This window comes from Pinus tabuliformis, chromosome Q, assembly GCF_031772625.1.
Source record: "Pinus tabuliformis cultivar Carrire ecotype Pingquan chromosome Q, CPIR1, whole genome shotgun sequence".
Taxonomy (NCBI): domain Eukaryota; kingdom Viridiplantae; phylum Streptophyta; class Pinopsida; order Pinales; family Pinaceae; genus Pinus; species Pinus tabuliformis.
In genome coordinates this window covers 1,139,222,549-1,139,366,727 of record NC_142296.1, presented here as the reverse complement: position 1 = coordinate 1,139,366,727, position 144,179 = coordinate 1,139,222,549, and the positions used below count along the sequence as shown (strand labels likewise).

The 144,179-nt window shown below is 38.0% G+C and overlaps 1 protein-coding gene and 1 pseudogene across 3 annotated transcripts; one reads left to right on the top strand and one right to left on the bottom strand.

Moving 5' to 3' along the window:
- Positions 1-78,332: 78,332 nt before the first annotated feature.
- Positions 78,333-123,844, bottom strand: LOC149223587 (uncharacterized). Of its 3 annotated transcripts, none has more exons than XM_089383357.1 (5): positions 123,683-123,844; positions 79,773-79,913; positions 78,960-79,023; positions 78,674-78,826; positions 78,333-78,554 (listed from the first exon to the last, which is right to left on the bottom strand). In XM_089383357.1, exons 2-5 carry the CDS (start codon positions 79,778-79,780, stop codon positions 78,375-78,377), a joined length of 405 nt encoding a protein of 134 aa, XP_089239483.1. In that variant the 5' UTR covers positions 79,781-79,913; positions 123,683-123,844; the 3' UTR covers positions 78,333-78,374. The 3 variants fall into 3 exon arrangements, with proteins under 3 accessions (XP_089239483.1, XP_089239481.1, XP_089239482.1); XM_089383355.1 differs by having other exon boundaries at positions 78,960-79,077; positions 79,841-79,913; positions 123,683-123,841; XM_089383356.1 differs by having other exon boundaries at positions 78,960-79,077; positions 123,683-123,837.
- On the top strand, positions 86,951-113,435 carry LOC149223588 (developmentally-regulated G protein 3 pseudogene; annotated as a pseudogene).
- Positions 123,845-144,179: the final 20,335 nt, after the last annotated feature.

Genomic DNA, 144,179 nt, shown 5'->3' with positions numbered 1-144,179 from the left:
GCTTTCCAACAAGCACACTTAGGCTCAATTTTGACTTTAGGAAGTGCCTCAAAACTAGCATCAAAGTGGCACGATGTATATAGATTTTGGCGCGGCGCACAAAGGTTTTTTGCCCAATTTTTCACCTTCCAGCTCAGAAATTCAGCCAGTTTGACTAGTTTTGCTTTGTGATGTTATTTTTGGTCTATCTTGATGTAATTGGATAAACATGATGTAATTTTGGAACTTATTTACTTGTTCTAGAGGATTCATTCACCAAAAAGTGAAAATTTAATGAATGAATCAGTTTCCTACCTTAGAGAGGCAAGTTGTTTTGATTGCCTAGATTTTAGTGCTTTGTTTAGAATTGGTTGAAACAGCTCCTAGAATGATGAAATAGACCCCTAGAGGCAAGGGAATGGGTTGGGCTAGTCTATATCATGTAATTTCCAAGTCATTTTCAGGGTTGGACTCTTGGGAAAAGTTTGGCACTCTATTGTATATTCATTTCTGCATTTTTGGCAAAGGAAAGACCAAGGTTTTGCAGCACTGTTTGGGATCCATGTGGCTTTGAGTTTTGATGGTGTGCTTCTCTGAGTAATTGTAAGTTCATTAGTGTTATGTGTATCATTTTCAAGCTTCTTCTTCTGAATTTGAACAAATGAGTGATTAAGGTAGAATTCATAACTACTATGCTCTGCCTTTGAATTTGTTTAGATTTTCATGTTTTCATCTGTTTAAGGAGAATTCTTGAGACTCTCTTGCTCTCCTTAGCTCCTCACCAATCTGATCTATCCATCTCACTCACTTTAAAGCATCAAAACGATTTCCTTCCTTGCCCCAATCGGAACTCTGCAGAAATTGTGCCTCATCCCCAAGCCCAATTTTTCCTTTCCCATTTTTTCAACAAAACCCTAAAAAACTCAAATCAAATCCTTTGCACTTAATACCTAGCCTAAAATCAGTTGCTAAATCAGTCATCTCCAACCCCATTGAAAATCTTTCGTTGAGATTGACCCAGAGAGAGCCCTCTCCTGTCCTCGTAGGGCTAGCTACGAGGCTGAGCGTGGTTTGATGTGGACCTAGAACCCTGTCTTTTCATCCTGAGACAAATCTAGGCCCTAACAACATGAACTCCAACAGCAGTAGGACAACGTCAAAGGGGCTGCGCAGATGGTGGTCCTCACTCAAAGGCTTGAGTGTATGCAACAGGCCAAACCACTGAAAGAAAAAGTGGACGTCGCACGGCGCCGAGAAGTAGTTCTGAAGGCGCGCGTTTAGCCTTGGATTGAAGAGGCCTTCACCATTACCACAACAATTGAAGGCAAGCCCACATAAATGTAGGGGACACAGGAACAAGTCCAGGGAAGCAGTTCCGACACTACGGTCTCGGAACATCGGGTACAGGAGATTCAGCAGGCAGCTACTCAGTGCGCTGTCGACCTTGCAACAGTTCGAGTAAAGTTGGAGGGACTCCGCGCGAAGATCTCTGCACCGACAGAGTGACTCAAGGGCGAGTCACGATGTTTGTTTTGGGGACCTGTTGGGCATGGAATCCCCCAAAGGCATGTTTTGGGGCTTAAAACCCAAGTTTTGACCAAGTCCTTTGTAAAGGCTCCGCGATTTGTGGGCGTGGAGCGCGAAGTCATAATAGAGTCACAGGGTTGTCCGCCCTTGCTTTTGTAATGTAATGTCACCTTGAAAGATCCGCCCATGGTCTGCAGACCATGGGATTGTATAAATAGAGCGAGGCTGTAAGGGTAGAAGATAGCTAAAAAATAAATAGAACACAAGCATGATGAGTCTAAGAGATTGAGTCGAAGTGTAAAGTGCGTCTTTGGGGCGTAGAGTAGGAGAAGGCTCTACAGCTGAGTGCACAGAGGCCTATTAGTCTGCAGTTGAGTGCGCAGAGGCCTAGTAGTCCACAACTGAGTGCGCAGACCCCTGCAGCTGAGTGCACAGGGTAGGTCGAGTCTGTAACCATGGGAAAAATTAATAAAGAGAAGTTTTACCATATTTTTGTGTATCTTTTCCTACTTTATGTATTACTGGGTATAATTTTCAAGTTTATTGTTTATTTGTTGCGCAAACTTATATGAATCTGTTGTATAAATAAAGATAACACAAGGCATCTATTTATGTGAAGATAACTAACTGGTGTAGGAAGATAAGTAAGATCTCAGATGTGATTTAAGGGAATAGTGCAGAACGCTACTCCAGCAGCGCGGAAGCCCCACAACCCCTGATTAGGGCTGCGCGAAGGCGAATCTATCAGGGCGTAAAGGCCAGGGAAGTGCGTGGACAGGGACTAGCAGTTGGACCAAATCAACCTCTCAGACATCTCAAGGGTGTGGAAACCTGGTTCTAGCACCCCCCCCATACTACTTCGTGTGAGACCTCAGTCTGCGCTCCATGGACTGTTGCCGAAAGGGCCAGTAGTATAGGTATTTGTTTGGCTAATTAACTCCGAACCTGGGTCAGGCCCCAACAAGCCAACCGAGTTATTTCTCAAATTTGTTGGAAAATTCACTTACTTGTGTATTTGTTGAAGCTTCTATTTTGTGTCTCCCCCCTTGCCCTTCTTCTTGTTGAGACATAGTGGCCAAATTTGTGACATTCAAAGTACTTTATTTTTCTCATGTCCTTCTTCTGTCCATATCTTGAGGTACTCTTTCCTCCTATACTCTTATTCCCATTATTGTTCCTTACTTGATTGGAAAGGGAAAGATTCTCATCATCACCCTTAGAGTGGATCCCATGAAGAGACTTCTCTTAAATATCCTCCTATATGTATTCATCTCATAATCTCTCCCAATTAGGTAAGTGCTCACGTGCTATGATCCCTTTGACAAAGGATGCCCATGGATTGGAAAATCCATTCAAGGTTGTCCTCACCAACTCTACATTAGTCAGGGATTATCCAATTGTAGGCAACTCATCTTTGATCTGTGTGATCCTAGTGAGATATGTAGCAACCATTTCTTACTTGGACATCATGGTGTTTCTCAGCTTCTCCTTCAACACCATTTTCCTATTTTCATTGTCACTATGATATAACTTAGTCATAGCTTCCTAGATTTCCTTAGAAAATTTGCTTTTAGAAATATGAGGGATCGCATGATCCTTCACCCTATCCAAAATGATTCTTCTGGCTAGTTGTGCAACATCGGTAGGAGGGATGAGTTCTTGATCTACAAACTCCCAGATCATATTCTTCGTCAACACTAATGCTATTATCTCCTTCCAAAGATTTTAGTTGGATACACCCTCCAACCAATCTTCAAACCTTAACCCTATTGCAGACATGCTTGCAAACCTCCAAATCAAATGCTCAAAACCATAGAAAAACATATTGTTGGAAAAAATAATAGTTTGTTGATGCTAACCCTTGTGACCGTTTGATCTTCCCCTCAAAGTTTCTAGTGCTCCGATACCATGTTAACTTTTAATACTAGGTTCGATTTATTTTGTGTCAACAATTATTTTATACCTAGAAAAATATTTCTCAATAAAATTATGAAAAGTGTTGAAAATTAATTACACTAGTTTTTTTAACTTTCAAAAATAAATTGTAGTGGAAATAAAATAAGAAAATCAACCACAAGAATAGTATAAATCTCCACCCGAACAAACCTTGACTTTATTAAATCTGGAAAATTAAGGCCTTGACCCATAGAGAATTCATAGAAAATACAATACACTTTGAACCTAGTTTTCGATCCACTGGAAAATTTGGCCTCTAGAGAAATTCGACCTCCTTGGAAAATACTTGGCCCTAAAAAATATTATCTCCACCTATAAAAATCAGCATCCACGTATACAACCCATGCACATTGGGAAACTCGACCTCACTTTCACTATGCAAACCTACTTGGAAACTTGACCTTTCTCCACAATTTCGACCTGATCTAACAATTCAACCTCTCTCTCTCCCACATCTTACTGCCTCTCTCCATAAACTTGACCTTCATGAATTTCACTCCCAAAAACGCCTTTCTCCACACCTTTCCCTTCTCTTTAGTCTTTGAGTCTCTCAGTTCAGAAAATCGCTCTCTAAATCATAATGTGTCTTTCACCTCTCCCTTATGCTTATTTTTTAATTCCATTAATGCAAATCCCTAACCCCAATCTTCTAAGTGATTAATGGCTAGGGTTATAAATTAAACCTAAATTGAGATCAACATTAGAAATCAGAACTAAGTTGCTTAAATAATCTAATTATTTATCCTTAGAAACTTGGCTTAATAGTCAACATTAATTAATTAAATAATTAATATACTTTTCCTAAGTTAAGCTTAGGAAACAAATCATAATAATCACTTACTCCTCTCAAGAAAGCACTTACAAAGACAATTTGACATCTTCTGCATGTTTGACACTTAGCCTATGCATAAGCACATGTTCGAGCTAATAACACCCACATCTACTTGTTATTGTGCCTCATTCTTTCTCTTCAGAAATTTTCTAGTTTCTCATGAGAGTATAAACCATTCCATTCGAGACATGATTACGAAAACCCCTTTTAGGAGTGTTGGATTGAGAATTTGGACCATGTTGCCCCATGAAATTGTTAAAACAAGTTTGGGAATTGAAAATATTTGATGATTGTTATTTCTTTGAAATGAAGAAGCGTCAACTGATTGTTCTTTGGTTTATAGATGAACTCTTTGAATTGACAATTGTGTTTCCTTCATAGCAATTAACAAAAAAGAAAAATATACTGCCAATATTGATTATTGATTAGCTCAAAAACAAGGAGACAAGTGGCAGAAAAATGTTGATCATAGTTGAGAGCATACAAAATAGTTTGAGAAGAAAAAAGGTGGTGCAAGATGACACCACCCATGATTGACAATTATTTTATAGGGTGTTGTGGAGGGGCTCTAGGTCATATGTACAATTTTTTTGTTGGAGATTGTATGGCCATACTATCTACATGCATAAGTGTCATTGGGACAACAGTCTAGTTAGATTAGGAAGGGTGGGTAAGGTCCTTTAAAATAAAAAAGCTAAGGGTTTAAACATGTTTAAGAGGAGATATTGAGACTTTGAGTGTGCTAGGTGGGTAGGACTTCAACATCTTTCCAATATTTTAATTTGCATTGATGGGATCCTTCTAAAACAAATTTATTGTCCCCTTGGAGTGTATGGCCCTATTCACAAACCACTCATCTCCCTTGACATACTTCTATGGTCATGGATAAATTTTCTATCTTGAGAATAACAAGAGATATATTTATCCATGTAACATGACTTGCTATTTCTCATGAGTGATTTTGATTTCTTTTTCCATTGGGAAAAACAATGAGTAATTTAGAATTCCTTGCATATATTATTCTTTTAAAGCCTTGCTTTAATGGTTCTCTAATACTACTAATTAGAGTTGAGTGTTTTGTTTTTCTATTTGTTTTAGATCCAAGGAATTCATGATAGGTTCCAATGACCAATTTCTTATAGTTTTTTTAAGGCATGTGTGCTCTAGTGAAATCTATATCATTTTTGGATGCTCCATAAAAATTATATTTGATTGATCCTCTTAGGGGAGGGCTCCATGGCTATTGGCAAATCTTATTGTTTCTTATTTTATTTACTTTAATCATTTCTTTTCTTGGGATGAAATTTCATGTTTTAGGGGATTAATCTCCTCCCTTGACCAAGTATCATTGAGGTTTTTTTTAGACTTCTTTACTTGAACAATTTCTATATTCAAAGATACACCTATTCTTTCTATTGATCTGGATCAAAGAATGAAATTGAGATAGAGATCCTATATCTACTTAAATAATTCTAATTTCCAAGGGGACTTTGACAATCTTCATAGGGTTTCATATACAAATCAATCTAAGTGGCTAGAACTGTATCAAATATGTTCCCAACAAAGTGGCTAAATCTCTATAGAAGGTTTCCCATGAAAGGATATAGATCCTCCTTGGATACTAGCTAGGTGAACACAACTCTCTTTAGCCACAAAAGATTTCCATATATTTCACTAGATAAGATGTTTTATAGAGGTTTACTTTTTTAGAGAGTGTTAGGGAACAAAAATTCCTGATATGTTAATGTGTCATGACTTAAGGATGGGATGTATGTGATGTTTCTAAATTTCCACACATTGTGTTTCATATTACCCCTCATGTCAGCAGGGGTACATACATATTTTTGCAGCATATTTCACCACCATAGTAAGCCCAAGGTCACAAGTCAAAATCCTTGTAACAACCATGTGATGCCCTATATTAGGTGTTGTAGACTTGTTTGGTCAGACCATGGCCGATCCCTTTGGGTTCATCTTTGGTTTTTTCCATATTGGATATGATTAGAGGGCCTTGGATGAGCTAATATGAGGACTCATGGTTGTATGGAAGTTTGCTTTTGTATGGGTCATCACCAATGTATGGGCTAGTTCATGTCACATCAAGATGCACCTATGTCATACCACATGGCTATATTTATAGAGTTTGTATGTGGCTTTGGATTTGGTGCAATTGGTTCTCATACATGACAGTCTCGCACAAACAAATTTTTGCATTTCCTGAGGTGGTTCAATGCAAGTGATATCGAAAGTAAAAAACCCAACTTGATCTCATATGGTTTAGATTTATGAGAGGATTGCATGCCATGCAAAAAAAAATTCAAACAAAGAAGGTAGTGACAAGTTACAACTAGTCAAAGGTGGTAAAACATGTACTACATGTTTCCAAGTGGTTGAATAGGGCCATCGTTGGGCATATTTGTACATGCAATACATTAGAAGTGGTCTACAAGAGAAGAGGAATGGAACTTTGTTCTCATAATCTTCAAATCCTCAAGGTGTAGAGAACCATCAGAGTAGAAGTGATGATGTGTGTAGGGAAGTGGTGATGTAGAAATGTTAGGCATGATGTGGAAACTTGAAGCAAGGCCCACTTTAGATAAGGGTAGGTTACAACAAAACCAGGTGTCAAGGTATTGGAGATCTAAAGCATAGGTGGCAAAGTTGAATTTACTACCAAGGAAAATTCAAGCAAACTAGTTGTTGTAAGGGTCTAACTGGATGTTGGAGGTATCATGGACCAATGAAGTTAAGAAAGGGACAATACATCAGCCCTTGCAAAGTCATGAAGTCATCCTATGGACCAAATAGAGTTATCTTCCAACCAAAGTGAATTACTAAGGGCTACATTGAGCTTCCAAAGTTTACCATTCTTCAACTATTTCAGCCCACAAGCAAAGGGAATGTTGGACCAAATTGGGCATTGTGGACTAATTTGACCCCTTAGTGAGAAAACTAAATGTTGTAATGTGATATTTTAAGAAAATACTAAGTCTTCAACATGTGGATGACTAGTTAAAAATCGTTTTCTAGAGGAGGAGTTTCACTAGCAGTTCGATTTATTTCTTTTATAAAATGCTAGCCTTCCCTCTAGCAAAGGTTGTACTTGTCTTGTGAGATCAATGTTATTAATAAAACAACTCGTTTGAAAACTTGTGAAATTTTCTTACATTTGTGGGTTGGTTCTTACTATCTCTTTTCTTTTGGTTTTTTCAGTAATAATTTTAAAATCTAAGTTATTTTCCATTTAGTAAGATCACACAGCTAGAGGATTGAGTTATTCAGGGGCTATGTAGCCACATGGAGGAAAGTTAGGGCCAAATCTTGCTTTTTTGTTGTAGATGGGTCATTCCAACAAGGATTGAACCATTCCAATAGGGTGCTTCAATGCATGCTCAAACTGAAGGTCAAAGAATGTCACTCTAGGAGTCACTCCTAGTTGGGTTTAAAAATTGGAGAGTACCTTAAGTCATAAGTGGGGGCTATTTCTTTTGCAGAACAATCCCACTTCCCTAATTAAGTGCAAAAATGACTTAGAGAGGAGTGTGTTTCACAACCCAGCTATTGAGGTAAGTTGTTAGGGCACAAAGTAAGAATTTACAACAACTTGTTGAAGGCTCGAAATTCTCTGCTTACAACACTATAAGGGAGATCACCCGGTCCATACCTTAAAGCAACTCCTTTTCCGTTGAAATGGAGGGTCCAACTCGTTAAACTAGGCCCAGTTGCTTTCTCTCTATCTCCAATGGCTTAAAATACGACTTTGATCTACCAATAGAGAAGAGATATCAGATCAGCCTTCTTGCTGATCAGGCAAGAAAGTAATCCTTAAGCTAATATGGGGCTCAGCCAAGCCACAACTAAAGTTTCCCTCTTTGGGAAGAGGACTTCTAGAAATATATAATTCAATATAAATGCAAAAATATCCTAAAATACAAACAAAAGGAAAAGTATTCTAATCCTATCTCAATTAGGCAGATATAGATCTAACCCAACCAAGAGCATGATATTTAAATGTTTGGGATACAAATATGTATGGCTTATAATGAATATCAAGCTAATGAAATAGTTCAATTAACTGACATTATGAATACCAAAACACATTCTATTTAGAGACCTCTTAACTGAGATAATTAATCAACAACACTTAAGAAGTAATTCACAAAATGATATTGATTGTTAAATCAGTAATTCGAAGAATTAAACAATAATATACAAAAATAGTTCACAAAATATTATTGTTTATTAAATCGGAATTAAAAGACTGATTTCTGAACAAATAGTTACTCAAAATCAGAATCGAATCTACAAAAGCATAGATACATAATAACATATTATTGAGGCAAATTACTCACATTGACAATAGTCCACAAATATGAATAAAATGACATATTTTTCACTATCATAAAATGAAACCAGTGTTTAAAACAATAGTATTATAAATACCAATTTATTGAATGTGTTTCTCTAGCTCCGGTCTCCAACATTCCTCTACAATCTTTGAACTTTTGTTGTTAAAACAAGAGTTGCAATAGTGCAAACTCTGCTCTTCGTACATAATTCAGAATGCAAAAGAGAAATCCTCAACAATTCCTCAGATCTGAGATTTTTCTCTCCTCTCATCTACAACTATAAATCCCCATTACAATAGTGCTTTTAAGAATTCCAGAATTGCAGAGAAGAGAAGTCTCTAATACATTCTACAATCTATTATTTATAATATTTACAAAAATAATTCTCAATAAGAAAGTTTGTTGAAGAATAAATTTGCTCCATCAATTTTCATTGGGCCAAAATCTCATTCTTCTCTTGCTGGAGCATTCTCATTGATTGAGATTTTCTTCTTCTCATCTCTTCAACTGTTTCCCTGCAAAAAAGAAATCAAAATTAAATTAAAATACTAAATCTGGAATAAAATATCTTCAATCAAACTTAATTAAATAATTATATGAAAATGAAATCCAAGCTTTTTATTGATTTCTATGATGATCTAATTGGTCAAGGAAAACATAGATGAATGGATCTGCACTCAGAAGAAGTTGTGAGCAAATGAGAATGCAGAAAATAAAACTCAGAAAATTGATTTTGTTTAAAAATTCAGAGCTTGATCTTCTGCTGAATTTTAGACCCATTAAATGATCAAATCTAGTTTTGCAACTACTTCATAAATAATCTCCATGATTTTATCTATCCAATGAGCCGTCCTGGGCCTCATTTGGCCAAGTAAAACTCAATTTATGAGCCTCCAAAGTTGATGAATCAAAACTGCTAGAATCCTGGAAATTTTGTTGACTGAGCTAAAAATGGATTTTTTTTAACTAAATTCTAATCCAAAATTAAATTACAATACTTAATTAATTAATACTAATTAATTTAAATTACATTATTAATCTAAATTAATTACAAATTAATTATTAACAAAATTAAATTAATTAAAAACAAAATTTAATTATTAATTAAAATATTATTATATTATATTAAAATTATAATTTAATATTATAATTGTAATATCAACTAATTATAATAAAAATATAATACAATTATATTAAAATCATAACAAAACAAATATCAGATACAACTCACCTCATATACTAATTAACATATATATGTGGGGGAGAAGGGCTAATGGAATTATAAGGGGAGGTGAGTTATGGAGGGATAAGGAGGGTGAGTGGAGAGTGACGTGGAGGGATAAGGAGTGAGGTCACTGATTCGGGAGGCATAAGGAGGTCAACTGAAAACTTTATGATAAATAACAAATAACTATCGTATGATTTTAAATCGGCGATTGGAGTTTCAGAGTTTCGTAAAAATACGTGTATAATCAAAATTGTCAATACGCCAATATACGATATTGGAATATCGGTGATTTTTTTAAAACTTAGAATGTTTAGATCAATGTTTTTGGAAGGGAGGGTGTGATATGAAGCGGGGTCCACATGGAATTAAATATTCTACAAATTAAACTACAATCACTTTGCAATTTTGAGATTTCGGGTTTGACAATTTGTTTAAAGTAATAAATTGGAGTAAATTACCAAGATCCCGAAACACGTTTTTCAATTGTTCTATAATTTGGCTGGGTCATTTTGTAGGACCGTTAGTGAAAAATGAAAAAATTAGTAAAAATTAACTAAGAGTTAATATTTACAATGAATGACTATTTTAATTGCAAAAATTGAAATATCATACATTTTTTAAACACGGCGACAAGAATGATCAAACTTTAAAGGGGTGTCATTTACAAACCATTTAACCAAATGAGGCGAAACAAGTATCGATGGAAAGCTAGTATAAATTTAAATTCAATGAAACAATCAAAATATAAATTCGATGAAAAAAATTAAAATAAATAAATGACAAAATTGTAAGACAGTTAACTTGAATGAAAATCATAAAAGAGTTTTTTCAAAAAATAGTGGAAAGGGTCACCATTAATTGAAGTAAATAAGTCAAAAATGAGGGGTGTTGAGTTTTCCTTACAACAATGGCGACACAGTAAGAAGAACCAGTTATCTCTAGTTAAAGATAATGAACTTTAATTTACCCAAAGGTTAAAAATAATGGAAATCAAGAAACATCTAACAGTAAAACATTTCCATGGGTTCCACATAAATAGATTAAGCAATATGAGTTTGTAAAGATAAGTACTCAAAGAAGATTCAAGTAAATGTCATGAATCCAAATTTGGGAAAATTTATTTTTAAAACTACTTCATATGAAAAATAGAAGAAGGTACAGATAGGAGTTTTTGATAAAGCATATATCAATTTTATGATTGGTCTCTGACATCGCTTCGCTGCCAGCGAGCCTGAACAATACCTTGGTGAAGTTGTATTTTATGCCATACAAGCCTAGTTCCGCTGCCAGCGAGCGTCCATAGCCCCGACGAGTTTACTTGTATTTCCCATGCTTCCTCTTTTAATTACCATTTTGATAAACACATTTGCAAGCTTTTAGTTTATGATGTATTTGAGTGAAAGAGGTGGGATGGTAACAGAGATTTATGTTTAATGTACATAATACTTTCGTAATATTGACTCCCAATTCTTTCCCTGCAACTATCAATCAAAGGCTTTTATGTGGAAGGGGGGAAGGGATTCATTGTATTAAACCCAAATTAGTTCTTTCCTTGAAAAATTAAACTCAATCACTTAGAAAGGATGTGTTTTCCTCCAATATTTAAATCAAGATGGTTCTATGGTTCCATAAAGATATGTCTTTAATGATAAATAAAATTTACTGAAATAGATAGAGTTAAGAGATTTCCCATGTATGCTAATCGCTTTCAGGCGAGGAAAAAGGCCTTTCACATAAATCATGACAGAGTCACCAAAATCAAAACAAAACTGAAAGCAGAAGGAAAAGAATTCCTAAACTAAAGTAAGAAAGGAAATCATCAAACAAAAATAAAAACGAAAAAAGGCAAAAGGTAAAAGAGAAATCCAACTTTAAAAGATAAACTCCAACAAGAATACTTATACAAAATGTCTCAACAAAAGAGATAAAAGAAAATAAGCATATGTACGTGTTTTTTATTTTTTATCTTGCAGAGTTATAAGAAATGGGGCTCTCAAAATGTAGAGGGTGAATAGCAGTGATGATAGATAATATGCTAAATGAGAAGTTTCTGTCTGCTGCAAATTTTCTTGTTTCAAAGCAAAATCGTGCAAAAAAACATCTTAGCCATTTTCTAACAAAAGTAACACTCAAGAAACAGACTAAAGGTTCAGAAACTCCCCAGTTTAGCTGATTCAATTAGGATCATTAATGTTTCTCTTAAGAATCTCAAAATAAATTGAACAAAAGAGAATGAACTTCAAAACTGATCTGGTAGAGGTGCGAAAGGTTCATGAAGACCTGTAAAAATAGAGTTCAAGATCAACAAAAACTAAAAAATAAAACTGAAACCAAAAGTAAAGTAATGAAAATAAATGAAAGTGGGCACATGAAACTTACCATTGGAGAATTGCATTTAATATTACCTGAGAGGTATCATTTTCTCCAACAAAAGATAACTTCTTCCTTTAATTAAAATTAAAAGCATGAAGAAGTTTTATTGACCCAAAATCATTATTTATTAAATTTAATCTAAAGCGAGCAGTAAACTAGAATAATGCAATGCTTTATGTCCAAGGAATTTGAAAATAAAACAAATCCACAGAAATGAGAATGAAATTATGCTTCTTTATGGATTGCAGCGAGGATTGTTCTCATAATATTATAAGTTTCATATTGACTCCATGATTTTCATAATTTGTTCAGAATCAAGACCAAATCCAAGACAATGTAGTGTAGATGGAGAGGTCTTGAATTTTGTATATTAAATATAGAGTGATATATCAAAACTCAAATATAAGAGAAATTGAAAATGATTTAACCATGTTCCAAATTTCTTATCAATTGCTTCATTACCATAGTGGTTGCCCAAGAGTGCCTTAAATTCTTTTATATAGGACAACGCCTCATCGGATGTTTCACATCGCAAGTTTCTTTGCCATGTATAACTTTCAAGCTGCGAGATTCACCTTTGCCGATATGCGATTGAATGTTATACAATAGTTAAAAGACAATGGCAAAGAGGCATATATCGGAGTTTATCGCATCGAAGGATCTTAAGGCAAGGCTTCATTTGAGTTTCGTGATGCGATATAAGTGTTGTGATAGCAAGGTTTCTATATGAGCATATGTGATGGGAAATTGCGATGGAGCGATTGCGATATCAGAGAATAGTCATATCGGAGATTGGAGCTATTAATAAAATGAAACATCGATATTATTATTGCGATAGCGGGAATGCGATAGATGACATGGCTCATTAGTGGGACCGACTTTTGATTTTATAAGAGATCGGAAATCACATGTTTTGAGTACGGGATGTAACATTGTTGATACACCGACGTGCGACGAGGAATGGACCCGATAGTTTTATTATGTGGATTTAATTTCATATCGTATCCGAGACATCAAAATGTTTAAACGTATGCCCCAACCAAAGTTGTGATTTATGAATGGACACGATATATTTTAAAACTAGATTTAAATATCATATCAGGTTCGGGGGTTTTATGGATATCGTAATATTCACAAAGTCATTTTATCGGAGAATGAGCATGAAGGGAATATCAGGGGTCTTTTATCAGAGGTTTCTTATCGGGAATTGTTAAGAACTACTTCTGATCAAACATTGCGATACAAAGGTTTTTGCGATATGGATGATGCGATATCGGGTGGAAAGGTTCATTGGAGATTGGAGGGGATGGGAATATCGGGGGATCGAAGATATCTGGAGTATGCTCACTTGAGAACCTTCAATATGCAAACTGCAATATATGACGTGGCATTTTGTGGGGCTGACAAATTCTTAAAGTATTCAATTCAAAATGAAGCGGTCGATTTAATTTCATTTTTTAAACAACTAAAAACACCTTTTAATAATTATCAGAAATATTGGATCACGATATAATTTTATCGGAGCTTTCAAATGATGAGAAGTATGATATTAGAATGCTTCGATATGAATCTTCTGATATTGTTTTAAAGGTCTATTGGGGTTTTAATGAATGAAAACAAAATTAAGCAATACTCAAATTCTGATGAACAACAAATAATACTTCCCTGAACATGTTGCAGATTTGAAAAGGGTTGGTTGTTTGCTTATCTCATGTCTCCATAATTAAGTCGATGAAGACCTGCAAAAATAAACAAAACATAAATAAGGATAAATTTTGAAAAAAGAGAAAAACTAACAATAGATGAAGATGAACATGTATACCTGGAAGAATTTTGATTGTAAGTTCACCTCATGAATCTTGAAGTTCTCCCATGTATTTCTCAAAATTTGTGTATGTTCAACATCATCTACTTATTTAATCTAAAATTCTAAATAATGAATTTTTTCAAATTGCACCCACCTCAAATGTGCATCGGAGGACAAAAGTGGTGAAGGTGAGTCTTTCTTTAGAAATACTTGTGAATCTAAAATTGTCAAGCCATAGCAATTCCTTGGAATTTCTTCATATATGATCAATGTGATGATTTTTTGCAAAACAAGACAATAAAGAGCTTCACAAATATGTATGATCTGATTATTCAAGAGCTTCTAAAATGTTCTAAGCCGCTTTTCCAAAAAAAAAGGGGTTTTCCAGAAGAAGTCAAATTTGTTACTTGCTTACTAAAAATCTGCTATAATAAATAAATGCAAACATAAAAGAGATTTAGTCTAAATTAATCTATTCCTATTTCTAACTTAAATGAAAGAAACATGACTAGGTGTAGTCATACTTCCAATGTAACCATGCAAACATTTTTTTCCTGAATGTATGTACATGTCAAACATTAGTAACAAAAATACAAATATAAGTAAACTAAGAGAACTAATTATGAATGAAAAATGTACAGTTATTGCTAATATTTACAGGAAGCAGCTTATTTATAATTACCTTATCTTGAGATGTCATTTCTAGTTGAATTTCAATTGGATCATAGAAATCTGAATGAATTTCCATTAATGATTGAGAGAGGTTGGAAAGGGAAGATGATAGGCCAAATTGTGGAAATGAGCTTTTAGATACAATGGTCTGCATAAATTTATTAGTGTTATGTGCAAGTGTTAAATTATTAACAATCTTCCGTGTAGGAAAATTTTCCAAATATTTTTCAAATGGGTCAATGAAAAATGGATGGAAATCTGTTAGATACAATGGAAGATTATTAATTGAATTAGATTGTTGGTCATATTGTGAAAATGCACTCTCTTCTTGACACTGCTTTTGAGAAGAAAGAAGCAATTGGTAAGAGATAAACATTAATTGAAATTGGAAGAAAAATAGCTTTTGATGTTCATGATCATAATGTGAAGCTTCATTTTCCCATTCAGACAATGCATTAATTGAGTGTTCAATATTGAGCTGCTCAATATGCCAGCACAAAGTATCTAAAAATTGAAAACTGAAAACAGAAAACAAATTTGAAAAGAAACAAAATAAATGAAGGAACCACAATAAAATTAAATCGTAGTTTACACTAGTGTTACAATTATTGTTACAACACAATTGGGATTGATTTAAAGCAATTTCCTCTTGACAAGAATTGGCCAAAATAATGGTACTAGAATGATTTCCAATACCAATTTGCGATTTAGAGAAAGGGTTATGACTATGGATAGGAATGAGAGCTTGATCATGATATAAATCATAAATTGGAATGGTTGCTTGATCTGGTAGAGGTGCGAAAGGTTCATGAAGACCTATAAAAATAAAGTTCAAGATCAGCAAATACTGAAACCAAAACTAAAGTAATGAAAATAAATGAAAGTGGCCATATGAAACTTACCATTGGAAAATTGCATTTAATATTACCTGAGAGGTATCATTTTTTCAACAAAAGATAAGTTCTTCCTTTAATTAGAATTAAAAGCATAAAGAAGTTTTATTGACCCAAAATCATTATTTATTAAATTAATCTAAAGCAAACAGTAAACTAGAATAATGCCATGCTTTATGTCCAAGTAATCTGAAAATAAAACAAATCCACAAAAATGAGAATGAAAAGATGCTTCTTTATGGATTGCAGTGAGAATTGTTCTCATAATATTGTAAGTTTCATATTGACTCCGTGATTTTTATAATTTGTTCAAAATCAAGACCAAATCCAAGACTGCAGTGTAGATGGAGAGGTCCTAAATTTTGCATATTAAATATATAGTGATATATTAAAACTCAAATATAAGAGAAATCGAAAATGATTAAACGATGTTCCAAATATATTATCAATTGTTTCATTACCATAATGGTTGCAAGCCTAAGAGTGCTTTAAATTCTTTTATACAGGACATCGCCTCATCGAATGTTTCGCATCACAAGTTTCTTTGCCATATATAATTTTCAAACTGCGAGATTCACCTTTGTCAGTATGCAATTGAATGTTATACAATAGTTAAAAGACAATGGCAGAGAGGCATATATCAAAGTTTATCGCAGTTGATGATATCAAGGCAAGGCTTCATTTGAGTTTCGTGATACGAAGTGTTGTGATAGCAAAGTTTCTACATGAGAATATGTGATGGGAAACTAGGATGGAATAATTGCGATATCAGAGAATAGTCATATTGGAGATCAGAGTTATTAATAAAAGGAAACATCGATGTTATCCTTGTGATAGCGGGAATGCGATAGATGACGTGGCTCATTAGTGGGACTGACTTTAGATTTTATAAGAGATTGGCAATCAAAAGTTTTGAGTACAAGATGTAACATTGTTGATACGCCGATGTGCAATGAGGAATGGACCTAATAGTTTTATTATGTGGATTTAATTTCATATTGTATCCGAGACATCAGAACCTTTAAACATATGCCCCAACCAAAGTTGTGATTTATGAATGGACGCGATATATTTTAAAACTAGATTTAAATATCATATTGGGTCTGGGGGTTTTATGGATATCGTAATATTAGCGAAGTCATTTTATGGGAGAATGAGCGGGAAGGGAATATTGGGGGTCTTTTATCGGAGGTTTCTTATCGGGAATTGTTAAGAGCTACTTCTGATTAAACGTTGAGATACAAGGGTTTTTGCGATATGGATGATGCAATATCGGGTGGAAAGGTTCATCGGAGATCATAGAGGATGGGAATATCAGGGGATTGAAGATATTTGGAGTATTCTCATTTGAGAACCTTCGATATGCGAACTGTGATATATGATGTGGCATTTTGTGGGGCCGACAACTTCTTAAAGTATTCAATTCAAAATGAAGTGTCCGGTTTAATTTCATTTTTTAAACAACAACAAAAAACCCCTTTTAATAGTTATCAGAAATATTGGATCGAGGAATAATTTTATCGAAGCTTTTGAATGATGAGAATTATGATATTAGAATGCTCTGATATGAATCTTTCGATACTGTTTTAAAGGCCTATTGGGGTTTTAATGAATGAAAGCAAAATTAAGCAATACTCAAATTCTAATGAACAAAAAATAATACTACCCTAAACATTTTGTAGATTGAAAAGGGTTGGTTGTCTACTTATCTCAGATATCTAAAATTAAGTCGATGAATACCTATAAAAAGAAACAAAACATAAATAAGGAATATTAATTATGAAAATGAGAAAAACTAACAATAGATGAAGATGAACCTGTATACCTGGAAGAATTTTGATTGTAAGTTCACCTCATGAATCTCGAAGTTCTCCCATATATTTCTCAAAATTTGCATATGTTCAACATCATTTACTTATTTAATCTAAAATGTTAAATAATGATTTTTTTCAAATTGCATCCACCTCAAATTTACATCGGAGGAAAAAAGTAGTGAAGGTGAGTCTTTTTTAGAAATTCTTGTGAATCTAAAATTGTCAAGCCATAGCAATTCCTTGGAATTTCTTCATATATGATCAATTTGATGAACTTTTGAAAAACAAGACAATAAAGAGCTTCACAAATATATATGATCTGGTTATTCAAGTGCTTCTAAAATGTTCTAAGCTGCTTTTCCAAAAATAAAACTGGATGCCTAGAAGAAGCTGGATTCATTACTTGCTTATTAAAAATATGCAATAATAAATAAATGCAAACATAAAATAAATTTAATCTAAATTAAATGAAGGAAACATGACTAGGTATAAACATACTTCCAATGTTACCATGCAAACATTTTGATTCCTGCATGTATGTACATGTCAAACATTAGTAACAAAAATACAAATATAAGTAAACTAAGAGAACTAATTTTGAATAAAAAAAATGTATATTTATTGCTAATATATTTATAGGAAGCAGCTTATTTATACTTACCTTCTCTTGAAATGTCTTTTCCAAATGAATTTCAATTGAATCATAAAAATATGGATGAATTTCTATTAATGATTAAGAGGGGTTGGAAAGAGAAGATGACAGACCAGATTGTGGAAATGAGCTTTTCGATACAATGGTCTACATAAATTTGTTAATGTTATGTGCAAGTGTTAAATTATTAACAATATTCTATGTAGGAAAAATTCCAAATATTTTTCAAATTGGTCAATGAAAAATAGATGGAAATCTGTTAGATACAATGGAAGATTACTAATTGAATTAGATTATTGGTCATATTGTGAAAATGCACTCTCTTCTTTGCACTGCTTTTGAGAAGAAAGAAGCAATTGGTAAGAGATAAACATCAATTGAAATTGGAAGAAAAATAGCTTTTGATGTTCACGATCATAATGTGAAGCTTCATTTTCCCATTCAGAAAATGCATTAACAGAGTGTTCAATACTGAGCTGCTCAATATGCCAGCACAAAGTATCTAAAAATTGAAAACCAAAAATAGAAAACAAATACGAAAAGAAACAAAGTAAATGAAGGAACCACAATAAAATTAAATCATAGTTTATACTAATGCTACAATTATTGTTACAACACAATTGGGATTGACTTAAAGCAATTTCCTCTTCACAAGAATTGGCCAAAATAATGATATTAGAATGATTTCCAATACCAATTTGTGAATTAGAGAGAGGGTTATGACTATGGATAGGAATGAGAGCTTGATCGTGATATAAATCATAAATTGGAATGGTTTCTTGAATGCTAAAATCATGAGTATGATTAATTGTTTGAAAATGAAATTATTTGAAACAATTTCTTAGTTAGAGTGTTCTTCATTTTCACATGTGACTCGAATTTGATCATGAGGATTCAATTGAGAAGAAGGCAAATCAATATCATTAATGTCAAAGTAACTATCATAAATGACTTTGGAACATTCTCTACGATTCTCTTCAATCTTATCCAATGTATTAAAACAAAAATGAATATGAAACACATGTTCATTAATGCGAGAAGAATAATCAATAATTGATTCTCTATCTTGATAAAAACTAATTGGCAATTCATTTATATCAACCTCTGTGTTTTCTGAAATAACATTATTGCAAAGAGGGAATAAATTGCTATCAGCAAAAATATCAGGATAGAGGCAAAAATGAGAATCATAAGCAATGAATTTAAAAATGTCTTTGTTTGAGAACTCTTGTGCATTTTCTTCATTGCAAATTTTAGATTTAAGATCATTTACTTGGTTAATTGTGTTTTCTTGAAGAACGTTGCTTTGTTGTCCTGAATTTGGCATTTTCTCATCATGAAAGAATTCAGAAATTTGTACAACAGATTGCGCGTTATTGGAAACTTTAATTACTGCTTGTACTTGCTGATTTATAATCTGATTTTCTGAATTATAATGATTTTCTGATTTCAAGACAATGGTTTCTCCAAGATTATTGCTAGTATCTTCTTGCGGTTGATTAGCGAAATTTTCCAAGCTTTGCGATACTGGTTCATTAACATGATTATCATTAATATCGTAAGAGGTGTGTACTAAATTTAAGAATTTATCATACATGGCTGAGGCCACTTCATCATGATTGGTATGCACCTCTATGTTGGAATCTTCAATTATGTTAATAGAATTTGAAGAGGATTGATCAAAGCTTGTAATAATTCAACCTAGATTCTAAATGGAAGAAAGGGAGTAAATATATTCAAACCAATCTAATAATTCATCTTTCGAAGGTTTATCTTTAATTTTAAATCTCAAGCAATTTAAACGAAATCGAATGGAAAAATCAATAAAATATTCATTTTCGAATCTTCGTAAATCTTCAAAATCGTCACATACCTGTTTGTAGACATAGCCATAAAATTTACAAAGAAACATTGTAATAAATTGATCCCAACTCTTAATTTAGGCAATTGGAAGCAATTGACACTAGCTTTTGGCTTTTGCCAAGAATGTAAGAGTAAAAATCATGCATAAAATGTCTTCATCAATATCATGAAAAATAGGATTTGAAATTTTTTGAATGAATTGTAAAGCATGATTAAATGCAAAAGTATTCCTCTTACCGTTAAACTTTACCTGAGACAAGAGTCTTACCACTTCTAGTGGAGTATTGGCAGATGCACGTCCAAAAATACAACTCCAAATTGGAAGTTTAAGAGGAGCCATTGTAATAAAAATAAAATGTTAGAATACAAAGACTCCAATAGACAACAAGTTTCAGGCCCTCCTTCTAGCGCCAAAAATGTTGAAGGCTCGAAATTCTCTGCCTACAACACTATAAGGGAGACCACCCGATCCGGACCTTAAAGCAGCTCATTTTCCGTTGAAATGATGGGTCTGACTGGTTAAACTAGGCCCAATTTCCTTCTCTCTATCTCCAATGGCTTAAAATATGACTTTCATCTACCAATAGAGAAGAGACATTAGATCAGCCTTCTTGTTGATCAGGCAAGAAAGTGATCCTTAAGCTGATATGGGGATCAACCATACCACAACTAAGGTTTTCCTCTTTTGAGAGAGGACTTCTAGAAATATAGAATCAAATCTAAATACAAACAAGAGGAAAAGTATTATAATCCTATCTCAATTAGGCAGATATAGATCTAACCCAACAGAGAGCATAATATTTAAATGATTTGGGATTTAAATATGTATGGCTTATAATGAATATCAAGCTAATGAAGTAGTTCAATTAACTGACATTTTGAATACGAAAACACATTCTGTTTAGAGACCTCTTAACTAAGATAATCAATCAACAACACTTAGGAAGCAGTTCACAAAATGATATTGATTGTTAAATCAGTAATTCGAATAATTAAACCATAATATACAGAAATAGTTCACAAAATATTATTGTTTGTTAAATCAGAATTAAAATATGGATTTATGAGCAAATAGTTACTAAAAAATTAGCACTGATCCCACAAGAGAAAAGATAAATAATAGCATATTATTGAGGCATATTACTCACATTGACAATACTACACAAATATGAACAAAAAGACACATTTTTCACCATCATAAAATGAAACCTGTATTTAGAACAATAGTATTATACATACCAATTTATTGAATCTGTCTCCCTCTCTCTAGTCTCCAACGGTCCTCTACAATCTTTGAACTTATGTTGTTAAAACAAGAGCTGCAATAGTGCAAGTTCTACTCTTCATACATAATTCAGAATGCGAAAGAGAAATCCTCAACAATTCCTTAGATCTGATAATTTTTTTTCTCCTCTCACCTACAACTCTAAATCCTTATTACAATAGTGCTTTTAAGAATTTCAAAATTGCAGAGAAGAGAAGCCTCTAATACATTCTACAATCTATTTTTAAAATATTTACAAAAAAATTCTCAATAAGAAAGTTTGTTAAAGAATAAATCTACTACATCAATTTTAATTAGGCCAAAATCTCATTTTTCTCTTGCTGGAGCATTCTCATTGATTGAGATTTTCTTCTTCTCATCTCTTCAATTGTTTCCCTGCAAAAAAGTAATCAAAATTAAATTAAAATACCAAATCTAAAATAAAATATATTCAATCAAACTTAATTAAATAATTAAATGAAAATGCAATCCAAGCTTTCTATTGATTTATGTGATTATCTAATTAGTCAAAGAAAACATACATAAATGAATTTGCACTCAGAAGAAGTTGTGAGCAAATGAGAATGCAAAAAATAAAACTCAGAAAATTGATTTTGTTTAAAAATTTGGATCTTGACATTCTGCTGAATTTTAGACCCATTAAATGATCGAATTTGGTTTTTAAACTACTTCAAAAATAATCTCCATGATTTTATCTATTCAATGAGCCATCCTGGGCCTCATTTGGCCAAACAAAGCTCAATATATGAGCCTCCAAAGTTGATGAGTCAAAACTGCCAAAATTCTGGCAATTCTGTTGCTTGGGCTAAAAATAGATTTTTAAAATTAAATTCTAATCCTAAATTAGACTGCAATACTTAATTAATTAATACTAATTAATTTCCGTTACATTATTAATCTAAATTAATTACAAATTAATTATTAACTGAATTAAATTAATTAAAAAGAAAATATTATTATATTATATTAAAATTATAATTTAATATTGTAATTATAATAAAAATATAATACAATTATATTAAAACCATAACCAAAACAAATATTAGGATACAACTCACCTCATATACTAATTAACATATATATGTGGGGATAAGTGCTAATGGAGTTATATGGGGGGGTGACTTATGGAGGGCTAAGGAGAGTGAGGTGGACGGATAATGAGTGAGGTGGAGGGTGAGTGAGGTTACTAATTTGGGAGGCATAAGGAGGTTAACCGAAAACCTTATGATAAATAACAAATAGTTATCGTATAGTTTCAAATTGGCGATTGTAGTTTCGTAAAAATATGCGTATTATCAAAATTGTCGATATGCCGATATGTGATATTGGAATATCGACGATTTTTTAAAAATCAAAACTTTTAGATCGACGATTTTGGAAGGGAGGGTGTGATGTGAAGTGGGGTCCACATGGAATTAAATATTCTACAAATTGAACTATAACCACTTTGCAATTTTGAGATTTCGGGTTTGACAATTTGTTTTAAAGTAATAAATTGGAGTAAATTATTGAGATCCCGAAACACGTTTTTCAATTGTTCTATAATTTGGGTCAGTCGTTTTGTGGGACTATTAGTGAAAATGAAAAAATTAGTAAAAATTAACTAAGAGTTAATATTTACAATGAATGACTATTTTAATTGCAAAAATTGAAATATCATACATTTTATACATTTTTAAAGCCTAGCAACAAGAATGATCAAACTTCAAAGGAGTGTCATTTACAAACCAGTTAACCAAATGAGGCAAAACAAGTATTGATGGAAAGCTAGTGAAAATTCGAATTCAATGAAATAATCAAAATATAAATTCGATGAAAAAAATGGCAAAATTGTATGACAATTAACTTAAGTGAAAATCATAATAAAAAATTGCCAAAAATTAGTGGAAGGGTCCCCATTATTTGAAGTAAATAAGTCAAAAATGGGAGGTGTTGGGTTTTCCCTACAACACAACTATCTTATTCCAAACACTCAAAAACTTTGATTTTTTGTCTTGGTCTAAGATATTTTACTTGCTGGTTTTTTCAAGGTTTATCTCATAAAACAATTAATTTACCTTCGATTGTGTAAATTGAAGAATATTGTACCCAAGGTTGTGATACAATTAAATTGGATCATTTGGTATATCTTTTACCCCCTATATCATGTTATTTTATTGTAGATTTTAGCATTCAAGTGGTTATTACAACAAAAATCTACGAGTATTTTAGGGTTCCCTGTGCCCCTTAAATAGGTTCCTTTTGGAATATTTCATTTAAGACTATTGCAAATTTGCATTATGGACTTATCAATTTAGAGTCAAAAAATAACTATTTTCAGTTGTTTTTATTGATATGTGTTGTTGGAAATATTTTACGCATAGTATTGAGTGGCACTTGATCCCAAGTTTACAAAAATACATACTTTTTGTTGTCCAAGGTTTGGAAGTGGTATTAAGATCCATATTACATCTTTCAACCTTCACACCCTTAGATCAGTGATCTAGGAGTGCTTTGGCATTCGTTGATTTGTTTGTTAAACTGAAACAAGTGGTTGTCCTAGCTATTTACTGTAAATTTTGTATTCTGTAGGTACAGGGCAGCAAGTTGATTTTCTTTGTCACCCCTATAACCAACAACCAAAACTCAAAAATAGCTTCATCTCTAGTTAGTATATTTTTCCTACATCAATTTCAAGTATTATATACCATATTTAACAAAGTTTGGTGTTTTGCTATTTTTATTTTTTGGTTGCACATTTATACATAGAAATCAACAAGACAATCCCATAATTAACTCCTTTGCCTCATCTTTGACCCCATTTAAGGCACTAGTCATACTTGGTTTGTTCGAGGTATCAAAAGGAATCGTCCTTGACCTTTAACGAGGAAGTTGGGCCTAAAGAGCAAGGGTTCGAGTCAAGGTGACAATGGGCCCTTACCCTGTGTGTTCCCATCTTAGGAAGTTTCATGAACCTTTGCGACCCTAATAATTGGATCAGTAACATGGCCCTCATTTTAAGAAAATAATTCCTATGGTGTAGAAAATAGGAGCCTCCTCAACTATTCAATCAAATGTTAGCTCTACATTAGCCAATGCAATTTACCCATGATCCATGCTTCCTATAGTGAAAATGTTGATATATGTTGGCAAACTCAATTTCCCTTCGTTCCATGCTTCTTGTAGTGACAATGTTGAAAATTGTACTCCTTAGAGTCTATAGTGTGCATTATGAGTTATTAGACAATAAGAAGAGAAAAATCAAAAGATTTGAGAAAGAAGGCTCAAGTTTCTCCCCTTGTATCTTGATGCAATGTTGAATATTATAGTGGAAAGATACAAGATCATTCCAATTCTTTTGTGTTGATCCATTTCTTTTTGACATTGGATTTTCTCAATCATATTCTTGTTGTGCCTGTAATAGGAAGCATTGCAAGTTTGACTAAAGATGTTAATGGAAAATTTCTTTTGCCACCATTTATCTATTAAGGGATGTATGCTTTATTACATTAAGAAAGTAATTTAAAAAATAAAAATAAAAAATCAAAGAATAAAATGACATGAAATTTTAAGAAATGAGCAATTTTACTTGGCAAAACATGATTTCTTTTATGGAATTTCACTGGTAAAGGAAAAAAAAATTGATAGGCCCTTATAATCTTACAACTACTTAATGTTGAAATCACAAGAGAGAAGGATTGAAATCAACCACCAACAAACCTAAATTAGCATGACTAGCCCATTAACAAGACACACAATATATGATGCCCCCAAGCAAGAATCATAATAATGATTAAATATGCTAACACAAACGAGCCATGAGTTGTGTCTCTATACACAACTTAAGAGGTGGGGTGCCTTCACACATGAGGGAGTTATGTGCCCACATAAATTCTTGGCCCAACCTTGGTCAAATGTAGTAGATCTGACCTAAAAATATAATAAAATACCAAATATGCCCAATAACTACAAATAATCCCAAGATAAACAAAGTATAAAAGCTTCACATCTTTATTAATCAAAACCATTGAAGTAGGGTAACACTATACAATCACTCCTTAAGGAAGGAGAACACTCCATAAGCCATATGTTTGCCAATACAATAATCATTGACATCTCATAATGAAGAGTCTCTAGCCTCTATATAGGCTTCATACATACAATACCATGGATCATTATCATGGGTCTTTCAATACCATACATCTAATACAATGGGCTTATCACATTATTCCTAACTACTTGTGGTCCCTTACATTATGTGGGTTAACCACTTTATTTATTAACTATGACCCATCACATTATTACATTATTCCATTGGTACCTCCCTCTATACCCCATAATATCCCCCCTAGGTATACTATATTTCACCCCCTTAAACATGTTTCATCCCTGAAATATAAGAAGAATACAAATAATAAGATCTACTCAAAATAGTAGTCCACTGGTACCATGCACATGCATCTAACCATCCCAAAGACAAGTGATTACTCGATCTAGCCGATGCGTCTCTCTCTTAAGATGGGAGTTGATCCTGGCGGTTCCTCCGTGTTGATGTGTTGTGGGTGGGTCGCCGCACCTCTCTATCTATCGTGCAGGGGTTGTTTTCCTTGTTGCTAATTTTTTGCCATCTTGTTGTTTGATTTCTTGTTGGGTGATGTGGGTGGTGATATGATGAAGTTTTAACCAAAGATGTATCTTTCTTTAATTCACCACCTAATGGAGCCTGATTGGTATCTGGTAGCTGTTGCGGCGCATGCAGTTGTTGTTTATCTTCCAATATTATTTCAACCATAGACTCCTCATCTGATGTGTTAGTACCTATAACATTTCTTACTTCAGCCTCCTTGGACTCCACCTGTTTATTGATAGAAATATCCTATAATGTAATTTTCTTCTTTTTATACCAGAGCTTCAGGAATTCCTTCTGCACATTAATATTGATAGTACCAACAAATTCCATCCAAGGATATCCACATTAGCCATATCTGAAACATAAAAATTAGAATGCAATACATACTTATCCATAGAAATCTTCAAATATTTATAAACTTGCACCTCCTCATTATCAATCTGTGTGTGCTCCATTTGTTTGGATTTGACTTACAATCTTTTAGCCAAATGAGCATTAATAAAGTTATGCTTGCAATTAGGATTGATAGACACAATGATCTTCTCTTTCTTAATATATCCATGAACCTGTAATAAGGAGATACCAACAGAAAATAACCCCTTATGTTTCTCATTATCTTGTTTTCTAGCATGAGACCATTTGTCCAGAAGGAATTTTTCAAATTCTTCATTAGGAAGGCTTACCAACTTTTGGTTGTCAAGTGAGTCCCACCATTTGGCAGCCTCATTTTTCAAATAAAGTTATGTTGCATCTTTCCAAAGTGTTGTCCATGTTGAATTAAGATTTTTTAGGAATTATTCAATAGTGGGACCATTATCACGTCCTGTAAAAATCATCTCAGTAGAAGCCATGAAGTAGAATGAGGGTTTTGAAAAAATTTACCTACTTTATGTGGAAAATTTAAAATGGCCACAACTCGGTCAATATAGTTCGAAATCCTTATTATAGTCTGTTTTTGGAAATGGAATGGTCATTTTTCATCTTCCCATGTGATTGAAATTTTGATCTGGGAACTTTGGAACTTAGATTCGCGCTACAACTATCTTGTCGTCATAAAAATTCTGAAAAATAAATAAATAAACATTGATTTTAAATCAGCGATATCTCCCTTATCCAAACTCTGATTCGATCAATTTTTTTTTTAAATTGGGTAATTTTTCAAGAGGAGCTCATATCTGCAATTTGTTTTCTAAAATTTTTCAAAAAAACTACAAAAATTGACAAGAGAGTTTTTGTAAAAAAAAAATTGCGATACAACTGATTTTAAATCTGCAATATCTCCCTCATCCGGACTCCGATTCGGTTGATTTTTTTTTTGGGGTATTTTTCCACATATAATCCAGATATTCTATTTTTTTTTTTACAAATTTTGAACCAAAAGTTTCAGATTTCATTTGAAAACTTGTCGCCCCAAAAAATTCCTACAAAAAAAATGAAAAAAAATTGCTCCCCCCTCGTCGCCCAAGAAATTGCTCTAATTCCACTTGTAGTAGATCTGACCTGAAAATATATTAAAAATACCAATTATACCCAATAACTGAAAATAATCCCAATATAAACAAAGTATAAAAGCTTCAGATATTTATTAATCAAAACCCTTGAGGTAGGGTAACACCATATAATCACTCCTTAAGAAAGGAGAACACTCCACAAGCCATATCCTTGCCAATACAATAGTCCTTGACATCCCATAATGAAGAGTCTCTAGCTTCTATATAGGCTTCATACATATAATACCATGGGTGTCTCAATACCACACATCTAATACAATGGGCTTATCACATTATTCCTAACTACTTGTGGTCTCTTACATTATGTGGGTTAACCACTTTATTTATTAACTATGGCCCATCACATTATTACATTATTCCCTTGGGAACCTCCCTCAGTACTCCATAATATCCCCCTAGGTATACTACATCAACAAAACAATCTAAACTAGTGTTTAGTGAGTCAATTCTTAAACCATAACCTAGTGATACATTGACACCATAAAAAGGGTGCTTAGCCATAAATGACCATATGTGAATATTATCATAACCCTGTGACCCCACTGTCTTAGTATGGAGACATGAAGAAGGACGATAAAATATAGGAGTGGGCATACCTAGTGTTAGCTATAATAGCCAATCATCAAACAAGGGATACATAGAATTATAATCAACAACCCATGAAGGGGAAATTTTATTAAATAAACATTTTCATGTATATTTGTATTGTACAAATGGTCATAACATATAATTCTATATGACCATAACAATTATATCCAAATTAGATGTTTGGTTGAAACCACTTCCTCAACTTCCTCCACAATATCTCCATGATTCTCTCCATGGATCTCATGCACATCTTTAACATCACTCATTTCTCCCAATATCTCATTCTTACATAGACTTCTATGGTTGGTCTACTTGATTACAATTTCATCACATTATTTATACATGGATTATCATTTACAAGTAGGAGTTGTTCCTTCATACCCCTCCTTAACAACTACTTATGATTTCTCTATCTTCAAGTGTCCTTTGAACTAGTCTCTTCTTCATCTTCAATATTTTGCACTCTTATTCTTTGGTTTCCTTATTTCATCATAATTTATGTTCAAATTTCATCGTGAACATGTAAAACATAAATAATGTGTTCATTGAAGTCCAGATAAAAAAGTTACCATCCATCGAAATACATAGGTGGCCAGTTCTTGTATCTACTAGTTCTCTGGGAAACCTTTTTTGGCACATGGTTCAACAACATATCATTCTACCTTTAAGTTCCCCTACATCATCAACATTCATCAACATAGGTTTTCTTTGGCTTACATGTAGCCATCCCCTTGGTTTTCCTAAATTAGCCTTAACCAAACAAACCTTAAGTGGCTTCAACCTATCACAAACATAGAATGCATCAAGTGGTTTTGGATGACCACAAACCTTCCTCTCTCACCACAAGTGGTTATTAGGCACCACTTCCTCTCTCATGAAAAGTGGTTATTAACAATGACTACCTCTTTCAATGGGGTTATACTTAAAATTATGCAAACTGACAATCTTCTTCAACTCTCATGTCCCCTTTGATGTGGTCTTTTTTTCTCTCAATTATTGGAATTTATTACTGAGACTGATCTATAAAAAATCATTTGATTATTTGTACATTTCTACTATAGCCATATTTAGTATTCTCTCTAGTCACAATGCTTCATATTAGTATCCTCTAGATGGTGCTCATGCACTTTGTAACTTTGATACACTCTATTGATGTAGATGTTAATACAAATATCTTCCAATTCTCATCCAAAAAAAATAAGGCTTATTACCTTGGATCCAAAGATAATGGTTTTTCCAATTTCTACCTTTGATTGGCTTCACACTAATATTGATCTAAGGAAAATTCTATTGCTCTAGAGTGAGCTCTATAGATGGATGCAAGTCTTGGACTACAAACACATTGCTTTCAATTGTAGGGTTTTCTTTGAACATTGTCATTCTATTTCTTCTTTTTAAAAGGAAAATGTTTCTCATGCAAAACAATGAAGAAATTATAAGCACGCTTGGTAGAATAACTTTAATTGATCACCACTGGGAGAAATAGATCTTGAATAAAGTTGATCCCATGCCACCTATCTCTATCAAAATATAGCTCTACTTTTAGATGGGATTGGTGATTCTCTTGGTGCAACTTGGTGAAGGATACATTCTTGAAGTTGGTAATCTCCTTATCGTTGAGAAATCAATATGCTTGTAGATTAGGGTAGATTTCTCTTAACTTGATAATTATTTGTGAATGTTTGTTGAGTTCTTAATTAATTTAATGTTCTCTTCATCAAGCAATTACCAAAACATACAAAACATGACTCTATCACAAGAGACAAAGAACACAAGAAACTGTGCTCCAAGCCAGGGCAAACCCTACAAGGGGAAAAACCCAAGTCAATTTCTTATAGAATCATATCAAAGTGAGATATCCAAGACCTAAGACCAAGACTGCCACAAAGACCTAAGTCCTCTTTCAATCCATCTCCAACAAGTCATAGTCAGCAAAAGTCAATGTTGGTCAAATCTCAGAAATCTAGTCATCTCCTGATATTTCGGCCCCTAAAATTTCAGGCTTGGAGTAGCTCAGAAATTGTCTCAGAAAAAAATCACACATGTGAACAAAAACTAGGGCAGGAAACAAAAATTTCTCTCTCCTTTGACTTTCATTGAAGTTCTCCTTTCTCTTGCACAAAAATCAAATTGATGGAAGGATTATCAAATGAGGTCGAACTGTCTTATATTTATACATGTCTAGGATGCCAAATGGCTCATGAATGGATGCCTCTTTAGGATGACTTATCCAGGAGGGCAGACTTGGTCTTTGTGGTTACATTTTTTACTCTTTGACTTGAAAAATAATTTTGTTTTTCTTTTAGCGGAAGTCCAAATGGGACTTTGACTCAATTACATTTCATTGACTCGTGATAAATTTTATTTTGACTCAATTGACCCTAAAAGCATGAAGAACATTCTTTGACTAGAAATAAAATAATAATAATGAATATAATAAGTACATTAATGATACATTGGAATTTGATTATGAAGACTGACACTAGTTACATTTTCAACACTTACTAGGTAGCCCTCCTAGGGGTGACCGGTGGGAGAAGATGATAGATCATTTAAAAAAGAAAAGGGATCAATATCTTCTTACAAGTCGGGTGATGGAAAGAAAACATGTTTGCTAGAGAATATAACAACAACATCGGAAAAAAGTATTTTGGAACCTCTTGATAAAGGTTGGATTGATTTTTTTTTTAAAGGAATAAAAGTTCCAAGCCATCACCCAAATTTACAGAAAGTTGGATTGTACAACTCTACAATCAAGGAATTAGAAAAAGGTTTCTCATCAATGAGTGCTTAAAAATGGCCAGACCAAAACACAAAAGTTGCATCGATCATAGTTTTTAGCTCATTTTAAAGTAAATGAGTGTTAGAAATTTTGTATGGATAACGATATTGTAGTAAAGCTAGCCAAAAGATAAACTATTGGATATTAAAACAATATATGAACACCAAGATTTTTTAATATGTATGCTATAAATTAATGTATATTATGTTTTTAATAAAATTATATTTATTATAAACCTAAACTTTCTACTTATTTTTAAGAACAAAGTGTAAGATATCATGTACCAATAACAATATTTTAGTATATCAAGTCAAAAGATCAATTATTAATATCAAACTAGTATGTGAGTAGTAGCATCTTTTATATGTATGTTATATATTACCATGCAATTGTATTATGTTTAATCGCTTTATGTGTGTGTTCACACTTAATGACCCTACCATATTATATGTTGTAATCAACATCTAACAAGCTTACACTATTTACCATTTGTAATTGTAAGAAAGTGTATGTGTGTATGTGTTTGTGTGCATTCAATATCTCTTTCAAATTAGATGTGTATATGTCCATTCAATATTTTAGTATATCAAGTAAAAAGATCAATTATTGAATATTAAACTAGTATGTGAGTAGTAACATCTTTTATATGTATGTTATATATTACCAAGCAATTGTATTATGTTTAATCACTTTATGTGTGTGTTCACATTTAATGACCCTACCATATTATATGTTGTAATCAATGTCTAACAAGTTTACGCTATTTACCATTTGTAATTGTAAGAAAGTGTATGCGTGTATGTGTTTGTGTGCATTTGGTGTCTCTTTCAAATTAGATGTGTATATGTCCATTCAATATTTTAGTATATCAAGTCAAAAGATCAATTATTGAATATTAAACTAGTATGTGAGTAGTAGCATCTTTTATATGTATGTTATATATTACCATGCAATTGTATTATGTTTAATCACTTTATGTGTGTGTGTTCACACTTAATGACCTTACCATATTATATGTTGTAATCAATGTCTAACAAGTTTCTTACGCTATTTACCATTTGTAATTGTAAGAAAATGTATGTGTGTATGTGTTTGTGTGCATTCAATATCTCTTTCAAATTACATGTGTATATGTCCATTCAATATCCCTACTAAATTAAATATTACAATAAACAAATTACATATAAATATATTAAATAAAAACCACTTTTATATATAAAGCAAAACACACACACACACACAAAAAAAAAAGTTATAACTTTTAATACACAATAACAAGAAATACCCTTACAATTTTTTACATCTCCTCAAACATTCAAATTGATAGCATAATGTAAATTATTAATCAAACCTCTCATCATAATTAAGTATATAATTTGATTTTTCTCCCCAGACAAAAATCTGTAATTTTCATTCTTTTCAAAAAAGATTCAAATTACATTTTGTAGATATTTGTGTACATTGCTTGCTTAGGTTTGTGGCAGGTAGTTGATAATTGTCATGATATGATTACATCAAAAACATATATGTTTTAGCCAATGAGACAAAATTGATAATTTCCTTTTACTGTAGCCAAAAAGCCAACACCTTCAGTCGACAAGGTAGTTTTTACCTGTTCAGGTTTATTGATTTGAGCCATTAGATAATATCATCATTAGCAGAAAACACTAGCAAAAAAGGTACATGAACTTCTGCTCCTAGTGGGTGATGACATAAGGAATGTGATTGTTCAACAAAATCAGAACGTCGGAAGAAAACATCAACCTCTGTATATACATCAATAATTAATGGATGTACCAAAAAACATAATCGATTCAGTTTATGGTTGGAGAATTCCATAAATGGTCGATGGTAGAATTCATATGTGGAATCTTCACGTTGCTCTCGAATATGCCGAAGGTCCTGGTCCATATTTAATTCTAATTTGGAAAAAAAATATATAATATGATAAAATTTATTTTTAATAAATAAATAAAATCATGAAACATCAATTTATTTCTTTGAAAATGACAGTGTCAAACAATATATTTTAATATGATAAATTAATTTATTATTGTCAAAAATAATGTCTTTTAAAACTTATCTTCTTAATGGTATATGAATTTTAATGTTAAATTTATTTGGTTGCAGGTTTTTCAAAGTATCTTTTACAATGTTCATCTTCAATAATACCCAACTTTTAAAATCCTTAACTCTTGGTTCTATAGATGAATCTAGTTGAAGATTTGAAACATCAATCATCATCAAAGATGAACACTTTAAAAGATACTCCGAGAAACCTGAAATCAAACAATTTATTCCACATAAATCCTTAATCTATCATTGCATGTTTCTTGTTTTAAATTTGTGTGATGTATCAAAGATGAACACTGTAAAAGATACTCCAAGAAACCTGTAATCAAACAATTTATTCTACATGAATCTTTAATCTATTATTGCATGTTTATTGTTTTAAATTTGTGTTATGGAACACATCAATTGTATGCATATCCCATAATTAGATATGCAACATCAATATATCTATTTATATTTTAAAAAATTTGGATATTAAACATTATAATCAAATCACACTGCAAAAGAGTCACTTATCCCAGACAATGAATCTTATACATCAATTTGACTCTTAACTAAATTTTAACCTTAAATTACATTATTACATAAACCTTAACATAGTTAAGTAGTAAGTATAATTTATTTATGCAAATCTAAACAATTGTTACCAAAATATTGTTTCTTGCACTTTCCCTCTCCTTGAATGAGAAATGAATGAAAACATCTAAAAAAATGCACATTATAAAAGTGATTTGATAGTTTTTAGAATATATTACCCCGATGGGAGTGTTAATGTAGAAAGAACGGGATCTGGGTTGTCATGCCCACCACCCTCATGTAATCAATATCCCAATTAATGTAGGAGGTACACGACATTAGACTCGCTTGCATGTGTTATGAAACCAGCGCAAGAAAAGATAGAAAAGATAGATCAACACCTTAGAATTCAGCCTCTTCGAGGGGGCAACCTCCTTTACATTACATAAATGAACAATTCTTGGATGATACAAATGAAAAGACCTTCTTTCTATATATAGGAGTCTAAGGGGTCATAACATAATCAGAGCCGACATAACAATAATAATGTAAGGGCACAATAATAACAATAGTGGGCTTCTATGGGGCACAATAGTAACAATATGGGCACTACATGGGTACATCAATATAATAAGTGGGTTATACTAATAACAATAAGGGATTACACTAGTAGTACAGGGGCCTAACATGCCCCTCTCCTTCAAAAAGCATTGTCCTCAACGCTTGAGTAGTTCTTGATGCTTCTGTATAAAATTCTTGTCCTCCCATGTGGAATATTAAGCGGGTAAGTTCTTCGACTTGATGAGATACTCTGAAATTGATCGATTTCGTAGTTGTTGAGTTCTTGTTTCTGTGACTGCTCCAGGTTCCAATATGATTTTTCCTTCCTCTTCAATTTCTGGCAATATTGTTTGAATTGGGATCTTTTGCAACTTTTGAATAAGTGGCCATACTTCTTCGTCCTTCTTCCATTCATCCCTTGCTTCGTTTATCCAATCTATTTGGATAATATAAATAGCACAAAACAATGCTTCCACATCCTCATCCTTGAAGAGACTTCCCATTCGGTAAGGTCGCCATTTTTTAAGTGCATGTGGTATTGCCAACATTTCCTTCTCATAAATAGCTTGCTTGAGATGTAGCAGTAAAAATTCCAAATCACCTACATCAAAACATTTTTCACTACGATGTTGATCTACCTGTTGTTTCGTTTGAATTTGCACCGAAGTGGCGTTATCCTCTAAAAGTTGGAGAACTTGTTGTTGATGCTCGATGTGATCTTTCACTGCTTGAACCTTTTTCTTCTTGATATGTCCTTCTATCTCTAGAGTTTGAGGAGTGGTAATTTCTTCCAATCCTTTACAAGATATGGTCGGATTCATTTCTTGATGCTCGATGTGATCTTTCACTTGTTGAACATTTTTCTTCTTGATATGTCCTTCTATCTTGATAGTTTGAGGAGTGGTAATTTCAAACAATGAATTACAAGATATGGTTGGATTCATTTCTTCTTTCTCGATGTGATCTTTCACTTCTTGCACCTTTTTCTTCTTGATATGTCCTTCTATCTTGAGAGTTTGAGGAGTGGTAATTCTTGCCAATGCTTTACAAGATATGGTCTGATTCATTTCTTCTTTCTCCGGGGTGGGGTCCTGGCGTATATCTTCTTCTTTTGATGCTTCTTGATCCTTCTCTTCCTCCTCTTCATATTCTATGTAAAATAATTTCTTCTCAGCACACTTATGACCTTTAGTGCATTTGCTATCACAATTGTAACAAAGCCCTTTTTCTCTTTTTTCTTCCAATTGTTGTGGTGTAACCCTTGTAGGTTGTGGAAGGCTAGGAGAAACAACACTTCCATATTTATAGTTGTGAGGGGTACGCTTCCTGCTTTCCATAATTTTTCTTTCCACTATGTCACAAAGCCCTTTTACTCTTTCCAATTGTTGTGGTGTTGCTCTTTGTATCCTCATAATGTGCTATCATTTCCTCCGTGAAAATTGACCACGTAACAAGTTGTTCACGAGAACAAATCCCTTTGTACCATAAAAATTGATCTGGTTCTAAATATGAAGATGCAATACATACCTTTTGTAACAGTTGTACACCATGTAGATCAAAATATTGCTCTATCTGAAGTATCCAATTTACCGGATCCTTGCCATCAAACTTCCTCATCTTGTTTTTTCTTGATTTTAGGAGCTCGACCTTGAAACGACTGTAACTCTGTACTTTCGGATCTTTAAGTTTTGAAATTGCGATCTGCAGTAGCCTTCTGCATCCTCTTTCCAATGCCACAAGTCTGACCCAAATTGGATTCTCCAAGGAAGAGTTATGCCAAATCTCCCACAGTGACCTGATTATAGACTAGTTCAGTAGAGTGAACTTGTACGACGTGCCACGTGTCACTGTTTCAACCTTTGGCTCTAAAAAACATATACAAGAAACTACAGTCCGTCCTCTTTCTGTACCTTCTTACGAATTTTCAATCCAATGCCTAGAGACAAAGTTATGACGATTTTCCCCAGGTAACCTGTTTGGAATGTAATTCAGGAGTTTGCAGAAAGACCAACTTCCTCAGATCATATCTCCAGAAATATAGCGCGAAAATATCTAAAATTCAGACCCGAGGTTCAGCGCGATTTCTTCTCAAATGAGTTTTTTTTGCAACTTCTGAAACATCGCAGAAAAAAAGTTATAGCGAAAATTCCACGATGACCTGTTTGGAGCAGCGAAACCGTAGAATCCAAAGCTCTAATACCAAATGTTCTGAAACCAGCTCAAGAAAAGATAGAAAATATAGATCAACGCCTTAGAATTCAGCCTCTTCGAGGGGACAACCTCCTTTACATTACATAAATGAACAATTCTTGAATGATACAAATGAAAAGACCTTCTTTCTAGATATAGGAGTCTATGGGGGTCATAACATAATCAGAGCCGACATAACAATAATAATGTAAGGGCACAATAATAACAATAGTGGGCCTCTATGGGGCACAATAGTAACAATATGGGCACTACATGGGTACATCAATATAATAAGTGGGTTATACTAATAACAATAAGGGGTTACACTAGTAGTATAGGGGCCTAACAGCATGGGAATGCAATTAAAACATTGGAGAGGGTCTTGGGCCATGGCATGTAGAATTGGTGGTTCAACTTGTGAGGTGAATGCGAGTGTCGAGGTTTATTCCTCAGCCTAGTGGAGTATAATACCTTATCAGAGGAGTAAGGGAGCTCTCCTAGTGTGGAATTCTCCAGTAATTTTCATAAGGAGGAGAGGAGATTCGGGACTAATCTCTTGTTGGTGCGTGGAGGTGGTGTTCCAAGTTTGTGTTTTGTGCTGGTTGACAAAATGGTTTGATCATCTATGTGGGCTGTAGAATCGGGCATGTAAGTTTTATACCTTTGTATTGTCTTTCTATCAGGTTGAATTAGCTTCTTGTCTTGAATTTTCTGGGAATTTTCCTCACGGTGTGTGTTTTTCTCATCCCTAGCTTGTCAAATGTCTCTGGAAATTGACTCTCCTTTCTATTCTATCTTGGGTATCGGTGTTTTTGGGTCCACATTCTTTGTGTTTGGCCGTGGGTATTTATAATTTTGTGAGCATGTGAATTTTGTTGTGGGTTTGTGTTCTCTACCGGTGGCATCAAGCTATGGAATAGGGATTGTGTCTTGGGTCTTTGGTTGTAAGGTTGTAGTTGGTTTGGTCTCTTGGGGTAGCGTTGTCTTGGTCAAATGGTGGAGGAAATCAAACTATTTTTTGAATTTGTGTCACCCCCCACTTGTTCAGGTGGCTTGATATCTAAATTTAGTCATTTCATTTGGTGTCACTGTGATGATCTGGTGTGTTGGTGTCCTAACTTGGTCAAGAGGGAAAGGGTTTGGTTTGTATATCCTTTTGTAGGTAGGGGCAATCCCCACAAAGACTCAAGTCTCTCCCTTGGTGATTCTATGATGCCACCAAGGCAGAGACAAAGTCGCAGAAGAGGTGGAGGGGGCGCTTCTCGACTTAGTCATAGGGGAGTGAGATTGTTTGCTCATGAGTCAGTGGCATCCTATTTCAATGTAGTTCTACTAGAAGTGCATTTGGAGATAAGAGATTTATAGACAAAAGTGGTAGAAGAGAGGAAGTCATTGTCTGATTCAAAATTGCTTGAAGAATTAGATGGGTGGGTTCCAAATTATGGACACTCAAGAGGCAGAAAGAAGCAATACCTGAACTCAATGGCTCTTCATTTGAAAATAAAGACACTTTTGGGCTTGGTTCTCAAGGAAATACAAGTTGAAAAGTACAATATATTTGCATCTTTGGAAGATGTGAAGAGTATGTTGAGGAATCTATGCTTTTGCGTTGATGGGATTGATGCCCACCTAAGGCACGTAGAGAGCCATGTCCCTTATCAATACAAAGGAGGAAATCTTGGTGATCCACCTAGCTCAAGTGCACATGCACCGCCAAATGTATTTTCTTCAGATGGAGACCAGTGATGGAGGATGGAAGGGGGGATAGTTTGGTCTACTCTCTCATTTTCTGATATCGTGTTCTAATCTGGCCATGTGTGGTCGGTTCTCTCTTGGGATTATGGCAACATATGGAGTTGTGACCCTGGTTTTTTTGTGGTCATGGTTCCTTCCAATTCACGACGATTATCATTTTGATAGGTTTTGTTCTTTCCCTAGTCTTTCGCGGTGTAGGCACTTGGGGTAGATGTTTGATTCTTGCGAGTTGACACTAGAGTGCTCTTTGCAAAACATGAAGTCTAGTAGTTTCACCCTAGAGTTTATTTTCCTGAGTTTTTGTAGATGGGCAACTAAATTCGAATGCAAAGGCCACATTTTCGTTATGAATGTAGCCTCCCTCTAGTTATTAGTGATGTTTGGTTTGAAAATATGTAAGCACAGATGGGCAATTCTTCGAAAACTTCAATATGCATGTAGTTAGTTTCAAGTTGGTATATGCAGCATGGATTGAGATCTTTAGTTGGAACTCCCTCTGCCAACATCAATCTATCTACGTATTTCAACTTCTGTGATTAGTACAAAATCTTGAAATTTACAAAAAAAAGTTTTAGAATAAATAGTTTAATTAATTTTATTTATATTAAATAAAACTATGGTCATTCCAAATAAATTATAGCATAAAACAAAATAAATGAAACATTTTAATTGTATTTAGAATTAAATTTGATAATCACTTGCATGGAGTGTCCAAGGGGGGTGAGGCCACTCTCACATGCCATGTGTTCGCCTCCTTACTTGACAACACCAACCCATCATACCCCAAGGCAGATTATGGTTACAAATTTGCATTTTGATGTGCAAGGAAATTATCAGAGGGAGTGAAAACCGCTACTTGATTGGTTTTATTTCCATTCTAATATTAGAAGTCCACAAATTTTTGTCAAGTAAGGACCTAGAAATGAGAGGTTGGAATCATTGAAATGTAAGGAAAAGGAAAAACTCACTTAGGGGAAAGCATGATAACTAAGCGAGGGGTATCAATCGATGGATGGTTATGATGACCTTAACGATTGTGAAGGAGATCTCTCTTATGCGAGTTGGATTTTATTAGTTCTATGTTTGTTTGATGGCACTGCCTTTCTTCTGCATGATTTATATGTTACATTGTTTGTGAGTTATTTGATCTTTGTGGTTTTCTACAAAGGGACAAAAGGTAAGAAATGTAAAAGGTTCTAGGACTCCAAGTTTGTTGAACCTAAGGAAAGTGAAGTCATGTTTCTTTAGAGAGTGTTAAATTGGGGTGTTATCATTGGAAGGGGTGCTAGGCAAACTCAGAGGAGGGAGGAAGTAGAAAAACAATCTTTTATCCAATAGAGCCTCATTTACACATCCCAATAATACCTCCCACGCTGTTGGAGGTGCCTAAGAAGAGGAAAAACTTTATTATAGCTAATTCTTAGAGGAAGCTCAAAGGAAAATGGAGAAGTTGAAGAAAAGGGTGGAGGAAAGGAGAAAGAAATTGACTAAGGACTAGTGCTTGAAGAGGCACAAGATTGGCTCTTTGACCACATCCATTTTTTCACATGAGAAAAAAATTTTCTAGGATTGTTGAGGCCTATTGGTTAGTCAAAGCCATACTGGCACAAGGTCTAGAAAGGACAGAGGGAACACAAAAAGATACCCTACACACTACTAGGATTTTTTAGGGAAAGATTGAAACATTTGGTAAAAGGGTATTTTGTATTAGTTACTCATTAACACTAGTCATAGAGGGAGAACTAGTGCAATTACAAGATGATGCAAATAGCGTCCCATCCAACCCCATCATTCTTGAGAAGAAGGGTTAGCGCCAAGGCCAAAGTAGGAATAAGATGAAACTACATAAGAAGGTGAGGACAAGGAGGAAAAGGAGCAACCACAACCACCCCTTCTTTGATAGCATTTGAGCACCATTATCTTTTCTTTTATAATGTTTATCTGGGATTGTACGTAGGTAGAGGTTAATAATTTTTTTGCAAATCCTTTTTGGAATTATAATTGATAGTCTATACTTGATGATGCAAGTTGATAAACATTAAGCTAATGGGTTGATAAGTTTCCCTCAAAGCAATCACTTACCAACAATAAACTGGATGTACTTCTTATTTTCTTTATGATGTGAAATACGTATTTTTAACTTTACACACACACACACTTTAGACCTCCCCCCCATATCTTTTGATAGCTAGTTTTGTTAACCTCAAAAATATGCTAAAGGATCTGATGTATGGAAAACTCTTATCTTATTGTTTCCCCAGATCAATTCTTAGATTGCTTATCATGTTGGCAATGGTACAAAAGAAAAGCTAGGCCTGAACCCCTAGCTTGGTGTTGGTAATGAATTCAAATTGTATCTCCCCCTCCTAAACCAACTACATTTGGTTAGAAAATACACTTATGGATGCTAAGGCACAATCTCCACAATTATGGGGTCGAGCAGGATGGAAAATATTTAATGATCTTGGTCTCTCCGAACACGAAGCATTTGAATGGGACACTTTTGTTGGACTACTCATCTCTCATTTTATCAGGTTGAAAGAAGACATTGTTGATGACCTAATATGGGCAAAGAAAACCCCACAATGGAAATTCACAACCAAATTCAGTTATTCCACCTATGTTGAATCCATTTACTCTGAGGCTCCTACATGGTGGTGCAGCAACATATGGAAACTACATGCTCCTTTAAAATGAAAAATCTCTTTCTAGCTAGCTAAGAATAATAAATTGCTCACTTGGGACAATGCTCTAAAACAAGGTTGGGTTGGACCAAATAGATGTCCCCTATGCAAAATATCTAATGAATATGTCACTTACTCATTTATTGTTGTCCTTGTTCAATGCAGGTTTTATTAGGAAAGTTTCTACAGAGCAGGGTACTCATAACTCGACACAAGCCTATTTATTGTACTGCTACAAGTCCTCGAAAGATGACAAATCAACCATTCCTTTCAACAATTTCCCATGCTTATTTACAGCATTTGGTGGGCTAGAAACACATGTTTTCAACTCTTAGGACATTCTATTTGGTGTCACGACTAACTTGATTTCCAAATTTTGCTGGGATTTCAAGATTGCTCCAAAACAGAGAAAAAAAGAATTTCAATGATGCCATCACTAGTCACAAGCATACCATGGGGTTATTTGGATGGAGCCTTCGAGGGTCATTCTCTATATTATTTTATCCAAGATATTTTACATCTCAACCAATCTCAGTGCAAGCATGTTAGATACTCTCCAAACTATGGTTTAAATAACATAGTGGAGTTCATCGCCCTTTGAAATTTATTGTCCATTGTTCCACTCAAAAGAATTACAGAGCTCCAAGTTCTCAGAGACTCCAAATTAGTTATTGATTGGGACAACAAAAAGGTTACCATAGAGAAAATATTTCAAAAGTCTCTCCTCTTGAACATACACGATGTCCTGGGATCTTTTAACAGAACATCTTTATCTCCCATACTAAAGGAGCTAAACACTTGTTGACTCCATCATAGGCACTATAACTTCATGTGGGCACTACGATAATTTCTTAATTGGAAGATGCAGTGGAGAGATACCACCTAGAGTTTAATTTCTAACTAATTTTATTTTCTACATCCCCTTTTCATAATGTCTATCTCAACAAAAGACTTTTTGAACATCTCAAAAAATATTTATCTCTTCCTATCTAAATTGAATGGACTGTCAACAACTTGATCCATCTAAAATTATTTTTATTTTTATTTTTGAAAGTGGACGGTGTAAGAAGATGAAGTAACTAAGAGAAGTGATCGTTTTGGTCTCTATTTTTTCACATAAAGAAAATAAGGGAAACCTGACAAGATTTTATCTATCAAGGTCGAAAATATGCATATGTTGGAAAATCAAAGTAGTTGTAGGCAAAGAGTGATTTTCCTTAGCTTTATAATTACTTGTGAAGTTTATGTCTTCTTATTACTTACTTTAGTTCTCTTTGATCAAGCAATTACCAAAATGACAAATATAAGAGACAAAGACACCATGTAAGCTCTACACCAGGGAAAAACCCCACCTCTTGGGGGAAACCAAAAAATCTCTTTCTTATTGAATTTAGATCAAAAGTGAGACAACTTTAGGAACCAATGACCAAACATGCTAGCTACAAGTCAACTCTTCTTCTTAAGAAAAGAATGCCACCTTCTTACATAATTCTGCAATTCTGGATCACTGTAATGATTATACCTCTACAACTTTCAGACCTTCTGTAATACCTGTAACCTTCTCGAATCTCTGTTTCTGACTTGTAGTTTTTCGGGTTTCTGAGATACTCTTGAAATTTCAGATTACTGTGATGACTAGCTCTCAGATGACAAACCTTAGAATGATACACCTACAACTTCATACCTTCAAATGGCACCTTTGTAGCTTTGGGTGGCCAGATTACTCTGGCTTCAGATGTCAAACTGCAATCTCGGATTACTGTAGCTTCAGTCTCCTTCTTCATATACTTGTGCAAATGCTTCTTATTGCAGTCTTTAGGCTATTAAGGTGCCACTATACCTTTGTTATGGGGAGACTCGGATGTCACGGTTCAAGGAGAAGATTGTTATCCTTTTATGGTCTTCTTCATTCTCTTTATTAGTCACAATTCCTTATCTTATCGAACCACAGATGCATCGTTTCAAATTAATGCGAGTTTCATTAGGCCGACTTGTACAATTTCTCTAGGCTGACTTGAACAGAGGTCTTAAGGCCGAATTGTAGTGCTCTTCATGGACTTTTTTGTAGTGTTGACTTGTAGCTATAGGCCTGACTTGCAATATGATAATATTACATTGACTTTTCATGACAATTCCTAGAGGCATGCAATTTATGCCATGACCTACATGACCAATAAAACAAGCATGAAACCCATGCTTAATAAATAATTTTATTTCTTTATCATATATATATAATGACATGATTACAAAGATAATTATGAAGACCGAACCTAGTTACTTTTCCAACACTCCTTCTTAACTAGAGAGGAATTCATAATGACTTAACATATCTATCTCAAATTGAAATATTCTCATAAGAAGGGATCCATATTGACAAGCATCACTCATCATAACTAAAATTGTCACATTACCTAGGGCCTTGATAGGTACACTCTATCTCTCACAAGATTAGAGTTCAATGTTGGGAGGCATTCCATAGGACACCATACCGCCTCATCATGGTACATACTCCACCTAGGATACCTGGAGTAATCCTACCATCGAACCTTTCTTATCCAAGTCCATGTGACTTAGGATCTCCATCCTAATCCATCACATTACATGACTCTAAGAATTTTTGTCCAAGATGTTTATCCAATCCAACATTTTCCTTATCTATGTTCAAGTACTTGACCTAGGGCATCTGTCCTATTTCATCAAAGTACTTAACACAAGGAGAACCAAACAAGTTATCATTCTCCCTATTTGTAATGCATGCACTAGACTTACAGTTGTTAGTCCTGGTCTAGTACATGACATAAGGAGAACCAATGTCCAACCATACTCCCTCTCAATCGAGGAGGACATCCATATTCTCCTTTTAATCAGAGAATAGATCCTACTACTATTCAAGGAGACTCCTTTTACTCCCTCTCAAGTCTAGAGGAGATTCTCGACTTCACAGCCACAAGTCTTCTTTCTTGTCTTTCATAAAATCACCAGTTGTTATTTATTACATGGCTCCCTCTTTCATCTACATCTCACTATATAGAGCATGCTTCCTGCTTTCTTTTATGGATCATGGAACCATTTTCACACTATTACCTTTCAATCCCAAGATGAGCACATCTTGATTACCAGATATTGATCTTTTCCTCAACAATTATCAGGTATACTTATAACATCATTTTAGGGAGCAAAAGGAACAGGGTAACAAGATAACCAACAATAGATATTGACATCTGACTTACCTCACCATGACAGTTTCATCAACATTCATAGTCAATTATATGAGTCTACCTTTTTCAGAGTGCTCAAGGATCCAACCTGATTACCAAGTTATCATTCCCTCCATTCATCATGTTCTTCACGGGATAAGATCAACATACCTTTCTCATTTGCTTCCTTATTATATACCTACAACACTCACCGACAAGTACTACCAAGCAAAATATACATGTACAAGAGCATGGTGACAGTGTATCAACCTAGGGTTCTTATGTAATCTTAGAGAGATAGAATCCAAGGGTTTTCATATTCGAACCCTAAGTTCCTTGATATTTCCCTATGAAACATCAACCCTAGGGTTTGAGTCTCAAAATCAATTCCATTTTTACTAGGGATTGCCATATACTCTACAAACCCTAGAGACCAAGGGCTAGGGTTTCTAGGAATAAACCGATTAGGGTTAGTGTTTCTCTTTTGGCTAGGATTTCCAAATCCCAGCAAAGGTTTACAAAAACCTAGATGCCAACAAATTTTAATAAAATGAAAACTACAAACCCTAGAACCAAACATGTCAAAAAACCCTAATATATCTTTATATGTACAAAAGAAATTATATGTACCTTAAGGACTACATAACTTAGTCCTTCATGATTACTGGAAGCTTGCTGCAAAATCTTCCTCACAATTCAAGGTACTGTCACTTCTATTCTTCAATCACTATCCTAATAGAATAGGTCCTTGGCATCTTCCTTCTGCTTCTTTGAGGGTTCTTCAACTTCAACGACTAAAGATTCATACCTTTCCTTCCTTTTATTATTCTTAGGACAATTTTCTTTGATGTGGCCATATTCATGACAGCCAAAACAATGACCTTTGGACATGTCTCTAGGTTTCTTTTTCTTATCAAAAATTTTCTTTGATTTAGCCGCAAAGGCTTGACAAGTTTCATTATCATGATAAGCATCACTTCTATCCTTTATTCTAGATTCTTTTGTTGAGCATTGATACCATAGTTCTTCAAATGATGGAGGATCTTTCCTTAAACAGGTGTTACTTGCAAAACCATCCCACTCTTTAGGTAAAGCATTGATTGCTACTGTGATTAATTCTGAATTAGATATTTTCTCACCAATTTTAAGGAGTTGATCTCTGATTTTTTATAGCTTCATGAAAAAGGAAGCTATAGTGTCTTCATTTGTCATTTTTTATTGATATAGTTGAGTCCTTAACGCTATCATGTGACATGTTGTGTTGACAGAGAATAATTTCACCAAGGTATCACAAACTTCTCTGGATGTAGACAGTTCTGATACAAAATGTAATGAGGGGGTCTTTGATAGACTCAAAGATAATTCTTTGAGCTTTGAAATCCCCTTTTTCATATATTTTCACTTCTTCATCCTCTGAATTTGGAATAAGGACCTTTCCAATAACTTACTTCATGACATCATTCTCTCTAAGGGCTAAGTCAATTCTTTTTTTCCATGCCTTGTAGTTGGATGCTCCTTCTAACTTATTTTTTTCCTTGCCCATATAAACCATTAGATTGTTAATTGAGGGATACCTTCTGCAACAATAATAAGTTGTTATAATGATGGACTTCTTTATGCTCTCTAAATGTGATGTCTCTTCTTCACCTTAGCTCTCATACCATGTTGGAAAATCAAAGTAATTGTAGGTCAAGAGTGATTTTCCTTAGCTTGATAATTACTTGTGAAGTTTATGTCTTCTTATTACTTACTTTAGTTCTTTTTCATCAAGAAATTACTAAAATGACAAATATAAGAGACAAAGACATCAATGTAGGCTCTACCCCAGAGAAAAACCCCACCTCTTGAGGAAAACCCAAACAATCTTCTTCTTATAGAATTCATGTCAAAAGTGAGACAACTTTAGGAACCAATGACCAAACCTGCTAGCTATAGGTCAACTCTTCTTCTTAAGAAAGGAATGTCACCTTCTTACATACTGTTGCAATTCTGGATCACTGTAATGATTATACCTCTACAACTTTCAGACCTTTTGTAATACATGTAACCTTATCGAATCTCTGTTTCTAACTTGTAGTTTTTCGGGTTTCTGAGATACTCTTGAAACTTCGGATCATTGCGATGACTAACACTCAGATGAAAAACCTTATAATGACACATCTGCAACTTCAGATCTTCGAGTGGCACCTTTGTAGCTTCAAATGGGAAGATTACTATGGCTTCAGATGTCAAACTACAATATCAGATTATTTTAGCTCCGGTCTCTTTCTTCAGATACTCATGCAATGCTTCTTATTGCAGTATTCAAGCTACTAAGGTGCCACTGTACCTTCGTTGTGGGGAGACTTGGATGTCATGGTTCAAGGAGCAAGATTGTTCTCCTTTTCGTTGAGAAATCTAGAGGCAACTCAATTAGATGATTTCTCTTACTTTGATAACTACTTGTGATGCATTTTTATTAACTTGTTTAGCTTCTTCTTCAAATTGATTATTATTGTGTTTTCTATCATCAAACAACTACCAAACAATAAAGATAAATGAGACAAGAGGACACAAAATGTAGGTTGTAAGCCAGGGCCAAAACCTCTCCTCTTGAGAGGAAAACCCACAAGAATTCTTCTCTTCTTATAGAACTTCAAATGACGAATTCCAAGACCTAAGACCCTTGTTAAAGACCCCTCCAAGACAAAGTAAACATTCACAGCTTTCAACAACTTTTCTAACAACTTCAATCCCAACAACTTCAACCCCAACAACTTCAACCCCAACAACTTTTCTAGCAACTTCGACCCCAACAGTTTCTTTTGCAATTTCAACTATTGGAGAAACCCTAGTTCTTGCATGTGTGGAAAAGATGGTGATTTCTTCCTTCCTTCTCCTTCACTTGAATTGGTTCTTCATTCTTTGGAACTCAGCTTGCAAAGTAGATCTATTGGTGCCCTAACTCAAATCCTTTTTGCAATTCAATCTTGTTGTAGTGATGCAACCCTAAACTTCACACGTGAGAGGAGATGATAGCCCAAAAACAACTTTTAAAGACTTTTCTCCTTCTTCTAATCTTCCTCTTCTTTGCTCTTTTAGGTCTCTTCTTCTTTTTTGATCAAACTTCTTGTGAGTTTATTGGATGATCTTCAAGTGAGGTCGATGTCTCTTATATATAAGCTTCTTAGGAGGTCGAAATGTTGTCCATGAGGTCGACTTGATCCTTCTTGTAGGTTGACTTGATTGACAAGGTCTTAAAGGGTCAACAAGGTCTTAGAGGGTCTTTATGACACTTTTGATTTTACAAAAAAATTATTTACAAGATACAACATGCCCAAAAGGGTCTTACATGTATAGCAATGACTCTTTTGACTTCATAATTATATGACAAACCTAGAAGCCCTCAATGGGTGCTTGACCTACAAATAAATTTACCTTGATCATGAAACACATGCATCAAGAATGAAAACAATAAATTTATTTTTCTTTTTTACATCAAATATATAAAATCATGATTATATTGGGCATTATGAAGACCAAACCTAGTTACACAATTCAACACTTTTAAGGTCTTCTTCGTTCTCTTTATTAGTCACAATTCCTTGTCTTTTTGAACTACAAATGCATTGTTTAAAATGAATGTGAATTTCCTTTATATACTTGTTTCCTCATGTAATTAGGCCGACTTATACAGTTTCTCTAGGCCGACTTGAACAGAGGTCTTAAGGCCGACTTGTAGTGCTCTTGATGGACTGTTTTGTAGTGTTGACTTGTAGCTAAAGGTCTAACTTACAATATAACAATATTACATTGACTTTTCATGAAAATTCCTATAGGCATGTGATTGATTCCATGACCTACATGACCAGTGAAACAAACTTGAAACCCATGCTTAACAAATAATTCTTTCTTTATAATATATACATAATGACATGACTACAAAGACAATTATGAAGATTAAACCTAGTTACTTTTCCAACACTATATTCATCTCTTTCTTATATATATATATATATATATATATATATATATAATTAGTTAATTTTAGTTACTTTTATCTATATTTTAAAATTTGTGAAAAAATACACACTTTTTAAAAGTTAATAAGCTTGATATCTGTTAATTTTAGGTATGTTCTATGCTTAGAGCAATTTATTTCAATTTTCACAGTTAGCTCCATTTCTTTTCTAGATTAGCAATCACATCAGCATTAAAGTAAACTGCAGATAGAACATAAACATAAATCGCAGAAGACAAGCCAAGACAAGAGGACACAAGATGTGGCACTAGCCAGGGACAAACCCTAATGTGGGGAAACCCTTGATCAATTATTCTTATATGTTAATTCAACAGAGAGAGAGAGAGATAATACGTTTACAACAGAAGTCAACACTTTGACTTATCTAGATAAGAGCATAGATCATCTCTAAGAAGATGATACATGAGATCAGTTGAAGACATGTTGCTTCAACTAATTCTCCAAGGTGACTCCTTCACCTATCGTTGTAATGCATTTTGTCATCATGCTGCACCTCACCACGCTGCACCATGTTGCACCCATCATCACTATGCCATCATCACTATGTTGTATCTCATCACGCTTCATTAATCATGACTGTAACCATCACTGTACTGCATTATGTGCCACTTGATGAGCCCCAATTTTAGGTACAATTTGGGCTCATTTGGCCTACTTTCTCTGCTCAAACCATTCATTTTTTATTGCTTATGCATTCATTTCTTGGTTTATTCGTGTTGTTTGTAGGAAGAAGGGTAGACATTCTATCTACGTGACTAATGCATGATGCTTTCAAGTTTTTGGCATTAAAAGGGAGAAAAGACAACGAGAAAGGAGACAAGGAGACAATGAGGTGGCACTGCTGGTTTTTAGGAGAGGATGTCCACGGTCTTGGGGACCTTCCTCGTGATTCCCACCATAGCTCCGAGCTCCAATCCATCTCCCCACCGAGCTTAGAAGCAGCCAGCTTTTCTACAGGAACATCAGTTATAACTGTTCTACAGGAACAGTAGTTATGACTGTCCTACAGGATCAGCAGTTTAACTTCAGTTGGACAGCCGAGCTCCTAAAATCAAGGACACCTGTTGGATGATCGTTTTTGCATAAATACTGAGGCCGTAGCCTTGGATAGAAGCTTTTTGAACCTTGGCATTATTCTTGTAATTTGGAAGTACGAGCTACAGCTCGGTTTTGTAAGCCACTTTGGCATGTCATCAGACTTTCGTTTATGAATAAAGGCAGTCAGATTTTGGTCTCATTCTGAGTTTCTAAGGGAGCTATAGCTCTCAGGTTAGGGCCCAACCTGAGAGCAATAGATCTCCTCGGTGTTGTAATGTGTTTGCATTTCGTTCCAGCACTTTGAGTTTGTTTACTTTCACATGCAATTCGAATTTACAGTTTGTTAATTTATTCTTTTTCATGAGTTTAGATAGGATTAGTTTATGGTGATTTGCTTTCAGTTGCTTAAGTTCGATAGGAGGATAGTTATAAATCATTGGAGCTCCAGCAAAAAGGTTGTAAAGGCTCACTGCCATCTCTCTTAGGGACTGGGGTGCAGTCCATAACCAACCACCAAAAAGAAACGCAGTTCTTCTCACTTCCATGCAAGCTGCAACATAGACATTTTCGTTGAAGATCCATCCATGCATTTTTTGACATTGAACCATACTTCCACATTTCACTTCCACGCATAAGTTTCATTTCTTGTTTTCCATTTCTGTTCATAAGTTTCATGGCACAGTTATCATAGGTTAATGAATTTCTCGTTTTGATGCATAAGTCATTTGTTTCATTTACGCTGCTCTTTCACAATCCACTTCCTTCTTCTTCTTCTTGATCTATCCGCAAGTCCTATTCAGCCTCTGTCCAACTCATTTACCCTCCAGCTCTCTCATTTCCCACATAGCTCCATCTACTTCAACTTTCGTCGATTCCATCCTTCCAACCATCAAACCACTGCATACACTCTTCCTCCATCTGATTCCTCTGCTCCTGAGCCATCACCAGCTCCATCTCCATTTCACCTATCATCCCACACCACTCCAACACTCCACCATCTCCCAAAACCTCCACGGCCAATCATCCTGTAGAATTGCACAGACTTCCTGTAGAAACCCCTGAGTTTCCTGTAGGATCCCCTGCAGACTTCCTGTAGAAACCTGCAAACTCGGTTGCTGAGCATCCGAACGTGGTAGGCTTCTGTGGACTGATGCCGGAGACCCTCTGGGACCTCCCTTAGCCATCCTGACCTTGCCCATGCTTTCCTTCCTTTCCAACCGCTCCTGCACAACCAAACCCTAATCAAAAGCATCATCACAATAAATCCAACCACTTAATGAAAAAGTACAAAAACATGATTTTTCAGATGCAAGTAGCTTAGATGCATGTATTTCAGTTCACTGCAAGTAATGGCATTATTGGTAGTTGTTTCATTCACAGTTTTGCATAGTTAGGGTCTAGCTAGTCAAATTAGGGTTTCCTAGGGTTTCCATGCTTTCTTGGTTTTCAGTTTCCTTCTGCAATTAGACTAGTCTCCTTTGAGTTAGCTTTCGTCCATCATTGATAAAGCTTCTTCTGTGAGCCTATAGAAGTTGGCTTGAGCCCTAGCGGACTTGTGCCAGCTGACCAAGTGACAGCTGCGACAAGAGCTAGTACTTGTGCATACATCACCGTCGCTTCCAAGTTTGTACGAACTACCGGGTTGATAAAATTAAGAGACACGAAGCTCCAGGAGTTGTAGCATTATTGCTACAATACTGGAGCCCACCATCTTTTTGGCGCCGTTGCCAGGGAAGCGTCAGAGTATTAGTAATTGTTGCTTTTCTTCTATTTCCTTACTCTTGCCTTCTGCTGAGTAGCTTACTTCATTTCCATTCTGCAAAAGTAGTATAGACTTTTCCTGCTTTCATAGATTAGCATTTCCTGCTTTCATAGATTAGTATTTCCTGCTTTCATAGATTAGCATTTCCTTTCTGCAAGCGTAGACTAGCATTTCCTTTCTGCAATTTCATTTGAGCAAAGTAGATTAGTTCTTTCCTGCTTTCAGTTAATTTTGCATCTTTCATAGTTAGTTGTAGATCAATCTGTCTCAGTTTTGCAGGTACCAAAAGAAAAGCAAAGCAAAAGCAATCAAAAAGAAAAAGAAAGTCTTTTCCATTTCATGCCTCGTAGGAACCGAGATAGATCAGGCAAATTCCTACCAAACACCCCCACCACATCACTGAGTCACCCTTCTCTCTTCTTTGGTGACAGTGACCCAGAAGAACCTATAGGTGAACAACCTGAGATATCCGAAGACCCTATAGTAGAGGAAGAGTTAGAGACCAATCCATCTGAAGCTATGGCTGACAATAGAAGAGAAGATGAGAGAATAGAAGGTGCCTTCCCCATCCGAGAGACCAATGGAGAGATGAAAATGAAGAACATTAGCCCCTCTGCGTTACCTCACTTCCATGGGCTGACCACTGAAGATCCAGACACCTTCCTGTTTGAGTTTGCTGTCCTTTGTAGAACCTATGACCATACTGAAGATGAGCAAAAGTTGAAACTTTTCCCTTCCACTCTCAAGGATGCAGCACTACGCTGGTTCATGGGTTTACCTGGGAATAGTATCACCACTTGGGCTCAGATGCAGCAAGCTTTCAACACCAAGTACCGGGATTACTGTAGGTCCAAGGAAACAAAGGGGGAAATCTTTCGGATGTCCATGGGAAATGATGAGTCCTTAGAGGATTATGAGGAGAGGTTCCAACTAAGCTATAAGCGGGCCAGGTGCACACTTGACCCTGAATCCCTCAAGTTGGTCCTGCTCCGAGGAGTCCCTGAAGACCTCTTAGATACCCTTCACATGTTAGTTGGGGGGGACATTTACCAACTGCCTTATGAGGACATCAAGACAGTGTTTAGAAACCACTCCAGGGCAGCTCGGAAACGAGGTAGAGGAAACCACCTCTCAACTAGTGTCCCTTTCTCCAAACATGAACTTGCAAATCAATTAGAAGATCTTAAGAGTGAGGTGAGACAAACCATTGCCATGCAGCTTGACACATTCAGGATTCAGCAAAAGAAAGAAGAGGCTGAGAGAGCCTTGGCTGTCTTCTGCCCTAGGTGCACAAGGAGGCACCCTAAGAACGAATGTCCATTGCATTCGGTCGAAGTGTGTTTCGTTTGTGAGGAGGACCATCCCACAAATCAGTGTCCAACCTTACCTGGGTTTAAAGCCATGTACCAAGGGACAGAAGCTTCCACAGAGCCTCTCTATTATCTCAACCAAAGGAGGCCACAGGGATCTAGACCTTATCAGCAGGGGATGCAAGGGGCATCTCAAGCTTATTACAGCCCCAACCAATCGACTCCTATGCCTTCCTGGGGTCCCCCTGCTCATCCTTCATGGTCCATGCCTCCTCCATGGTCTTATCCACCTCAGTACCCCACTCAACCTACTTCTCATTCATATCACTCACATACCCAGCCTCAGCCTCAATGGAATGCACCTCAGTCGGGGTGGAGGCCCCAATACAACACTCCTCCTGCCATCTTGCCTCCACCACCAGTTCAACCTCAGCCATTGCCTCCTGCTCCTCCAAGGCAGCCTCAAATTCCTGCTCAACCGAACCCGAACCCCAACAATAGACAGGCCCAGCAGGTATACACTGGGGAAACCTCATGCCCTACCTATGCTGTGGAGATCCAGGAGATCAATCTTCGATCTGGAAAGACTCTACCAAATCGCCAACCTCCTCCCCCAGAGGATGAGGAAGATAAACAGGAAAGTGAACCAATGGTTATTCCACCCTTTCCTGAGAGACTAACAGCCACCACACAACCCAACCCAGAGGAGGATGAGCTCTTGGGTGAGCTCAAGCAGTTGTGTGTGAAAATACCACTTCTCCAAGCCATCAAGGATGTGCCAATATATAACAAGCTGGTTAAGGAGAAGTGTTTTAAACACCCAGGCAGACCGAAGAAAGATGCCTCCACTATCAATGTCATAGGACAACTGTCTGACCTTATGCTAGGACAAGTCATCTGCCCAAAGTACCTAGATCCTGGAAGTCCTGTAGTAGATGTTCACATCAATGGCACCATTATACCTCACACCTTGATTGATCTGGGGGCTGCCATTAATGTGATGACCAGGGATACCATGCTTAAGCTTAATCTTCAGGGCTCCTTGAGGAAGACCTCGACAGTACTGCAATTAGCAGATCGCTCCACCGTGACTCCCGAAGGGATTGTGGAGGATGTCTTGGTCTCTATTGACTCTTGGGAATACCCTGCAGACTTCCTGGTTCTGCAACCAAAGGCCAAGCTTACTGGATATCCTCTCATTTTGGGAAGGCCTTGGTTAGCTACTGCAGATGCTTACATAAGTTGTCGTGCAGGAAACATGACCATCAAAAATGGTCCCATGTCCAAGCAGCTAGTCCTATACCCTCCTGCCCAACCCTCCTTGGAGCATGACTTACCACTCTGGTTGGAAGAAGGAGAGGAAGATGAGGTGTACTCAGCACCTTTGTGCACCTTAGATACCGCTAGAAAAGACCCCCCAACCGAGGATGACTTGATCGAGGCCCTGATCCAGAATCCACCTTCCAGTGCACTCCCCTTAGAGAAATTGGTGGAGGATGCCCAAGCTAGCACCTTAGTGGATCTTTGTACAACCAACCCTGTTACTCCCAGAGTCAAGAATGTGGAGTTTGGCCCTGAGAAAGCATTGAAGATCAGCTCCTCCCTATCTCCTTCCCAGGAAAAGGAGCCGTGCAGTCTGTTGGCCAACCACCTTGATGCTTTCGCTTGGAGCTATAAGGAAATGAAAGGAGTCCATCCTTCGGTCTGTACCCATCATATATACATCAAAGAGGATTGTAAACCGGTTAGGCAACCTCAGAGGAGAATGAATCCAGCCCTTAAGGACATTGTCAAGGAAGAATTGCAGAAACTGTTGGATGCCGGATTCATTTACCCCATCTCAGATAGTGAATGGGTGTCCCCTCTAGTGTTGGTTCCCAAGAAAAATGGGAAATGGAGAATCTGTGTGGACTACCGAGAACTGAACAAAGCTACCAAGAAGGACCATTTCCCTCTACCTTTCATAGATCAAGTGTTGGATGGACTGGCAGGAAAGAAGTTCTTCTCTTTCCTGGATGGGTTTAGCGGGTACAATCAAATCCAAATCAGCCCGGAAGACCAAGATAAGACCACCTTCACTTGTCCTTGGGGTACCTTTGCCTATCGAGTCCTTCCCTTTGGGCTATGCAATGCTCCTGCTACCTTTCAGAGAGTTGTTTTGAGCATCTTCTCGGAGCTGGTCCATGATGCAGTAGAAATCTATATGGATGACTTTACTCCTTATGGGGCCAACTTCCAGGAAGCATTGTCCAACCTGGGAAAAGTCCTAACCAAATGCACCGAGATGAACTTGTCCCTTAGTCCTGAAAAATGTGAATTCCTAATGACTGAAGGGACCGTGCTAGGCCATACCATTTCTTGCCAAGGATTGCAGGTGGATCCTAACAAAATTGCTCTCATCAAGAGGGTTCCACCTCCTCAAAAGGTCAGGGATGTCCGGAGTTTCTTGGGATTAGCAGGATACCACCGGAGATTCATTAAAGATTTCAGCAAGCTAGCCTCGCCATTGTTTGGCCTGTTGGCAAAAGATGTGGAGTTTAATTGGACTGACGATTGTCAGAGGGCTTTAAATGAATTAAAGGACAAGTTGGTGTCAGCCCCAATCCTGAGAGGTCCAAACTGGGCCCTACCTTTCCACATCCACACTGATGCCTCGAACAAAGCCATAGGTGCAGCTTTGGGACAAGTTGAGCAGAAACTTCCATATGCCATTTACTTTGTTAGCAAAAACTTGTCCAAAGCTGAGCTGAATTACACTGTAACCGAGAAAGAATTCTTGGCTGTGGTCCATGCATTGAACAAGTTCCGACATTATATTACTGGTTACCAGACCTTTGTACATACTGACCATGCTGCTATTAGATATCTAATGAATAAGCCAGATGTGAATGCTCGTATTATTAGATGGTTACTTTTATTGCAGCAGTTTGATCTAACCATTTTGATAAACCAGGTAGAGAAAATGTTGTTGCTGACTTTTTATCTAGATTGGATTTGTCTGCAGATGAGGATGGAACAGTGGACGATCAGATGCCTGATGAACATCTGTTTGCTATTTCAGTACTCTCTCCATGGTTTGCTGATATAGCAAACTATCTTGTTTCAGCACAGTTCCCTCCACACCTATCTTCCAGAGAGAAGAGCAGAATCATCAGAAAAAGTGCCTCATTCACTTGGATCGGGGGCAATCTGTTCAAGCTTGGCCCTGATCAGATCTTAAGGCGTTGTGTAAGGGAGGAGGAAGTCTTTGATATCCTCCTCACTTGTCATGATGGGCCTTGTGGAGGGCATTTTGCAGCAAAGAGAACTGTCTTCAAGATCCTGCAGGCAGGCTACTATTGGCCCACACTTCATCAAGATGTCAGAAGATATGTCAGTCAGTGTGACCAATGCCAAAGAATGGGGAAACCGACCCAAAGGGATGAGATGCCTCTCCAACCTCAAGTGACTCTTGAGCCATTTGAGAAGTGGGGCATGGACTTTGTGGGCCCAATCAACCCCTCTTCGAGGCAAAGGACTTACATCATTGTGTGTACTGACTATTTGACAAAGTGGGCCGAGACCAAAGCAATCAAAGCAGCAACAGAAGAAAAGGTGGCCGAGTTCCTAAGAGAGAACATCTTCTATAAGTTTGGCTATCCAAGAGAGCTGGTCACCGATCAAGGGAGCCAGTTCACCTCCAACCTGGTTGAAGATCTCCTAGCTCATCACAAGATCAAGCATAGGACTTCCACCCCTTATCACCCTCAAGCAAATGGGTAGGTGGAAGTCACCAATAGAGCATTAGAGGGGATCTTGACTAAAGTGGTGAGCAGCAGCAGAAAGGACTGGGCAGATCGCCTGGTTGAAGCCACATGGGCTTACAACACCACTTGGAAGACCACCACTGGCTTCACACCGTATGAGCTGGTCTATGGGAAGAGAGCTTTGTTGTCCATTGAGTTTGAATACAACACTTTGAGGATGGCAGCTCAGCTGGATCTAGATCTCAGCCATGCACAGAAAGAAAGGCTGCTGCAGCTAAATGGCCTGGATGAGCACCGCATGCAGGCCCTCCTTCACTCAGAAGTGGTTCAACTTCAGAGAAAGGTGTGGCATGACCAACATCTCCATGACAAGCAATTTCAGCCGGGAGATTGGGCTTTGTTGTATGATTCCAGATACAAAGATTTCAAGGGGAAGCTGAGAACCAGATGGCTAGGACCATATGCAGTGGAGAAATGCCATGACAATGGATCTGTCCTCATTCGAACCATTGATGAGGAAGCCATTCCCATGCTTGTCAATGGGCATCGTTTGAAGATCTACAGGAGACCTCTCTCAAGACAAGAGTTCATCAAAACTATGGAGAAATCTGTATTGGTCATAGAGAAGGGTTCTGCCTCTGCTTTTGGCATACCCTGAAGGAAAAAAAAAAAAAAAAAAATGAGAAAAAAGGAAAAGTAAATAAAGATCCTTGGGTGAAAACCTCTCTGAGGCGCCCAAGGCAGGTAGTAGGGGTGAAAACCTCATTGAGGCGCCCCTATTGCCTTTCAAAAAAAAAAAGAGAAAAGGTTGAAAAAGATCCTTGAGTGAAAACCTCTCCGAGGCGCTCAGGGCAGATGGCACGGGTGAAAACCTCTTTGAGGCGCCCCTGTTATCTTTCAAAAAAAAAAAAAAGAAAAGAAAAAAGAAAAAAACAATAAGCAAAATATGGTAAAAATTGCATGCAGGTTGCAGATGCTCTATGGAGAAGAGGAAGCCCTTCAACTCAAAGCCAAGGGTCCTTATCATGCTCACAAGCACCTCCTCCAAGAGTACCCATGTTTTTTCAAGGTATGTGCAATTTTATCATGGTTTGAATCTTCTACAGGAAGATGCTGTCTTTCTACAGGAAGATGTTGTCTTTCTACAGGAAGGCGCAGTCTTTCTACATGAAGGCGCGGATTTTCTACAGGAAAGTGCAGACTTTCTACAGGAAGGCCGAACTTTCTACAGGAAGCTCTGTGTTCTACAGGAAACTTCCTGTAGGAGTTTTGGATGGCCAGAATTCATCTGAAAAAGAGATTTCGCGACTATGGATTGGTGTGGATGCATGCAAGCCTCTGTTAGCATCCTTGCACATTGCTGTCACCTTGCTCCACCATCCTTGTCGACATGCGGCCAAGTTCCCTGCACCAACAAAGAAGATCGATGAGTTCTCGCGGGAAAAGTCATTTTCAAAGCTAAACAAATGCTGGATCTCATACCGCAGGCATCAAAGAGCTCCGGGAACGTGATTGAAAGGCCAGAACCGCCATCGTGCAGCATGCACCCAAGGAGAAAGGACTGTTACAAGACCCCTCGCGGGGATCCTGTAACAGTTCAACCTGCTCGAGTGGATACCATTCACAGCACTGCCATCTGAAATGAAACGCGGGCGCAAGCAAGCAAAACATCCACTCCATCATCGGCAGCCTGTAACCACGAGCCTCCGGGTCTGTGTAAGTCGCATGCAGCAGGTAGATCCGCTCACCATCGTCCAGGAACTGAAAAATCGTGTGCAGCCACGCAGGTAAGTGTCTCAACCCTTCCTTCCATCAAATCGCATGAATCTTACTTTGAAATTATTTGCATGGCGTAAAATTGAATGGTTGAGCGGCCGTATGGCCAGTCGACTGGCCACGTCGGCTAGTTAAAGTGTAATTGGATGTGTGGGTGGCAGCCACGACAAATAGAATGAACTGCACGCACGTGAGAACACTCTCGTCAGAGCATGAGTTTAACAGGAAAAGGCGGCAGCAAATCTGTGGGAATGAATGCGGCAGCAAGTAAATACGCAGGCGAATGATGGATGACGTCGCCCAACGGTCCGGCGGGGACAGCTCATCCCCCGCGCCACGGATTGCGCCGATTCAAAATCTAATCGGCTAGATCATGCGCCTACATTTATAATCCAACACTTCAAACTCGGGTGGCTATTATGATCTCCTCTACACTTTGATACGCCGAGTTGTTGGCTACCAGAACGCCGGTAAAGCACACCTCAAGCGCGGCCAACTACAGTCCTCCCCGAGAATTGCGCACGGCTTCTACAGGAACGCAGTTCTACAGGAACGTAGTCTACAGGAACACAGTCATCTACAGGAAAGCGGGTGCCTCACGGAAAAGGTGGCCAATTAAAGAGGTAACCTTGAACTCTTAATGTAGCTGATTGTTAGAAGTGGCAAGACCATCGTCCACAGTCGAGTCATAAAGATATTGGTGGAATTGTTGTTGCTGTGCCTTTGCTACCGTTCTACAGGATGTTGGTATAAGTAGACTGTGTTGAAATTTTGTATGTGCATGCTCTGTCTTCATAGACCAAATCTCTTTTGCATCTGCCACCTTTAATTAAAACGACCGTGTTCATCATGCCGGGTGGGTTTATAAGACGGGAGCCCACTGATTCAACTAAACTAAGGAGAAACCCGACAGTGGTAGAGCTCTTCACCAGAGCACAATGGATGCCTTTTTGTGATAAGCTGCAGGGTTACGATGATGAAGTGGCCGAAGAATTCTTGCAGGCTCTGAAGCCTAAATCTCAGACACTGGCCACGGTAAACTTCAGAGGTCTAAGCCTCAAACTCACCCCAGAACATATCAGTCGGATCACAGAACTTCCTATGGGTCTGCCGTGGGATAAAGAGGAGAGAAAGCTGAGTCAGCAGGCAAAGAAGGAATTCTTCCCACCTGAGGAAGAATTCTCGGAGGACAAAAACGGGGTGCGAAGAACGAGCCTGTCACCACCTTGGAACGAAGTCAGTTTACAAATCATGAAATATATTACTTGTGAAGGTCATTTCAGCATCGTGTATGCATATCACTTTCGGCTGCTCACTGAGTTGAGGCACCGAATTGACCTTCCTGTAGAACAAAAACTGAGCATCCCTTATTACCTCCTGCAGTCTCTAATGGAGTGTGCTACAAAGCTGAAAGAGGGTATACCAGATCAGATAGCCCACCATGGGCTGATCAAGCTGCTTGTGGAAGATGCATTGCACTCATATAAGGTCCCCCTCTCATGGGAATCCTTCCGGAATTTAACAAAAGATGGGGATATTAAAATGTTGATCGAAGAAGCGGGTTCCTCCAGCAGTGAGGAACACGAAGCTGTGGCCGAGGAACAGGGAGAAGAAGGCCAAGAGACCCCGACAACAGTACAGAAGGGAGAACAGAGGAAGAAGCATGAGGGAAAGGAGGACAAAGAAAAAGGTGGCACACCTAGCCTGTCAGCAAGGGAAAAGAGGATGAAGAGCAGAATGGACAAAGCAGAGGTGGCCCACGTCAGCCCAAGCACCTCAACAGCACCTGCACCCAAAGCAAAAAGCAAAACTCAAGCAGGCAAGCAAGCGGAAGTGGAGACACCTGTGTCTACAGGAAAGCAAAAACAGGCTTCTACAGGAAGCCCGAAAACACAAACTCAGGCTTCTACAGGAAGCCCGAGAATCATTGAAAAACAGGCTTCTACAGGAAGCCCAAAAACAAAAACAAAGGCTTCTACAGGAAGCCCGAAGATCAGTGAGAAGCAGGCTTCTACAGGAAGCCCAAAAACAAAGACCAAGGCTTCTACAGGAAGCCCGAAAATCGTTGGAGAACAGGCTTCTACAGGAAGCCCAAAAACGGAGACAAAGGCTTCTACAGGAAGCCCGAAAGTGCAAAAACAGGCTTCTACAGGAAGCCCGAAGACAGAGGCAAGGGCTTCTACAGGAAGCCCGAAATTGGAAAAAGGGGCTTCTACCAGAAGCCCGAAAGTCATTGAGAAACAGCCTCCTACAGAAAGTCTGACGACAGAGAGAGGGCCTTCTACAGGAAGCCCAAAAGCGGGAAAGAAAGAATCTTCTACAGGAGGCCCGGAAGTGGGCAAAGCAGGGTCTTCCACAGGAAGCCCGAAATCTGAAAAGGAGGGGCCCTCTACAAGGAGCTCTGAGAGAGCAAAATGCAAGAAAGAGAAGGCTGGCATTCTCGAAAAGGAGGCAGCAGCGGCGCTGGCTGCCCTCAGTACACCTCCAAAACCAAAGGAGAAAAGGGAGAGGGAGACCCCTCTACCATCTGAAGCCAGGAGAAGCAAGAGGATGACCACGGGCAAGCCACAGCCTCCACCCAGCAGCCAAACCATTTCAGGGGATGTCCCTACTTCACCCAGTGCAAGGACCCCCTCTAAAACATCAGCCACCCCCGAAAAGGGGAGCCCAAAAATAACTTCTTGGACACGAAAAATAGGCCAGTCGCCTTCCGAAGCCCGGCTCAAGGAAATAGGAAAGGGGGAAGAAGCATCACCTTCATCACCACCAGAGGCAGCGAAGGCAGGGCCGCCAAAAACGGGAAAGGAGGAAGCACCACCCTCGGCAGAAAAGGCAGAACCACCAAAACCAGGGAAGGAAAAGCATGCTCCGGGCTCTAGTTCTCGGCCAAAGACGAGGAGCCAGGGCAAAGTTGCTCAAGGATGAGCAAATAGTTTAGCTGGGGGGTGATGATGAGCCCCAATTTTTGGTACAATTTGGGCTCATTTGGCCTACTTGCTCTGCTCAAACCATTCATTTTTTATTGCTTATGCATTCATTTCTTGGTTTATTCGTGTTGTTTGTAGGAAGAAGGGTAGACATTCTATCTACGTGACTAATGCATGATGCTTTCAGGTTTTTGGCATTAAAAGGGAGAAAAGACAACGAGAAAGGAGACAAGGAGACAATGAGGTGGCACTGCTGGTTTTTAGGAGAGGATGTCCACGGTCTTGGGGACCTTCCTCGTGATTCCCACCATAGCTCCGAGCTCCAATCCATCTCCCCACCGAGCTTAGAAGCAGCCAGCTGTTCTACAGGAACAGCAGTTATAACTGTTCTACAGGAACAGTAGTTATGACTGTCCTACAGGATCAGCAGTTAAACTTCAGTTGGACAGCCGAGCTCCTAAAATCAAGGACACCTGTTGGATGATCGTTTTTGCATAAATACTGAGGTCGTAGCCTTGGATAGAAGCTTTTTGAACCTTGGCATTATTCTTGTAATTTGGAAGTACGAGCTACAGCTCGGTTTTGTAAGCCATTTTGGCATGTCATCAGACTTTCGTTTATGAATAAAGGCAGTCAGATTTTGGTCTCATTCTGAGTTTCTAAGGGAGCTATAGCTCTCAGGTTAGGGCCCAACCTGAGAGCAATAGATCTCCTCGGTGTTGTAATGTGTTTGCATTTCGTTCCAGCACTTTGAGTTTGTTTACTTTCACATGCAATTCGAATTTACAGTTTGTTAATTTAGTCTTTTTCATGAGTTTAGATAGGATTAGTTTATGGTGATTTGCTTTCAGTTGCTTAAGTTCGATAGGAGGATAGTTATAAATCATTGGAGCTCCAGCAAAAAGGTTGTAAAGGCTCACTGCCATCTCTCTTAGGGACTGGGGTGCAGTCCATAACCAACCACCAAAAAGAAACGCAGTTCTTCTCACTTCCATGCAAACTGCAACATAGACATTTTCGTTGAAGATCCATCCATGCATTTTTTGACATCGAACCATACTTCCACATTTCACTTCCACGCATAAGTTTCATTTCTTGTTTTCCATTTCTGTTCATAGGTTTCATGGCACAGTTATCATAGGTTAATGAATTTCTCGTTTTGATGCATAAGTCATTTGTTTCATTTACGCTGCTCTTTCACAATCCACTTCCTTCTTCTTCTTCTTGATCTATCCGCAAGTCCTATTCAGCCTCTGTCCAACTCATTTACCCTCCAGCTCTCTCATTTCCCACATAGCTCCATCTACTTCAACTTTCGTTGATTCCATCCTTCCAACCATCAAACCACTGCATACACTCTTCCTCCATCTGATTCCTCTGCTCCTGAGCCATCACCAGCTCCATCTCCATCTCACCTATCATCCCACACCACTCCACCATCTCCCAAAACCTCCACGGCCAATCATCCTGTAGAATTGCACAGACTTCCTGTAGAAACCCCTGAGTTTCCTGTAGGATCCCCTGCAGACTTCCTGTAGAAACCTGCAAACTCGGTTGCTGAGCATCCGAACGTGGTAGGCTTCTGTGGACTGATGTTGGAGACCCTCTGGGACCTCCCTTAGCCATCCTGACCTTGCCCATGCTTTCCTTCCTTTCCAACCGCTCCTGCACAACCAAACCCTAATCAAAAGCATCATCACAATAAATCCAACCACTTAATGAAAAAGTACAAAAACATGATTTTTCAGATGCAAGTAGCTTAGATGCATGTATTTCAGTTCACTGCAAGTAATGGCATTATTGGTAGTTGTTTCATTCACAGTTTTGCATAGTTAGGGTCTAGCTAGTCAAATTAGGGTTTCCTAGGGTTTCCATGCTTTCTTGGTTTTCAGTTTCCTTCTGCAATTAGACTAGTCTCCTTTGAGTTAGTTTTCCTCCATCATTGATAAAGCTTCTTCTGTGAGCCTATAGAAGTTGGCTTGAGCCTTAGCGTACTTGTGCCAGTTGACCAAGTGACAGCTGCGACAAGAGCTAGTACTTGTGCATACAGCACCGTCGCTTCCAAGTTTGTACGAACTACCGGGTTGATAAAATTAAGAGACAGGAAGCTCCAGGAGTTGTAGCATTATTGCTACAATACTGGAGCCCACCACCACTGCTGCACCATGTTTCCATTCTGACCTATGTGTTGGTTGCACCTTGCTTGCTTGTTGTCCCTTGCTTGCTTGTTGTCCCTAGCATGCTTGTTGTCCTTAGCATGCTTGTTGTTGCATGCTAGTTGTCCCTTGCATGCTAGTTGTAACATTGCATGCTTGGTGTATTTGCTGCTAAGTACCATACAACTGTCCCAATGTTAGTTAGTTGTCCCTTGCATGCTGCTCTCCTTCAAAGACAGATGCTCCCACTGTTTTGGCAGTTCCCGGCAGTTCTGGTAGTTCCAGCAGTTCCGACAGTTCTAGTTGTTCTCGGCAGTTCCGGCTTTTCCGGCAATTCCGGTTTTTCCAACAATTCCGGCATTTCCGGCTTTTTTAGCTTTACTGGCAGTTCCAGCGTTTCTGGCATTTCCAACTTTTCCAGCAGTCCCGGCGTTTCCAGATTTTCTGGCTTTTCCGACAGTTCTGTCTTTTCCAGCAATTCTGGCTTTTCTAGCAGTTCCAGCTATTCTGGATTTTCTGGCAGTTTCGACTTTTCCAGCATTTCCAGCTTTTCCAGCAGTTCTGACTTTTCCGACTTTTTCGACATTTTCGGCAGTGCCGACTATTCTGGCTTTTCCGGTAGTTTTGACTTTTCCAGCAGTTCCAACTTTCTGGAAGTTCCGGCTTTTCCGGCAGTTCCGAATTTTCTGACAGTTCCGGCTTTTCCGGCAGTTCCGGCTTTCTGGCTTCTGGATCAGGGCAATGTTATTCCTTAAAATCTCTCCTCCTACTAAAACCCAAACACAAGTAGAGAGAGGAAGAGATCCCAAGTGTGTTGAAATGACTTGAAGACCACCTCTAGTTATACTAAAACATTGAGCACATGTGGGGTTTATTTGGTTGTTGGCCGACCTTGACAAATTGTCTTATAATGCAAATAAATTCATAACTCCATGAATACTTATCGGAATCGGATGATGTTTAGATCAATCATACACCTCTCGATGAGAGGGATCCAAGAAAAATATCAGCTGCCATAAATAAGATGACCCACATGGAGTTTGGCCCTAGTTTCCAATTTTAACACTCCCTCTCAACTAGGGAGAACTCCATCCGTTGATACATATGTCCGACTGTACTATCTCTGCCATCAATGCCCTACACTGCTCTTCTTTGCTCTGATCTGCTAAAATCTGCTCTGCTGAGCTTTGCTGAGCTCTGCTATGCTCTGCTCTGTTGAGCTATGCTCTGCTTTGCTCTACTATGTTGAACCATGAAGAAGAAGAATTGTTCAAGAATGTCTCAAACCATTCTCTACTGACCCGAAGTCAGTTTCATCTGAAGAGAGTGTGTCACATCACTCTTACTTACTCAAAATCAGTTTTATTGATCCCAGATCAATATCACAAGAGAGTGTCTCAAACCACTCATACTGATCCCAGATCAATGTCATAAGAGAGTGTCTCAAACCACTCATACTGATCCCAGATCAATGTCACAAGAGAGTGTCTCAAACCACTCATACTGATCCCAGATCAGTTTCATTGAACCCAGATCAATGGAGGTCATAGGGAGTATGGTACATACAGCGATGCGTCTATCGATAGTACTACTATGGTCCCTATCCTCATTTCTGATCCAAAATAGATCTAGAATAGACTCCTAAGTCTAAAGTGTTCCTCACAGAGGAAAATGAAAGTCAAGGGTTGCTCTTGAGAATAGTCCCATTGCATAGATTTTTTCATTCTGAATCTGCTGCAATTTGAATGGGCTAAAATGGACTTCGAATGCAGAAGTTATTGCAGAAAGAAGATTGCCCATTATTCTTTGAAAAGGAGGCAATTTCCTATAAAAGTGGCCTAAAAAGTTTATTAAGAAAAAATCGCATCGGAAGGTTCAAAGGGTGGACTTAGACCAAAAGCCTTAAGAACCCCCGATCAGCGATCTCCGACTTATCACATCGGAGGTAGGCTGCATGTGATATCGCGACGCAGGCGGGACCGATTGCGATAAAGCAGGATCAGATCGGTGAATCAAGTCGGCACAATCCATGGTATACGGAAAGAACCCCCGGTGCGTTACAAATGCGATTATGCGACTGTGCGATGAGCGCTTCATTGACAACCATTGGATCCGGGTAGGAATGGACAGTTGTCATTGAATCGGCGATCGGAACGATCGGGGCGATCGATGATCGGAGGAGCAGGGACATAGACCCCCGCCGATATGATATGCGATGTGCGATATCAGTGATCGGCGGATCGATGGATCGACGGTTGGCATAGTCGAAGGGAAGACCTCGGGGCCATTGCGATTGCGATAAGCGATAAAGGGGTGGACCCGATGGATTTTATAAGCGCCATTTCATAAGTTTTGAAATCCGAAATTACGGGATTTCTATGTATTTCCTGTGTATTAGGTTTTTTGGCCAGTACGCCATGCGATTGCGATTTGTGATGGAATGGTGGACCCAATAGGTTTATATATGTGGTTGCATTCTATTTGAAGTCTGAATTTTGCACCCAATAGTGTAATTCCGAGTATTCTCTGTGTATTGGAATTATGTGCTATTTTCGGGAATTTGTTCCGAAGAAAGGCCGCCTATGTATTGTCTTTCTAATGGCTCCCATTCTCCTTGCCACGCTGTAAGCGGGCGTTTGTAACAATGATGCAAGAATTCGTTATATGCAGAGAGCCACAGAGCCAGATGGCCAAGTGCAGAGCCATAGAGTCAGAGAGCCAGAGGGTCAAACGCAGAGCCACAGGGAGCAGGGAAAACACAGAGGCAGAATAATGATTTCACAGAGAGGAACGGATGGAAGCCACAGCTTCGGAGGATTCCTCACAAAAGCCAGAGAGCGCGATTGACAAGGGATTCACGCAGAGGCCAAGAGATAACACAGAGAGGCAGAGTTATACTCAGGAGAAGCGCAGAGAAGGTTGAGAGGCTCAAAGATGCTTGAATGCTGAGTTTAAGCCCAGAGGAGGCAGTCTGCGGAGTCGGGGTGGCTCAGAAGCTTGGAATCGCTTAGAGGTCAAGCGAAACCAAAAGCTCATAAGAGCCAAGAGCCAGAGCCAGAGCCGAGAGAACAGCAAAGAGATCAAATGATCCAGTTGTTGTAAAATTTTGTAGAATTTTTCTACAAATCAGCTAGCTTTGATACCATGTAGAACTTTTTCTACAAATCAGCTAGCTCTTATACCATATAGAAATTTCCCACTTGTAGATCAACTTGGTAATGCAATGTACTAAAGCAAAACACTTGATCTACTTCTACAAACAACTTAGCGAAAGCTTAATCAACCATGAGCAACATCAATAAGAACACATATAACTAATAAGAAGGAATCAACCAGAAGATGAAAATCATGGACTACCTAGGCCTCAATATATAGGCCACAAGTCCTCCAATCTCCTATAATAGATCCTTCTCCATGCAAGGAATACTTACTAGAAATATCCAAGCATCTGATAGTACACTGTCCCACATCTGATCTCAACTGGGTCTCTGATAGAACTGACATGCAACAGTTATCCATGAGTGAATTCTCAGTTATCTAAAATAATAGTTGTCACATGCATGCAAGCATTAACAAACTATATTTTATTATTTTAACAACTTGTTAAAATAATCTAACTGGACTTGACTAGTTAGAACTAAGTCAACTAATTCTCTCATTATAGAACTCATACTTATTACCTCAATCAGTGGAGGAAATTAAGGATAAATTCCTCAATTAGTGGGACAACTCATGTGCATGCTCACAAAGACTTCAAATTCGAATTTCCTTAAATAATTAACTCAACTGAATTAATTAATTAATATTTCCAACTTCTGTTAAGACCAAAATTAATTTTACTTCCTATAGATAGGCTAGGGACTGACATAAATAGAAAGGGACCCATAAATTCTATTTTTAGAACTTTCTATTTTTAGCAGTTTCACCTCTCACCCAATGTGGCCAATGACCTCATTGGCCAAACTACTATTTTTAGCAGGTCCATTTTTAGCACATTCTAAATTTAACATTTCTTGTTGCACATTTTTCAACACTCTCTCTCAACAAGAAATGCTTTCTCTCGAACCCAATCCTGTAACTCTGAAATTTTCTGCATGCAACACATCTACCCGGTCCACTTTCTCCAACAACACTTGAAACAAAAACACTCCCAAATGACCACTCTATTGGGCTAGGAACATACTCTGATGCTGAAGCTCTACCTGCTGCTGACAAGTGCTCCCTCTCTAACATATGCACCACTGCAACATCTCGATGCATCTCGCACCATTGCACACCTCTCTGTGCCACCTAGCACTGTGCAAAAAAATTGTGCCTCTCGCATTGCTGCAACCTGCTAGCTATGCGCTATCCTGGGATTCTCTGCACTGTCACTCTCTCTGTCGCTCCATCCGCATTTGTCTCTACCCAATCAGTCAGTTCCTGCTACTCCACATCGGGGCTTCTGTAGCAAGGTCTCATCCAAGAGGTTGGGTACCTCAAGGATCCTGCCCCTCCACCTTGGGACGATCACTCTATATCGCCCCACCTCCTACCTGGCGGTATGGTTGCATATGATCCCTCTGCCCACCTGGCTCGAAGTTTCCCCCTACTGGAGGTCTCTGCATGAGTAGATGTCTCTACTCGATCTCCTCTCAGCTTCCCCTGTTGTGGCTGCTCCATAACCTACTGAAGTTGTTGCACCAATCGTGGCTCCTCCACAATTGTCTGAGGCTTCTTCTGGCGCTGCATGTTGAGAAGTAATATACTCTCCCTCTCAACCACCAAGTCTCTAACCTTTGCCTTGCTCCTCAAGGCTTTGCATGCATCTTGTACCTCAAGTGTATACAGGTTCTTGGCTAGCACACCAATCTATTTCCACTTTCCCGTCGTTGCGAAATTTTCTAGAAAAAGAGTTGATTTTAAATCAACGATATCTCCATCATCCGAACTCCGATTCAACCGATTTTTTTTTTAATTTTGGGTATTTTTCCGCAAGGAATCCAAATCTGCTATTTATTTCTGAAATTTTTGTACAAAAATTTTCAGATCTGCGCTGCAAACTCTCGGCCCAAAACTCAAAACTTTGAAATCTCCTTTAGTATATTGTTCTTCCTTGATCACCTGTGCTCCGATACCATGTAGAATTTTATAGAATTTTTCTACAAATCAGCTAGCTTTGATACCGTGTAGAACTTTTTCTACAAATCAGCTAGCTCTTATACCATATAGAAATTCCCACCTGTAGATCAACTTGGTAATGCAATGTACTAAAGCAAAACACTTGATCTACTTCTACAAACAACTTAGCGAAAGCTTAATCAACCATGAGCAACATCAATAAGAACACATATAACTAATAAGAAGGAATCAATCACACATAACACAGAATATACCACTGGGAAAAGCACCAGCATAAAACCCCAACATTGTATTATCAATCAAGTGGAAGTCCTCAACAACATACAAAAAGAATCAGCGCAATAGCTATCCTACTCTCTCTATACTCTGATGATCTTCAATCAGAAGATGAAAATCATGGACCACCTAGGCCTCAATATATAGGCCACAAGTCCTCCAATCTCCTATAATAGATCTTTCTCCATGCAAGGAATACTTAACAAAAATATCCAAGCATCTGATAGTACAATGTCCCACATCTGATCTCAATTGGGTCTCTGATAGAACTGACATGCAACAGTTATCCATGAGTGAATTCTCAGTTATCTAAAATAACAGTTGGCACATGCATGCAAGCATTAACAAACTATATTTTATTATTTTAACAACTTGTTAAAATAATCTAACTGGACTTGACTAGTTAGAACTAAGTCAATTGATTCTCTCATTATAGAACTCATACTTATTCCCTCAAACAGTGGAGAAAATTAAAGATAAATTCCTCAATTAGTGGGACAACTCATGTGCATGCTCACAAAGACTTCAAATTCGAAATTCCTTAACTAATTAACTCAACTAAATTAATTAATTAATATTTCCAACTTCTGTTAAGACCAAAATTAATTTTACTTCCTATAGATAGACTAGGGACGGATATAAATAGGAAAGGACCCAGAAATGCCATTTTTAGAACTTTCTATTTTTAGCAGTTTCACCTCTCACCGAATGTGGCCAATGACCTCATTGGCCAACTTTTATTTTTAGACATGTTATTTTTAGCAGATCTATTTTTAGCACATTCTAAATTTAACATTTCGTATTGCACATTTTTCAACAGTTGTTGCTGGTGTCTGATGTGTGCTGAAGACAGAAGAAGGAGTTCCAGAGATAGTAAGAGAATTCTGAGGGAGTTGGTGCAAGCTAGAGCTCAAGATAGCTCAGAGCGCTGATTGAAGGAGTCTAATCCAGAGAAGCCTAGATCTGTCTGCAGAGTATGGACAGCCAGCGGGATAAGATGGTATTTTAAACCCATAGGTTCAGTTGTAAAGCAATGGAGTTGAGTGTGGAGCTTGTAAAAAAATCTATGCCATAATCCCAGAGAGCCTAGTTGAGTTCACTAGAGCTCACAGAGACGTAGCCCAAGAGGTTTGGGTGAACTCCATATTAAACTTGTTGTCTTATGTGTTTGCTTAATTGCTGCATTGCATTTACTGTTGTCTGAGTTTTATTTTAGCATAATAAAATCAACTTAAAGCACATAAACAATTTAAAAACAAACACAGACATACACCTATTTTCAAGCACTTTTCAATTCCGCAATTGGTTAATCATAAGGTCTTGGAAATATATAAGCTTTGGAGTGGGAGAGGTTCTTGTAAGCTTGACAAGAAGCCTTTAGTGCCCCATTTCAGATCAGGTGGTATCAGAGCTTAAGTTTGATTAACCCCACCTTCAAAGAAGGTGATATCAAAGCTGGTTATACCAGAGCAAGTGGTATCAGATCAGAACGTTTGATTGACAGAGCAAAGATTGCTTGTATGAAAGGTGTTTAAACAGTCAGAGGTTGATTGTATGCTTGTTTGCAAACTGACTATTGTTTGAGTTTGAAAAGGTGAAAGGAAAGCTATTAATAGCTCAGTCCAGGAGAGAATAAAAAGGAAGAAGGGTTGAAAGCATTCTTCTTGTCCCAAAGGACCTCAAAGCAATCCTTGAAGCACAAGAAGTTTGTTGCAAAAGGTTGCTTGAATAAGCTCTTTGTTAATCGTGTTTGAAGTTATTTTGTTTATTGGCATAATAACAACTTCTACAAGTGAGTCCTCAAAATCTTCTCTCTTCACAAGATTTTTTGATAAAGACATGAAGCAATACTTGCTCATTATGATGGACAAGGTGAGAGAATGTATGAGGATGGAAGGAAGAGCATCATACTTAGAGCACCGGTTGAATTCCGTGGAGGAAGAGAAGCAGTTGCTTTCTGACAAATTGCAGGATATGGAGAGGCAACTTCATATTGCAAATATGAACCTGAAAAGGATGCATGAGTTGGAGACACAACTCTTTGTTGCCAAAGAAGCCTTAGTTAAGTATCAGCTTGAAGAAGAGGTAAACAATTCTTGTTTGTCTTCAAATTCTTCTAAGAATGCTTATATTGGTTCTTTTGAAAAACATACCAGAGGCATAGGGTCCAAGTTAATGTCCAAGATGGGCTATGAAGGAAAAATCTTGGGTAAACATGCACAGGGTATTGTTGAGCCAATAATGGTTGAGGAAAGGCCTAAGTATTTGGGTCTGGCTATAGACAAGTTTATGGAGAAAGTTCCAAAGCTGCCATGAAGGCCATTGAAACAGTTCCAAGAAGGAGTTTCGTTGCAGGTCTTCTACCTCAAGAGTGTGAAGATTGTATTCTTGGGGAATTCAATAGTGTGAAGCATACTTTGCAGAAAGAAGGTGTAAATCAGCATACACTTGAACCAAAGAGTTGTGGAAACTCTAAAATCCTTGAAGAGATTGATGATGTTCCAAAGGGAGCCACTTCTTCATTCAATTCACCTCCTCATGAAGGCAATAAAGGTGAAAGAGAAAGGTATAAATTTGGTTCTAACCATATTCCTTTTGATTCTGTTCAGCATGATAAATTTCCATATAAGTATGGGAAAATAATTGCATGTTCCTTTTGTAGTTTGGATAACCATCATGTTTCTAGATGTTGGAAGAGAATGGCCACATATAGGAAACTTTTCAAGGAAAAGAAGCAAGACGCCGAAGGTCCATTGGATAAGGCAAATCATGTCGTCAAGAGGATTCACATGTGTTGCACTTACTGCCATAAGCAAGGACATTTCGCTGCAAAATGTTGGACTCTGAATCCAACAATGCTTCCACAAAAGTTGAAGAAGGTGGAAAGAGAAAATGGCAGAAATGGAAAGGAAGATTCCATGATTGATGTGTTTCAGGATGATTCACATGTTGATGTTGATGTGCAGACAAAAGAAGGACCTTTTAAATGGGTTGGTAAGAAATGGTTAGAGTTCTTATCCAATTAAAATTGCATGTCTATAGATGCATCTATTTGCATTTCTTTGTTAATGGAATGCAAGTTTCAGGGTTTTACCAAGAAGGTGAATGGAAAAAGTTGAGTAGGGACTCACTTTGTTGCTGCAACATTATGTACATTTCAACTTCGAAAGTACAGTGTGCTTAAGCGAAAGTTGAAGGATGAAATGCATGCATGAGAATGATGTGCATGAACACAGGGATGTTGATGATTTCCTTGTATTTGAACATATATGTGTAATTAAATTGAAGGGTTGATTGCTTTGTTTTAAACATGCATGTAATATTGACTTGAGAAAAGTTTATTTGGTCCCCAAGATGGAGATAATGATGGAGTGTTTCATCTTTTGAAAAGAATCCTTGAGATCTTTTCTACATGCTTGAATAAAAGGGTCATTTGTTTTAAAGGCATGTTTTGTGGGCTTGTTATCTAGTCCATCATTTGTATGCAGATGTAAGACATGGAGGTGTTCACAAGATGTGAAAATCTGTTTCTTTTGTTGAAGCATGAGTTTAGGCCATCTAGTTGTTGTTTGTATTTCTGTTGTTGTTAACAGTTGTTGTTGACAGCATGTCAAACAGGTACAAATGAAAGTTTTTGTGAAGCAGATGTAACTTCACATTGGTTTGGGCCACCTTGGATCAATGATCAAGGAAGAGAAGTTCAAACTACCTTTTGTGACCATCTCAGCAGGAGTTCTGCATGAAGTCAAGGAGGAAAACAGTTCTTCCCAGGAGGACCAGCACATCCAAGAAGGAAAGTGGTCAAAGGCTTTGGTTCAGAGGCACTATGCAAGGCAAGTGTATGGAGGCTGAAAGAAGAGGGTGTTGTTACTCTCATTTACTGTTCAGATCAGTATGTCAGTGTTTTGGAGACCAAAAGTTCTTTTAGTGGGAAGGTGTAATCCAAAATGGATGTAGAATAGACTCCTAAGTCTAAAGTGTTCCTCAGAGAGGAAAATGAAAGTCAAGGGCCCTCGCCGATGCGATATGTGATGTGCAATATCGGCGATTGGCAGATCGACGATCGGCATAGTCGAAGGGAAGACCTCGGGGCTGCTGCGATTGCGATAAGTGATAAAGGGGCGGACCTAATGGAGTTTATAAGCGCGATTTCATAAGTTTTGAAATCCGGAATTATGGGATTTCTGTGTATTTCTCGTGTATTGGGTTTTTTGGCCAATGCGCCATGCGATTGCGATTTGCGATGGAATGGCAGACCCGATAGGTTTATAGATGCGGTTGCATTCTATTTGAAGTCCGAATTTTGCGCCTGATAGCATAGTTCCAAGTATTCTCTGTGCATTGGAATTATGTGCTATTTTCGGGAATTTGTTCCGAAGAAAGGCCGCCTGTGTATTGTCTTTGTAACAGCTTCCATTCTCCTTGCCACGTTGTAGGCAGGTGTTTGTAACAATGATGCAGGAATGCGTTATACGCAGAGAGCCACAGAGCCACAGAGCCAGATGGACAAGCGTAGAGCCATAGAGCCAGAGGGTCAGACGCAGAGCCATAGGGAGCAGGGAAAATGCAGAGGCAGAAGAATGATTGCACAGAGAGGAACGGATGGAAGCCACAACGTCGGAGGATTCCTCACAAAAGCTAGAAAGCGCGATTGACAAGGGATTCGCGCAGAGGCCGAGAGATAACACAGAGAGGCAGAGTTATACTCAGGAGAAGCTCATAGAAGCCCGAGAGGCTCAAAGATGCTTGAATGCTGAGTGTAAGCCCAGAGGAGGCAGTCTACGGAGTCGGGGTGACTCAGAAGCTTGGAATTTCTTGGAGGTCAAGCGAAACTAGAAGCTCCTAAGAGCCAAGAGCCAGAGCCAGAGCCAAGAGAACAGCAAAGAGATCAAATGATCCAGTTGTTGCTGGTGTCTGATGAGTGCTAAAGACAGAAGGAGGAGTTCCAAAGACAGTAAGAGAATTCTGAGGAAATTGGTGCAAGATAGAGCTCAAGATAGCTCAGAGTGCTGATTAAAGGAGTCTAGTCCGGAGAAGCCTAGATTTGTCTGCAAAGTATGAACAGCCAGCAGGATAAAATAGTATTCTAAACCCATAGGTTCAGTTGTAAACCAATTGAGTTGAGCGTGGAGCTTGTAAAAAAATTTATGCCATAATCCCAAAGAGCCTAGTTGAGTTCACTAGAACTCACACGGATGTAGCCCAAGAGGTTTGGGTGAACTCCATATTAAACTTGTCGTCTTATGTGTTTGCTTAATTGTTTCATTGCATTTACTGTTGTTTGATTTTTATTTCAGCATAAGCAAATCAACTTAAAGCACATAAACAGTTTAAGAACAAACACAAGCATACACCTATTTTCAAGCACTTTTTAGTTCCACAATTGGTTAATCATAAGGTCTTGGAAATATATAAGCTTTGGAGTGGGAGAGGTTCTTGTAAGCTTGACAAGAAGCCTTTAGTGCCCCATTTCAAATCAATTTCCCTGCTCATTGATCAAATGAGAGGTACTTCCCATGAGTCCCAGACTGCATGGGTAGGATGCCTCGACAAGAGAACTAATCATCCTGTCCACAAGAGAACGAATCATCCTATCAGTGGATGCCACGGAGAACTAATCATCCTGGCCCACAGGAGAACTAATCATCCTGTTCCACAGCCGCCATGGAGAATAAATCATCCTGGACCACAGGAGAACTAATCATCTTGTTCCATAGTCGCCACGGAGAACAAATCATCCTGGCCCACAGGAGAACTAATCATCATGTTCCACAGTTGCCACGGGAGAACTAATCATCCCGGCCCACAAAAGAACTAATCATCTTGTTCCACAGTTGCCACAAGAGAACTAATCATCCCGGCCCACAGAAGAACTAATCATCCTGTTCATAGTGCACCACCAGGGGAGGGTGAGTCACCCTGTGGTCGTATGTTGCTCCAGTAAGTACCCCAAGCCCCCCAAAGCTCCCAGAGCTCAATGCATGCAACATGCAGGACCCTTATAAGAAGGTCTCTCAACGACTCCAATTCGTTCGGGAAAGTCACAGATTTGACCTTTCCCCGGGGCTTTGACAAAATGCCTGCGACCTGTACATCAGTCTCAATGCGATGGAGCATCCTCGCTCATCGACTTACCATATCACAAATAAGGCAGTATCTGATGTCTATATGCTGGAGCAATCATCGAATATGGGATTCCTCAATAATCGAATCCCCCTCTGGTTGTCACAGAGAATCGCAGTGGTATTTATCATGTGTACAAACAGCTCACTTAAGAGCTTCTGCAACCATGCAGCTTCACACGAGATCATACTCGTAGCTATGTATTTGGTCTCGGTGGTGCTTATAGCAACTGACTTCTGCTTCCTGCTCATCCATGATATCGAAGCAGAATCGAAAGAGAACCAGCACTGAGAAGTGCTCTAGTGATCCTCCACATTGCCTGCCCAGTCAACATTCGAATAATCATGTAGTTTCATATTTCCAACAGTGTATCTCAATCCATGAGAGATTGTGCCCCGAAGATATCTCAGAAGATTCTTGGCACCAATCCAGTGAGACTCAACCAAATATGAGCTCACCATGCTAACTGCAAAACATATGTCCGGACGAAAGTTCACCAAGAACATCAACGCGAATGAGTTTATGAAACTCAGAGGCATTTCCCAAATCTGATCCGACATCACTACCATATAACTTCTAAAAGTTAAGATCCTCGAGGTAGTCACAGGCTTGCAGTTTATCATTCCACATCCGGAATCCAACTCCCTCTTACTTCTGCAAATGAGAGGGTCTGCACCTGTCAGAAATAGGTCATCCTCATAAGGTGCCGGTATGAGAGGTCTATCATCCACAACCTTCGGGTAATGGTTTGGATTGGTTTCATTCCTAGTGAATCTCAATTTCATCAGACAGCTATCAATCCTCTCATACTACGCCCGAGATGTTTTGCTTCAAGCCATAGAGGGCTTTCTTCCACCTGTATACATGAGATTCCCGATCATGAATCTCAAAAACCTTGGGTTGTTCCAAACCTGTGGACCTGCTGCATGAGGGGAATGGTCCCCTTATGAGATTTTTCCTTTAGTACATCTTAGACATGTACCTTCATGCTCTACTTGAATTCGGACATCCCTATCACCATTTGACTCACATCAGGTAGGGCCCCATAGGTAGACCTCCGGTGTTATAGATGTGATATGTCAATTGACATGATCCCGAATGGACCTCTGCAACTTGATACAAATTGCCAACCCTGAACCCATGAGAAAAAGCATCTTTGAAAATTATATTTTTTAACACGTACCTTTCCATCGATGAATGCCACCCTGAAACCTTTGACTTCCATTTCCGAGATGGACACCAAGTTCTTCTTGCGATCAGGTACATAAAAGAGATTTTGTAAATGAATAGAGTTACCCTTATTCAATTGAGAGTTAACATTCCCTACACCCTTTCCGGGATAAGTGGCATCGGCTCCAAGTATAATCCCACGATTGTTTCCATCTCTACCAAATTAGAGAGTGCATCCATCTATCCGATGAAGTGCCTTGAAGCACTACAATCTATAAGCCAGATTCCCAAAGAATCTGAAGGAGAGGGACAATACAAGATAATGCTTCTTTATCTCATCAGAAACAACATTTGATTCTTCATACCTAGGGTTCCTTACTTTCTATGAAGAGTCGGCCATTTCCTTGATGACCTGCATTACCTATCATTCCTTTGATAGTTGAAGATGTCCCTGGAATGATTGTTATCATCATCAAGTGATGTGTCCCTGCCATTCGAACACTCCTTCGCATAATGGCCAAACTAGTTATCTGCCTTTCCTTCCACCCTGAGATCCGGTCTTCCAATGAAGTGATCCTTAGGTAGGCCATATTCCGCTACGCCATTCTGATAATATTCTTTGCTTTGACTTCACCCTTGGTGAATTTGAAGAGGGATGAGGAATCCATTGATCCTTTTGTCCTTTCCCAACTGTCTTCGGTGATTTCTCTTTCACTCTTGCTTGGGAATTGTCTTCACCTCAGCTCCAATACCATGTTAATTTTAGGTATGTTCTATCCTTAGAGCAATTTATTTCAATTTTCACAGTTAGCTTTATATTTTTTCTAGATTAGCAATCACATCAGCATTAAAGTAAACTGCAGATAGAACATAAACATAAATCGCAGAAGACAAGCCAAGACAAGAGGACACAAGATGTGGCGCTAGCCAGGGACAAACCCCAATGTGGGGAACCCTTAATCAATTCTTCTTATATGTTCCTCAATAGTTCAGCAGAGAGAGAGAGAGAGTACATTTACAACAGAAGTCGACACTTTGACTTATCTAGATAACAGCATAGATCATCTCTAAGAAGATGATACATGAGATCAGTTGAAGACATGCTGCTTCAACTAATTCTCCAAGGTGACTCCTTCGCCTATCGTTGCACTGCATTTCGTCATCATGCTGCACCTCACCATGCTGCACCCATCATCACTATGTTGTATCTCATCGCGCTTCATTAATCATGACTGTACCCATCATTGTATTGCATTATGTGCCATTGCTGCACCATGTTGCCATCCTGACCTATGTGTTCGCTGCACCTTGCTTGCTTGTTGTCCCTAGCATGCTTCTTGTTGCATGCTAGTTGTCCCTTGCATGCTAGCTATAACATTGCATGCTTGGTGTATGTGCTGCTAAGTACCATACAACTGTCCCAATGTTAGTTCGTTGTCCCTTGCATGTTGCTCTCCTTCAGAGATAGATGCTCTGGCTGTTTTGGCAGTTCTAGAAGTTCTGGTTATTCCCGGTAGTTCTGGCAGTTCCGGTTGTTCCCGGCAATTCCGGCAATTCCGACAGTTCCTGACTTTTCCAGCAGTCCCGATAGTTCCGGCTTTTCCGGCTTTTCTAGCAGTTCCAACTTTTTTGGCATTTCCAGCTTTTCTGGCAGTTCCGGCTTTCCAGCTTCTGGATCAGGGCAATGTTATTGCTTAGGATCTCTCTTCCTACTAAAACCCAAAGACAAGAAGAGAGAGGAAGAGATCCCAAGTGTGTTGAAATGACTTGAAGGCCACCTCTATTTATACTAAGATGTTGAGCACATGTGGGGTTTATTTGGTCGCTGACCGACCTTGACGAATTGTCTTATAACGCAAATAAATTCATAACTCCATGAATACTTATCGGAATCGGATGATTTTTAGATCAATCCTACACCTCTCGATGAGAAGGATCCAAGAAAAATATCAGCGGCCATAAATAAGATGACCCTCATGGAGCTTGGCCCTAGTTGCCAATTTTAACAATATCAATTATAAACACTCTAGAACATTCCTAAGGTTAGAATTTTATTTTATTTTTGGGGTAAACAATGGTCTCAACTTATAGGTTTAAATAATACTATAATCCTCAATATAGTTTTGAGGGAATACTTTATTTTATTTTTGGGGTAACAGTGGTCTCAACTTATAAGTCCTTATAATACCATAATCCTCAATACATTTTTGAGGGAATATTCTAATAATTCATTATGTTAGGCGATGAGCTCAATACATCTCCAACAATACTTAGAAAAACACTGTCAAAAATGATAAATTGGCAAAGAAATTCAAGCTTTTTCTTATAATCTGGTACAAAAGTAAGCTTATAGGATTACATTAGTCCTTGAAGAATTCTAGTATTAAGTCCATCAAGTTTTTCTCACTAAATTTTTTGTTCTTTTATCATGAGAACTTTAAATGGACAAATCTAAACATTTTACTTTTTTTACTCTTTATAACAACTATCATCAGAATCAATGAAATTGTTGATGAAATTGCATTTTTAAATGTATAAATAAATTCAATACCTTGAAAACCCCTGTTACACCTGAAATATACAATTTCAAATGCAATTCCAACAAATATTTTAAACTTTTGGCCGAACTTTAAACAAAACTGGTCAAAAGAATATTTGTAAAAAGATTCAAAAAGAAATATGTTTAGAGTCTAGACCACTGCCTTTTAAATCATAAACAAATCTTGGCAATTATTTTTAATTTCAAATCCATTTTTCTCAATCTTTTATGCTAATACATCGACAGATAGAGTTACAATTTGGGTTAGGTATTAAGTTTCTCTGTGTTGGCGTCAAAATCAAATAAAAATATACTTCTCCATCCTCAATTTGTAGAGAGGAAAAAGAAAATCCAAAAAGACCTTTCTTCAACAAATTGGACAAAAATCTACCATGTAATATACACTGATCTATTCGGCAGGTCATTTATCACATATAAATAAGTTATATTCCAGTTCAAGTTTAAACTAATGGATTTTTATTATTCACCCTCTCTTTTGATTTTGGATTGGATTTACATGTGAGACATGGTTTAGAACATGACACATCCCACAACACACAGTTCTCATAGGCCGTTAGTACAGACCCCAAGCCATAATGAACACCTCAACCTCATTAGCACAGAGTTACGATTGAGCAATGAGCCCATGCTGCTAAGAAATCAAAATAAAATCAGACTCTCAAATCTACCCATGGCTGACAGAACAGGCCGCATTATTCCTCTTGTTCCTCAGCACCTGCATCATCCATCTCTTCGTCATTTACCTCATCTGCTTCAGCATTTTCTTCTTCTTCCTCAGGCTTTTCTGGTGGAGGTGGCAAAGTATTCCTCACTGTTTCAAGAAGTTCATCAACAACTGAGCTTGGCATTCTCTCTTCACAGTCTTCTATTATCTGATTCATAAAGAATTAGAATCGAATTACGAAATCAGAATATCCGACTACCCCAAAACTCAAATATCTTAAAACCTGATCACTAAATTGATATAAGAGACGATGTATAAGAACACCACCAGATGGACTTCAACAGCTGTTGAAGGCCTGAGATTCAGAACTTGAAGCCTTTCTGCTTTCGTAAGTGAAAACTTTTCAACTTTCAGCAAAACGTCTTGCACACTCTCCAGAGTTTGGTTGCATGCTGCAGATTGTACCAGGTAGTCAAAAACCTGTATTAAAAGGAAAAACACAATAATGGTGGTTATCTTTCATTATGTACCTTAACAACCCAAGGAACGTAAAAACATTAGAATGAATTTATATAAATAACTGACGAGTTCAAGATTACAAAGAATTAATTACCTTGCATTCGGAGTGAGTTGCAGAGCCAAATGAGCCGAGGGGATCTTGGGTAGCTCCCCTGGACCTTAATAGCTCAATCAATTCAAAATTTGATAATAGCCCTGAATTAGCATCCTTTCTGACATAAGTAAATACAAAGCAAATTAGGTACACGTCGTGCATTCTGGCAAATAAAATATAATATGATGGCTTAGCGTGTACTCTTTGAAGGGATGACAAATGCATCCATTTAAGTAAAATAAATAACGATGTTCTGTGTGAATGTGTATTTGTTTTTTAGTACATTAGCATAGATCTATTTTAAATCTGGATCTACTAAGAGCCGAGAGGATCAAATCTTTTTTCACTTTAAAAGAGGTTTGCGTCTCAAGGGATTTGATCCCTCTTGGTGCTTGGTAGATATGGAGTTAAGATGGATCTAGGCTGGTTGGGATCCCATTGGTGTTCTTTTAAATAGACTTTATTCCACATGAATACCATGGGTTTTCATAAACCTGGAGCTCAAAAACGATCCGTAACTTATTATTTTTAGTTAAACCACCCAGGGTAAATTGACTTACCTCAATTTTATTTTCGTTATTAATTTATTTTTTTCATTTGATTTATTTTATTTATCTTTATGTAATTTGAATTTTATTTTTTCACTTTATTTTATTTTTATTTTTATGTAATTTGACAGAGTAAAGATGTTTACCGGACAGGACATTACAACATCTTTTCCCCACCCACTTTGCCATTCATAAAAAAAAATTAAGGCAACTTTTCTTGTTGAAACTAATTTACTTAGGTAGTCATTTGAACAGAAAATCTTACATTTTCATAACGTACGGAGATGCAATCCTTAATAGACTGCAAAAAGAATTATGATGAACAGAAATTACAATATCAGAAGGCGGGGAGTTGATGGCATCCCCAGTCTGAATGAAATCTCCAGCTGCTATTCTCCTTTCCCACCTGAATGAGAACAACTAAATGTTAAAAGCAAAGTGATATATTTTAATTCACAAGTCACATCCTAACAATTGCATTTGCATGTCCAATCTTTCCACCTTTCAGGCCATCTTCCTTTTATATTCTGCACATCTAACACACCTTACTTCAAAATTTAAATATAGTTACGCATTTAACGTTTTCTACTTGAACATGGACAATGAGCTCTCCAATGTGAATATATGACATGAAAACTTCTGAGAGACCCACACTCATAGCTGGACCCATGCACCTGGGCTACTTGTATGTTTATTTGACATAATGCCACAAACCCGAAAAAGATGTACCTGCTCTTGCTACCTAGATAAGATAACAAGAGAGCTTCAGAGCAGCTAAGTCCCTGCCAATGTTGGCATGGGAAGCAGTGAAGAAATCAATGTCTCCACTAAAATTTGTATACATTATGAAAGTAAGTTTCGAATGTGAAGTAGATAGGTGTTGTATCAATCAGTTTGGGATCTGGTTGATGTTCTTGGAGTTTGTGGAATTGAGCATGAATATTGGTACCTTTGTATAGAAAAATGTGTAACTAGGTTCGGTCTTTATAAGTGTGAAATGTATTCTTGTAAATTATAAAATGAAAAGAAATTATTATTGGAGCATGGGTTTTACGTTCAAGTTCTTTTATTTTATAGGTCAAGCACCCATTGAGTGCTTCTAGGGTTTGTCCTACGTCTAAGAGTCATTGTCATATATTGAAGACCCCAATGGGCACATTGTATCTTGTAAAGAAAAATTATTGTTGTCTTTAAAGTGTCGAAATTCCCTCCAAGATCAAGTCGGCCTAGACGCTGTCAAGTCAGCCTAAATGAAGAGCCACGTCTACCCTTGAGGAGGCCTATATAAAGACAGGAATTCGTCCTCCAAAGAATCACTCATTCTATGCGAAGAAGAGGACGAAGAAGAGGTCGAAGGAAGTCTAAGTGTTTGGGCTAGTTCTCTCTCCCACATGCAAGACAAAGCTAGGGTTTCTACGCAAGAGTCATCTCTGGCTCGATCTTGAAGGAGGAGAAGAAAGAAGTCAAGCGAAGGTCACTTAGGGTATATCTCTAGCCCTAAGTCTCAAGAAAAGGCAAGTGAAGGTCACTTAGGGTATATCTCTAGCCCTAAGTCTCAAGAAAAGGCAAGCGAAGGGAAGAAGAGGCTCTAAGAAGAAGATCGAAATCTTCTAGTGAGGTAGCAACAGTTGCCGGGCAATCAAAATTTCGAATCTGTAGTAGGAGATCGAAGTTCTTGCAGTGGGAGGCCGAGTTGATCTTAATCTTGGAGTGTATTTGTCTGAGTCACTAGGTCATGGTATTCGTCTATTGAAGGATCTATAAGAAGAGAAAAGATTTAAGGGTTTTCCCCTTTTGGCCATAGCTTGCAGCCTTTATACTGTGTCACTGTTCTTATTGTTTTTGTAGTTGTTTGATGTATCTAACATTATAATAACAAGGAACAAAGCTAATAAAGAAAGAGGAAACACAAACAGTTACCAAGTTAAAGAGAATTAACATATTTATTGCCTTTTGGAATTCTCGACATGGTTCCAGAGCTAAGGTTGGCAAAGGGCATCATGAAGGTCTCCTCTGCAATGAAGAAGTTCATCAAGAAGTGTTCCAAGATAGCAAGCCATCTCAAGGAAGGTATCAAGAAAGCATGGAATCTCTTATTTTCTTCAAAGAAGGTATCAATCAAGGAAAAGGATGAAGGTCTCTCCTTGGCTCTCTTCGGCACATTCCAAGATAAATACATTTGGGTAATTGATAGTGGTGCATCAAGACACATGACTAGCCATTCCAAACAATCGAAGACCTTATCAAAAGGAAAATCCACCTATTCAGTGGAGCTTAGATAACAAAAGCTATCCCGTAAAGGGTATTGGATTGACATCCATAAAGCTGGAGAATGGAAGCAACATCCACCTCAACAACATTCTATTTGTTCCAAGTTTGCATAAGAACTTACTTTCCATTTCAAGCTTAGAAGATAAGGGTGATAGAGTAGCTTTCATTGATGGAAGGGTTGTTGTATGGAGTAAAGACTCAAGTATAAAACAAGCTAAATTCATTGGCATTCGAGAAGGAAGACTCTACAGACTAATATCTCATGTGGCCCAAGCCCTAGTTCACATTGAAATTAGCCCGCGTGAACTCTGGCATAGAAGATTTGGTCATCTACATTTCATGATCCTTCCAACTCTAAGCTCCATAGTAGATGGAATACCTGAATTGAAGGAAGACCATGGAGTATGTAAGGGATGTGCATTGGGTAAAAACACCAAGAGACCATTTGGGAGCAGTGCTTCACAATCAAAAGAAACATTGGATCTCATTCACTTCGATGTATTTGGCCCTATGACTCCTAAATCACTTGGAGGTCATCTATATTATGTCACATTTATAGATGATCATTCAAGAAAGACCCGGGTTTATTTAATGAAAACCAAGGACGAAGTATTCACAAAATTTCAAGAATTCAAAGCTGAAGTGGAGAACCTTACAGAAAGAAGAATCAAGATACTAAGATCTGATAATGGAGGAGAATATACATCCAAAGATATTATAGCATTCTGTAAGGAGTATGGGATTAAGAGGGAGTTGATAGTCCCATTTAATCCCAAGCAAAATGGACTTGCAGAAAGGAAGAATAGATCCATTGAAGAAAGTGTAAAAGCAATGTTACATGATCAAGATCTACCTAAGTTTTTGTGGGGAGAAGCCACAAAGACAACTATTTATATTCAAAATCGAAGCCCCCACAAGTTCCTAGACAACAAAACTCCGAAGGAAGTGTTCACTGGAAATAAACCATATGTAGATCATCTCTAGATCTTTGGGTGTCCTGTATATATCCATATACCAAAGGACAAAATAAAGAAGTTGGATCCATCAGGCATGAAGGGAACATTTGTTGGGTATAGCAACTCATCGAAAGCCTATAGGATCTACATAAAAGAAGGACATCACATAGAAGTCAGTCGTGATGTCATATTTGATGAAATCATAGCATTCAAGAAATCAAAGGAACTTTCCATAGACTTTGATGATGAAGAAATTCTAGTATTTGAGGAAGAAGTTGACAAGGGAGAAGAAGAATCACACCATGGAGAAGAGGGTCCTAGTGAGCCTGTTTGAGCTGTGGTCATCCCTGAAACAAGGAAAAGACCTAATGCTTGAAATCTACACTACTTGATGCAGAAGGTCATGGGGCAGCAAAAGGATCATTTAGAGAAAGCAAGAAACCCAAGAGATATTCTGGGTATGTTGCATACATGACAAAACTAATAGAAGCAAAACCATCCACTTTTGAAGAGGTTGTAAATAATCAGGAATGGAAAGATGCCATGAATGAAGAGTATCAATCTATAATGAAAAATGGAGTCTGGGAGATCGTACCTAGGCCTGAAGAAAAATCTGTGGTTACTTCCAAGTGGATCTACAAGATCAAACATGCGGAAGATGGAAGTATAGATAAGTATAAAGCAAGATTTGTGGCTAGGGGCTTCTCTCAACTAGAAGGCATCGACTATGAAGAGACATTTGCTCCAACAACAAGATATACAACGATTCGATCATTAGTCTCTCTAGAAGCATCAATGGGATGGAACATCCACCAAATGGATGTCAAGACTGCTTTTCTGAATGGCACAATAGATGAAGAAGTCTATATAGAGCAACCCTTGGGATTCGAAGTTAAAGATAGGAAGGCATATGTTTGTAGATTGAAGAAAGCATTATATGGCCTCAAGCAAGCACCAAGGGCATGGTATGCTAGAATGGATGCATACCTGCAAAGAATAGGCTTCACAAAAAGTTTTGTTGATCTGAACCTTTATATTAAGGTTGTAGATGGAGAACCTGTAATCATTCTTCTGTATGTAGATGATCTTCTCTTAACAGGCGTAGAAGGTCAAATTGAAGAATGTAAGAAGCAACTAGCAGCAGAATTTGACATGAAGGATCTTGGGCTGATGCATTACTATTTGGGACTAGAATTCTGGCAAGGACCTGATGAAGTTTATTTGGGTCAAGGAAGTACATGATCAAGATGTTGAAGAGGTTTGACATGATGGATTGCAAACCTATGACCACTCCGATGATCACAAAATTGAAGAGATTAAGGAGTTCTAAATCAAGCCATATGGATCCTTCCAAGTATAGGAAACTTATTGGCTCATTGATGTACTCGGTGAATACTCGACCAGACATATGCTTTGTAGTAAACGTTTTCAGTCAATTCTAAGTGGAGCCAAAGTATGATCATTGAGTAGAAGCAAAATATATTCTGAGATATCTGCGAGGAACCATCCACTACTATTTGAAGTATGATAGAAGGAATGATGTCCAACTGATTGGATATACAGATTCCGACTGGGGAGGCAATGAGCAAGATGGAAGGAGCACTACAGGAGGATGTTTCAGTTTGGGATCTACCATGTTTCATGGATGAGCAGAAAGCAAGACATAGTTGCTTTGAGTAGTGTTGAGGTTGAATATGTTGCAACCTATGAAGTAAGCAGAGAAGTCGTATGGTTGAGGAAGCTGTTATCCGACTTGTTTGAAGGACCAATGAACCCTACAGTGATGCTTTGTGATAACACCAATTGTATACGTTTTTTTGAAGATCCAGTGTTTCATGGAAAGACAAAACATATAAACAACTAGTATCACTATATTCGAGAGCTAGTGCAAAATGGTGTGCTGCAGCGACAGTATATCTCCACTGATGAGCAGGTAGCTGACATATTGACAAATTCACTTCCAAACAAGAAGCTTGTGTACTTAAGAGACAAGCTTGGTTTGTTTGATGTATCCTCCCTGAGTGAGAGGGAGAAATAGACACTACATTCTTGTCTTCACTTGGGAAGAAAGAATGGAGGATTGGGTAACCATCTGGTATTCGATATTCTTGAGAATGTGGTAGGGTATTCAAGACAAGAGTAGTCGTAGACTGATATTCTTTGAGGACTAGCTATCCAAGATAAGAATAGTCCAAAGGAAGGTCATACTCGGTGAACACCCGGGTGGAGTATGTACCTTGAGAGACAATGATGATGGTGTCTATAAATCATTGGTCTCGCCAGCATTGTGCTCTGATCTTGTGGAGAGATAGAGTTGTTAGTCAAGGCCTTGCTATGTGACAATGCTGGTTAAATATGATGCTAGACAGATGGGTTACCAATCTGACTCTTTTTATGAGATCTCTTCAGATTGAGAATGACCATGTACCTCTTATGAATACCTCCCTAGTTAAGAGGGAGTGTTGAAAAATGTGTAACTAGGTTCAGTCTTCATAAGTATGAAATGTATTATTGTAAATTATAAAATGAAAAGAAATTATTATTGGAGCATGGGTTTCATGCTCAAGTTCTCTTATTTTATAGGTCAAGCACCCATTGAGTGCTTCTAGGGTTTGTCCTAGATTTAAGAGTCATTGTCATATATTGAAGACCCCAATGGGCACATTGTATCTTGTAAAGAAAAATTACTTTTTTGTCTTTAAAGTGTCAAAATGCCCTCCAACATCAAGTTGGCCTAGAAGCTATCAAGTCGGCCTAAATGAAGAGCCACATCTACCCTTGAAGAGGCCTATATAAAGAGAGGAACTCATCCTCCAAAGAATCACTCACTCATCACTCATTCTATGCGAAGAAGAGGACAAAGAAGAGGTCGAAGGAAGTCGAAGTGTTTGGGCTAGTTCTCTCTCCCACGTGCAAGACGAATCTAGGCTCTCTACGCAAGAGTCATCTCTGGTTCAATCTTGGAAGGAGGAGAAGAAAGAAGTCAAGCAAAGGTCACTTAGGGTATATCTCTAGCCCCAAGTCTCAAGGAAAGGAAAGCGAAGGGAAGAAGAGGCTCTAAGAAGAAGATCGAAGTCTTCTAGTGGGGTCGCAGCAGTTGCCGAGCGGTCAGAATTTCAGATTTGCAGTAGGAGGTCGAAGTTCTTGCAGTAGGAGGCTGAGTTGATCTTGATCTTGTAGGGAATTTGTTAAAATTGGCAACTAGGGCCAAACTCCATGCGGGTCATCTTATTTATGGAAACTGATATTTTTCTTCGATTCCTCTCTTCGCGAGGTGTAGGATTGAACTAAAGATCATCCGATTCCGACATGCATTTATGGAGATATGAATTTATTTATATTATTTGACAATTTGTCAAGGTCGGCCAGCAACCAAATTACCCCCAGCTCAACCTCAACGTTGCATTTAAATAGAGGAGACCTCAAGTCATTTGACACACACATCTCTTATGATCTCTCTCCACTTGTTTGGGTTTGGTGGAAAGAGAGGTCTTGAAGGAGACATAGCCGCAGTCACAAACGAGCCCTAGCTACAATCATGAAGGGAGACCTAACCGCAGTCTTCAAGGAGCTCTAGCCATAGTTGAAAAGGAAGCCCTAGCCGCAGTCAAAGGTAGCCCTAATCGCAGTCAAAAGAAGGCTTAGCCACAGCAAGAGAGGCCTAAGACGCAGTCAAGGGAGGCCTAAAGACGCAGTCAAGAGAAGCCAGATCCACATCAATTGAGGAGCCCTAATACGCAGCCAAGAAGAGACTCTAATCCGCAACAAAAGCAAGATCTAGCCACAGTCATCTAAGGTCATCTAGCCGCAATCAAGAGAGATTTAGACGCTATCAAGAAGAGGCCTTTCCACAAAAAAGGAGGCCCTAATCCGTAGCTAGAGGGAGGCCCTAATCCGCAGTTCAAGAAGAGGCCTAATACGCAGCTAAGGAGAGACCCTAAGCCACAGTAAAAGAAGACTCTTATACACAGCTAGAACGAGCCCTAATCCACAGCTAAGAGAAGTCATAAGTCAGAGTAAAAGAAGCCCTAGAAGCAGCGTGGATGCCATAGGTACAACGTGGGAAAGAGAGGTTGTTTGTGTGACTGTTTAGGCTGTTTGGGTGCCGCAGTTGTATTAGAGAGATAGGTCTATGTGTTCGGCTTGAAACTGCCCCAAAGGAGTAGCGTGGAGGTTAGCATCCCATTGGAGGACAGTCGCAATCATAGGAGCAATTATGGGCCAGTTTGATGGGCTGTTCGGAACTGTGGTTAGTGCCCTAACTAGTCCCAGAATTGCAACATTGTAGCAAGTTAAAGTGTTGACCTTCTTACAGTCAAAATATTGTTGCGTTAAGGGTGTTTGGACACTAGTTTGGAGACGGTTTCTATATGCTAGGCCGCAGGCCATAGCACCATATGGCATAGTGAGGGCTGCTAAGGGAAGTCAAGGATGTGCCACAGTTTCATGGAAGGACTTATTCAAGTACCCTAATCAGAACAGCTATCTACTGCTGAATGAAATCAAATTTATGAGCTGTGTTTGCGTTGATTGTATTTAAAGTTGCAAGCCAAAGTTGCCTAGGTTTGATCAAGCTACCTAGAGGTAGAATTCTGCCATGTGTGACCAGCAGTGACTTCTCCTGTCAAGGCCTCACTGATGTTGTCATAAAATATCAGATTTGCATATTTGTATTATCTCTCTCTCTGCTGAACTATTGAAGAATATAAGAAGAATTGATCAAGGGTTTACCCACATTGGGGTTTGTCCCTAGTTGGTGCCACATCTTGTGTCCTATTGTCTTGGCTTGTCTTCTACTGTTTATGTTTATTTTTTATCTGCATTTTACTATCATGTTGATGTGATTACGAATCTGGATATTGATATTGGGCTAATAAGAAAATTGAAGTAAATTTCTCTAAGCATAGAACATACCAAAAATTAACATGGTAGCGGAGCTGAGGTGAAGACAAAGCCCAAGCAAGAGTGAAAGACCAATCGCCGAAGAAAGTTGGAAAGGAAAAAAGGCTCAATGGGTTCCTCATCCCACTTCCCAGCTGAAGACAAGCTCTATGAAAAGTCTAACTATCACAAATGGAAGGTGTCCCTTGATCTGACATTAGAAGAAACAAAAATGGTGGAGCAAGACATGCCTTCTAATAGAGGCAACCCCTCTGCTTTCTCCACTCATGCCAAAAGGAGAAATAATGCAAGGTCTAAAGGTCACTTCAATGGAAAGCTCGGATCTAAGGGTGGAAGGAAGAGCAAGTGCTTTGTTTGTAATAAGTTTGGCCACTATGCGAGGGAGTGTCCAAATAGAAGGGACACATCACATGATGATGATCACAATCATTCTAGGTGCAACCTCAACAACAATGATCGAAGGAATGATAGGTACAATGACAAAGGAAAAGGGTATGTAGGTCATCAAGGAAATGGTTGACCCTCCAAGAAAGCAAGGAACTCCAGGTATGAAGAATCAAATGTTGTTTCTGATAAGCAAAAGGAGTATTATCTTATATTGGCCCTCTCCACTACCTATCCTCCGGACACTTTGGGAAATTGACTTATTGATAGTGGTGCTTCAAGGCACTTCATCGGATACAAGGAAACTCTCTGTAATCTGATAGAGAAGGAAACAAACTTGGAGATTATCCTTGAAGACAATGCCACCTATCCCGTAAAGGGTGTAGGAAATGTTACCATTAAATTAAATCAGGGTAACACAATTCATTTACAAGAAGTTCTATATGTACCTGATCTCAAGAAAAACCTGGTGTCCATTTCGGCAATGGAGGGCAAAGGTTACAAGGTGGCATTCATCGATGGAAAGGTACGTGTTTGGAAAAGAAATTTTAGAGATGCTTTTACTCTTGGATTCAGGGTTGGCACTTTGTATTAAGTTGCAAGAAGTCCATTGGGGACCATGTCTTGTGACACATCTCTTCAATTTGAACTATGGCACCGGAGGTTTGCCCATCTTCATTGTAAGGCCCTATCCGATGTGAGACAGATGGTGACAAGGATGCCTGAATTCAAAGAAGAGCATGAAGGTATATGTCCGGGATGTACCGAAGGAAAACTTACAAGGGGACCATTCCCCTCCAGTTATAGCAAGACCATAGATGTGGAACAACCCGAGGAGTTTGAGGTTCATCCGGGATTCTCATGTATACAGGTTGAAGAAAGATCTTGGTTTGAAGCAAGCACCCCGAGCTTGGTGTAAGAGGATTGATAGCTATTTGATGAAGCTGAGATTCACTAGGAGTGAAGCCGATCGAAACCTTTGCTTTAAGGTTGTGGATGATAGATCTCTCATACTGATGCTTTATATGGATGACCTCTTTTTGACAGATGCAAGCCCTCTCATTCACAAACATAAGAGGGAGTTGGATTTCGAATTTGAAATGAAGCACCCAGGACTGATGCACTACTTCTTAGGGTTGGAGGTCTGGCAAAAGCCAGGAGAAATTTTCCTATCTCAAGGAAAATATGTTGTGAAGGTATCAGGAAGACTTGGGATGGTGCACTGCAAGCCTGTGACTACCCCGATGGAGCTTAACTTTAAGAAGTTATCAGGTAGTGTTGCCGGACCTGAATTGGGTAATGCTTTTGAGTATCATCAACTCATAGGAGCATTGATGTTCTTAGTGAACTCCCGTCCAGATATATGTTTTGCAGTTAATATGTTGAGCCTCATCACACACATTGGATTGGTGCCAAGAATCTTCTGAGATATCATCGAGGCACAATCACTCATGGATTGAGATACACTGTCAGAGATGTAAGGCTGCTTGGTTATTCTGATGTTGATTGGGCAGGCAATGTGGTGGATCGCAAGAGCACTTCTGGGTGTTGTTTCTCTTTGGGTTTTCCTTCAATATCCTGGATAAGCAGGAAGCAGAAGTCGGTTGCTTTGAGCATTGCTGAGGCCGAATACATAGCTGTGAGTATAGCCTCTTGTGAAGTCGTCTGGTTGAGAAAGATCTTCAGTGAGTTATTTGGACATGTGTTGGATACCACTATGATCCTCTGTGACAACTAGAGTGGGATTCGATTGTGGAGAATCCCGTATTTCATGATCGCTCCAAGTACATAGACATCAGGTACCACTTTATCCGAGATATGGTACAACGAGGAGCAATAAGGCTCCATCACATTGGGACTGATGTGTAGGTCGCCGATATTCTGACGAAGCCCCTGGGAAAGGTCAAATTCTTGACTTTTCGAGAACGACTAGGAGTCGTGGAGAGACCCTCTCTTGAGGGTCCTGTATGATATGGATATTGAGCTCTGGGAGCTCCGGGGGGCATGGGGTACTTCTTGGAGCGATGAGCAACCATAGGGTGAGTGGTTCAACCTTCCCCTAATGGTTTGCTATGTAGGCAGGATGAGTGGTTCATCCTTCTCCTACTGAGACACAATCATAGGGTGAGTGGTTCAGCCTTCCCCTAGTGATTTGTTGTGTACAAGGTGAATGGTTCAGCCTTCCCCTAGGATACCCCATGGCAACATGTAGGCAGGATGAGTGGTTCATCCTTCTCCTGCTGAGACATCCTACCCATGCAGTCTGGGACTCATGGGAAGTACCTCTCATCTGGCCAATGAGTAGGGAAATGAGGATAGGGACCATAGTACTACCGATGGACGCATCGTGTACTACCGTACTCCCTATGCTAGGATGACCTATATTGATTTGGGATCAATGGAACTGACTTCGGGTCAGTAAGAGTGGTATGAGACACTCTCTTTATTTGGAACTGATTTCAGATCAATAAGAGTGGTACGAGACACTCTTTTTATTTGAAACTGATTTCGGATCAGTGAGAGTGGTATGAGACACTCTCTTATTTGGAACTGATTTCGGATCAGTAAGAGTGGTATGAGACACTCTCTTTCATCTCGCACTGACTTCGGGTCAATAGAGAATCGTCTGATACATTCTCGATCACTTCTTCTTCATAGTTCAGCAGAGTAGAACAGAGCAGTGCAGGGCACTGCATTGATGGCAAAGATAGTACAGACTGGCAGATGGATTAGCAGATGGAGTTCTCCCTAGTTGAGAGGGAGTGTTAAAATTGGCAACTAGGGCCAAACTCCATGTGGGTCATCTTATTTATGGCAGGTGATATTTTTCTTGGATTCCTCTCTTCGATAGGTGTAGGATTGATCTAAAGATCATCCATTTCCGACATGTATTTATGGAGATATGAATTTATTTATATTATTTGACAATTTGTCAAAGTCGTCCAGCAACCAAATTATTCCCTGCTCAACCTCAACGTTGTATTTAAATAGAGGAGACCTCAAGTCATTTGACACACACCTCTTATGATCTCTCTCCACTCATTTGGGTTTGGTGGAAAGAGAGGTCTTGAAGGAGACATAGCTACAGTGACAAAGGAGCCCTAGCTGCAGTCATGAAGGGAGACCTAGCCGCAATCTTGAAGGAGCTCTAGCCACAATCGAAAAATAAGCCCTAGCCGCAATCAAAGGCAGCGCTAACCGCAGTCAAAAGAAGGCTTAGCCACAGCAAGAGAGAGGCCTAAGACACAGTCAAGGTAGGCCTTAAGACGCAGTCAAGGGAGGCCTAAAGATGCAATCAAGAGAGGCCAGATCCACAGCAATTGAGGTGCCCTAATACACAGCCAAGAAGACACTCTAATCTGCAACAAAAGCAAGATCTAGCCACAGTCAAGAGAGATTTAGATGCTGTCAAGAAAAGGCCTTTCCACAACAAAGGAGGCCCTAATCCGTAGCTAGAGGGAGGCCCTAATCCACAGTTCAAGAAGAGGCCTAATACGCAGCTAAGGAAAGACCCTAAGCCACAGTAAAAGAAGGCTCTTATACACAGCTAGAAGGAGCCCTAATCCACAGCTAAGAGAAGTCATAAGACAGAGCAAAAGAAGCCCTAGAAGCAGCGTGGATGCTATAGGTACAACGTGGGAAAGAGAGGTTGTTTGGGTGCCACAGCTGTGTTAGAGAGATAGGTCTATGTGTTGGGCTTGAAACTGCCCCAAAGGAGCAGCGTGGAGGGAAGCATCCCATTGGAGGACAGCCACAGACATAGGAGCAATTCTGGGCCAGTTTGATGGGCTGTTAGGGACTGTGGTTAGTGCCCTAACTAGTCCCAGAATTGCAGCATTGCAGCAAGTTAAAGTGTTGGCATTCTTATAGACTAAATGTTGCTGCGTTAAGGGTGGTTGGACACTAGTTTGGAGACGGTTGCTATGTGCTAGGCCGCAGGCCATAGCACCATAGTGAGGGCTGCTAAGGGCAGTCAAGGATGTGCCACAGTTTCATGGAAGGACTTATTCAAGTACCCTAATCAGAACAGCTATCTACTGCTGAATGAAATCAGATTTATGAGCAGTGTTTGGGCTGATTGTATTTACAGTTGCAAGCCAAAGTTGCCTAGGTTTGATCAAGCTACCTAGAGGTAGAATTCTGCCATGTGTGACCAGCAGTGACTTCTCCGGTCAAGGCCTCACTGATGTTGTCATAAAATATCAGATTTGTATATTTGTACTATCTCTCTCTGCTGAACTATTGAAGAATATACAAAAAATTGATCAAGGGTTTCCCCACATTGGGGTTTGTCCCTGGCTGGTGCCACATCTTGTGTCTTCTTGTCTTGGCTTGTCTTCTACTGTTTATGTTTATGTTCTATCTACATTTTATTATCATGTTGATGTAATTGCTAATCTGGATATTGATATTGAGCTAATAAGAAAATTGAAGTAAATTGCTCTCAGCATAGAACATACCAAAAATTAATAGTATTTGTCTGAGCTAGGTCATGGTATTCGTCAATTGAAGGATCTATAAGAAGAGAAGAGATTTAAGGGTTTTCCCCTCAAGAGGAGGGGTTTTGGCCCTGGATTGCAGCCTATACACTGTGTCACTGTTCTTATCGTTTTGGTAGCTGTTTGATGTATCTAACATTATAATAACAAGGAACAAAGCTAATGAAGAAAGAGGAAACACAAACAGTTATCAAGTTAAAGAGAATTAACATATTCATTGCCCCACTGAATTCTCAACACTTCGGAAGGTTCCATATATGAGTAACACCGGGCATAGGTTTGTGGGAGTAGAGGCTGGAGCTGTATTCTACAAGCCATCAGAAAGGGTAAAACTAAACGACATGTTTGTTGGAAGAAAGATTCAGTTAAGAGGGAAAAGAGAGGATAATAAAAATGCATAAATTCATTAATACAAATAATCAAAACTATGAAAGGAAAAAAAACATATCACTAAAGAAAGAAGTCAACATTTTGTAAATTTTCCCAGCCCGAGGTGACTGTTGTCCTAATATTTTGTTCATTAAATAACTCAGAAATTAATTTTTGAATATTGCAACAACCACACAATAGCTGGACACAATAGGTAGCAGAAGTGTAAATCAATTATACATATACACAGATTTTTCCTTCAAATCATTCTATCATTCAACTAATCAAAGCTTACAAGGCAGCATCTGCAGCTGTACAGTTGATAAATTCACCCCTAACCCAAAGTGTACAGCCTGCTGAAGATAGTAAAACTGAGAATACACAAAAACAACTGTTGTAAGGCCCTATTGTGCTGCTGTGCAGATCTGCTGGCTGTACAATACCATACATATATGTGCAGTTGTGTGGATCTACTGTATAGCTGTACCATATATACTATTGTATGGTACTCTTCCTCCCAACTGATCTCTCTCTTTTTTATGTCACTGTCCCTATCCGACAAAACTTATGTCTGAACTCTCTATCTCGACCTATCATTATACTTTTAACTGAAACCTGAATCTCTTAGTGAGATGTACAATTGAGATTAATCCCAGTCTAAATCATTAATGCATGAAAATTGAAACACTTTATTAGACTTAAGAGCTAAATATATAAGATTTCTCACTTTTTCCTAAAGTGAATTTTAAATAGAGTTCTTGAAATATCTTGAACTACTGCCAGCACATTGACACTGAGCCTATGTGGAAGTTCCTGCCTGAGCTATAGTTTTCAACATTTCCTCTTAGCAAAGAAGGAATTTTGCAACAATCCAAGCTGATCTCTAAATGCTTCAAACTTTCTTTTTGCTAAGGGCTTGGTCAGAATATCAACTACATGTTGATCTGTGGGAATATACTAGAGCTCCACTGCTTCCTTCTTAATCTTGTCTCATATGAAGTAAAATCTGATGTCTATGTGCTTGAACCTCTTGTGAAATATTGGATGCTCGGACAGTTTGATGCAAGTCTGATTATCACAGTAAATGGCGTGGGATCCAATTCCTAATCTAACAACCCTACAAGTAACTTGCGATGTCAGATGTCCCCACAACTAGCAATATTGGCCACCATGTATTCTGCCTCTGCCGAGCTAATCACAGAACTCTACTTCACGTTGAACCAAGATATGATAGCTGAACCCAAGCTAAAGTAGCGCCCTAACAACTAGCAATACTGGCTACTATGTACTCTGCCTCTGCAGAGCTAATAGCCACAGAAGTCTACTTCATGTTGAACCAAGATATGATAGCTGAACCCAAGCTAAAGTAGCACCCTAAGGTGCTATTCCTATCTGTGGCATTGTCTGCCCAATCTGAGTCTCTATAATCCTGCAACTTCACTTCACCATCTCCAAGATATCTCAGACCAAACTCCATTGTCTGCTTCAAGTACCTAAGAGCACATGTTTTGCTGCTACCCGTTACCCATTATTTTGTTGTGTAAGCACAAGGGGTCATAAAGATGGGACTGTTATCCACAACCTTGTAGGGTAGTCCTAAAATGCCTTGAAGAAAACCACCTGCATATCTTGCATCCGGTCTGTCAGAGCATTGAGAAGAATCTAACCAAAAAGAAACAAAGAAACACAAAGCCTATGCCAAATCGGTGAGAAGAAGCTGCTCCTGAAGGTCCTTTTAGCCTGTCTGGAAGGAAGAAACCACAGAAGTTCATGTCTTCTGCAGTGCTGTGCAGTGTGAAGGATAAAGCTTCATTTCCAGTCACTGATCAGAGAGTTAGAAACATTAATATCGCCAAAATGTGTTCCATCATGGCTTGTTGAAATGAAATGTTTCAAGGCATGCACCTAGCAGCCGATGTTGCTGACATGGTTCTGATTGCATTTTACTCTTAATGCACTTGCAAAGAATATATTAAAATTACTCCAGGCTTCAGGCATAGTATGCCTTTCATCACAGTAAACACATCAGTTTTTCACCCAAGCTGAGATGCCCCATAATGATAAATCTATAGGAGACGTGTTCTTAAACACCTGGATATCAGAAATCAGAAATCGGTGGCAGCCTTTTGTGCAGCAGCTGCCATCCTATTTCGAAATTATGAATAGGAGGGTCAAGTTGGATAGAATTAAAAGAACAATGCTTGGATCCATACTTCAGTGTTGGAGAAAATGTAACTAGGTTCGGTCGTCATAAATGTAATTTTGATATTTGTACTTATTCAAGAAAAGATAGTTTATTTTTGTATTATTTGTCAATGAGTTTCTTGCTCATTGAAAATAGGTTAAGCACATTTTGAAGTGTTTGTAGAGAGTCAAAGTCAAAATGTAATTATGAAAAGACCCTTTGAGGGCATGTTACATCATGTAAGTCATCATACAAGGTCAAGGAAATAACTCCAAGCATGGTCAAATCCTCTCCTAGCACCAACGAAGTCTACAAGCAGCAAAAACGATGAATAAATGTTGAAATATAATGCAACTACAAGTCGGCTTTAGGGACAGTCATGTCGGCTTCAAGGAGGAGGGACAGACCTCTATAAATAGAGGCTGTCCACTCCTCATTTGGACACACACTCACATCTCTGAAATCCACAAGGAAGAAGAAGGCTTAAAGGACAAAGAAAAGGTGAGAAAAGGGGCTACAAGGACAGCGTTACAAGAAGGAAGAACAGCGAAGTTAAGGGGCTGCTTTCTAGGGTTTCTGCAGCCACACGTGCAAAGGAGTAAGGGACAGACTGCAGCCAGATCAGCAGCAAAAGTGCAGTGACATATCATTTATGGTTTGGGCTAGAAACTAGGCTAATAAAGGTCTCCTACTCCAGCGTTGAAGGCAACCTCACAAGCGAAGGAAGAAGAGGACTGTTTCTAGGGCTAGAAACAGTCACACGTGTGAGGAGCAGGAAGGGCTTGACAGCAGTTTAGGGCAGCAGCATAAGAAGCCTAATTCGGATGTGCAGTTAGGTCTACAAGGTATCCCAAGGTCAGGTAAGAAGAGGAGCCCTAATATTCTAGCAAAGAGCCAAATTTTGTGTTCTTGTTATTTTGTTTTGGTAGCAGTTTGATGAAGTACACACATATGCACTAATAAGAACAAGAAGAAGTATAAGCTAACTAAGAAAAGGTAAAAAGACTTCACAAATTGTTATCAAGTCTCAGAGAATCACCACAACACTACTTTGCCCTAGATTCTCTAACATTCACGTTGTCTAAAGACAGTGAATCCAAACTCTGTTGATGGTATTTGAGCTTTACCTTTGAGCTTTAAAGAATAGTTTATGTTAATGGAAATCATCAATCCCTTGGAGTTATTCCTCAGTATGAAAAAAGATGCTTGGCCTTGTACACATGGGAGGTCCTTGGATTCCGATCTTGCTCTCTCCACCATCTCCAACGTAGACCAAACCTAGTCCAGCCAATTATATGTGTATTTCCAGTGCTGCCATCAGATGGAAGCACCAAGAGGCAAGTAGATCAAACATCAAATCTGTGAAAGCTTAGGAGGCCACTAGAGCTCAGTCAACTAGACCTTTGCAGTAACATCGCCTCAAATCCTATGACATCGCACATTGCACCAACAATGAGGGTACTTCCTCCAGCTCTTGGCTACAGGCCTTAGCATCCAAATAGCGAGACAAATCCCATCCCTCTTCCTACTCTTCCAAATCATCCAATTGATCATCTATCAAGAGTTTCTTCCCTTTGACCTCAGACGTTATGGGAAAGAGCATCAGAGGATGTTACCCACCCACAAGAAAGACATCCCCTCCCCCTACTCCCCCTCACACACAAACGTTTGATGGTTCTTGGCCCTCAATTCTCCACATTTTTTGCATGTTCTCCATCATCACTTTGTTTTACTACTCCATGACGTTAGGTCTTAAACTTTAGATAGTTCTCAACATAGGTAAATTTGCTTTTATTATGATTTTCAAGGAGCTACTTTTGCACTTCCATCTTGTATTTTCACTAATGTACTTAGCATTCCCATTGACCTATTTGTGGTCTTTTGTCAAACATTAATAAAATGATCTTACTTTGTCTTATCTTACCTTATGAGATGCTAGGGTTTATGCCAATGTGTAAACCCTTGAGAAGAACATGATGCTAAAAGAAACGATGGTTAGTCATGTAGAGCTAACACCTTCAATGATATTGCAACCTTGTTCTTGTGTAATGCATGGAGGCTAGGGCAAAATCATGGAGAGCCTAGCTGGACGAGTCTTGAGATTGGTGTGATGCCTTGCTTGGAATACAACTTGTTTATTGTATCCTTGATGTTTCATGGAGGTATTGGTAGTTGTGTCAATGCAAGAGTTGAAGACCTAAGGTTTGGGAACTCAAACCCTAGGATGGACATCGTGACATGGAAGCTAGTACTAGAGTTGTCTTGCCATGCACTTGTTTAATACAACATGACTATGGTTTGTTAACCCCAGTGTTACCAGACTCGTCAAGCACTCGCGAGTCCAAGTTGACTAGGTCGGCAAGCGATCAGATTCGAATTTGGGCTAGTCAAACTAGTGTCAACCAAGTTTGACTCGTGGTCAACGCAATTTTGACTCACAACTCTACGATAACATGTGATTCCAACCTCAACTCACGATTCATGCAATTTTTAGGTTAATAAAGTTTGCGCAATGGTTTTTTTATCATTTCACTTGTTGTTGTGCCTGAAGTCTGGAGTCTGAGCAAATCGAGGAGGGTGTCTAGGGTTTAGGAGCCATGGATACATGAAGTTGTGATTATTATTAGTGATATCTAACGTTCTCAAAAGTTGTGGATCCAGAGACACCATTACAATTGAAGAAGCCCCACATCATAACCAGCGATGCTTCCACTTTTGGTGGCACACTTCCACTTTGATACAGGTTCAATTCCATTTCATTTATCTCAAAACGACGTTGATCTCGGAGCATCATGCCAAGTTCTTTCCTATTGTAGTCGCAACAACACCACCCAAAATTTTGGCCTAACACCAAATTTTTGGGTCCCCCCCCATGATTTTAAAGATTCTAGTTAGGTTTGTACCTTTGAATTGGTAAAACCTTTCAATGTCTTAGCTGCCACCGAATCTTATGGGGGCTTATGCTCTCACGATGCATGTTGCATTTATCCACCTGGAATCATGTTGGTTTATGTTCTTCTGACTGCCCTAGGTTTTGAAGACTTTTCGTGACGTGCATGTTATACCTCGATTCACACTCTCTAAGATGCAACTTTAACTTGATTCCTCGACATAGTCACTGCATGATCATCATTAGGATTGTATTGCATAACAATGTCGTCTTCAATTATTGATCCAATTCATATGCTTAAGAGTTATTAGGTTTAAGGAAGACGTTTGATAGCATATTCAATAAAGTCATTAAAAAACATCCATATCACATGTAGTTGCAAAGTCATCCAAAAGCACCTCTTTTACAACATCCCATTTTGCTATCTCGTGCTCACAATCCATTCTACATTTAAAGTTTTAGCATCTAAGATTGTGGGATTCTAAACATTCCTTAGAATGCATACAAAACTCAATGTTAAGGTGTTTCTCATGTCTGGGTCCAACCTGAATCTAGATTGAGATTTCGATAAATAGAGAGGGAGCTATTGTGATTTCAAATCTGAACCCCAAAACCCTAGTCAGATTTAACCATTCCTAATGGAATGCTCCACCAGTTCTTTATATCTATCACTAGTTTGGTAGAGAAAGCTTCTAGATGGTCATTCTTATAGAGTACGCAAGCTAGAAAGGTGACACATGTGGCATTAAATACTAAATCAAGCCCTATCCATGTACATCCTTTCACTCTTAATGAGGAATGGCAATCTTGAGGGAGCCTTTAGCCATGCAAGAGATGAAATTTGATTATTCTCGTTCTCTATGTCATCTAGAACATCATGCAAAGGTTGGAAACACGTTTTTACTGAAAATGAACATCCAAAGGTTGTAGTAGTCTTCCCTAGGTGACAGGACCTCCACAATATTGTCTCTTGCTAACATTAAACAAGAGTAATTGTGTTGAGAATCGCTAACTTCAATAATTTTCTGGTGGACAACTACTTTTGAATGGGTCACATCTACATCGGAGTTGGACCAAGAATATAATGCCCTTTTGATTGGTGAACGTTGTGCCATTATTACAATGTTGCTTGTCAAATTATTTCGTTCGAAATAGGCTATTGCATGCCCAAGTCTCATTGCTACCATTATTTGCTAAGAATATACCAGTCGTTCTGTTGAATATAACTTTTGTGAAGCACCATAATCTACAGTGTGATGTGCACGAAACAGTGTATATTTATATGTTTAAATGGTTTTGTCTGAAGGCATGCAATGTAGAATCGCTTCAGATAGTTGTATATTACAAGGACATTGCAAAAAACATTGCTTCATTCTAAATTCAATCATTTTGGCACATGTAATGGACGGGAAGAGTGTAATAGACGATCAACAAGGATTCAGTTCTTCATGGCATCAAGCTCATAACTGGTCACGGGACATAAGTGCCCTTTATCAAATTGACAGCTTTCAGCGTTAGGGTATATGGTCAAAGTGGAATGAGCAATATTAAGTCATAGTACACCAATTCATGGAATGGATAGAGCTTTTTGCACACCTTTCCCATTGCAAATCTCCATTCAAAGTGGCACTTAAAGTTATTGTAATTGAGGAGCGTGATTAGCAGTTAGACTAGGCACTCTTCCTTTCAAGTTGCAATTCGCACATGATACTATAGATAAAATTTGCGACTAAAATTGTTGTCTCAAATTGCAACCTGCAACTGGACTCTCTATGGTGCATGCGATAGATACAGGTGTGCGATTCCAAGTTGCAACTTCTCCCCATAGACTATCATTACCTTTAACTTGGGCACTTCATCGATTTATTTGCCCTCATCATGCCTCATATGTATATTCCTGCTTATTTTCTTTGTGCCCAATCTTACCTTATGGCATTTCGCTTGGTTGAATCGTTGTGCAAGTACTTGAATTCCTTCTCTGCTCTAAGGAGTTGACTCCTAAACATGGTCAAATGGAGTTTTCAAATGAGGGGAAACTCCTGTGGCGGGATGGCCAAGCACTTTTGAAAGGGCAGGGAGGATCCCAATTACTCGACTTGGGAAAATAATCTCCTACGAAGAAACAACAATTGCAATCAACTGTGGTGACATATGATAGATAGTTGAGAGCTTGGCATACTTGTAGCAATCTTCTTGAAGTGCAGAAATCATCGGCTATATATGAGGAAATGCGAAAAGCAAGGCATACTCCAAATTGGAATTCCCACAGGTCATTGGTCGCATTTCCAACTCCCATTGCAACTAGGAGCCAAGCTTGCAACTGTCACTAGTAGCTCCTCACATCTTCAGTGAAACTACCTCTTCAAAATTGTGACTTGCGCTTGTGATGAACCATTGATCGTATATTGCATTACTAATATCCATCCAAAGATGTAACTTTCCTTATAGACCGAGCTTGCGACTTAGTTTAGGTCGCAAATCACACATTCAACCCTTAGCACTGAAACTGCTACTTGTAACGTGCTCTCCGAAGTGAAAATGCGACCTGCACTAAAGTTGCAAGTTGCAACTTAGCCTAGGTCGCAAATCGCACTTATGCCTTTAGCTACATTGCCACTCAAGGATGCGATTTATCCTGCATTTTGAAACTACGACCTACCCAAAATTCTCAATATATCTTGGGTTTTTCAGATGATTTAGTAGTGTGTTTTCCTCACGCTACTTGAAACATTTTTTGTGTCTAATATGTAAATGCCTTGTTAAATTTTAGGTATGTTCTATGCTTAGAGCAAATTTACTTCAATTTTCCATATTAGCTCAATATCAATTCCAGATTAGCAATCACATTTAGCATGATAGTAAAATGCAGATAGAACATAAACATAAATCGCAGAAGACAAGCCAAGACAAGAGGACACAAGATGTGGCGCCAGCCAGGGACAAACCCCAATGTGGGGAAACCCTTGATCAATTCTTCTTATATTCTTCAATAGTTCAGCAGAGAGAGAGATAATACATATACATCAAAAGTCAACACTTTGACTTGACAAGATCAGACATCAGAGATCTTCACCATGAAGATGACATAATAGATCTAATGACAAGGACTGCAGATTTGAACTCAGGTGAAGGCACACTTATCAGATCTCATCCTTCAACTAATTCTCCAAGGTGATTCCATCACCATGTTGCATCCATCATCACTATGTTGCACCCATCATCACTATGCTGCACTTCATTACACTATGCCGCACCCATCATACTACATCCATCATGCTACATCCATCATCATTATGTTGCACTTCATTACACTATGCTGCACTTCATCACTGTGTTGCAATCATCACTGTGCTGCACTTCATCACTATGCTGCACTCATCACTGTGTTGCACTTCATCACTATGTTGCACTCTGTGCTTCACTTCATCACTATGTTGCACTCATCACTGTGTTGCACTTCATCACTATCTTGTACTCATCATTGTGTTGCACTCATCACACTTCTTTTACCATGTTACCACAAATGCCACGCTGACCTTCCAGTCCTTGAAATATTGATAAGGCTTCTTCTGATCTGCAGATAGTAGCCTTCCCATTTGACTGTGACTAGGGCAGATTGTGACAGCGAATCAGGTCACCTTCTAGTCTGTGATTAGGGCCTCTTCTAGGCCTCCTTACAGTTGCGTATAGGGCTACTAAAGTGCCTTCACAACTTCATCTAAATCTCCCTTTGAGACCTGCAGCTGATAGTCTTCTAGGACAGCGGAATAGTGTCATTACTGGACCTGTGTTAAGGGCTTTAGAACAGCGGCATAATACATTTGTTTGGACAGCGGCTAGGGCTTGTTAAGGCCTCTCCTTGCTGCATACAAAACCTTAATGACTGTGACCTAGGACAACGTATTAGGGCTAATACTTTGCTGCTCCTTTAGGGCTGAGATTAGGATGTTAAATCCTCTCCTAGGACTGCGTAGGAGAGCCTCCTTTAAGGCAACGTAGGTGCTTCTCTTCAATGAGATAATCCTCCTCCAAGATAGCGTCCATAGGGCTGGCTTCATTAACTGTAATATAGGGTAGCGTAGGCACTCCTAGAAGACTTTTTCTCCTCCTTGTCTAGGGCTTTCCCTTACTGTAATTAGGGCATCATTAGGCCAACGTATATTCTAGAGCACTCCCTCTAGGTCTCTCCTTCATCAAAACCCAAAACAGAATGAAGAGAGATCACAAGAGTGTGTGTTAAAATGACTTGAAGGCCACCTCTATTTATAGTAAAACGTTGAGGACAAGTGGGGGCAATTTGGTTGCTAGTCGACCTTGACAAATTGTCACATAACACAAATAAATTCATATCTCCATGAATACATGTAGGAATCGGATGATCTTTAGATCAATCCTACACCTCTCGATGAGAGGAATCCAAGAAAAATATCAACTGCCATAAATAAGTAGACCCACATGGAGTTTGGCCCTAGTTGCCAATTTTAACATGCCCAGGTGCAGAGTTCCACGTATTGTTTAACATAATGCATCATGGACTCTATTATGTTATGTTGATGAAGTGTCCATTGATGCCAGCACACAAAACTGTTGACATCAATGTGGTTCATTTAAAGGCTAGCAACCATGTTGAAGTGGATACATATGTCAACTACTGTTAGGTCCCTACAATACTAGTGATTACCCCATTACTATTGTAGTTATATCTCTTATTAATATTGTTGCGCCCCTATTGTCCCCATATTGTTATTACTGTGCCCCATAGAATCCCTCTATTGTTATTTTTGTGCCTTTATATTATTATTATTAGGTCAGCTAGGTTATATTGTGACTCCTTAGACTCCTATATATAGAAAGGAGGTTTTGTCATTTGAATCATCAAATGAATCATTCATTTGTGTAACGTAAAGGAGGTTGCCCCCTCGAAGAGGCTGAATTCTAAGGCGTTGATCTATCTTTTTGTGAGCTGGTTTCATAACATTTGGTATCAGAGCTTTGGATTCTAGGGTCTCGCTGCTCCAAATAGATCATCATAGAATTTTCGCTATAAATTTTTTTCTGCGACGTTTCAGAAGCGAAAAAAACCCATTTGAGATGAAATCGCACTAAACCTCGAGTCCGAATTTCAGAGCTTTTTGCACTATATTTGCAGAGATATGATCCGAGGAAGTTGGTCTTTTTGCAGACTCCTGAATTACATTCCAAACAGGTGACCTAAGGAAAATCGTCATAACTTTCTCTCTGAGCATTGGATTGAAATTTCATAAGAAGGTACAGAAAGAAGATGGACTGCAGTTTCTTGTATAAATTTTTTAGAGCCAAAGGTCGAAACAGGGACACGTGGCATGCCGTACAAGTTCGCTCTACTGAACTAGTCTATAATCAAGTCACTGCGGGAGATTTGGTATAACTCTTCCTTGGAGAATCCAATTTGGATTAAATTGGTGGCATTGGAAAGAGGATACAAAGGGCTACTGCAGATCACAATTTCAGAATTGGATGATCTAAAATTACAGAGATACATCAGAGGCAATATCGAGCTCTTACAAAGTGAAAAAATGTGTGTAGATTTTTTTAAATTTTTTATTAAGCTTGGTTTGAAAAATTATTTTGAAGGAATTCAAAGGGCATAGTAGAGCATTATTATCAGTAACTGATGCCCCGAGAAAAGAAAATGCAAACACCTAGTAAACAACCTGAAAGCTCTAGCATGACTCATGAAGAAGAGGAAGAAATACTACATGATATATCAAAATTACAAGACCAAGTGCAACAAAAGTCACTCTCACAAAAGCTAACAGAAGCTAAGATAAATAGCGTGGAATTTAAGATAAAGGGCGTGGAAACTAAGATGAATGGCGTGGAAGCTAAGATGGACGATTTGAAGAAAGATTTGAAGACAGACATGACAGATTTGAAGACAGATTTAAAGACAGACATGGCAGATTTGAAGACAGATTTGAGAAATTTTCTACATGAAATACTTACTAATGGTGAAAGGGTAGTAAAAGAAACTCATGATGCGAACAAAAGAAATGTTAATCATGATTTCATAGACTCTAATGTTGGATCGAAGACCCACCATATTCCAAAAATCGATATGAGGAAGTTTGATGGCAAGGATCCCGCAACATGGATATTACAGATAGAGCAATTTTTCGATCTCAATAATGTGCAAAACACACAAAAGGTACGTATTGCAACTTTATATTTGGAACCAAATCAATTTGTATGGTATCAATGGCTTTGCTCTCGTAAACAAATTATCACTTGGGCAATTTTTACAGAAGAATTGACAACACATTATGAGGATACAAAAAGCAACGCTTTTTTTAGCCAATTGATAAGTCTCAAACAAAAGGGTTCAATAATGGAGCACATTGAGGAGTTCCAAAAATTGAACGTAAGAGTAAAAAATATTCCAGAGGAGCATAGGATTGATGTGTTCATAGGGACTTTAAAGGATAATATCCAACATCATGTTCGCCTTTGGGAACTTGATTCATTAGAGAAGGCATTCAGGTTAGCAAGAAAAATGGAAAGCAAAATTATGGCAACTAGGAAGCATACCACTCACAACTATAAAGATGGAAGTGTTGTTGCCCCTAGTCTTCCACAACTTATAAGGTTGACACCACAACAATTGGAAGAAAAAAGATCAAAAGGGCTTTGTTACAGCTGTGATAGCAAATACACTAAATGTCATAAGTGTGCTGAAAAGAAATTATTCTACATAGATTGTGAAGAGGAAGAAGAAAAGGAGCAAGAAAGGTCAAAAGAAGAGGATATACTCCAGGAACAAAGCCTAGATAAAGAAGAAATGAATCTGACCATATATTGTAATGCATTGGCGGGAATTACCACTCCTCAAACCATCAAGATAGAAGGACAAATCAAGAAGAAAAAGGTAATAGTGTTGTTTGATTCAGGAAGTACCCACAATTTTATTCATTGTAAGGTAGCAAAAGAATTGAATTGCTTCCTATATCCAGCACCAGAGTGTCAAGTGATGGTTGCAAATGGAGGAACAATAAATTGCTCTGGAAAATGCCATAATATCAAGCTATCCATGGGAGAATATGTGTTGACTAGCCCAATGCTTTCCATTCCAATGGGAGGTGTTGATGTTGTACTAGGAGTCCAATGGCTACAATCCTTGGGTACAATAGCTTTTAATTTTCAAGAACTTTTCATGAAATTTTCTGCGGAAGGAAAAGAAGTTGAATTAAGGGGTATTACAAGGAAACCGGGAAAGATAATCAGCTCTAACGATATGACAAAGCTTCTAAAAAAGGAACAAAGAGGTGTAATTGCACAATTATGCTCACTAGATGTTTCCACATCAAAATCATCTATTTGTCCAGATCTCCAAGAAGTCTTGGACAATCATTCCAAGGTATTTGAGAGTAAATTGAGACTCCCAAAGGTCTCCCACCTATTCATGATCATGATCATGCTATTCATCTGATTCCAGGAAGTGTTCCTCCAAACATCAGGCCGTACAGATATCCCTATGCCCAAAAGAGTGAAATTGAACGTATGGTTGTAGAAATGCTAGAGGCTGGTATAATTCAACCTAGTCAAAGTTCTTTCTCTGCTCCAGTAGTATTGGTGCACAAGAAGGATGGATGATGGCGCATGTGTCCGGATTATAGGGATCTCAACAAGCTCACTAATAAAGATAAGTTTCCCATTCCTGTCATTGATGAATTACTGGATGAATTGCATGGATCAATTTACTTTGACACCAAGTTGGATCTTCGTTCAAGATATCATCAAATCAAAATGAAGACTGAAGACATTCCGAAAACAACATTTAGAACTCATCAGGGTCATTATGAATTTTTGGTCATGCCTTTTGGCCTTACCAATGCACCTTCTACATTTCAAGTTTTGATGAATTCCATTTTCAAACCCACCCTTAGAAAATTTGTGTTAGTATTTTTTGATGATATACTAATCTACAGCAAGTCTTGGAAGGATCATGTTGAACATGTTGATAGGGTGCTACAACTATTGGAGGAGAAACAATTATCTGCAAAAAGATCCAAATGTTTCTTTGGAGTACAAGAGGTGGAATATCTGGGTCATATTGTATCTCATGAAGGAGTTAAGGTAGACCCTAGCAAAATTAAAGCCATTAAGGAATGGAAAATCCCCACATCCATAAAGCATTTGCGAGGATTTCTCGGGTTGACTGGGTATTATCGCAAGTTCATTAAGAATTATGAGAGAATAGCAGCACCTCTAACAACATTATTGAAGAAAGATGCATTTTCATGGACTCCAGAAACAACAAAGGCCTTCGAACATCTTAAAGAGGCAATGTGCCAAGCACTGGTCTTAGCTACACCGGACTTCACAAAAACCTTTATTGTGGAATGTAATGCTTCAGGAAATGGAATTGGTGTTGTTTTAATGCAAGATGAAAGACCCATTGCTTTTGAAAGTCGTCCAATCAAGGGAAAGTTTTTACACAAAGCTATTTATGAGAAGGAAATGTTGGCAATACTACATGCACTTAAGAAATGACGACCCTACCTAATGGGAAGACACTTCAAGGTAAAAACGGATCATGATAGCCTTAAATACTTTTTAAAACAAAGATTATCCTCTGAAGAGCAACAAAAGTGGGTCACAAAGATGTTGGGTTATGACTTTGAAATCATCTACAAAAAAGGGAAGCAAAATGTGGTGGCAGATGCACTCTCAAGAAAGGATGAGGATGTGGAAGCATTGTTGTGCGCCATTTCTATTATCCAACCAGATTGGATAAACGAAGCAAGGGAGGAATGGAAGAATGATGAAGAAGTGTGGGCACTTATTCGAAAGTTACAACAAGATTCCAGTACATCTGATACATTTAGCTGGCAAAATGATTCGTTATGGTACAAAGATCGCTTATGCCTCTGTAAGAATTCCCAACTCAAACAAAAGATTCTTATGGAATTGCACACTTCTCCCTTAGGAGGGCACTCAGGATTTTTAAAAACTTACCACAGGGTTAAGAAGGAATTTTTTTGGGATGGCCTTAAATCAGATATTCAAAAGTTTGTGGCAGAATGTTTGGTTTGCCAACAAAATAAAGTTGAAACAATTAAGACCCCGGGTCTATTACAACCTTTATCCATTCCAAGCCAACGTTGGGAGGAGGTTTCAATGGATTTTATCACAGGTTTACCCAAGTCTGAGGGAAAGAGTGTCATCATGGTGGTAGTTGACAGACTTACCAAGTATGCACACTTTTGTGCATTATCACATCCATTTAAAGCCAGTACAGTTTCTACTACATTTATGGAAACAATTCAAAAGCTACATGGAAATCCAAAAATTATTGTAAGTGACAGAGACCCCATTTTCACTGGAAATTTTTGGACAGAATTATTTTCTTGTCTCGGTACTCAGTTAGCTCATAGCTCATCTTATCATCCTCAATCTGATGGGCAAAATGAGATAGTAAACAAATGTTTGGAAGGATATCTTCGTTGCTTTGTATCTGATATACAGACACAATGGGTCAAATGGTTGCCTCTGGCTGAATGTTGGTATAACACTTCCTTCCATACAGCAACAAAAATGACCCCATTTATGGCACTTTATGGATATCAGCCACCATCCATCACATCATATTTAAGATAAAATTCTAAGGTTCAAGCAATGGAACATCACATCGAGCATCAACAACAAGTCCTCCAACTCTTAAAAGATAACCTCGTGTTGGCACATAATAGAATGAAACAACAGGTAGATCAACATCGCAACAAAAGAAGTTTTGATGTAAGTGATTGGGTATTCCTATGGCTACAACCATATAAACAAATGTCCCTCAAGCAAGCTAAGAAGGATAATAAATTATCACCAAAGTATTATGGTCCGTACAAGGTGTTGCAAAAGATTGGTACTATGGCATACAAATTGGAGCTTCCTGCAGCTTCTCGAGTGCACCTAGTTTTCCATGTTTCATGTTTAAAGAAGGTTATAGGCGACAAGCTCCCAGTTCAAACAATATTGCCAAAACTTGATGAAGAAGGAAAAATTATATTAGAACTGGAAACAGTCACAGAAACAAGTACTCAACAGCTACGAAATCGGTCAATTTCGGAGTATCTCATCAAGTAGAAGAACTTATCCGCTGAAGATTCCACATGAGAGGATGAGAATTTTATACAGAAACATCTAGAACTACTCAAGCGTTGAGGACAACACTTTTTTGAAGGAGAAAGGCATGTTAGGTCCCTACAATACTAGTGATTACCCCATTACTATTGTAGCTGTATCCCTTATTAATATTGTTGTGCCCCTATTGTTCCCATATTGTTATTACTGTGCTCCATAAAATCCCTCTATTGTTATTTTTGTGCCTTTATATTATTATTGTTAGGTCGGTTGGGTTATATTGTGACTCCTTAGACTCCTATATATAGAAAGGAGGTTTTGTCATTTGAATCATCAAGGAATCATTCATTTGTGTAATGTAAAGAAGGTTACCCCCTCAAAGAGGCTGAATTCTAAGGCGTTGATCTATCTTTTCTATCTTTTTGTGAGCTGGTTTCATAACAACTACTGTCAGCAATATAAATTTCATATACCAAGAATGAAATTGATAGGGCAAAAGGAGAGAAAGGCAAGTTATCAGTACTGCAAGAAATTGCAATTGTATTTTGATAATTCTTGAAGTTATCAAGCCTATTACTCACAAGCGCATTATAGAAAAGGAGCTTGAAGGATTTGGAATTAGGTTGAACAAGGAACCTCCTAATTTGACATTTAGGATGAAGGACAAGGGTGGAATAAATTTCACATCTAAACCTTGAGATTGTTAAGGCAATCTGTGGAGAATAGAAGATTCATAATGCCGATATTTCTCTTCGCTATGATGCAACTGCAAATGACCTTGTAGATGTGATCGAAGGCAGTCGCATATATATGCCTTGCATTTATGATTGTTCACAAGATTAACCAAAGAACTCTTGAGGAATTGGATATTTTGGATGAATCGCCTCACTACTGTCCAGTTAGTGCCCACCTAGAATGGAATTTGGATGGCCTATTGGAGAAGATATGGGAGGATTTAAATTTGACCTGAATATCTACAAAACCCCAAGGGAGTGAATCCAGACTACGAAGATCTTGTTATCTAAAGCTTGAACTTTCGAGAGGTTCCACAAGGATATGTTGAAGCAATTTAAATATGCATTGGTATAGGGTTCTAGCGCAAAACACAAACCGCAAAGAGTTGGGAAGGATCATGAATTAGAGGATGAGGATGGTCTCAAAGACCTTGCCTGTGTTTGTTTTAAAGAAGGACATGATTGTTGGCAAGGGACTTCTTCCAAAACAAGGTTAGGGAAGCTCAAAATGATCATGCACGAGCTATACATACCTTGATAATATTGTAGTGCAGAAAAGGACTGTATAGGGGTCCAGATTAACATCTTGCTTTCAGTTAATATGTTATGTCTTTAGTATTGTTCTTTGACTGCAATATATATGACCATGTGATTTGCTTGCAGGTAAAAGGAGGGAACAAGATTGTTGACCTATGAAAAGGAAGATAGGATCAAGTTGAGAGCAATAAGCTCTGATATTGTCAATGCAAGAGCAAATTGTCTTACAATGCATCTTTTCCAAGCTAAGAAACCTGTGGACCATTGATGTCAGCTAGGGGGTTTCCCACAAAGACTATGCAACTAAGGTTTTGACAAGCAGGCGAACTGGCTCCAAAAAAGCTTCTAGGACCATATAACTTCCTAAGGCACTATGTCAACCAAGTTGTGGGGTGTTGATATCATCCCCAAAGACTAATCTACTTGATGGCAGATGCAGTAGCCAGAAAATAAACATTTAACACAACAAATGAACATCACCACCTTGTTCATCAGCTCATGCAAGTCTCCATGTCTTTGCAACAACATTGGCAACAAGCACTCTAGAGTCTCCAATAACCATCTCTACTCTCCTCATGACTTCTCTTCTATCATAATGTAAATGTTTCTTATCATAATGCTAACAATTATGCAAAGATCGATTGAGCATGTAATAGCCATTAGACATGAGAAAGTCGTGAGGGTACGCAAAAGGTCATGGACCATGGTAGGTGAAGAATCACCTCATCTCTATAAATATACCCTCATGCCTCATTTGTAGGAGACTTTAACACTTGAGCTAGGCTAGCTTTAGATAGTTGTTTGGTGCTTGGAAAGTTAGAGGCACTCAACTCTTGGCAGCTAGTAGGGAGAGTTGTGGTGAGATTAGGGTTTTTCTTTGAAAATGGTACAAGCGGCCCATGTTCCACTGTTGGGTTTTGATGGTTTGCACTACATGTACTTGTATTTGCAGCAACATTAACGACTATCTAGTATTGGTTCCCATGCATTCCCATGGTGGTTATAACGACTATCTAGTATTTCCATTTTGTGTGCTTGCATGTGGGCGATATGTCTATGAACTAATTCATTGCCATTACATGTGCGTTTTCTTTCGAATCTCTGCTCTTGTATTCCACGCTATGCTAGTAACTTATTGTAAATTGTTTTGCAATTAACCTCTAGCACATTCCTATTCATGTATGTGTTGATTTGGGGTAGCATCAGATATGCTCTAGCCACGAAAATTGGTGGAGAGGCTAAAGCACATGAGATCTCCAAGACCCAGAAATGGTTTGGGTAGAATCTAACCAGTTTGGGAGATATTAAAATAATTAATATTTTTAATGGAGTTCCTAAGTCTAAACTTAGGAAAAATAAAATATTAATGTGAATTAATATAAAATTGGGTTAGAATGGTCCAAAAGTCATGGATCAAGCCAAATCTAATCTTAGCCGTTGATTAGAGATTTAATCTCGGTCATTGATGGACCAACGAGAAAAGTATAAGAGGAGGCTTGAGGGTCAGTTGGAGAACACACCGAGAGAGATCAAGAACTCGATTTTCTGGGGCAGGGTTTGCTGAGGAAATTGAGTGAAGTGATCTGAGTTGCAGCTGAGGGGCAGTGAATACATAGCAGAGAGGCAGAGTTAGTACCGGGAGGATCAGCGCAGAAGCTGGGAGAGGTTGATGCAGAGCCAGCTAGAGGCAGCCAGGAGCTGCGTAGAGCTAGAGAGGGCCAGTGTGTGAGACGCAGAGGCTCCAGAGGCTGACACAGAGCCCCGAGAGGCTGACGCTGGGCCAGATAGGCTGACGCTGGGCCAGAGAGGCTGACGCAGGCCCTAGAGGCAGCGCTGGGAGATTTTCGTGGGACAAATTGGAGTTGGAGAGCTGGATAGGGTGACGCAGTCCCTATCAAGGTGACACATAGTAGCAAGAGCTACAGTGTCGTTGTGGGATCGTTCATCCGGTGATTTCGCTGGAATATCTGTCTCCGACTTAGAGGTACTACTACTGAGGGCATTCTCTGTTGGGTGAGCCATTTCTGGCACCCTTGTTGTATTATGAAACTGCATAATAATAAAACCCTCTTAATAGCTACACTGGTTTTCCCTCATTGGGATTTTCGGGGACATTAGTCCAAAAACAATGATGTCACTTGTGTGCTTGTTTCTTTAAGTTGATGATCTGTATGTCCTAATATTGTACTTGTATTTATTTTCAGTATTTACATGGTAAATAACTTGTTAAGTAATTGAACAAGTAGGAAGAAATAAATCAGATAGTACAGGAAGAATTTCTAACGGATAGACTTAGAAATTTCAACATGATATCAGAGCGTGGTTGCAGATCACAGGATAACTGAAGGCATCAGCCCAGTGTTGCACGAAGCGCCCCCCCCCCCCCCGGTTCCAAGCCCCGAAGCGTGTCCTGTACGGAAGCGCCTAGGAAGCTTGGCCGGAAGCGGCGCTTCCGAATTCGGAAGCGCCGCTTCGGCTTTTTTAGCCGCTTCCTGGAAATTTGGAAGCATTGTACGGAAGCGCCGCTTCCGAAGCGCCGAAGCACGCTTCGTACGGCGCTTCGGGCGTCAGAAGCGTGGCGCTTCGGAGGAGGAAGCGTACGCTTCCGTACGCTTCCGTACGCTTCCCAGACGCTTCCGTACGCTTCCAGAAAAGCTTCCGGAAAAGCGTTTAGAAAATCCTTTTTTTTTCAATTTTTTTTTAAATTTTAGGTGAGTTTGCTTGTTGGGGGTGGGTCCACCTTGGGTTAGGGTGACGAATGAAGGCAAAAAAAATATGAATATAGCAGATGCTCCCTCATGGTAATGTTAAATTCTTAAAGTAAAAGTGACATTCTCCTTTATTTTTCATTTTCATCCTTTTACTTAAATTTTTAACATTACCATGAAATGACTCAGGATGTTTGAGAGTGGTTCCAGCCTCATTGGACTTCATATGGAGAAAATAGAATTTCATATCCTATTCAAAATTCAGCAGACTTAACAGTTTTCAGGTATTCAGGATCAATGGGATTGTGGCATTTCATTAGATTATATCAAGTATGAAGGTATGCGATTAGCATTTAATCAAGAGCACCAAGCCCTATATGTACCCTGGTGTTGGTGGTGTTAATTGTTGAACTCCTTTGTCACGCGGCACGCCCTCAGCAAAAAATTACCTTTCAATCAAGTCAAAATCATCGATCAAACATGTTAAGCTTTTTCTACCATATTTTAAGTCTTGAATTAGGTAGTTTGATCAAAATTGGGCAATGTTGACTAATATCCCTAGACAATCGAGGTAGAGGCAAAGGCTAGACAAGAGGAGAAGAATCTAGATTCTAGATCATTAATGTACAATGGATGTTATATCTATCTTGATTTATGCAAAAATATGCATGTTTTCATGTCTTCTACAATTAATTTGGTATTTGGGATGTTTGTTTTGAGTATAAATGCAAAAAAATATAAAATATGTATATATATATAGCAGACGCTTCCGCGGACGCTTCGCTTCCTAGATTTTTGGAAAATGACGCTTCGGCGTCCCCGCTTCCAAAAAACGCTTCCGCTTCGCTCCCGCTTCGTGCAACATTGCATCAGCCGAGCAAAGCAGCAGCAGTAGAAATAGTTGTCTCGAGTGACAGAAGTTGTTCCTAGCAGAAAGCAGCAAGGAAGGGGTAACGCAGAGAGCTTGCATCATCAGTTCGAGCCAAGAGGAGGATCAGCGTTGAGGCAGAGAGGAGCAAACCTGACCTACACAGTGCCCGGTCATCTTTCTCAGTCAAGAAGGATCGACGTTGTGGCCAGGAGGTGCAGATTGTGCCGGTGTCGGGATTGCGCAGAGCCTAGAGGCTCTAACCTTCAGATTGCTGGGGCATAGGAGGCTGTGGGTAAGTTGTGGAGCGAAGCTGGTGGGGTACTGTGGTCAAAACAATACCTAACAGGGCAAGACCAAGGAGAAGGGTGTTGTTGTCGAGGATTTCTAGCAAGAAATCTTGATCAGTGGTGCAGTTGTACAAACGATTGGAGTGGGGCATTTCGACATTGGCAGAGGGATTTCCAGAAGGGAAATCGAGGCTCAAAGGGAGTCAAACCGAAAACTTCTAGACGGGAAGTTGAGAGACCCAGCAGGAGTCGATCAAAGGACTTCTAGGAGGGGAGTAGGGAGACTCGAAAGAGTCGAAAGAGGAGCAGTGAAATGGCAGTGAATGGGCTAAGAGATCAGGATAGACTGGACGGAGCTTCAAACTTCGTAGTCTGGAAGGCCAGGATCTTGTCCATTCTAGACAGGTATCGCATCAAGCACTTTTCCTTGAAAACGATAGCGATCCCAATTGACCCGGTTGAAAATGAGAAGTACAAAGAGGCAATGGCCAGGGCTAAGTGCATCATTCTTGACAGGGTCAAGGATCATGTGGTACCACATATTGCCGAGAAGGGCATGACAAGTGAGATGTGGGATGCTCTGAAGAAGTTGTATCAGCATACTTCTGTGCAGAGGAAGATGCTTCTAGAAAATCAGTTGCGGTCATACCAGATGCAGAGGGGCGAGCAGATAGATATCTTCCTCGGGAGATTGACAGAGATCCGGGATCAGCTGACTTCCATAGGGGCCACGCGGATGAGGAGATGTTGATGAGGACCGCATTGAACGCAGTCTCAGAGGATTGGGAGGTATTTGTCCAGAGCTTACTGTGGGCGGCTCTTCGTCAAGAAGAGATCAGATGGCTGACCAAGGCGGGAAGTAGCGGCAAGCAAGTCAGAATCAAGAAGGAGGAAGAGAAGGATGTTGCCCTAGCATCTGAGGGAAAGAAGGAGAAACAGAAGAAGAAGGACCTCTCCAAGGTCAAATGCTTCCACTATGGGGAACTGGGTCACTATGCGAACCAGTGTCCAATGAAGAAGAGCAAGGGAGAGGCTTCTGAGACCAAGGCAACACCAGTGAGGGCTGAGAAAGAAGTGGAGACTGATGACGACTGTGCCATGAGTGCTCATGCGCCACTTGAGAGGAAGTGGGGAGACATCGAGTTGTAGTCAGACAGACTACAGACGATGAGAGGCAGGATCCTCGAGGTACCCAACCTCTTGGATTATACCTAGCTACGGGAGCCCCGAAGAGGAGTAGCAGGATTGGCAGATGTCGGTAGAGACAGATGTAGATGGAGCAACAGAGAGTGCTACAGTGCAGGAGTCCCGGGACAGCGTGAGGCATGGAGTTGTTGCAGCAGCGCAGAGGTCAGTAGATGGAGCACTTGTCAGCAACAGAGAGAGCTTCAGCATCGAGAGTGTTTCTAGCCTGACGGAGATGTCAGAGTTGGGAGGATCAGTTACTTACTTCTCAGTAACTGAGTTGCAGTGAAGCAGTTAGCAGTGGCAGTGCTATGGGCAGCACGACGCAGCATGATGAAAGGGGATGCAGTGCAGATGCAGCAGTGGTAGTGGCAGGGCCATAGGCAGCAGCATGGATGCAGAGAGAGTTGTTGTATGGATGCAGCAGTGGCAGTGGCAAGGCCATGGGTCGCAATACACGATGCAACAGTGCAGAGGATGTTGGGCAGGGAGACCTAGCATCAGCACAGGGACCAATGCTGGATGATCAGGGCGATACTCACTGAGGAGTATTACTAGAGCATAGTCCTCACTAAGAGGAAGTGTTGATTTCGAGTAGCATCGAATGTGCTCTAGCCACGAAAATTGCTGGAGAGGCTAAAGCACATGAGATCTCCAAGACCCAGAAATGGTTTGGAAAGAATCTAACCAGTTGGGAGATATTAAAATAATTAATATTTTTAATGGAGTTCCTAAGTTTAACAAAATATTAATGTGAATTAATATAAAATTGGGTTAGAATGGTCCAAAAGTCATGGATCAAGAGAAATCTAATCTTAGCTGTTGATTAGAGATTTAATCTCGGTCGTTGATGGACCAACGAGAAAAGTATAAGAAGAGGCTTGAGGGTCAGTTGGAGAACACACTGAAAAAGATCAAGAACTTGATTTTCTGGGGCAGGGTTTGCTGAGGAAATTGAGTGAAGTGATCTAAGTTGCAGATGAGGGGCAGTGAATACATAGCAGAGAGGCAGAGTTAGTACATGGAGGATCAGCGCGGAAGGCGGGAGAGGTTGATGCAAAGCCAGCTAGAGGCCATGCAGAGGCAGCCAGAGGCCACGTAGAGGCAGCCAGGAGCTACGCAGAGCTAGAGAGGGCCAGCGTGTGAGACGCAGAGGCTCCAGAGGCTGACGCAGAGCCCCGAGAGGCTGACGCTGGGCCAAATAGGCTAACGTTGGGCCAGATAGGATGACGCAGGCCCTAGAGGCAGCGCTTGGAGATTTTCATGGGACAGATTGGAGCTAGAGAGCTGGATAGGGTGACGCATAGCAACAGGAGCTGCAATGTTGCTGTGGAATCGTTCATTCGGTGATTTAGCCGAAATATCTATCTCCGACTAAGAGGTACTACTGCCGAGGGCATTCTCTGTTGGGTGAGCCATTTCTGGCACCCTAGTTGTATTCTGAAACTGCATAATAATAAAACCCTCTGAATAGCTGCACCGGTTTTCCCACATTGGGTTTTTCCAGGGACATTAGTCCAAAAACAATGGTGTCACTTGTGTGCTTGTTTCTTTCAGTTGATGATCTGTATGTGTTGATACTGTACTTGTATTTATTTTCAGTATTTACATGGTAAATAACTTGTTAAGTAACTGAACAAGTAGGAAGAAATAAATCAGATAGTACAGGAAAAATTTCTAATGGATAGACTCAAAAATTCCAATAGCAAGTCTGAGATGGTTTTAGCTCACTCATCCTTCTTGTGGCATGCTCCTTCTTATTTTTTTTTTGTCACATTCTTGTATCCTGTTCTGCGGGTTCTCAATCTTGGGTTGACCTTGTTCCCATTGTCCTCACTCTAACATCTCCACATTTGACAGCTAAGAGAAAAACATTCAGGGTGGCAATTAGGCCCACATATTGGATGGGACTCCTATCCTAAATGTTGTGAGGTCTAATTGGGAATTCACACCGAGAAATCCCTTAGCTATTGGCAGGACATTTTTCCCGTCAACATTTCCCTAATTCGTCAGTATACGTCACAATGGGTCTTGCATACTGGGCGTCGAGACTATTTCCTCCAAGGTCGTCACCTAATGAATCAATGATCCTCTCATTCCAGGTGAGAACAACCGCGTAAAAGGCGGTGGTTCAACGTTCAAGAGCCACCCTCTTGTCTAGATCAAGATCCATAGCCTCTGAGACTAGGAAACATCTTTATTGGACTCTCAATCACCATTTCGATCAATCAGTTATAATAAAGGAGTCTGGATCAATATAATTACAAATTATGTATATCAGTTATGTATATGGACCGAGCCTTTTCTTGGATATAAAACTACGTCAAACATAAAAATACATTGAAAAAATGTACAAATTTCCCCCAAACCTCAAATCTTTACCTGCGGAACGTCGAATTTGACGGAAAAAACAACCAAATTAACGAATTTGAGATCGCAGAAAGGGATTTCATTTATGTTTTCAGATTTCTAGCATATTTTTCGATCACTTTAATTTTAAATTTGTATTTTCTTTCACAAGAGCCACAAATTAAACAAAAGCCATGACTCCAAATATTAACGGAAGCCACAAATTAAACACAAGTCCAAAACAAAAATAATGCCAAGAGAGAGGGACTTTGCTTGGGCTTACTACGACAAGATTCCTAGAGACCCCAAGCTCCTCTGTAAATTTTGTAAAGGGAAATGTAGTGGAGGCATTTATAGATTCAAGTACCACCTTGCACAGATACCCGACCATGATATAGGTATCTGCAAACATGTTGACCAAGATGTCAAACACCAAGCAATCTTGGCCCTTGATATGTTGAATGAGCAAAACGCCAAGAAAGCAAAGCAAAGTGTAGAAGTAGGAACTCTTGGAGCTGGTCATTCTTCTTCCAATACCCCCTTGTCACCTCCCTTTGTTGAATCCTCAATGTCGGGCCCAAGTTTCCCACAAATGCCTCAAAGTCCAAGTCAAACTCAAGGCCAAATTAATCCTCCTACATTCAACACTGGAGGTGGAAACATAGACACCTTTTTTGCTCCCCGTACAACCTGGTTCCCAACCTACCTTGTGTTGGAAAATCAGAAAGGCAATAAAGGTTTTCTCGATATTGATAATTACTTGTGATGTTACTTGTTATTATGATTCTTTATATCTTCTTTCCTTAGTTAATTAAGAAATTACACAAAGTAGCAGCACATAAAACAATGAACACAAGATGTAGGCACATGCCAGGACAAAACCCCTCTCGAGGGGAAAACCCAGTCAAAGTAATTATTCCTTTCAATAGTATTCTTTGAGACTCTTCACCCTAGACCTTGACCAGACCTTCCCTCCACACCAAGTCAACCTCCAAAAGATTGATCTCTTTCCAGCAACTTTGACTATGCAGCAGCTCATGGCTTCTAGCAGCAGTCCAACTTGGGAGACTTCGTTCTCCCAATCCAGAACACGAAATAGAGAGAGACCACCACCAAAATTTCGATTTTCCTTGACTCCTTAGACTCCCCCAAACTCACATTCACTTCGGCTTCCCAACAACATACTTTCCCAGCTTCCTACTTCGCACTTCTGCCCGGCAAACAGATTTTCACACTTCTGCCTAGAAGAGAGAGAATGAGAAGTGATGCACCAAATGAATTCATTGTCCTTCCTTTTATAGGCTTCTTGTGGGGTCGAATGGGTCCTTAGGCCAACTTGATCTTCTCTTAGGCCGACATGGTGTGGAGGTTACATAATTCATATTTGACTCAATACTTAATTGATTTACATGTTCAAAAGCCCAAGAAGGGCCTCTTTAAATGTACAATAATTCTATAGACGCAGAATAAATCCTAGAAGTCCTCAATGGGGAATTTGACCTAAAACATGGTGACCCAAGCATGAAACCCATGCTTTAATAAGTCACAATAATAATAACAAAAGTTCTTTTCTTTATTCTTTTGACAAGTACATTACGTAATGACTCAAGTACATTATTGAAGACCAAACATAGTTACTTTTTCCAACAACTTGGATGCCACTGGTTGGGAAAAAAATGTCCATAGTCAAACAAGGAAGGCCATTGCTAACTTTTGGTACTATTCCAACATACCTTTCCACTGTGCTAGAAATCCTTATTGGCATGCTATGATTGTAGTTGTTATTGTAGGTCCAGGGTTCAAAGCCCCTTCATGTGAAAGCCTTATGGCAGATTTGTTGTTAGAGAGTGTTGAAGATGTCATGTTTGTGCTATCTGAGTTTTGTTCATCATGGGTAGAAACAAGGTGCACCATCATGAGTGATGCATGGATAGATCGGAGGAATAGAACTTTAATAAATTTCCTTGTATCTTGTCCAGTAGCCACAATGTTTCTCAAATCAGTGGATGCCTCAAACAAGGTTAAGACTACCCAACTTATTTGTGATGGAGGAAATCGTTCAATAAGTGGGATAAGAACATGTACAAATTGTCATCAACAATGCAACTATTTATATGGTTGTTGGTAGACTTTTTGAGCTTAGGCACCCCACTATTTTCTGAACTTCTTGTGTTGCCCATTGCATATATTTAATGCTTGAGGGCATTGGTAAACTTCCTTGGATACATGAGGCTGTGTAGAAGGCAAAATCCATAACCAAATACCTGTACAATCACACTATCATCCTAAACACCATGAGAAAATACACTGAAGGTAAAAAAATTGTTCAACCTGCAGTGACCAAATTTGCAACAAATTTCGTATCTTTGCAATCTGTGGTTGAGCAAAAGATAAATCTAAGTGGATGGCATCTAAACATTTCAAGGCCCTCGAAGGCATTGAAATTGTTGCACTTGTGTTTAATGACGGTTTCTGGAAAGATGTCAAAGAGATTATTGTTGATAATTACTTGTGATGTTACTTGTTATTATGATTCTTTATATCTTCTTTCTTTAGTTCATCAAGCAATTACACAAAGCAGCAGCACATAAAACAATGAACACAAGATGTAGGCACATGCCAGGACAAAACCCCCCTCGAGGGGAAAACCCAGTCAAAGTAATTATTCCTTTCAATAGTATTCTTTGAGACTCTTCACCCTAGACCTTGACCAGACCTTCCCTCCACACCAAGTCAACCTCCAAAAGATTGATCTCTTTCCAGCAACTTCGATTATGCAGCAGCTCACGGCTTCTAGGAGCAGTCCAACTTGGGAGACTTCGTTCTCCCAATCCAGAACACGAAATAGAGAGAGACCACCATCAAAATTTCGATTTTCCTTGACTCCTTAGAATCCCCCAAACTCACATTCACTTCGGCTTCCCAACAACACACTTTCCCAGCTTCCTACTTCGCACTTCTGCCCGGCAAACAGATTTTTGCATTTCTGCCTAGAAGAGAGAGAATGAGAAGTGATGCACCAAATGAATTCATTGTCCTTCCTTTTATAGGCTTCTTGTGGGGTCGAATGGGTCCTTAGGCCGATTTGATCTTCTCTTAGGCCGACATGGTGTGGAGGTTACATAATTCATATTTGACTCAATACTTAATTGATTTACATGATTCAAAAGCCAAGAAGGGCCTCTTTAAATGTACAATAATTCTATAGACGCAGAATAAATCCTAGAAGTCCTCAATGGGGAATTTGACCTAAAACATGGTGACCCAAGCATGAAACCCATGCTTTAATAAGTCACAATAATAATAACAAAAGTTCTTTTCTTTATTCTTTTGACAAGTACATTACGTAATGACTCAAGTACATTATTGAAGACCAAACATAGTTACTTTTTCCAACAACTTGGATGCCACTGGTTGGGAAAAAAATGTCCATAGTCAAACAAGGAAGGCCATTGCTAACTTTTGGTACTATTCCAACATACCTTTCCACTGTGCTAGAAATCCTTATTGGCATGCTATGATTGTAGTTGTTATTGCAGGTTCGGGGTTCAAAGCCCCTTCATGTGAAAGCCTTCTGGCAAATTTGTTGTTAGAGAGTGTTGAAGATGTCATGTTTGTGCTATCTGAGTTTCATTCATCATGGGTAGAAACAAGGTGCACCATTATGAGTGATGGATGGAAAGATCGGAGGAATAGAACTTTCATAAATTTCCTTGCATCTTGTCCAGTAGGCACAATGTTTCTCAAATCAGTGGATGCCTCAGACGAGGTTAAGACTACCCAACTTATTTGTGATGGAGGAAATCGTTCAATAAGTGGGATAAGAACATGTACAAATTGTCATCGACAATGCAACTATTTATATGGTTGTTGGTAGACTTTTTGAGCTTAGGCACCCCACTATTTTCTGCACCTCTTGTGTTGCCCAGTGCATAGATTTAATGCTTGAGGGCATTGGTAAACTTCCTTGGATACATGAGGCTATGGAGAAGGCAAAATCCATAACCAAATACCTGTACAATCACACTATCATCCTAAACACCATGAGAAAGTACACTGAAGGTAAAAAAATTGTTCAACTTGCAGTGACCAAATTTGCAACAAATTTCATATCTTTGCAATCTGTGGTTGAGCAAAAGATAAATCTAAGTGGATGGCATCTAAACATTTCAAGGCCCTCGAAAGCATTGAAATTGTTGCACTTGTGTTTAATGACGGTTTCTGGAAAGATGTCAAAGAGATTATTGTTGTGACAGAGTCTCTTGTCAAAATTCTCAAGTACTTCAAGTCTTTTAACTTTTTCATTTTTAAAATTTCATTTAAAGCTTCATTTCATTTTCAAAGTTTCATATTTCATTGAATTTGAAAGTTTGAACTTTCAGGATGGTTGATGGTGACAAATCCACTATGGGTTACATTTATGAGGTGATGGATCTCACAAAGGAGGCCATCAAAAGAAGATATGGGGATGAGGAGGCCAAGTATATGCCTCTTTAGGACATTATTGATGTACGTTGGGATAGGCAATTGCATTCCCCCTTACATGTTGCTAGGTACTTCTTAAACCTATAGTATTTTTATGATAAAAACAAATTTAATGAGGATGGGGAGGTTGGCAAAGGACTTATGACATGCATTCAAAGGTGTTTCCCTGATCAAGAAGTTCAAAGCCACATCTTTGCCCAACTATAAGATTATAGAGCATCAACCAAATTATTTTCCTATACTAGTGTCGTACGAGAAAGGACTAAGATGTTGCCAGGTACCCTTTGAGGCTTGAAGGCTTCATGAATTCATTAAATTTGTTTAATTTGTCTATTAAAAACTTCAATGTTTTATTAAATAATAAATTTTGTTGTCTTTTTAGTATTTATCTTTGATCTGTACTTACTACTCATGAACCCTTGCCACTTGCTAGGTCTTTGGTGGCAAAACTTTGGTAGTGATACACCAAATTTGAAGAGATTCGCCATTCAAATCTTAAACCAATCATACAGTGCTTTAGGTTGTGAGTGCAATTGGAGCATATTTGAGAAAATACATCCTAAGAAGCACGACAAAAACACTTAAATGACCTTGTATTTGTCCATTACAATCTCCAACTTCGCAACGAGCAAATACTAGGTCAGAGTCGAGACACTAAGCCTTGATGAACAAAAGGCTTGCCTTAGTCATGCGTAATTGCATTTGGATTTGAAGGTTTCATAATTTGATTTGCACTTTAAAGTTCAAACTTTAATTCACATTTCCATGTTTCATGATAATGACAGGTTTGGATCATTCACCAATCAACCTTGAAGAGATAGATTTGCATACTACAAATGCAGCAAATTAGGTCCAATCAGAGGAGACTCCTCTTTTAAGCCTAGAGGACTTGGAGAATTTTGAGAGTCAAGGAGGCGAAGGAGTGGGAGGAATCACTTCTAATTCTCACTCTTAAAGTCTTAGTTACTGTTTTTTCACTGATTAGTATGCAATATTTTGTAAACTTTTAGAAACAGATGCTTCTAGTTCTATGTAGTCACTAGTTAGGAGTCAAGACTCAGTGCTTTGTATTATGTTTGGATTCATAACATATATGAGATACTTATTCATTCATGATATTTCATACATTTAATGATATTATGCATTCTTTGGACATGGCTTTATTGAATATCAATGAAAAATGTTTTTTTTTTTTTTCAATGTGTGTATATATTTATTAATTGTATTGAAAGATTTCTTCTCAACCTGATTAAAACTCTTCGCTCTTTTGCCTCACCAATTTATTGCCGATTCTGAATCTGGTAACATTGATTAACCCCAAGAAAGACAAGATTGCTAGTGTGGAGAGCTTGTGTGATACGAGCTTTCTGAATGGCCAAGGAGGACTTGCCGATGAAACACTACCAAATAATATATTGAGCATCGCAAAAAATATCAAGTCCCAGATTTTCAAATTCAGAGACATTCCTCAGCCATCCATAGGGGACAAATCCTGCTTGCTCAACATTAATTTGCTAAAAATAACTATTACACACACATTATAAATCCCAGACAGAAACAGAGCAGGTATTCCGACAAAGCTTCTTCATTCAGAGCTTAGCAAAAATATCCAAACTTGGGATTCTTCATGGAAAGGCGGATGAAAATGGTAGATCTGATCCTCCGTGTCTTCCAGGATGAACCATTGACCATGTATCATATGTGTTCCAGCTTTTGAGGAATCATCTAGAATAGTATTCCTTTCTCCGTAAATATCGTTAAATGAAGAAATATTGCGAATCCCCCGAACTTCCTCCAATAATAGATATAAGAGAAGTTATACAATTCTCTTCCTCCTTTATCCCCTTATCACATTCATCAACTGAAATACAAGAACACAAACCAGGAATACAACTGAATAGTTTTGCCGCCTGTGTAGGTATAAGAGGTAAATGCATGTTTTGATTTTCTGAAGTATAGCTTGGGATTTGTCATTCAGATGTCACATTCTTTTGCTTGATTTTTTGGACGTTCTTTTGGAACTCAGAAATATTTTGTACTGATATCATTCTTTTTTCTAGATCGAAACTTTGTCCACAGCCAGGGTTCTTACGTAAGAGAACATTCACAGATTACTCTGATTTAACATCCTTCTCAGCATTTCGACCCCGACACTACCTTATAGATGTTAGCTAAGGTCAGACCTAGGGTTGAAAGGTTCGATTCACGGAGTCTCGCACAACATACGGAGACAAGAATTTTGGCATGTGAAGCGGGCAATGCCTTGTGGGAATTAAAAATATGATTTTCAAGCACAGATTTCATTAAATGTTTTTTTTGGGAGGTGTGTTTGCATTTTCTTCCATTCCAACATTCCATCCAGTACTCATTTTCAGTTAAAATTAGAAAAAGGCATAAAACCAAGTGAAACCAACTGAGTAACTTCTTTGAAAAAATGATGAAAGTGGTACCCTGGAAAATTAAATGAGCACTTGCAGAAATCCACTTGGCCCCTAAAAAATCGAAATTGGAAAAACCGAGCTGGTCTTATCCTTCCCCTGGCCTGTCATCAAAATAAATCCGACCAAAATTCCATCAATGTTTTGGCATTGTCATATTCGTCTGAAATGAAATTAATACATAATACGAGGCAGAATAGCTATCTTTTTAATTTAATTATTGAATTTTGAAAAATATAAATTTATTGTCAAATTTAAACAAAAGTTGCATTGTAGATACTCTTGCTTGGTTTAATTATAATTAAATTAGAGTAAAAAAACAATGAAAACATATATGAATGGAGGAACGAAGTCGACCTTGTACATTATAACATCGGATTTAATTTGATTGGCATTTTTGTAACGTATGCCTTTACACATAATATTTAAAATACTTATTTTCCTTATAGCAAGTATTTTGCACAATATATTTAGAATACCTATCAAGCTTCACAAATCTCACTGGACAAAATTTGTTTTCTGGTAATTTCATGATTTATTCAAAATGGTTAATGTAAATGTATTAAAAAATTTAAAAACTTATAATAAATGTATTAAAATTTTAGAATTTTATATATTTAATGCATAATTAAGAAATGAAAAGAATAATGAAATCATTATTTCTTTTAATTTATTAAATATAAAACGATGACCAACGAAACACGCTGCTGAATTTTTCTCTGATATTCCCCTCAATTCATATGTTACTTTCGAAGATACATATGTTACATATTTCACATTTTCAGAGAGCATACAAAGGGATTTGGAATATAATAACATACAACCCACGTTTAGTTGAAAGTAGAAATTTCAAATGTCAATATGTTGATGATTTTGAATGCGTAGAAGGGAAGAGACCAACAAAGACACTCAAACAATCACCAGCTTACAGCGGTTGAAGTCATCATATGCAGGGGCAGTTATAATGAATCATATTTTAAAAACATTTTGATTTTCTGTTTTTCTGCGCTGCAATCAACAAGGATTTTTGGTTTGTGGGTACAATTTGCATGCAGCAAAGGCAAGGAAATGTGACAAATCACATTTAATGGAGATGTGACAAATCACATATAATTGCAGGTCTGTCAACTCCAATCTACTATGGAACTATGATTACAGAATAAAGCTTCAACCCAATTAACCAATCAAAAATTAAAATAATAAAAAACAAAATTATTTTTTTCTATAATGTTAACATTATAACATGAGGTATAATTTATAGTCAGCGCTAGAACTAATTGGATGTCAACGCATTTCCAAATGCATATATCCACTCCCGGTGCAGGGATAATAACTGTTACCTTTAGCAAAAGATGTCATTTTTATTACCAAAGTTGTGAAGTTTTTAAATTGTAAAATACTTTTATACCTCTTTAATTCAAAATTATTTTTTTATAACTATAATAAACTTTTGTCATATTATACCTCCCTTACAGCTTGGCATGGTGCGAACATCCAGGAGGCTTGGAGCTTTTGGATTCGAGAACACTCAGGGAAGACCATCAACATGCCGCTCTTGGTATGCAGGGCTATCTGGATAGCTCGGAATCATATCATCTTCAACAATAAAGCTCCCCACTGGCCTACAATCCTGAATCATACTATAGCAGACTACAATCTGCTTCCTGAAACAGTCTCCAACCCCCCACCCCGCACTATTAATCCCATAGCTATTGATAAGTCAAAGCCCTGGGCCTACTTCGATGGATCCGCACAAGATGCGGGCTGTGGTGGTGGAGCCGTATTATACATCAATGAATCGCACTACTACAAGATCCAGATCAAACTTGAAAATGACACAAACAATTTCGCCAAATTAAGCACAACAAAACACATCATTCAGTTTGCACACCAAATGTTGGAAATAATACTGAGAGGGGGGGTGAATCAGTATTATCAGATCAATCAAACCTTTTCAATGCTCAGAAACATATACGCTACTTCAGTTAAGTAAAACAGCGTGTACACGCTACTGTGACTAAATAAAACAGCGTATAAGCAGAGAACTCATAACTTAGTTAGCTTATTCTTCAGTTAAGTTCATCAGGACATTATTCAGCACATTAACAGTAAGCAGATGCAGTATAACAGAACGGATCAAAAGTCACACACATGAACACCAAGATATAAGGTGGAAACCCAATGTGGGTGAAAACCACCTGCTGCAAGTTATCTCTATCTTTCTTTAAGAAACTTCAGTTTACAATCTTTTGTACTGGTGCAGCCTTATACCAGTACGCAGGCTACAACCTGCAGAAGGCTACAACCTTCTCTCGTTCTCCAAACTTCCTTGGAAGGGAGCTCCAACCCCCTTTGTTCTTGTACTAGCCAAGATACTAGTACGTAGGTGCTGACCTACAATCTTCTTTTCTTCAGGTATCACCTTTCATACATTTTCAGACTTGAATATTCCTGAAGCACAACATTACAATCTGAAGACCACAATTCATTCAATTTCCACAGCAGATCATTGAAGCATAAAACAACCAAACTCTGAATCACTGAACCACTGAACCCTGTCAATCATCAGTTATCAGAACACAGAGCAGACTACAGAACTCTGCAATAACTGTCAGACCCCACTGTAAACCCAAAAACAAGCTTCAAAAGATATACGCTACTTCAAGGAGCCAAACCCGCGTATACACGCTCTTTTACCGAAGCCAACCTGCGTACAGATCTAAAAATAAACTTTCTCAATTTGCAGCTGTACCAGACATTAGTTAGACCCAGAACATAGCATTGCGACAATATGCAGATCTAGAAATAAGCATAATCAACCATATCATGATAGTGCATTTCAAACCATTAGATCCCGATCTATCCTTAGATCTAGTCTTCCATCAACCAATGTGATCTCTCCTTGGCTTAGATCAAGCAACCCAGCACCTGCAAATCAGATCTCTTTCACTCTTAGATATTCAAGCCCTTGTCAAAAGATGATTTTGCCTAATGATCTTCTTCTCCTTATATAGTCTTAGGCCTAGCTCAATACCAAGAGCCAAAACCATAGTAACACAATACCATCAACTTCAAAACTAGGGATCGACACGCCCGTCGAGACACAATGGTCCGAAATCATAGGCACAACTTCCAAGGACTAACCACCATGGACCAAAGGAACCTTTCCACATACACGCGCTTTTTATGAATAGAACTAGCGTGTACACGCGACTTGGGCTTAACGAAACGGCGTGTATGAGCTTCCTTGGCATGCTGTACTGAGATCTGTCTTCTGATTAAGATGCCATCACTTGTACCAACCTCTGAGCACTTGTACCATCCTCTGAGTGAGTTGCCATCAAGGACAACACTTGAATCATAATGCCAACAATCTCCCCCTTTGGACTTGATGGCAACCACCACACCAAGTCACTCTCCCCCTTTGACATCAAGAGCAAAGGGCTGTGCTCCCCCTGAGGACATGCTGATACCTCTGCTTGGCTGTGCTGACTCGTGCTCCCCCTGACAGTAGGCCAGATCTGAAAAAGATGTTCTTCAACAAGAGCCAAGATTTATACACCATAAGGGACCTTCCTATCACCAAAAGACTCAATACATACATCCATACTCCCTACCAAGAGGGGACATATCAGAAACAACCAATTATATTACAGCATTCATCCCAGGCATAGTGGGGAAACCAACATAGGCCGTTACATGACCTTGACACCATAAAAGAGATATGACAAGAGAGATACATGACATAGAGACAACAGATCTAGACCAAGACTTAGGAAAGACACCAGCAACATCTGATAAACATCTTGTTAGATCAGCAACCAGAATTTCTTTCTGAGCTCCTTCTCCTGAAACCAACAACCAAAACATCTGAATGCCAACAATGCTTTATGAGACTTTTGAGCTGCTCCCCCTGAACCTGTGCCTGTTGCACTCCCTGAAACTGTGCCTGAAGAATTCTGACATTCCTATTGCTTTTCAGAACTTCAGAGTTTTCCCTTGCTGTTCAGAACTTCATATACGCGTTTTATCCTGTATAAAACAGCGTATGTACGCGGATATTCTTTCTGCAACAAGCGTCCAGCATACACGCGACTTACCCATCATAAATCCGCGTGTATACGCTCATATCCCTTCCGTAACCTGCGTATACCAACTTTTCTGTAGAACAAACAATCTTCAACAACAGGATGAAGCATCAACTACTCCCAGCTTTTGTCTGAGATATTCAAAAGTTTCCCTGGGCAGTGGTTTTGTGAGAATATCAGCAACTTGCTCCTTAGAAGGAACATACTCCAACTTGACCTTCTGCTCAAGCACTTGTTCCCGAAGAAAATGGTACTTGATTGGTATGTGCTTGGTCTTTGAGTGCATGACAGGATTCTTTGAAATGCTGATTGCACTTGTATTATCACATAAGATAGAGACAGGTGGAGTGCAAGTGATTTGAAAGTCCTGCAAGGTCTGCATCATCCAAAGAAGTTGTGTGCAACAAGATGCTGCAGCCACATATTCTGCTTCAGCTGTAGATAAGGCAATCGAACTTTGTTTCTTGCTGAACCAAGATACTAATCTAGAACCCATGAAGAAAGCACCTCCACTTGTGCTTTTCCTATCATCCACACTTCCAGCCCAATCTGCATCTGTGTAAGCATGAAGAGTGAGATCAGTATTTCTAGGATACCATAAGCCATAGTTTTGGGTCCCTTGAAGATATTTGAAGATTCTTTTGACTGCCTGAAGATGAGTTTCCTTTGGGTTGGCTTGAAATCTTCCAACCATTCCTACTGCATGTGTAATATCTGGTCGAGTACCTGTCAAATAAAGCAAACTCCCAATCATGGATCTATAAGTGGGTTGGTGAACTGCTGCTGATTCATCATTTGCACTGAGGCTGCATCCTGTAACCATGGGTGTACATACTGGTTTTGACTCTTCCATGCCATACTTCTTCAAGATCTGCTTGAGGTATTTGGTTTGAGACAAGAAGATACCTCCTTCATTTTGTTGGATTTGCAATCCAAGAAAATATGTCAATTCTCCAAGAAGTGACATTTCGAATTCTTTCTGCATAACCAAGGCAAAGTTTTGACTCATGGTCTCTTCATTGCTGCCAAAAATAATATCATCTACATAAACAACAAGGATTAGCAATTTGTTATTTTCAACTTTTATATAGAGATTGCTATCTGTTGATCCTTTTGAAAAGCCTTGTTGGTGAAGATATTTGTCCAACCGATAGTACCAAGCCCTTGGAGCTTGTTTGAGCCCATAGAGTGCCTTTTTCAATCTGCATACAAGGTTTGGATCATTTCCAAGAATGAACCCATCTGGCTGCTCAATATATACTTCTTCTTCTAAGTCTCCATTTAGGAAGGCTGATTTCACGTCCATTTGAAATACCTTGAAGTTTTGAAAGCTTGAGAGAGCAAGGAACATTCGGATGGCCTCTAGTCTTGCCACAGGAGCAAAGGTCTCTTCAAAATCTATTCCTTCTTGCTGTGCATACCCTTTACAAACAAGTCTGGCCTTGTTTCTAATTACTTCTCCATTTTCATTTAACTTATTCTTGAAGACCCATTTTGTTCCTATTACATTCTTATCTTTTGGTCTAGGAACTAATTCCCAAGTGTTGTTCCTTTCGATTTGCTCAAGTTCTTCATCCATTGCTTTGACCCAACATTCATCTTTGCATGCTTCTTTCACATTTTGTGGTTCAATGGAGGAGAGTAGAGCCAAGTAGCTTGAAGCTTCTGCAAGTGTCCTTCTTGTTTGTACTCCTGCTTCTTTCTGCCCCACAATCTGAGTTTCTGGATGATTCTTTTGGACATATCTGGATGGAGTCTTCTCTTCTATTCTTGTCTGCTCCTCTGGTTCTTCTTGAGATTCTTCTTCTTCTTGAGGTTCTTCTTCTTCATCATTTCGCCTTTGAGAGTAACCTTCATCTTCTTCAATGTCTTCATGATGAACTTGCCTAGGAATATATCCCTTCTCATCAACCACTATATCAATACTGTCAACAATTCTGCCAAGTCTTTTATTGTAGCACTTGTATGCTTTGCTATGTGGAGAATAACCAAGAAGAATGCCCTCATCTGCTCTAGGTTCAAGTTTGCCAAGTTGCTCATCAGTATTCTTAATATAACATTTGCTCCCAAAGATTTTGAAATGCTTCACGGAAGGAGTTTTACCACTCCAAAGCTCATGAGGTGTTTGAGTGCTGTTTACTCGGACATTTGTTTTGTTAAGAATGATAACAGCAGCATGTGCAGCTTCACCCCAGAAGGTTGCAGGAGTACCTGATTCATCGAGCATAGCACGAGCCATTTGTTGGATAGTTCTGTTCATTCTTTCCACAACCCCATTTTGCTGAGGAGTTCTAGCTGTAGAGAATTCTCTTCTTATCCCATGTTCATCGCAGAAATCAAAAAATTCATTTGATGTGAACTCCCCACCTCTGTCAGATCTGAGGCACTTAATTTTGTGTCCTGATTCATTTTTAGCCAATGCTTTGAAGGATTTGAATTTTTCGAATGCTTCATCTTTGTGCTTCATAAGCCCTAACCAAACAAACCTTGAGAAATCATCAATGAATAATATCAGATATTCTTCTCCTCGAGGTGTCCTTTTCCTAAATGGACCACATACATCTGTATGGACTAGCTCAAGAGGCAAGCTAGCTGATCCTTCCTTTTCTGGAAAGTTAGTTCTGGTTTGCTTTCCAAACTGACAAGATTTGCATATAGTGTTGTCTGGAATTTTGATATCTGGAAGATCGCGAACTGCCTGATATTTGCATGCTTTTCTTATTTGTGAGAAGCTTAGATGTCCCAACCTTCGATGCCATAGCCAGTGCTCTTCATCCTTGCTAAGATAGCATTGTTGTTGTCCTTCTTCAAATATGTACAGATTATTTGGAGTTCTTTTGCCTTTGAGAACTGTTTTACCTGTATCAAGATCACGAACAAGACATCCATTTGATCTGAAAATAACCTCGGTTTTTTGATCACACATCTGACTGACACTTAGAAGATTATGCTTCAATCCATCAACATACAAAACATTTCCAGCCTTGACCTTTTCTTTCAAAGGAGCAATACCTTTTCCTTTTATAGTTGCAGGAGTATCATTTCCAAAAGAAACTTTCTTTCCCTTTTCTAAAGTAGAATAAGATTCAAGTTTTTCTTTATCACCTGTCATATGTTTCGAACATCCACTGTCAATGTACCATAGATTTTCCTGTCCTTCTGCATAAAACGCTATCCCACATCTTTCTGTCTGAGGTTCTTTTATCCTCCATTTTTTGGTGCTCGTGGCTTGTTCCTTTTTCTCCTGAAACCTGCTCCTGCATTCAGATTCTTTATGACCAAAATTATTGCAAATAGAACATTCAACTTCATTTTCAAGAACCGAAAAGTTGTTATAGGTCCTCTTTGTAATCCCTGTCATACTTCTTTGTTTTTGAGCTTCCCTAGTCATGATTGTTTTATATGCAACACATTGAGCTGCTTTGTGACCAAAGTTATGGCAAGAAAAGCATTGTCCATTGAAGAAGCTTCTGCGGTTATTGAATCTACCAGCCAACTGATTGTAATTTCTATTTTCATCTATTCTTGTGCCAAACTGAGAAGATTTTACCTGTGGTTGGTTGTAGCTTTTGTTCACCCTTAAGAAGGATTGTCCCTGATAGTTTCTGTTTGTAATTCGTCCCTGCTTTACCTGATTATCTTCATTGTTCTTCTGCTCATTTCTTCTTGCTGCATCAAGATAATTCCTTGAGGTGGATGCTTTAGAGGTTTCTCCATTATAGCCCAAACCTGTCTTGTTTAGAGGAGACCGCTGCACATTGATAATCTCATCCAAAGTTTCAGATCCTTTGACAAACTTAAGATTAATAGCTTTTGTTTTCTCAATTTCTTTTCTGAGACCAACAATTTCACCTTCTAGTTTTTCAAGATGTTTTTCCTTTTCATCAATTTGAAATTGCAAAGTATCAATGATCACACTCTTTTCTTCTATACATCTCTTGAGTCTAGTAATTTCATTATAGAGATTATCCACATCTACAGCATCCTCATAATCATCATCTTCAAATGCCATTAATAGCTTATATTTATTACCTTGTTCATCTTCATCACTGTTTGATAAGCCATCACTATCTTCATGGGTGTAGTAGCTTTTCTTATTTGCACTTTGTTTCTTATTCCATCTAGCAGGTTCTTTTCCTTTATCTTTATTAGGACATTTTGCAGCATAATGACCTACTCTTCCACAAGCAAAGCATTTGAAAGGTAGCTTACCTCTGAACCTTCCAGCACCCCTTTGAAGATTTCTAACAAAATTTGATTCTTCTTCCTCTTCTTCTGGAACATGGCTTGCCTCATAGTAATCTTCTTTTCCTGATGCCTTAAAAGCAGCTTCCCTTCTGTCTGATGGACCTCCCTTTCTCATTTCATAAGCAGTTAGAATTCCATGTAACTGAGACATAGTGAGAACTTTGAGATTTTCCTTTTCTTCTATTGCAGATACTTTAGATTCAAACTTGGGGGATAATGATCTTAGAATCTTTGAAACTACTATAGTCTCTTTTATTTCTTCACCCAAATTTTTCATACAATTAACAATCTCGTCTACCCGAAGAAAATAATTTGCCACACTTTCATCATTATACATCTTGAGAGTCTCATATTGAATCCTGAGAGTTTGAAGTTTAGCTTCCTTTACCTGTTCATCTCCTTCATAGCTAGTGATCATTTTGTCCCATATCTCTTTTGCTGATTTGAAGTGCATGACCTTCATGAATTCTGTTTGGGATATACTTCCTAATAGAGTACTGACTGCTTTTGCATTTGTTTCATATGTCTTTTTCTCAGCTGGATCTGTAGGAGTAACTGAAGGAAAAGCATAGCCTGTTTCTACAATGTTCCAAACTTCTGTACCAAGAGATTGAAGATATGCAGTAACTCTTACCTTCCAATAATTGAAATTTGTTCCATCAAAAACCGGTGGCCTGATTGATGCTTCTTTCTCGTAGTTGCTCATGATGAATGATCTACCTTCAAGCGATCAAGCTTCCCTGAAGGACCTGCTCCGATACCAATTGTTGGAAATAATACTGAGAGGGGGGGTGAATCAGTATTATCAGATCAATCAAACCTTTTCAATGCTCAGAAACATATACGCTACTTCAGTTAAGTAAAACAGCGTGTACACGCTACTGTGACTAAATAAAACAGCGTATAAGCAGAGAACTCATAACTTAGTTAGCTTATTCTTCAGTTAAGTTCATCAGGACATTATTCAGCACATTAACAGTAAGCAGATGCAGTATAACAGAACGGATCAAAAGTCACACACATGAACACCAAGATATAAGGTGGAAACCCAATGTGGGTGAAAACCACCTGCTGCAAGTTATCTCTATCTTTCTTTAAGAAACTTCAGTTTACAATCTTTTGTACTGGTGCAGCCTTATACCAGTACGCAGGCTACAACCTGCAGAAGGCTACAACCTTCTCTCGTTCTCCAAACTTCCTTGGAAGGGAGCTCCAACCCCCTTTGTTCTTGTACTAGCCAAGATACTAGTACGTAGGTGCTGACCTACAATCTTCTTTTCTTCAGGTATCACCTTTCATACATTTTCAGACTTGAATATTCCTGAAGCACAACATTACAATCTGAAGACCACAATTCATTCAATTTCCACAGCAGATCATTGAAGCATAAAACAACCAAACTCTGAATCACTGAACCACTGAACCCTGTCAATCATCAGTTATCAGAACACAGAGCAGACTACAGAACTCTGCAATAACTGTCAGACCCCACTGTAAACCCAAAAACAAGCTTCAAAAGATATACGCTACTTCAAGGAGCCAAACCCGCGTATACACGCTCTTTTACCGAAGCCAACCTGCGTACAGATCTAAAAATAAACTTTCTCAATTTGCAGCTGTACCAGACATTAGTTAGACCCAGAACATAGCATTGCGACAATATGCAGATCTAGAAATAAGCATAATCAACCATATCATGATAGTGCATTTCAAACCATTAGATCCCGATCTATCCTTAGATCTAGTCTTCCATCAACCAATGTGATCTCTCCTTGGCTTAGATCAAGCAACCCAGCACCTGCAAATCAGATCTCTTTCACTCTTAGATATTCAAGCCCTTGTCAAAAGATGATTTTGCCTAATGATCTTCTTCTCCTTATATAGTCTTAGGCCTAGCTCAATACCAAGAGCCAAAACCATAGTAACACAATACCATCAACTTCAAAACTAGGGATCGACACGCCCGTCGAGACACAATGGTCCGAAATCATAGGCACAACTTCCAAGGACTAACCACCATGGACCAAAGGAACCTTTCCACATACACGCGCTTTTTATGAATAGAACTAGCGTGTACACGCGACTTGGGCTTAACGAAACGGCGTGTATGAGCTTCCTTGGCATGCTGTACTGAGATCTGTCTTCTGATTAAGATGCCATCACTTGTACCAACCTCTGAGCACTTGTACCATCCTCTGAGTGAGTTGCCATCAAGGACAACACTTGAATCATAATGCCAACACCAAAAACATTGCAGACACCTGCAATTGTTTGGAGACTCACAGATTGTTTGCAATTGGCTAAATTCTGCATCTCATTGTCATGCATATTCTTTGAGACACATACTGGACGAAGCCAAAAGACTGACAACATCTTTTGAATCCTTTGTCCGTCGTCATATATACAGGGAACAGAATACAGAAGCGGACCAACTTTCCAAAGAAGCGGCGCACAGCCAACTAGATCAATGGCTGATCCAGGAGAAGATTGATGGAACCTTCCATCAATACTATCACAGGCCTTTTGTGGACCTCAATAGAACGGGTCATTGACCCGCCTATAAACAGTCACAGCTATTTTCGACAATTTTGATACATGGACTTATACTGTATATTTCTAGTTTCTGTAACGGCCTATATCAGTGCTCTTAGAGCAGAGCAGTATTTTGTAAAAAACTGTGGGTGTTATAGACAGCCAACTATATGACTCCCTGCGTGGAGATCCAGCTCTTTCAGGTTTTTTTGTATACAGACAGGCCATTGGCCTCATATGAATATGCGACCAGCATCTACAAAATGTAATTTCCTTTTATTAATAGAAATTACAACTTTTTCCTTAGGAAAAAAAAAAAAAAAACTATAATAAACTTTTATATCAAAACAATGTTAAAATAATAAATATTTAAATATATATATATATATACTAGGCTTACTTTGCCTAACTAAGATAAACTATAAGCAAATATAAAAATATAAATCTATCTCTATTTCACATATGAATTGTATATATTAAAATTGTAAGCAAATATAAAAATATAAATCCATCCCTAATTCACATATAAAATTGTATATTTCTATCAATTGTATATTTACATTATTATTTAACTCATACTTATCATTAAAATCAAATTTATTTTATATAAAATTGCATTATTTAAGTTTGTATTACTAAATTATAATATTCATCTCATCAAACTTACTTACACCAAAGAAATGAACATGAAGAAATTATTAAAAATTTAAGACACTACCAAAAATTAGTTATATTAAATTGACAAAGCAACATGTACACCAAAGAAATTAACTTGAAGAAATTATAAAAAATTTAAAACATTATTAGAAATTGGTTATATTAAGTTGACAATTTTTTATGTAGGAATAATGAAATAATGAAAATATTATATCAAGTAAAAGATAAAAATTTATGTCCTAGTGTTCTATTCTTACTAAAAACAATTCAAAAGAAAACCTACCAAGATTCTCTTTCGTTTTTTAAATAACGAGGACCCATGTATATATACAATTGTGCATTATTTTTATTTAATTTTATGGTTTTATTAAAAAGATCTATCCAAGTTTTTTAACCAGTATTAAGTAATACAATTGTGTTTGATAATGTGAGCTATGGTTCTTATCGGTTGACACTAAGTCGTGTGTGAATTGATCGAGGGTATATATGATAGACCTTGCAGATTCATGCAGGGGTCTTATCAAATTTTTTATTTTTTATTAATATTAAAATAAAATAATATTAAAAAAAATACATAAGTAAAAATATTTTTTAAATAATGGAGGGTACACTATAATAATTATAGTATACATCTCATGTCATTAGAGTACACATTGATATAATTAGAATTGTACAAATTGTACACATGTCATTTTTACATATTTTCTTCAAATTTAAATTTTTTAATTTCTTTTTTTGTCTACAATTAAAAAATAAAGCCCATAAAAATTGTCTATTCAATACTTTACATTAATGAGAAAATGGAATTTTTGGATTTAAAAATTTTTAAATATAATTTTAATTTTGGGAAAAATCATTGTAATATGATATTTTTCTAAAAACTTTATAAAAGTTTAGAAATATTTTTATAAAATAAAAAGTCAATGCATTTTTTTTTTAGTGTAAAGTGATTACAAACCATTTGTGTTTATGGTAGATATTAATTAATATATAATGTTACTTTTCAGATTATTTATATTTATTGTACATAGTAATTAGTGATATAGTATATAGTAATTAATGATAAAGTACACAAAAGTCAATTCTTGTCATCATTATACAATAGGAGAGGAGACATTTCAACCCATGGTATTTGAGATAAATAGAAATAAATTTTATTGAAAAATAATAAATTTAATTTCATAATGTTAAACTTTTGATAGATTTTAAATTTTTTTAGTCAATGAAAAATTGAATACGTTATATCCTGCCAATGGCAAGTATAATAAGTAAAGAAGAATTAATAAAAATAAAACTTTGCGAACGAAAACTAAGGTTTGTTTGATTATTGCCTCTCGTTAAATAGTTTCAGTGGTTTGTCTTTTAGATAACATATCGATCTGCCAGGCGAGATAGGGCTACAAAGGAGGGCAATTGTTCTCTTAATGGAAACACAATTATTTAACATTATCATTCTTTAATGTTAGCTATTAGTCCATTGGATGGCCACTAATCATAAATGGTCATAATAATAATAATTTAATTTTAAAATTATAGTTAAGAATTTAATTGATTATAATAATTATTTTATTTTATTTTATGTCTAAGTTAAATATTAGGGGTGGCCGGAGGTGGAGAGGGATTCTATGGCTTTATGGAGGACAAAGTGATCAGGTACACATGGGGTTTTGGTCATATGACAAATAATCAAGGAGAGATATGTGGTCTCTACCAAGGGCTTTTGTTAGCCAAAGAACACGAGGTGGACACACTTACATTCATGGGAGATTCTCTCATAATCTTGCATCATTTGGTTAAAAGCTCCCTCCCAAACGAGAAATCTATGGAAAACGTCATGAAAAGAATAAGGAAATTGCGGAACATATCGCATCCAAAGCATATCATCCATGCCCTAAAAGACTTCAGCAGAGAAGCATACAAGTATGCTAACAAGGGGTGTAAATTGAAGATAGGTGAATTAAACGTTAATAGTCAAATCGAGTATGTTATAATTCCCTAAAAACGGATGAAGTATATTAAAAAAACAATTAAATTGGTTGATACAAGAAAATATAAAAATGGAAAATTGGGGAGCCCAAGTGACTTCGTGGTAACCCCGAGGAAACACATGCATGCAGACAAGTCGTCATGAAAGATTTCATAATCGATTAGTAGTGTTATGTGTTGTAATTTTTGTGTTTTGTTGGGGTTTTTTAGTAGGGTATTCACCTACAAAACCTCTCTTTTTGTTGCTCATATATATTATCCTCATGAAAATTGTGTATTTCTAATGGAAATGATAAAACATTGGAAAATTATGATGAATTGACTCTGTAATGCCTGATGTATTTTTTGTGAACTATGCACAGAATTATACAATACAAATAATCTTTTTAGAAAAAAAAAAAAAAAGGTAAATACTCAATTGATGTATAATGAATTTATATAGTTGTTGTGTGGTGGAGATCGCAATGTATTAAACATGCAGAGATGATTATTATGTATTAAATTTTGTTAAGTTAGTAGGTTGACTAAGCACATTTTGAATAATGCTCTTGATTCTATTTATATTTATTTCAAAAGGTGATAATAATTCAAAATTTAAGAGTTGTTATTGAACTTCACTAGTGAAAATGATGGGGAGAAAGGAGAAGGAACATCGACATAGTAGTGGAAGGAGAGTTTTACAAAACCTTATGTGTAGGAGTTCAAAAAGATGGACTTCAATAGATAACGTAGTGGCGTGAGTAGAGACACAGAAGCAATGAATTTAGGAAATTGGAAAGTTTATGGTGGAGACAAAGAAGACCCAATGGTTGAATATTGAAAACGATCATAACCTGGTGTGAAATTTATGTCATAATTATGACGATGAAAAACAATTCCATTAATTTTTGGTGGGAAAGGGAGTACACCTAGAAGAAAAAGAAATACATAATGAGCAAAGCTTATAATTGTTAATCGAGGAAATAGAGAATGAGGGTATTAATCACCAAGCACTAGATCTAGGTGTTGCAAATTAAAATATAATTGCAAGTTGATTGGAGAAGTTGTAGTCACTTAGAAGGCAAGCTCAACATGCTCTTCAATGAGATAATGTACCAACATGATTATATTGAAGAAGAGAAGGTTGTTCCTCCTTTATTAACCAATGTGAGGGTTTATTATTGAAGAAGAGAAAGATGTTTCTCCTCTATTAATCAATGTGGAGGTCAAACACTTGGTTATTATAGATTATTGACGTTTCTTCAATTCTTATTGCTTTAGTCTCTATCTTATATGTACATATGTATTTACTAGGATGTGTATATCAATAAATGGCTCAAGTGATTGGTCATTTTGTTGTAAGTAGCTATTTAGTATTGTAGAGAATAACATATGAACTTTATATGTTGTTGGAATTTATCGAGAAAGAGCATGAATGGATTTTTTTTGAATTCATCTCAACACTAAGTAATGCTTATGAATTTTGCAAAATAGTATGTTAGTAAGTGGACAAATTCAACCTCATTTCAGTGGAAAGTTTTCCCTTAAATACAAAAAGAATTGCTAGAAGTTGTAGTTCCATATAATTGATGGGAACTTTGGTCCCAAAGGTTTTGACACATTATAGAATGACCCAAATCACTAGAATTTTTAAAAAATGGAGTAGATCGAGACAAAACTTTACCTCATTGAAACAAAAATAGACTCATTAAAAAAATTGAGTTTGCCCATTTATTAACTCACTCCTTTTCTAATTATGTGTTGCAACCCACCTCATGCGTGATTATGTAAAATAGTTGTTTTCCAAAAAATAATTTAGTCAAGAATTCAAAATTGAGAAATTTAAGTGGAAACTCTTTTTACTAATTCCCCTAACTTTGATCAAATGTGCAAACTAAGTTGAACTTTTTTCTATGTTATTAAACCATCTAGGTACTTTTCATACAACTTTGCTAGAGAGAAAGTTGTGCATTAAATATTATAATCAAATATGTACTATATGTGCCTTGGAACAATTATGGATCACAACTGAGCCTTTTCAACTTGCAATGCACTTAGTAGAGTACATATGAAAAGTTATATCATATTGTATGGCGAATCCATGTTCTTTGTCACATTCACCACAACCTACCCCTAATTTGTGAAGTGTCATTGATATTTCTTTGGAAAATCCTCCATGTGGCATCTTTAACAAATCAACATGCATATCACTATACTTGTGCAACTCTAGATTCTTTAGCAACATTGATGGAATCTCACATCTTGCTCATTCGGCATGACCATTATCTCTACTAATCAAACTTCACCAAGTCTACTCTTGTGTTTCCAATGATTGAAACTTCTCTAAAAATCATTAGAATTTGTTACCCTTTTGGCCAAATTCACAACCATCTCATTAATGATGGGTTGTGCACTTACTTGTATAAATATGTAAGCATTCCATTTTAAATTATTACATATATTTGTAGTGATCATCATTAAATATTATTAAACTTTTTCATATTTGCCTTCATGGTTTGAGCCACAATAATCATTGGCATCACTTTGATCCCTGTTATTCTCCATGGTTCGTTATTTATATTATATAGAGATGTATAGTTGAGCCAACATTTAGGGGAACAATTTGTGTTGTTATCTTTCAACCTCATTGCCTTTTTGTTTCCTTGCCTTCATGACATGTGCATATGCATCACACTTGATTCACATAAATAGCATAATATCTTTTTGAATTTCTTGTTAAATTACTTATGCAACACTAACGATTTCTCTAGGTTGAGTTATTGCTCACTATTAACTCATCGATCATTGTAGCTAGGTTGGTTATAGTACTCATTATGACTTATGGCATGGATATAATCAATATTCCCAAAAATTGAACGTATTATGTGGTTGGGATGACCAATCCCACCTTATATCTCAATTATTCATATTAAATATTTAAAAGGACTCTATTTTGCTTTGTACATTAGTGATTAACATTGGAGAACCATACCCTTAACAAATTTGGGGAAAAAATGTAGCTAATGTCATTAGAACCAATTTAGCTTTGACAGTTTGACCCTTTGCCACCATTGAGGAGTCCAAGTAAATTGACATAATATTTGTAAGGTTTGCTTTTGCAAATCTCTTTCTTATGTAACATACATCACAATAAGGAGTGAATATCTATGTAGACACACTTAGAGTACCATAGGCATCTCATTGATCCTAACCCCCAAGAATTCCCTTTTATATGCACAATATAGCTAGAAATGTTGGGGGATAATTCCACTTTCTCTACTACATCAAATGTCAGTGCACATAACACGATCAATTAAACTCTCCAATGCACAAAAGAAATATTTTCTTAGTTTGTGTATCTATCCAAGAAGGTATTTCCCCAAAAATTACCTAATTTAGTTATCCACAAAGGAAGGTTGATTCGATGGATGCAACCCTTTCGAGATTGGCATCAACCATAATATTCCACTATTGAAAGGAAAATTTGATGTCAAAGCACTAAATAAATTTTTTAAGTGTCTTGCATTATATTTGACATGGATAAATAAAGTTTGTAACCATAAAAAATGTCAATGATTACCAAAGCTTGATGGACATCACAACCAATAGTGCAAAGAGCGTGGGAAGCCCATCATTACATGGGTTGACTTTATGAAGGTAGCACATGGTAAGTATTATCCATTAAGGCATAAAAAGGACAAATAATCATGACAGTGAGGAACACTGAACACATATAACTCTTTTAATAGAAGTTAAGGCTTCTCCTACATATAATGGTAACAAGGGTACATAGATCACTTCGCCTACTCTCAAATCCTTCAACATTGTTGTCTATAATTTCATAGAGACTCAACTTTGTCAAGAACAACTAAATTAGAGGGAAAAGGATAGAAAATGTTCCATAGGCACACATTAGTTTATTAAAAACCTCTTTAATTTATTATTGATGATGGAAGTCAAAAGAATTTGACTTCCAAGGCCACGAGATAATAAGTTAAGGTGGCAACTCAATCTCACTTGTAACCTTACAACATCAATGGATCCAATTAAAGAAGGAGATTCATGTATTAATAGTGCACATTTCAATAAACAATTGCTCATGGGAAGACAAGGTAATGTGTAATGCCAAACCTTTCGAGATATGTAAAAGTTGATAACTCAAATTTCCACCCTTGAAATTATGTGAAGAATATCCCATATTGTAAAGATAAAACCAATATTGAATGTCCCTTTAATTTTAGCTAAAAATTGTTGGAAATTAATCATTAGCAGATGGAAACTCTTTATGTTGGTTGTCTAGTCAACAAGTGCATGGAGACCAGCATGCCCATGCAAAAATTTGATATTATACAACCTTAGCAATAACAATAGTTGTAATAACTTTTGGAAGAATCCATAAATGTCTTTAAAAACCTCCATATAGTTTTACTCCAATTACAGGTTATGCACAACATTGACCTTGTTTCTTAGGCATCATTTTTCAATGAACCATTGTATAGCTAGTCCTTACTTGAGAATGTTGAGATTCAACACTAGATACTTTGCACGAGCACCTCCAATCTCATCCATTCGAATGAAAAATAAATTATGGTGCATGTGCATTAAGTACCATGCCCTTAATAAGATCACAAGGAAGAACTGATATCCAAATCCCATGATTGAAGATTTTCTCAGTGCTAAGACTTAACCTTGATTTAGTCGAGGTTTACAACACATGGTATTTTTCCATTGAATTCTTATAATGAAGTTTATTTAAAGGCTCGATGTGTCCCATAATAAGGTCGCTCAAGTGGCATGATTTACCAAAATAATGGAGATATCTTTCAAGCCAACTTTCTCAATTTAGGGTTTATAGGGTAAATTGTTTGTCAACTTCACATGTTTTGATTTATTTCTCTCATTAAGGATTTTAATACAGTATTAGCGATGCACCTCTTTCTCATTGTATTAACAAAACAATTCATAGTGCAATATATAGGTATTATGTAGCATTACTCAACCATGATCCACTAGACTGTATTGGAATACAAGTATAAAACCATGGTATAAAAACTCATCCACAGTGGACTTAAAAATAATGTGTCAAAAACAAACCTAGACCACATGATTATGTCAAGTTGCATGATCTAGCTAAATGCAAACGATACAACATTCTCCACTTTTTGAACACGTTGTATAAGGGAATTCAAACATATACCAACATAGATCCATCTTAATTTTGGATCTATCAAGTGTTGAGAGGGATCAAATCTCTTTTCACTCTAAAAGATGTTTGCACCGAAAGAGATTTGATCCCTCTCGGCACTTAGTAGATCCAAAGTTAAGATATATATATATATATATATGGGTTTTTAAAATCTTGAGCCCAAAAACGTTCGAGTAAAATTGACTATTTTACCTCAATTTTATTTTAATTTTTATGTAATTACATCTTACATAAGAACACAGGTTTTTAAAATCTTGAGCCCAAAAACCTCCAAGTAAAATTGATTATTTTACCTCAAATTTATTTTAATTTTTATGTAAATTGACAAAGTCAAAATGTTTACGTAAACATTAACTTATTCATCATAATTATTAAAAGAAAGCAATAATTATAAACCAAAAAAGAGTTTTAACTCACTAAACACATTTTTAGTCAATGCACTCTCAACAAAAATAATATCCGTCCATTTTCTTTTTAATTATGTGTATGGATTTCCTTAATGGAATCATTTACTCTTTAATTAGGATATATGAAATTAAATATTATTCTAGTTACAATTTAATCAAATCTATTTTTTAAATAAAATATTAATAATTAATCTCTAAAATTACCCAAAGTGTGATATCATGTAGCACTTATGTGAAAGACGGATTGAACCACTGAAATATCCAGTGCTAGAAATTCTAAAATATCAATTCACATTGTACTAACTCCATTAACTACAACAAAATTAATGGTATCAACACTAGATCTGAGTTTTATTCTACAAACATCACCGGAGTTTCTAGGAGTTATATGTCAGGTGCCTATAGTTTTTGTGAGAGACAACATATCGCCTAGAGTTATGAGCGCACTTCTATTGCCCATGTGCAATTATTAAGTACAGTAAAACAGGGTGGAGAGCAAAATGGTACCCAAAATTCATAAAAAAAAGAAGTTCAAGAGGAAAACCATGAAAATATCAAGAATATTGGTATTTTGAACAACAAGCATGCATGTTTAAACCCTTTAACTATTTCTTACCAAAATTTAGCCATATGTGAATTTCCGGAAGCTCGTAACCCTAGATTTTCCCAAAGTAGAATTTGTGTTTAAAGACTTTATACACACACACACACACACACACACACACATAATAATGTCATGGACAAAACTATGGGTTCTCAAAAATGAAGCCCAAAAAACCACCAACTATATTGTTTTACCTCAATTTTATTTTATTGTATTAATTTTATTTTTATTTTTATTTGTATATAATTTGACCGAGGCAAAATGTTTATAGGATAGGATAGGACAGGATAGGACATTACAACATCTCTTCCATACCGAGCTAGAGAAATATGTTAGAATAGTTTATTTTGTATTTAGAATAGTCACATACTCAATACTACATTCTACATGTCCATCACCAACCCCATTCATTTTAGTAATGGTTGGGGCAAAAATATAGATGGGTCCCCTGTAAAAAATGGTGTGATGTCTAATTGGTACTTCATATCAAGGAGTATTCTTATCCGTTGAAGGAATTTTTTCATGGGTCGACAAAAATTGGCACTAGAAGGAGGGCCTAAGATGTCTGGATGGTAGAAATACCCAATCATCATATGGTCAAACCTATAAGCCTTTGACCTCTGAAACTTAGCCTAATCATTTCCATACCATATATGATAATTTTGAATTAGAAATTTGAGTTCAAAGACACCTCCCCCACATTCAAAACCCATGATTTTCTCCTAGAACAATTGTACATGGTCTCAAACTTGAAGTTAATGCTTTACGAAATCTTATTGGGGCATTTGCTTAGGAAATTGGT

What these genes read in the sequence shown, in the direction of transcription:
- LOC149223587 (XM_089383355.1), bottom strand. Translation starts at nt 79,869, where the DNA reads ATGCCATCAACTCCCCGCCTTCTGATATT. An exon ending in ACTCCCCGCCTTCTGATATT is followed by an intron (nt 79,078 to 79,840) that starts GTAATTTCTGTT and finishes TACTTATGTCAG; the next exon opens with AAAGGATGCTAATTCAGGGC. An exon ending in CAGCTGTTGAAGTCCATCTG is followed by an intron (nt 78,555 to 78,673) that starts GTGGTGTTCTTA and finishes TTTATGAATCAG; the next exon opens with ATAATAGAAGACTGTGAAGA.